Source organism: Ambystoma mexicanum, chromosome 2q (genome assembly GCF_040938575.1).
Source record: "Ambystoma mexicanum isolate Mex_15411 chromosome 2q, UKY_AmexF1_1, whole genome shotgun sequence".
Taxonomy (NCBI): Eukaryota; Metazoa; Chordata; class Amphibia; order Caudata; family Ambystomatidae; genus Ambystoma; species Ambystoma mexicanum.
Genome location: NC_090924.1, coordinates 563,835,361 through 563,979,539, shown reverse-complemented (window position 1 = coordinate 563,979,539; position 144,179 = coordinate 563,835,361).

The window sequence follows — 144,179 nt, the reverse complement described above, 5'->3', positions numbered from 1 at the left end:
TGATATGTGTATTTTTTCGGACGACATGCAATCCACCCTTTCTGCAGATGTGCAAAACATTGTCTCAAATGAGTGATCTCGAGTTCATGTATTTCTTTGTTCAATCACCAATAGGCCTAAAGAGAAACTATCTGCACTGTTCCACTCTCTCCATGTTGTGGTGTTAGATGGAAAATGTTCTGCCCATGCTCAAGGTTTTCACAGAGCTGAGCATATGGAAAACTTTGATGATGTGATTATCAAGTCTTGAAGCTTACATATGTATCCACGTACTTCAATTAATTGGTGTTAATTGTGAAGTGCTTTGGACACTGACCTTTATAAAGGGAGCTACACTGTGAGCTAAGTTTAACTCTTACCTCTGTTAATGTCATTTTGAATTGGATTTTTTTATTTTGTTAATTTTGTTTACCCTTTGACAATATGGGCTTGAAATGTACGTGAGCCTGGGCACCAATCACTCCTATCACTTGGCAGGTGAGGTGTTATGTGCATCAACTTGAGATTTGGAGATAGTCCTTCTATATATCAGAGTTCCCCAGTACTTAGACAATTGACAACTAATGTTGTTATTATTTTTAAAACAAAATGCTAATAGGTAGCTAAGTTGAACAGGGTTAGCCCAAACCTGTGACCACAAACAGTAGTGCACAGAGCCTAATATATGGTCTGTTCTGTTTTCAAATCCTTCAACCTAGCCCCTTCAGGTACCATGTCACAAATGCTGGGTCAGTGTATATACAGTGTCCATCTGTTATATCATTCTCATGTGCAACTGTAGAGTAATACAGACTTGGTGCACCCAGCTACTTGAGGTCTTGAGGTCAGGGGCGGACTGGCCAGTCGGCCGATCGGCCTGTGGCCGATTCAGATCTCATGTGAGTGGGCCGGTTTGTATCTATACAGTCTGGGGGGCGGAAAAAAATCTCACAAGATATTTCATTTAGTTTACATCCAGGCAGCCAGACTCAGCTGCCTGCATGATACGATGATGGCCGTGGGGCTGCTTGGGCCTGTCATTTTGTTTCATTTGTTGTTACTAACAACAACAGGCCAGCACCGTGGCCGTCACCAATTATTACCTCCTGTCCCGCCGCCCCACTGTACCCAGCAGTGATCTGCTCTCTCGGTATCCTCTCCAGCCTCCATCTTGGCGCACAAGTGGTCCATCAGTAGAGAGCAGAACATTTGACATTTGGTCTCACTACCTTTTGAATTTGCATTCAAAAGAAAGCGAGTGACGAGAAAAGTATTTCTGCTGTGCTCAGTGCTGAGTGACTGAGTCTTACAGACGCCAGGGCGTGGCAGGCGGGCAGGCACAAGTCTAGGAGGCACCACCTGACAGAATCTGGATTATCTGGTGCAGCCCTGCTCAGTGGCCTGCAAGTGCACTGCAGCTGCCCAGGAGCCAGGAGAGAGGGAGGCAGGCGGCAGCGTACGCCTTTGCCAATGCGAGACCGCAGGCAGCAGCCGACTGTGAGCCAGGCAACTCAGGGTTAATAAACAAGAGGGGAATCGAAGGCCAGCCAGGCAGGCAGCGCCGGTATCCAGGTAAGGCCCGGTCAAGTGCTGTGGAGACATTCTTAAACTTAAGCAAAGCAAGTGTCAGCGACGGAACCCAAATGCACATTAGAAATGTATTCATGGAAGACTTAAGTTGATAGCCAAGTTGTTTGCAATGCCAGGCCACCCTATGTAGGCAAATAAATTGCACCAGTGTAGCACTACATGAGTGCTGCTGAAACACATTCGCTCTCATAAACGGATGTATGCTTGGCCCTTCACTTGTTCTTTGCTCAGATGATCGGTTTTGGCATCCCTTTAGGGCACTTATGGGCTTGGTCGCACTAAATAGAATGACTCGCAGAGGACTGTGTGGTGTAGGCAGCACCGCCCATTAGGAGTCGGATGTGAGCCACAGAGTTTCTCTGCTGCCTGCTGTGTGGTGTTGCTGCACAGTAATTGAAATCTAGAGAGACAAGCAAGACAGGCAAAGCCTTGTAAGAATACATATCATTTTTGCTGGAATCCACTAGGTCTTATTTGCGGTGATCTGCGATGTGTCCACGAGTGGAGGGGCTGCCTGTCAGGAGCTCCTTGACCACTGTAGTATTGAGTATACTTTATGAATACTTGTTTTGCATTTATATGTAGATTATGTTTTATTGTTGGTCTTTCGTTCATTCGTAGCGCCTAGGTATTGATTTTACTACTCTCTGGCGGTTTCCGTTTCGGGTTGCAGGCAGCTCCAGTACATGCACACTATTGTGCTGCTGTGAGTGCTTCTCAAACTTCAGCTAGTACAGGTCATTCTTTAATGGACATGCTCAGGCAAACTTTTCTGTCCATGTTCAAGGTGGGTGTAATTGCAATGGTGCCGTGTGTCCCATTCAGCATTGACAACAGGCAACTCATGTTAAGTTGTAGGGCCTGGCTGCTTGTAAACGCTATCGCTTTTCCTCAATCCCTGCTGCTGCTAAATGAGTTGTAAAACGATGAGTTGTAAAATGTGTTGTTGTGATCTGGGGATGGATACGGCTCCTTTGCTTCCCTTGGTGTGTGAATTTCCGCCACTGTGGTGAAAATGAAAGTATGGTTCAGTCTACTTCTGCCCCTTAGAAGAGTTGGCACACACGGGTGTAAATAAGGCTTTATCAAATTGAAAGCTAATAAGTAGTATTAGCGTACACACACTATTGTTTCCACGTGCTGCTTTTGCTTGTTCTTTCTTTTTGAAATCAAGAAAAACGTGAACAGAACACGAAAAACGGATCACAAAAAAATGGGAGTTAAAAGCAGATAAAAAGAGATATAGTCTTCCGAGCTGTACCACACGCCCCTTTATTTTTCCTAAATGAGGCTTCCCTTTTAATGCACCCCATGTTTGTTTGATTGATTGATGGATCAATTGACGTTTTATAGCTCATTATTACCAATATTTATTACCAATATTTATTACCATAACCATTATTACCACTAAGCGTCCAGGCCCCCGTAGGTGCAGGAGCACCCACCACTGCAGGAGCAGTGGGCCAGCTACTCCAGCTGCCCTTATTTGAGATAAGGTAGGCTCCTATGCCTTAATCCCATCCCCGACATCCCTCACCCCCAGACACGGAGATCGGTGCATTCAGCAGCACAATTCACCATTTGTAAGGATAATTTCCTTACAGGCTCCGATTTGAGCCCAAAAGCATATTTTCGCCATCTTCACTTCATGTTGCCACCATTGGAACACACAAGGTGTTCCTGATTGAAGATGGCCGCCGGCACCCTTTCTGCCTTCACCACGACCACCTGACCCAAGCCGCGTGATTCTACTGGCCCAGCCTCTGCTCTTCAGGGCCAATCACGCGCCCGCAGGCGAACGCCAGCCCCTCTCCCTAAGGAGCCTCTCCACAAGGAGCACTTCCTGTCTGGAGCCTGTCCGGAGCATTCCGAAGCCCGGGCTATGGACTTTGCACCTTTGCTGGTAAGAATCCTCTGACATTGTAATCTGCCCGCATCCTGCAAGAACCCTTCTATCCCTCGTCAGATCCCTCATGCAGTGACTTTACTTTTATCGGATTATCCAGGCTTAACAAGACTTACATTTGCTCCATTGCCACCATGCTTTAAAGTGCATCTACCAGCAATGCCGCCCAGCTTTGTAATGCTTCCTTCCGTGCTGCTAATATATATTGCATGCTGATACCTTCCTACGAGGCCGTTATTGCCTCCTCTGTGTTGAGCCCTACGTTCATGTTTTACCTATCACACTTGCACTTCCAATATTGTGATTGACGTTTTATAAGCTTTCTCACTGAAACTGGTCTAGTATAGTCTTGCAACTAGCCGTAACCGAACATCCTCTATTCCTGTCACGGTTGCTTGCAGTAGACAGTGTATTTCTAGACATATTAATCATTGTCTCATGCCTGCCACAGTTTCTATTCCAATGCCGTCATTGCTCCAACCTTGACTTTTGTTAGCTGCGGCAACGCAATATTGCCATCTCCATGCCTGTGCCTTATCATTGCACTGACATCAGCCCGCTTCATGTTATGACTTTACTAATGTTGCTGACCGCATCATGCTAGTCACTATGCCTTTATTAATGTTGTTGACCGCGTCATGCTACTCACTATGCCTTTATGAATGTTGTTGACCGCTTCATTTCACTTTCTAGTTTCATTTACCAATCTGCGTCACTTACCTGTAACTGAGTCCCCTCTCTTTGATACGGTACCATCTTTGATACTGTAATTGGAAGGATGCCAAACTTACTAATACTGCTCTGTACTATGGCTGCTGCCATGTATGTGAACTCTAGAAGCCAAGAACACATTGCTCAGTCTCTAGTACCTATCCTAGACCCTAGACTGCCAACCCTTACAAAAATTGCACACACAAATCCATCCATATACTATAGGACCCTAGAGACAGTATCCTACACCTCTCTACCATGCGCCACGTCCAATAGAAATGACAGACTCTGTTCTAGATTAACTAAATTATATGAAACTTTGAGAAGATCCCTGCCGGCCACTAACCTTAAAACTAACCATAAACCTAGCCTGAGACCCAGCCACTTAAAGCTTCTCCACCACTGTCCATCTCGAATATGAATACCCTTCAGTTCAATAACTATAAGCTTAAGTCTTGTAGTAATAACTCTGACAAACCTATCCTAGTCAACAAAGCATCTGAGGCTCCTCCCCTCAAAGGAGCGCTTCTCAATGCAAGATCACTTGTCGCCCATGCTACCGATATTGCCGACCTAATCACTGAAGGTAACTTGGATTTCCTAGCAATTATGGAAACATGGCTCCATAATACAGCAGGACCCGCTCTTATGCTAGCTATCCCTGATGGCTACACCATAGTTAGTCAAGACCGAGACAACGCCCGAGGTGGCGGTATTGCCATTATTTCTAAAACTGTCCGTGGCCTTAGACTAGCCCCCGCCCATCTATCACAATCATGTGAAGTTCTCACTGCCAAATTTCAGATAAATAACTCACAATCTCTCACTATTCACCTAATTTATAGACCGCCTGGCCCTCTTGGTACCTTTGAGGAAGATCTGCATAACATAATTATGAATAACCTTAAACCTACCTCGCAATTACTCCTATTAGGAGACTTCAACTTAGGTTTTAATGACCAAATGGATAAAATTGCAACATATATAATCAACACAATCAATGCACTAGGCCTCACCCAAAAAGTCAACAAACCTACCCACCTAAAAGGGAGAATACTGGACTGGATAGTGGACTTTAACTGTTTGGTTACCATCTCTTCCATCCTGCCACTGTCGTGGACAGACCACTTTCTGGTGTCCTTCCACCTATCTACTATAAGACCCACTCCACTGGTTCAACCATTAGCGCCACCATGCTCAACTAGAAGTAAACAAAGTATCACTGTAGAGAAAGTTATCCCTGTCATTCTGCCCACCTTCAATGCACTACCAGAAATTTGTGATCCTAGCATCCTAGTTCAGGAATTTAACAACATTATGCGCACCACACTGGAGAAAATTGCCATTGTCAAACTCAGTCCGAGCAAACCAGTAGCCCATTTAAACAAATGGTTCACACCACAACTTAAAGACCTTCGCACATTAAAGAATAAAAGTGAAACTAATTGGAGACATTGCCCCTCCAGTGAGAACAAAGTTAAATTAACCTCACTTTCTGTAACGGTCAACTGGTATCCACGGGACGTCACTCAGCCTGTTCTGACCTCTTACGACCTCACACCCTTCCCTGGAAGCTATTCGGCTGGAGACTGGGCCTGAAACACAGGATTGGTAGACTTTAACTCCCTATTGTCTCTGTGTGCTTGAACCCTTTCTTCCCCGGGGTCCAACCCTTCCCTTTGATCCACAGCTCACCATGTTTTCTTGGATATTGTGCTCTCCGTCCTGCTTTCAGCGCAGGGGCGGGGTGATTGATGCGGGCTTGTTGCTGCCTAGATACTTCACTGGCAAGAGTCCGACAGGCAAGTATAATGAGTCTTTTGAACAGTTCTCTAACTTTGTTCCTTTTCTTCCTTAGATGATGTCCGGCGTCCGGGGATGGCGGCGTGCTGCTGAGATGAGTAGCACTGAATGTGAGTGAGAGCGCGATGCACGCCTTTCGTATTTGCATTGAACTGAGTTCTTTTTCTGTGTCTTTTAGGTGCCGCAAAGTTTTCAGCGTGGATGCCTGTTATGAAGAACAAATGCTGTGGGTAAGCGTGGTATGGGGCGCCTCTAGATATTTCCACGCTAACCTGGAGTGTCTTTTTCCTCTTGCAGATGGATGAGAAGTTCCAGAGACAGAGTTCCCCCAGAACGGCTAGGATTCAGGTAAGCTTTTGAAGCTCGTACAGTATTTTAAAATAAGCAAAGATTTGCAGAATGGTTGCTAATGCCTTTTTTCTGTTCTTTTCCCTTTTCCTTAGGAAGCGGCCTGCTGGGATGGGAATGACACCGCCGAAGATGCCTGCAGAACAGAAGGAGCGATGAATGATGGTCAGAAGCACCGCAAGGTAAGGCTATTCCTAACAGTGTTCTTGTTCTTGCAGGAGCTGAGCGCAGAAGAAAGATGCAGGCCTACTGGAGACCGATCCGAACACGGTGTGTGTCACACTGCAGGTGCAGAAAACGCAAAGCATGTTTCTCAGCCTGGGTGTGGCTTAAATAGTCTCTGGGTATCCCAGGTGTCTCTGGGCTGAACCACACCCAAAAGACTAGACCACACATGCAGTTCTGGGAACCGAAATATGTGGGGGCATCCATCTTGTCCCCATCAATGCACTACAAATCCAATCCCCAATGTTATCCTATGGGAGTGAGTGAGTCTGATGCCACAAGCGCCATGTCTGACTCCAAGTGGGTCTTTGGAGGGATGGAGAGGCCCTTGAGGGCCATGTAGGTGATTGTGGCCTGGCTCCAGCCTGACATCTTGGAGGGCTGGGGACATGAGGGGCTGGAATCATGACAGCACTCCCCCCCAAGGCCCCTCTTAAGGTGGCTCTTCTGTCTGGTCCTGGTTTGGTTGGTGGTTTTGATGAAATCGTCTAAGCAAGGGAGGTGCATGGATGTACTCACAAGTCCTGCCTTGTGGACCATACCCCTTCCAGTCTACTAAGTAGTATAATTTGGATCTGACGTACTTTGAATCTAGGATGGCCTTGACTTCGAATTCTGGCTCCCCGGCGACTACTACTGGCTGCAGTGACATTGCTACCCAGGTCCCAGGTCGAACAGGTTTAAGGAGAGACACGTAGAACACAGGATGCATCTGCATGTTTTACGGCAAAGCTAGTCTGACCGCCACAGGATTTATCACGGAGGTGGCGGTGAATGGACCCAGGTATCTTGGACGGAAAGTTCGGGCTCCTTTAATGGACACGTGTTTAGACGCCAGCCAGACTTTGTCTCCCACTTGGTAGTTGGGTCATTTGCTCAGTGTTGATCAGCACACTTCTTTTGGCGATTCTTAGCTTGAAGCAGGTGTTCAGCTGCCCTTTTAAATGTTTGAGAAATGGTAGTGTGCAAGGTTTTGACTGCTGGCATTTCCAGGGTTGTAGGAACGTCCAACTCAGAAGTACGTTGGTTCCTGGCATACATGGTATAAAAGGGTGTCTGCCCAGTGCTGGTGTGTAGGGAATTATTATAAGCATATTCAGCTATCCATAATAGGTCGAACTAGCTTCCTTCAGCTTGGTGTAACATGCAACGCAGATACTGCTTAAGCGTCTGATTTGTCCTCTCAGTTTTATCATCCGTTTGGGGATGGTGACTGGTGGATAGCCGGATGTCGATCTGGGCCATAGAGCAGCATTTTCTCCAGAAGTTAGATACGAATTGAGTACCTCGGTCTGAGACCAAAACTGAAGGAAACCCATGGAGCCGTACGATGCCTTCAAGAAATACCTTTGCCAGAGTGGAAGCATTTGGGAGCCCCTTAAGAGGAATGAAATGTGCCATTTTTGAAAATAGGTCCACAACCACAAGAATAGTGTTAAACCCTTGACTGGGTGGTAAGTCAGTAATAAAATCGAGGGAATTTATTATGAATTGGATAATGTCTTTACGCCACGTGGGCCACCAATAATTTCGTTTTACCTTGGCTAGGGTTTTAGTGATTCCAGGGTGGCCCTCGATGAAGGAATCATGATAACTGGACATGACTTGTTCTCGTAGTTCTTGGTTTGGTAAGAATAAACGATTCCTAAAGTAGGGCAACTGATCTTTTATCATGTAATGTTCACCTTGTGTACCCCATGCTTGTAATTGCTCCGGACTCATCAGGTTTTGGATTTCTTCATGTAATTCTTTCTGAGTTATGGTCGCTGTGATTCCTAGGAGCTTGTCACTCGGGATGATTGCTATTGAGTCAGGGGACTGATACCCTTGCTCTTCGACCCCCTTATGGGAAAGGGCATCGGCCTTCCCGTTTTTCACCCCTGGTCGAAATGTAATCACGTAGTCATATTCAGCAAAAAAAAGAGCCCAACGTAGTTGTGAGGATTGGGCCTCTGCCGTTTTTAGGTACTGAAGGTTCCGGTGGTCAGTTATTACGGTGATTGTGTGTCTGGCGCCCAAGAGGTAGTGCCGCCATGCCTTAAAGGCTGACTTAATGGCCAGGACTTCTTTGTCTGTGATAGCGTAATTGAGTTCAGGGGGTGTGAATTTACAAGACCAGAAGGCAACAGGGTGTAACTGGCCTGTTACGGGGTCCTTTTGTGAGAGGACGGCTCCCATAGCCATGCTTGAGGCGTCCGTTTCCACCAGGTATGGGAGATCAGGGTGAGGGTGGTGTAAGATTGGGGCAGATGTAAATCTTGCTTTGAGTTCCTGGAAAGCCTCCTCGGCTTCTGTTGTCCACTGCAACTTTTTGTTGCTTTTCCTTAGTAATGACGTGATGGGATGCACGATTTGCGAAAATCCTGGGATGAACCGGCGGTAGAAGTTTGCAAAACCCTGTATACTTTGAACCCCCATGAATGAATTTGGGGATGGCCAGTTCAGGATAGCATCTACCTTGTGTACATCCATTCGGATTCCATTCGGGCTGAGAATAAAGCCCAGGAATTCCACTTTGGAGAGGTGGAACGATCAATTTTCGAGCTTGGCGTAGAGCTGGTGTTGACAGAGTTTCTCCAATATGGATCGGACGTGTTTAACGTGGTCCTGCTTTGATGTGGAATATACTAGGATATTGTTGATGTACACTAGAGCACAGTGTTAGGGAGAGTTCTCTGTTTAGGCTGAATTTCCAAACCTAGTGAGTCCCCCAGCAGCTTTGCTGGATTTCTGGAGTTTGTTTTTTTCATCCTGCCAAGAGTGAGACTCTTTTTCTCCCACTCTTGGACATGATTGTGGTTTTTCTTTGAATGTTAATGTGCTCCATGGGCTATGGGGTCTTTTACCCAATAGGGCCTCATGTGTTTTGCTATGTGTGTTAAACTGCACCCTCCGTGCGTTAACACTGGGGTGTCCTAGGTGATCCCCTCCATAGACTCCATACCCTGGGACTGACTACTGTCTCCCAGGGCATGTAAAGTCACCATTGACTTTTCTAGACCTAAATTTACTAACAGAACTAGTACAAACCATCCTATTGTGGATGTGCTGGTAGGGGTAATTTGATTACCCCTGGGTCTGTTGCTCGAGGGGGCACTGTCTCGTCCTCCCTCGTCGAGTTTTGGCTGGTGGCAGTGGATACTACTTTTTATATTCAACCGCAAATATATTCCTATGGGATTCTTCCCATTGTTCGAGGCTAATACTTTTTCACATTAGTCTCTAACATACCGCCGGTTTATTTATCTTAAATAAATTCACCGGTTGGTATTTTCTGCCAGAACTCGGTTTTTAAAATGGCATATGTGTTCGCCTCTGTAACTCCCAACCAAAGGTTGAGCTCTTTGTTCCACTTTTGGCGGACTTCTCCACAGAATCCCTCCAGAGTGGTGCCATTCTGTCTGGGTACCACAGGGGGTGTGGGAGGGGGTTTAGACACCCTGGACTGAGTTGCCTTGCCAACCCAAGTTGCACTCTGGTGTGATTGGCCCACGTGGTGAGCCGCCCCGCTCACCAGTTAGCACGTTTGAGTGACAGCTAGGCTGAATGAATGGGGGTTTTCTGCATAACGCAGGGCTTTTGGGACTGGAATTTCAGAAGTCGCCACAGGACCTAAGAATCCGACGAGGGTAAAGCTGAGCCGGCCTGCAACAACGACACCTCCGGTGGAGCCCTGCTGAACCGACTCACCACTTCCCAATGACAGATGAGATCTCCCTGCTGGAGAGTCTTCTTCCCTTGACTGGTGGGAACAACCGGTCCCTTGCTTTTTCTTCGCTTCCAGGACGTCTAGTGGTCGAATTGCCCGTGCTGAGCACCCCGGCAACCGGATAGCCACTAACCACTGTACCACAACCAAAAGGTGGTGCCTTGTGACGGAGCACTCCGCGGCTGGTCTCTTCCCTGGTGGTGCAACGTTCTTTGCTTTCCTCAACGACGAGATCATCTCTTCTTCTGGCAAAGTCCCGACTTGCATCCACCACCAGCTGTCTCTTCACTTTCAAGGTACTGTGTCCGCCTGGCTTCCCTTGTGATGGTTAGCGTGACATGTCTTAAATCCTTACCTTTCCACTTGGGTCGCCTCCAGACCTTCTTAACTTTTGTTCTAAAACTGGTCCAACCTTTCTGTGACATTTTGCTACAAAGACTCGAAGTGCATTTCCACTGTGATACTTTTGGGACATATTGCCTTGCCTCTCTCCGAGTGGGCCTGGCCTCTGAACTTTGTGATCTACAGTAAACCCTGCCTTGCTTGTCTTGCATCTGCTTCGTAAAAGTGTTGGTACTGAGTTGGTTTCATACCCTGCCTTTTCTCTCCCTTTCTAACGAACATTAGAGTGCCATCTAGGTTAAAGCATTCACCTCTGTCTGCAAATAAGTGGTGCCGTTGAACCTAGACTTGTCAAAATATTGTTAGGGGATTGATTTATACTTATAGTAATTGTTATTGAAGTTGTTTGCCGTATTAGTGCCAGTGTGTTTTTCGTAGATGTGTTTTTAAAAAAATAATTATATATCTTTACACCCAAGCTCTGATCAGTGTCTGCTTGTTCTACTGTGTAAATTGCCCTATTTTGTATACTGTAAATACTGCCTAACTCATCTTGAGAGAAGTCTGGCTGCTCAGCCACAGTTACCAGGTAAATCTGAGTGGTGCAGACTGCTACCAATTGGGTTTACTGCTAACTCCTGTAGTCTTAAACTTTTTGCAGTGGTCCCAGAGGGAACTGCACAGGTTTCTGCCTAACACTGGTGTACAGCGGTGGGAATTGTATCGAGTATACAGTTTAGAGTGCTTTTCAACACAGGATAACTAACCACAAGGCTTAGCACTAAAAAGCAACTTTCTAAAAAACATGTCTACTATGGAAGTTTACAGTCAAGAGTCCTTGTCGGGTGAACATACTGAGAGTTTCAGAGGCAAGAAAATAGAACTAATAGCGAGATTGCTGGAAAACCAAAGTCTGGGTACTGGTTCAGAGGAACCAACTTCTCCAGCAAATGTAGATAACAGTAATGGGGTTGATCTAAATCAAAGTTCCGATGATAGCGATGAAGAGGCTGAAGAGGAAGGAGAGGCTAATGAAACTGTCTCCCCTGCTCCTCTCTCTGCCTTACCAGCTGTACCTACTGGGCCTATAGCAGGTCCCACCCTAAGTCCTCAGGTCCTTGAACTAGAAAAAATGAAAATAGACTTGGAATTCAGAAGGATTACTGCTCAAACTGAACAGAAGCACCAAGAAATGCAACAAATTCTTAGGCTCAGAGAAATGGAGCTCAAGCATGAGTTAGAAATGAAAAAGTTGTCTGTTGAAACTGCTTCTGTCTCTGGCTCCTCTAGAAGATCCAGTCCCAAAAGACCCCGGATGCCTAAGGAATTAATTGGTATGTATGAACCAAAGTTGGATGTGTTGGATTGGCTGAGTTTGTTTGAGTATAATCATGGGCTCCAGAACATCACAGGTAATGAGTTACTTACCTGGTTGTTCTCTAGGCTCCCCCCTGTTGCAACTGATGCGGTAATGGAGTTGGGGGAGGAGGATAGGAGAGAGTATGAAAGTGTGAAACTAGCTCTGATAGCTAGATTTGGGAAGACCCCTTCCCAGTATCTTAAGAGGTTTAGATCCCTCAAAAAACATGATGGTACCCCTTGGGCTACCTGGGTGAGTGAATGGTTGAAAAACTTAGAGGGATGGATTAAGGGTTTCAAGGTGAACACTTATGAGGGTATGAAGAATCTTTTTATGTTGGAGTCTATTTATGATGCCTGTTCTCCTGAGCTCAGACAACACTTGGCTGATTCAAAGGATTTGGATTCCAGGAAGCTAGCTAAGGCTGCTGACTTGTGGGTTGCCAACAGGGCTACTCGCAAGGATTCTGGGGCAACTCAGAAAAAGGATGAGGGAAAACCGCCTAAAAAGGCTCAAAAGAGAATTCTAATAACTCAAATTCCAAAGAGGGCCCCAAACAAAACCATAAGGGTAAGCCACAAGGAAAACCGCAGCAGAATAGTGTACCTTGTGGTGCCAAACCAGAGGGAGGCCAGAACAAGCCACCATTCCAGCGAGCATTCGGTAAATGCTTTGTTTGTGGCTCTACTGACCATGTGAAAGGAGATCCCAGATGCAAGGGTAAACCTTCCGAGGTCCAGCTTGTCTTCTTTGCCTTCACTCCAGAGGAGGAAGTCCAAATGGCAAGTGGAAACTTTCTACTGCTATCTGATGAACCCATTGGAGTCTCAGCCAGCGTTTCTTTAGTTTCTCTTGGTTTGTGGGAACAACAGAATTTAAATGTCTATTATTCTTTCCCAGATAATACTAAAGAGTATTATAAGGACAGTGTCCAGGTGATTGGTCAGGAGACTCCTGCCATCAGGGACACTGAGGCCAGCATAACTGTGGTGGATAAATCTTTTTTTCAGGCTGAGGATATTGCTAGGGCACCCAAACGCCTCACCAAGATATCTAGGGGTCCTGTGCAGATGCTTCCCCAATTACCAGTTCTCATCCAGTGTAATGACATGACTGTGAAGATACCTGTCAGCATACAAAGTGAGGTACCAGGACGAGTTCTGTTGGGTAACGATTTAAAAACTCTCGGAGTTGTGTCTCATACCCCCAGACCTCCTACTAAACAGTTACAGGAGCTAACCAGACCTGCAAGGGAGAGAACCATGAGAGGTACTCCCGAGGAGATGATGAAGAAGGATATCACTCCTGCTCCATTAGATTTGTCAGCTGCTGTCTCAAAGAAATCAGAAGCGAAAGGGAAACCTAAAACTTCTATACTGAATCCAGCAGCCATCACTTCCCCTCGGTTGTCCACAGTTACACCCATAACTCCCCCTCCAGCTGAGGCTGAGAGGGTGGTACAATCCTGTGTGGTAGAATTAGACTCTGAGGAAGAGCTAATGGAAGGCCAGGAACACATTGGAGATCTGGATCCTGTTGACCATCCTGAGCTGCAGTCTTTACTGGCAGAAGGTGGACCCAACAGGGCAGACTTCAGTAAGGGACAGAGAGAATGTCCAACTCTGGAAGTTCTTCGCCACCAGGCAGAAGCTCAGGCTGAAGGGCAAGAGCCTGGGAAATACAGGTTGCACTGGGAAGATGGCCTCTTCTACAGTGAACCGACCAAGTCTGCACCTGGAGACTACAAACGACTTGTAGTACCCCAAGAGAACAGACGACAGTTCTTGCAGTTAGCCCACGAGATTCCTTTGGCTGGTCACTTGAGTTTCAAGAAGACTAAGGAAAGGCTCTCTCTCTGGAACAGAGATGGGGGCCGAAGTAGAAAAACACTGCAAGAGCTGCCACACCTGCCAGACCTCTGGTAAGGTTGGCTCCAAGAATGTGGCACCTTTAGTGCTCTCCCAGTTGTGGGAGTCCCATTTGAGAGAGTAGGGATTGACATTGCTGGTCCCCTTGATCCTCCAACCTCCTCAGGCAACAGGTTTATACTTGTTGTAGTAGACCATGCTACTAGGTATCCTGAGGCCATTCCTATGAGGACTCTTACAGCTCTGGCTGTGGCTATGGCCCTCCTTGGTATGTTTACCAGGGTCGGGTTTCCTAAGGAAGCAATCTCTGACAGGGGGTCAAACTTTATGTCTCACTACATGAAAGCCATGTTGAAAACCTGTGGAGTTACTTACAAGTTCTCAACAGTTTACCACCCACAATCCAATGGGTTGGTAGAAAGGTTCAACCGATCCATGAAGAGCATGATAAGTGCTTTAGAGGACCCCCTTAAACGAAAGTGGGATCTTCTACTGCCATGCCTTCTATTTGCTTATAGAGAAGTCCCTCAGGAGGGACTAGGTTATTCTCCCTTTGAGCTTCTCTATGGTCATCCCATCAGAGGTCCATTGGCCCTGATTAAGGAGGGGTTGGAGAGTGCTCCTTCCCCCAAGCCAGTCAGAGTGACTGACTACGTGATAGGTCTCTGGAGGAGAAGGGCACACATGCTGGCAGAAGCAAGCGATAACTTGACAGCTGGACAAGCATTGGTCAAGCACTGGCATGATCAAAAGGCTAACATGGTTGAGTTCACTCAAGACCAGCTAGTTCTCGTTATGATCCCAACAAGGCAGAGGGCCTTGCAAGACAAATGGATGGGACCCTTCAGAGTTGTGGGTAAACTTGGAGAGGTCAACTATCTGGTAGGCTTGGGTAATCCCAAGGAGGCTCCAACAGTCGTCCACACCAACCGACTCAAAGCGTATGTCTCAAGACCTGATGTAGGAGCGTTGCTTCTAGCATCATCAGAGGAAGAAGAAGAGAGTGAAGCTCTTCCGGATCTCCTCAGAGGCTTACCTTTGGACGAAAAGATTGAAGGAGTAAATCTCTCTTCAAATCTGACACCTGAGCAACAAGAAGAGTGCAAATCTATGTTGAATCAGTTTGCCTCTCTGTTCTCACTTTCACCAGGCTTGACCCCTTGGGGCCAGCATGACATACTCACTGGTGACTGTCTGCCCGTCAAAAGCAAAGGCTACAGAATGTCAGAATGTACGAACCCACATCAAAGGTGAGGTCAGCAAGATGCTTGGTCTCGGGGTAATAGAGCCCTCTACTAGTCCATGGTCTAGCCCAGTTGTGTTAGTACCAAAGGCAGGATCTAAAGAACTTAGATTCTGTGTGGACTATAGAGGACTTAATGCAGTCACCAAGACTGATGCCCACCCTTTGCCAAGAACAGATGAGTTGGTGGATAGACTTGGTTCAGCCAAGTTCCTCAGCACATTTGACTTGACGTCAGGCTATTGGCAAATAGCCCTGACAGACCATGCCAAAGAGAAAACTGCATTTTCGACCCCAGCTGGCTTATACCAATTTAAGGTAATGCCTTTTGTATTGAAAAATGCACCTACTACATGTCAACGGATGGTAAACCAGGTTCTGAATGGGATGGAGGACTTCTGCATGGCATGCTTGGATGACATAGCAGTGTTCTGCAATTCCTGGGAAGAACATGTGGACCACCTAAGAGATATTTTGCAGGCTCTTGGACGAGCCAATCTGACCATAAAGGCGAGTAAATGCCATATTGGACAGAGTAAGGTAGTCTATCTTGGACATGAAGTAGGAGGTGGAGAAATAAGGCCTTTGCTCAGTAAGATTGAAGCTGTGCAAAATTGGACAACACCTACTACTCAGACCCAGGTGAGAGCCTTCTTAGGTCTCACCGGGTTTTACAGGAATTTCATTGAGAACTATGGGACCATAGCTTCTCCTCTGAATGTCATCTCCTCCCCAAAATTCCCTAAAAAGGTTAGATGGAAAGAGGAGTGCAATCAAGCCTTTGAAAACCTGAAAAAGGCTCTTTGCCAAGCCCCAGTACTCAGAGCTCCTGATTACCACCAAACTTTCATTGTGCAGACAGATGCTTCAAATGTAGGAATAGGTGCAGTACTAAGTCAACTGGATGGGAAAGGTAGGGAGCACCCCGTTTGCTTCATCAGCCGCAAGCTGAAGGATCCTGAACAAGGTGGGCAACAATCGAAAGAGAGTGCTTTGCTATCGTGTGGGGTCTGAAGAAGTTTAGGCCATACTTGTATGGTTCTACTTTTGTTATTCAGACTGACCACCAACCCTTGAGATGGTTAATGCAAATGAAAGGGGAAAACCCAAAACTATTGAGATGGTCAATCTGCCTTCAAGGGTTTGATTTCACCATTGAGCACAGGTCAGGGTGTCACCACCAAAACGCTGATGGTCTCTCTAGGATGTATGTCACTGACTAGAGGTATGAGATTCATCCAGGAGTGGATTAAATCCTCCTGTCCCTTAGTCTGGGGGGGAGTGTTAGGGAGAATTCTCTGATTAGGCTGAATTTCCTAACCTAGTGAGTCCCCCAGCAGCTTTGCTGGATTTCTGGAGTTTGTTTTTTTCATCTTGCCAAGAGTGAGACTCTTTTTCTCCCACTCTTGGACATGATTGTGGTTTTTCTTTGAATGTTAATGTGTTCTATGGGCTATGGGGTCTTTTACTCCATAGTGTGAAAACATAACAATTGCTATGAGGCCGGGAAGCCCAAAGGAAACACACCAACACAGGTTACAAAGAACACACAAGTGCTTTATTTAAAAGCTACAACAGTTACCAAAGTCAATTGACAAAAGGATAGCTATTCAGAGTAACGTAACGAACTTCAACGAAGGTTCGATGCATTAGTAGAGAGACCGTACATTGGAATATTTGGGTCATTTATATGTTTTGTACAGCCTTTGGCCAACCCTCTTGCGGGTTAACCATTCTTGGGATCAGGCCTAGAGTTCCTTGCCAGGTCAATCCTATAATTTATGCGTTTTGATCAGTTTCGCTGATACAGTTGTTCATTTACACATAGGTCAGCAATAGGACAAGGTCTCAGTTCGCGACCCCGACAAGTGGCCTGCAGGCATATTAATTATTTGTGTGTGCGGAGGTCACAACTGCCAGAATCTCACTCAGAATATCATTCAGCCTCCATTTTGATGTTCAGGGTGACTTCCACATTTACAAGAGGACCTAAAATGGCGGCTAAATCCAAGATGGCGACTTACATTACTTTTCGTTAAGGTCAAGACCTTGCCGCAGAGTCTATTCACATGATATTTTAGACGACTTGGCGTAGGCCAATACACATTCAATTTACTGCGATAGGAGGCATAATATTATTTCAATTCCAACAGACCCTCCTTTTGGCCTATGCCAAGTGCTAATATCATTTCTAATACTTTTGCAAATAACACCATGCATTGTCATCCATACATCCCGAATCATTGTCTGTAATATCTATAGGCATTAGGTCGTTCATCAGAACCTCTTGTAACACAAACTCTTTAGAAGCTGTATCTGGGGCATATATTCTATGCCCTATTGTGCTCACTGCTTGGGCACAACATCCCCCTAGCATTCCACATATACTCGGAAGACATTGAAAACAGCAACAAAGGAATAGCAGGATCCCCAATATAACCAGAATGACAGAAAGCACCTTCCAGCCCCAAGATCGTAAAGAATCCCAAAACCAGGTGCTAAGATTCCAATCTCCTACAGGGATATGTATTTCAGAACTAAGGAGATGTAAGTTCTGTATTGCTTTAAAAATTGTCGCCGAAGAATCTGGAATGAAAACACAGCAAGCGGACCCCACCAATTTGCATACACCACCTCGTTCTGCCAGAATGACATCTAATGCCATCCGATTTTGAAGTGCTACCAATCTTATTGCTTTTTGTTCTAGTGTCATATTGTAGAGTATATCCGTGGTCCGGTTGATCGTTCTCTCCAGTACCCTTGCTAATCCCCTAATGTTCTCAGAGTTTGTTATCTGTCCCCAAAAGGGCACAACTGATTTTGCTATATCTCCCAATACTTGCCCTGGGGTATCTCCGTTCTTGTCCCGCCATGGGCGAGCCTTAGAAACCTCCAATGTACTAGCTACAAATACCCCGGGTAACAGGATTCCTAAATAACAGGTTCCCTGCCAATCCTTGGGCAACCAGGGAAATGCTAAACTACCACAAACAAAATAAACAGGCCCCCCTACATACAGAGGCCTGTTTTCTCCAGTCAAATTTACAATGTTCACACAACCTTCAAAATCTCCCATTGGCCGAGTGCCATTTCTTTGTACACAAAAGGGGACTGAATCAGGACTATGATTTATAGAGTAGGAAGGAGGCACGGCATCCTTATTGCCTATCGGAGCCATTTTAAAGGAAATTAGAGTTTGAAAGGGAAGAGATAGTTTATCAGACGGCCTAATAGAAGCGACGTTAGGTTTACTTCTATTCGCGAAAAGCGAGCATCCCAGGGGAGTCAATTCACGTTTCTCAAAATCATTCAAATTAGTTCCATCAAAGTTCCCCGAGATGCTATCATTCCAACGGCCAAAGAATAGTGCTCTAAGAGAGGCATAGCAAGCACTCGTTAAAGGTAAATCGTGAATATACCATCCTAGCCCCTTGTTCCCATGTTGCGGTAAATGAGTGCAAATCCAACAATTAATCTTATTAAAAATGGCATGAGTTGCATTCATTACTATCATTAAGGTGTTATTATGATACTTTTGTCTATGTTGGGAGTCTCTAGGGGACAGAGTGTGAAGGTGTACAGAGGGAGTCAAAGCAGTTGATACAATTTAGATTGTTAGTAGAGGTTTTAGAGGGTACATTTCTTCAAAGTACCAAAGTCCTACAGCGGTGATCGTAAAAATACCAATTATCATTATAAAAACACAGCAATACGTTTTCGGGGCCCAGCCGCATTGTTCATTGTCCAAGTTGGTCACCCCCCTATTCACAAGTCCAGTGCGGCAAGCAGCAGTGGAGGTGGCAGGCATTGTAGTTCCTCAATCGACGACCCCAATGTTCGTTGCTGGCGACGCTACGGTCGCGCGATTTCTTAGTCCTTCCCAACCCCAGCCAGCAGAATCACTTTTTTCCTTTTGTTCAACAGAAGCTTTCTTATAAAAAGAAAAACTTTCAACCACTTCTCTTTTCCAAATGCACGGAAAGACCCGTGCCGTAGTTCTATTTCCTTCGTCGAAGGTTGTACCTGGTGGTATCCAAGACTGTTTGATCCAAAAATAAGGTGTCGTCACTTCCTGAGGGAAGCAACGTATCAGAGACGACGGAAGTCGCAGAACTTGAAACAGTGTTTTCCGGAAGTGGTTTTTTCAGAGAGTGCGGAAACGAAATGGACTGTTCCCCAAGCTCCACGGGCTCAGAGAAATTCTCCGACGCACTCACAGCGCTGTTTGCTACTCCAAGATCAGAGACTGTAGCATCAGCGAGGGGTTCTGCTTCTTCTGTAACATGTGGCGTTGGGTGAGGAAGTTTCGAGACATGCGTCGCGTGGATCCAGTGTTTCTTCCCAGCCACAAGCACTGCTGTCCGGCTGACCAACAGCACCTGGTATGGTCCCTTCCAGCGAGGAGCGAGGCAAGAAGACCTTTCGTAGGCCTTCACTAGGACCCAACTTCCAGGCTAAATATCGTGTCCTGGGCCCGTAAAACGTACAGGTAAAGCTGAATAGACCTAGTGATAAATGAAATACAGGTTTTTAGTTAACTGGTTACAGTAGTCTACAAGCAATACATTTTCCACCTCTCTCAGGGCTTTAGGCCTTGGGAGACCCCAAATGTTAGCAGGCCTCCCCATTATTACCTCTAATGGAGAAAGCCCAGTCTTAGTTTGAGGTGTGGTACGCATAGCTAATAATACAATAGGTAATGCATCCGGCCATTTCAGCTTGGTATCGGCACATGTTTTTGCAAGATTATTCTTTAAGATACCATTATGTCTTTCCACCAACCCAGCGCTTTGAGGATGTCTGGCTGAGTGAAATTGTTTCTCAATATGTAACGCTGTGCATATCTGCAAAATTACTGCTGCAACAAAATGAGGACCGTTGTGCGACCAAATTACCCTTGGGAGCCCAAATCGAGGAAAGAATTCTTTTACCATAGTCTTTGCAGTGATCATGGCAGTAGCATCTTTAACGGGGAAAGCCTCGACCCATTTACTAAAAGCACAAATAATTACAGAACATATTTTAGATTGTTACACCGTTCCATCTCAATAAAATCAAAGTGAATGACCTCGAAGGGAACAGAAGGGGGCCCAAAGCTTCCCCTTGCAGTTACTGTCCCCTTTGCCACATTGTGCTGCAAGCAGAGCATACAGTTCTGGACATGACGTCTTGCAGTCTCCGGAATCTTGTTATTCACCCAGACTTGTTCTAACATTTTCGTGATCTGCTGAGCACACACATGTGTAGGACCGTGTGCCATAGTAACCATTGCCAGTACATATGAATCAGGGAGCAACCATTTTCCTTCAGATGTATCCACCCAACACCCATCATCATCTAGGTTCCCCATTCCTTCGTCCCACCTTTTAGATTCATCTGTTGTGGCATCAGTTTGAATATCTCGCACAGACCCAATACCTTCATCCATTACATAAGCATCTTTCATTTCCCTCAGAGCATACATGTCCGTGCTAAGGTCTGTGGCCGTTTGCCTGGCTATCAGGTCCGCAAAAGCGTTCCCTTTTCCCACATCATCTATGACGTTATGATGTGCTGCACATTTCATGATCGCTAACTGCCTAGGGAGCGAGAGTGCCGAGAGCAATTGCACTATCAAGGGGCCATGCTGAATCTTGGTCCCATGTGAAGTCAGGAACCCTCTTTCTGACCAGAGCCTCCCAAAGTTGTGAGCCACCCCAAAGGCGTACTGGCTATCAGTATATATATTTACTATACGCCCTTCGGAGAGTTCACAAGCTCGGGTCAATGCTATAATCTCTGTGGCCTGCGCAGAGTTATACGAAATTCTCTTAGTTTCAACAACTTTACTCAACGTAGTAACTGCGTAAGCAGCTGTAGATGTACCATCTGGAAGTTTGAAGCAGGAGCCATCACAAAACAGCTCCTCTTCTGTATTGTCCAAAGGAGTATCTATAAGATCTATCCTGCCCTTCGTTTCTTGTTCAGTGGTATACAGGCAGTCATGTAATTCTTTGTCACCGCAAACAGTGTTTCGCGGGAAAGGTAAGAGTTCAGCCGGATTAAGAACACAACACCTCTTAATTTGAATGTCAGGGGCAAACTGAATTAATTCATACCTTGTTAGCCGTGCAGAGGTGAGGTGTTGCGTTTGGGTTTTGTTCAATAGGATATCTACAGAGTGAGGTACCATCAAAATCAAATCATGGCCTAGGACCATTCCCTCACTCTGTTTTACAGACGCGGCAGCAGCAGCGACAGCTCGCAAACATCTTGGCAAAGCGCATGCGACAGGATCAAGGGCGGAGGAGTAGTAGCCGCACAGCCTATTCTTCCCTTCCGTGTTCCTGTGTTAACACAGCCAAAGCACATCCATCACATTCATGTACAAACAACACAAAGGCCTTGTCATAATTTGGAGTACCCAGAACCGGTGCAGAGCATAACGCGGTTTTGAGAAGCTCAAATGATCGTTGATGTTCCAATTTACATGGCAGTGGCAGAGAAATGCCCTTCTTCGTCAAAGCCAACATCGGTTTTATCACTAGCGAAAAGTTCGGGATCCACAACCTACAGTAAAAAGCCATACCTATTAAGGCTCTGACTTCCTTCTGTGTATTTGGAACAGACATGCCAGAAATGTGTTTTATTCTTTCAGGTGTCAATCTTCTCCCCTCCTTTGACAGGAGGTAGCCTAAATAGGCGACCTCCTGACAACAATATTGACATTTTTTGAGCGAAGCTTTATGACCATTTTTAGCTAGATGAACAAGCAACAGTACAGTGCCTTCTTTACAAGCACTTTCAGAGTCTGCAGCTAAAAGCAAATCATCGACATATTGAAGCAGTGTACAAGTAGGTGGCAATTCAAGGGTGTCGAGCTGCTCTTTCAAAGCTCTACTATAAATGCTTGGACTTTCAGTATACCCTTGAGGTGCCCTAGTAAATGTAAATGAACGTCCCCCCAAGGTGAACGCAAACAAATATCTAATTTCCTTATGTATCGGAATGCTAAAGAAAGCATTTTTTAAATCCACAACGCTGAAGTGCGTAGCCGTAGCAGGGATCATTGTCAATATCGTCGTTACAAGAGGCACGATTGGAAATTGAGGGGCGACAACTCTGTTAATAGCACAAAGATCAATTATGAACCGGTATGGGATTGCATTATCGCCTTTCTTATATACAGGCAAGATCGGACTGTTACACAAACTACCTGTAATCTCCTCGATCACCCCACGATGCACAAAATCGGAGACAATGCATTTCAAAGCACGCTCGCCCTAAACTGATATTTTATACTGCGGAATGCGTGGTAGTTTAACTCCATGTTTCAAAACTATTTTAACGGGCTCAATCTGCAGTACCCCGACATCATTGTCGTCAACCGCCCATAAACATTCCGGGACAATGCTAAACTCAGAAGGCAAAGGTCGAATCAGAAACTGAGAATTAGGAAGTTGCTGTGGTGAAACCGTCAGCCGTACTCCATCAGAGGAACAATGAATTACTGCATTCAACAAATTCAACCCCAGCAAATTCTCTCCACAGTTCGAAGTCAAAAGAAAAGGGCAATGGTCCGTAAAGGGATCCAAAGAAATAGACTCCGGTGAAGAAACCGGACAGACAATTGGTATACCAGAAAACCCTACGGAAACATTCGTTTGCCCTGACAGTGGAATGTTTGGAACCCAAGAATGATCAATGGAGCACTTCTGTGCTCCAGTGTCTATCAAAAACTGGTGTTTACTATTCCCTATTAATAATTCAACATAGGGGCCTCTCTGATTAACGGGAATAGGTGAAGGTTCCAAACCCTGCTTCGGGCAGTCCTAATGAAATAGAGTATCGTCGGAAGGGAGCTCTTCAGAAAGATAGGCAGCAGAAGGGTGAGCATATATGTTCCTCGATTCCACACTCGAGGTCTGATTTTCCCGTTAAAAAAGTTGCTGAGGATCTTGCAAAAACTGACCTCTATCAGGGCCCCTTGCTCCAGGGCGGCCCCTAGATCATCTACCCATACTCCCAAACGCACTGTTTGACCTTTGTCGAAGGACGGGGCACTGTGCTCGCCAATGACCTTCCTGGCGGCAATAAGCACATTGATTAATATTCACAGAACCCAAAGGAGCATTTCTTTTTGGGAGATACTGACCTCTGGTCTGTGTCGTGCCTCCTCTGGGGTTTCTAACAATTTGTTATAATAATACTTTGGTTTTCAAATCTTCTTTCCTCTTTTCTATTTTCTCCTTCTCATTATTAACACGGTTCTCAGAATACTGAGCCATGTGCAAAACCTCAGATTGAGATTTTGCCTGCCAAGCGCTCTCAGAGGACATAATCTGTGGCTGGATGTCGGGCAACAATCCACGTACAAATTTGTCCACAAACAACCTTTTCCCAGACTCTGTACCCAAGTCCTGCCCACTGAAGTCAGAAAATACCTGCTCGAATCTGTTAAAGAATTTGGTGGCACCTTCAGTTTTCCCTTGAACACAGGCCGTAAGCTTGTCCCAAATAATTCTTTTCTCTGGAATTATAGTTTTTAGTTTTGCAACAATTCTATCAGGCAAAATAAGTATTACCTGAGGTGGTTTCTCATCTGCTGGTCTTTCCACATCAACCCTAATCATATTAGCCCACGTATCTCCCAACCCTGGCACATCGTCTATTGTCCGAACCTGCTTCCATATATCTACGGGTAGGAGTACAGGGAATAGCAAGTCAATATCACTTAAGGTGAACACAGAAGACTGCAAGACGGACTCTATCTCTTTGTAAAACCCTGTCGGGTTTTTCCTGATATCGGGAACTGATTGTCTAATAGTGTTCACTTCCTGTCGTGAAAACGGGACGTGAACGAATTGTGATACATAATGCGCAGGGATATCCACAGCGGGTGCACCAGTCCCAGCGTTAGTGGGAATCTCAACCTTTGGGACAAAGGTCGGAGGAACCTCTCTCATAGGCAACTGAGATATAGGTACCTCCGGCTGCTTACTAAGCAACAGAGCCAGGTCGAGCGCTAAGGCAGCCGAAGAAGTGTCGGATGAAAAAGCCCTTTTACAAATCCCCAATTACTCTATGGGGCAACTAACCTTCTTTCTTACACATTCTTCTTGCAGGTACTGTACCATTACCTGAATTACCTTTCTTTGCATTTCTACTGTATACTGACTATACGTGTCATATACATCATCTGGCGTAATCGATGAATCCGAGATCCATAGGATCGCATCTTTGGTACAAATTCGTACTTCCTCAGGTGCCGATCTATGACATGGAAGGAACCGTTTCTGTACATACATACTATCGTCTTCGTCATCCTCATCTCGTGACTTTTCAAAGTCCTTCCTATACTTAAACAATCTTTCAACATGGCCATATACTTTCTGCTCTGTGTCCCTCGAAAGTGCCAAAGCATTTAGATCTCTTACCCCTTGTGGAAGATCCGAATTTTGTAATCTACCCCACATCACACATAAATGAGTCCCCAAACCTTTGATAAAAACATTTTTCTCAGGAAAACTGTTCAAATTAGATAATGTGGAAAAAACATCAACTTGATCACCTTTCTCCATACAGTGCTTAGCCCATGCAAACAATTCCTGTTTCTTATCTGCAGAAAAAGTATTACGAGTGACAATCTTTGACCCTGCACCTTGATCAACTTCAATCAATACGGGACCACTCGGGAGCGGAGGTGCAGGTAAATTTAATAAGGGTGCAAATATCGGCACAGGAGGAAGGGGCGGTGCGATAGGTGGAGGAACAACATCTAGAGGAATAGGAACAATGGGGGTCATTACGACCCAGGCGCTAATTGCGGCAACTTTACCACCATGGTGTAAACTATGTTTACACCATGGTGGATGGCGGATTTACCGCCCCATTCCAAGGTGAGTGGGGCGGTAAATCCCCATTTCCCATTTTCCCTTCCCCATTCCCATTTTTGCCCCATAGGGCATAATGGGAGTGGGGAAGGCGCTAATTACGCCACCGTAAATTACGGTGGCGTAATTAGCATCATGGCAGGTTAGCGCCATGGATTGTAATGAGGCCCAATAGGTTGTGCAGGGGGAACAGGAATAACAGCAGGAACAACAGCAGGAATGGGCAGAGCACCCAGAAAGGGATCATACGGAGGTGGCGCAGAGGCACCAGGCCTGCGTTCGTTTAACAATTTTTCAATAAATTCTTCAGAAACATGAAAATCTTTAGAGGGGTAAATCTTCTGGATTCCAAGTGAAAAAGCCCTATCCATATTTTAACTGATTCTGAATGTTTTTCTTTATCATATAACAACACTTTTTCGGCATTTTATGACGGCGTGCATGTTTATCCCTACTATTAAGCTGCTGTAATGCTTCTTTTTTCCAATTCTGTAAAACATCAAAGGCTGCAGGTCTAGCCTTCGTTTTTAGCAAGACCGATTGTAGGTATTCAATACGGGGGATCTCAAAACTGCCATTGATTGGCCACTGAAATTCGGAGGCATGTCTGGTCTGTCTGTGCCAAATATCATTAAATACTATACTACCAATACCATTCTTACAGTACATAGTACATGCCGGCGACCCCTCCTGTGGTGCCGGACGGCTAAATTCCAAAGATTGTCCATTGCTGAGGAACAGAGCCCTAAAGCAGCTAGACAATTTCCCAGGCATTTCACAAAAAATTGGTGTTACCTGGTCAATAATTGTGTCTGCAGATACAATACGCCAAATTCAAATTGTCAGGGTTAAATTAAGAGCCGGGTCACGACTGCACCTGACCAAACCTAAGGAGGACCGTACGGTTTATCAAAGAACTTACCTAACGAATTTTACCTTGTGTTTGGTGGTTTCGACAAATCTGCCCGCCTCAAAAAATGGACCCTCGTCAAGATGCCGTATCAGACCACACGACTATCGTCCAAGGATCGGATCGTGCAGCGCTGCCGAGGTATCGCGTCTCGTTCGGTCGGGCCCACAGAATGACACCGTCCGATCCCGGTTCAATAGTCTGTGTCAACCTTCAATGATCCGGCATCAATCTTGAGGGTCCCTATTCGGGCACCAACTGTGAAAACATAAAAATTGCTATGAGGCCGGGAAGTCCAAAGGAAACACACCAACACAGGTTACAAAGAACATACAAGTGCTTTATTTAAAAGCTACAACAGTTACCAAAGTCAATTGACAAACGGATAGCTATTCGGCTCTCAGAGTAACGTAACGAACTTCAACGAAGGTTCGATGCATTAGTAGAGAGACCGTACATTGAAATATTTGGGTCTTTTATATGTTTTGTACAGCCTTTGGCCAACCCTCTTGCGGGTTAACCATTCTTGGGATCAGGCCTAGAGTTCCTTGCCAGGTCAATCCTATAATTTATGCGTTTTGATCAGTTTCGCTGATACAGTTGTTCATTTACACATAGGTCAGCAATAGGACAAGGTCTCAGTTCGCGACCCCGACAAGTGGCCTGCAGGCATATTAATTATTTGTGTGTGCGGAGGTCACAACGGCCAGAATCTCACTCAGAATATCATTCAGCCTCCATTTTGATGTTCAGGGTGACTTCCACATTTACAAGAGGACCTAAAATGGCGGCTAAATCCAAGATGGCGACTTACATTACTTTTCGTTAAGGTCAAGACCTTGCCGCAGAGTCTATTCACATGATATTTTAGACGACTTGGGGTAGGCCAATACACATTCAATTTACTGCGATAGGAGGCATAATACTATTTCAATTCCAACATACCCTCCTTTTGGCCTATGCCAAGTGCTAATATCATTTCTAATACTTTTGCAAATAACTCCATGCATTGTCATCCATACATCCCGAGTCATTGTCTGTAATATCTATAGCCATTAGGTCGTTCATCAGAACCTCTTGTAACACAAACTCTTTATAAGCTGTATCTGGGGCGTATATTCTATGCCCTATTGTGCTCACTGCTTGGGCACAACATCCCCCTAGCATTCCACATATACTCGGAAGACATTGAAAACAGCAACAAAGGAATAGCAGGATCCCCAATATAACCAGAATGACAGAAAGCACCTTCCAGCCCCAAGATCGTAAAGAATGCCAAAACCAGGTGCTAAGATTCCAATCTCCTACAGGGATATGTACTTCAGAACTAAGGAGATGTAAGTTCTGTATTGCTTTAAAAATTGTCGGCGAAGAATCTGGAATGAAAACACAGCAAGCGGACCCCACCAATTTGCATACACCACCTCGTTCTGCCAGAATGACATCTAATGCCATCCGATTTTGAAGTGCTACCAATCTATTGCTTTTTGTTCTAGTGTCATATTGTAGAGTATATCCGTGGTCCGGTTGATCGTTCTCTCCAGTACCCTTGCTAATCCCCTAATGTTCTCAGAGTTTGTTATCTGTCCCCAAAAGGGCACAACTGATTTTGCTATATCTCCCAATACTTGCCCTGGGGTATCTCCGTTCTTGTCCCGCCATGGGCGAGCCTTAGAAACCTCCAATGTACTAGCTACAAATACCCCGGGTAACAGGATTCCTAAATAACAGGTTCCCTGCCAATCCTTGGGCAACCAGGGAAATGCTAAACTACCACAAACAAAATAAACAGGCCCCCCTACATACAGAGGCCTGTTTTCTCCAGTCAAATTTACAATGTTCACACAACCTTCAAAATCTCCCATTGGCCGAGTGCCATTTCTTTGTACACAAAAGGGGACTGATCAGGGCTATGATTTATAGAGTAGGAAGGAGGCACAGCGTCCTTATTGCCTATCAGAGCCATTTTAAAGGAAATTAGAGTTTGAAAGGGAAGAGATAGTTTATCAGACGGCCTAATAGAAGCGACGTTAGGTTTACTTCTATTCGTGAAAAGCGAGCATCCCAGGGGAGTCAATTCACGTTTCTCAAAATCATTCAAATTAGTTCCATCAAAGTTCCCCGAGATGCTATCATTCCAACGGCCAAAGAATAGTGCTCTAAGAGAGGCATAGCAAGCAGTCGTTAAAGGTAAAGGGTGAATATACCATCCTAGCCCCTTGTTCCCATGTTGTGGTAAATGAGTGCAAATCCAACAATTACTCTTATTAAAAATGGCATGAGTTGCATTCATTACTATCATTAAGGTGTTATTATGATACTTTTGTCTATGTTGGGAGTCTCTAGGGGACAGAGTGTGAAGGTGTACAGAGGGAGTCAAAGCAGTTGGTACAATTTAGATTGGTAGTAGAGGTTTTAGAGGGTACATTTCTTCAAAGTACCAAAGTCCTACAGCGGTGATCGTAAAAATACCAATTATCATTATAAAAACACAGCAATACGTTTTCGGGGCCCAGGCGCATTGTTCATTGTCCAAGATGGTCACCCCCTATTCACAAGTCCAGTGCGGCGAGCAGCAGTGGAGGTGGCAGGCATTGTAGTTCCTCAATCGACGACCCCAATGTTCGTTGCTGGCGACGCTACGGTCGCACGATTTCTTAGTCCTTCCCAACCCCAGCCAGCAGAATAACTTTTTTCCTTTTGTTCAACAGAAGCTTTCTTATACAAAAGAAAAACTTTCAACCACTTCTCTTTTCCAAATGCACGGAAAGACCCGTGCCGCAGTTCTATTTCCTTCGTCGAAGGTTGTACCTGGTGGTATCCAAGACTGTTTGATCCAAAAACAAGGTTTCGTCACTTCCTGAGGGAAGCAACGTATCAGAGGCGACGGAAGTCGCAGAACTTGAAACAGTGTTTTCCGGAAGTGGTTTTTTCAGAGAGTGCGGAGACGAAATGGACTGTTCCCCAAGCTCCACGGGCTCAGAGAAATTCTCCGACGCACTCACAGCGCTGTTTGCTACTCCAAGATCAGAGACTGTAGCGTCAGCGAGGGGTTCTGCTTCTTCTGTAACGTGTGGCGTTGGGTGAGGAAGTTTCGAGACATGCGTCACGTGGATCCAGTGTTTCTTCCCAGCCACAAGCACTGCTGTCCGGGTGACCAACAGCACCTGGTAGGGTCCCTTCCAGCGAGGAGCGAGGCAAGAAGACCTTTCGTAGGCCTTCACTAGGACCCAACTTCCAGGCTGAATATTGTGTCCTGGGCCCGTAAAACATACAGGTAAAGCTCAATAGACCTGGTGATAAATGAAATACAGGTTTTTAGTTAACTGGTTACAGTAGTCTACAAGTAATACATTTTCCACCTCTCTCAGGGCTTTAGGCCTTGGGAGACCCCAAATGTTAGCAGGCCTCCCCATTATTACCTCAAATGGAGAAAGACCAGTCTTAGTTTGAGGTGTGGTACGCATAGCTAATAATACAATAGGTAAGGCATCTGGCCATTTCAGCTTGGTATCGGCACATGTTTTTGCAAGCTTATTCTTTAAGATACCATTATGTCTTTCCACCAACCCAGCGCTTTGAGGATGTCTGGCTGAGTGAAATTGTTTCTCAATATGTAACGCTGTGCATATCTGCAAAATTACTGCTGCAACAAAATGAGGACCGTTGTCTGACCAAATTACCCTTGGGAGCCCAAATCGAGGAAATAATTCTTTTACCATAGTCTTTGCAGTGATCATGGCAGTAGCATCTTTTACAGGGAAAGCCCCGACCCATTTACTAAAAGCACAAATAATTACAGAACATATTTTAGATTGTTACACCGTTCCATCTCAATAAAATCAAAGTGAATGACCTTGAAGGGAACAGAAGGGGGCCCAAAGCTTTCCCTTGCAGTTACTGTACCCTTTGCCACATTGTGCTGCAAGCAGATCATACAGTTCTGGACATGACGTCTTGCAGTCTCCGGAATCTTGTTATTCACCCAGACTTGTTCTAACATTTTCGTGATCTGCTGAGCACACACATGTGTAGGACCGTGTGCCATAGTAACCATTGCCAGTACATATGAATCAGGGAGCAACCATTTTCCTTCAGATGTATCCACCCAACACCCGTCATCATCTAGTTTCCCCATTCATTCGGCCCACCTTTTAGATTCTTCTGTTGTGGCATCAGTTTGAATATCTCGCACAGACCCAATACCTTCATCCATTACAAAAGCATCTTTCATTTCCCTCAGAGCATACATGTCCGTGCTAAGGTCTGTGGCCGTTTGCCTGGCTATCAGGTCCGCAAAAGCATTCCCTTTTCCCACATCATCTATGACCTTATGATGTGCTGCACATTTCATGATCGCTAACTGCCTAGGGAGCGAGAGTGCTGAGAGAAATTGCACTATCAAGGGGCCATGCTGAATCTTGGTCCCATGTGAAGTCAGGAACCCTCTTTCTGACCAGAGCCTCCCAAAGTTGTGAGCCACCCCAAAGGCGTACTGGCTATCAGTATATATATTTACTATACGCCCTTCGGAGAGTTCACAAGCTCGGGTCAATGCTATAATCTCTGCGGCCTGCGCAGAGTTATACGAAATTCTCTTAGTTTCAACAACTTTACTCAACGTAGTAACTGCGTAAGCAGCTGTAGATGTACCATCTGGAAGTTTGAAGCAGGAGCCATCACAAAACAGCTCCCCTTCTGTATTGTCCAAAGGAGTATCTATAAGATCTATCCTGCCCTTCGTTTCTTGTTCAGTGGTATACAGGCAGTCATGTAATTCTTCGTCACCGCAAACAGTGTTTCGCAGGAAAGGTAAGAGTTCAGCCGGATTAAGAACACAACACCTCTTAATTTGAATGTGAGGGGCAAACAGAATTAATTCATACCTTGTTAGCCGTGCAGGGGTGAGGTGTTGCGTTTGGGTTTTGTTCAATAGGATATCTACAGAGTGAGGTACCATCAAAATCAAATCATGGCCTAGGACCATTCCCTCACTCTGTTTTACAGACGCGGCAGCAGCAGCGACAGCTCGCAAACATCTTGGCAAAGCGCATGCGACAGGATCAAGGGCGGAGGAGTAGTAGCCGTACAGCCTATTCTTCCCTCCGTGTTCCTGTGTTAACACAGCCAAAGCACATCCATCACATTCATGTACAAACAACACAAAGGCCTTGTCATAATTTGGAGTACCCAGAACCGGTGCAGAGCATAACGCGGTTTTGAGAAGCTCAAATGATCGTTGATGTTCCAATTTACATGGCAGTGGCAGAGAAATGCCCTTCTTCGTCAAAGCCAACATCGGTTTTATCACTAGCGAAAAGTTCGGGATCCACAACCTACAGTAAAAAGCCATACCTATTAAGGCTCTGACTTCCTTCTGTGTATTTGGAACAGACATGCCAGAAATGTGTTTTATTCTTTCAGGTGTCAATCTTCTCCCCTCCTTTGACAGAAGGTAGCCTAAATAGGCGACCTCCTGACAACAATATTGACATTTTTTGAGCGAAGCTTTATGACCATTTTTAGCTAGATGAACAAGCAACAGTACAGTGCCTTCTTTACAAGCACTTTCAGAGTCTGCAGCTAAAAGCAAATCATCGACATATTGAAGCAATGTACAAGTAGGTGGCAATTCAAGGGTGTCGAGCTGCTCTTTCAAAGCTCTACTATAAATGCTTGGACTTTCAGTATACCCTTGAGGTGCCCTAGTAAATGTAAATGAACGTCCCCCCAAGGTGAACGCAAACAAATATCTAATTTCCTTATGTATCGGAATGCTAAAGAAAGCATTTTTTAAATCCACAACGCTGAAGTGCGTAGCCGTAGCAGGGATCATTGTCAATATTGTCGTTACAAGAGGCACGATTGGAAATTGAGGGGCGACAACTCTGTTAATAGCAAGAAGATCAATTATGAACCGGTATGGGATTGCATTATCGCCTTTCTTATATACAGGCAAGATCGGACTGTTACACAAACTACCTGTAATCTCCTCGATCACCCCACGATGCACAAAATCGGAGACAATGCATTTCAAAGCACGCTCGCCCTCAACTGATATTTTATACTGCGGAATGCGTGATAGTTTAACTCCATGTTTCAAAACTATTTTAACAGGCTCAATCTGCAGTACCCCGACATCATTGTCGTCAACCGCCCATAAACATTCCGGGACAATGCTAAACTCAGGAGGCAAAGGTCGAATCAGAAACTGAGAATTAGGAAGTTGCTGTGGTGAAACCGTCAGCCGTACTCCATCAGAGGAACAATGAATTACTGCATTCAATTTCTTTAACAAATTCAACCCCAGCAAATTCTCTCCACAGTTCGAAGTCAAAAGAAAAGGGCAATGGTCCGTAAAGGGATCCAAAGAAACAGACACCGGTGAAGAAACCGGACAGACAATTGTTATACCAGAAAACCCTACGGAAACATTTGTTTGCCCTGACAGTGGAATGTTTGGAACCCGAGAATGATCAATGAAGCACTTCTGTTCTCCAGTGTCTATCAAAAACTGGTGTTTCCTATTCCCTACTAATAATTCAACATAGGGGCCTCTCTGATTAACGGGAATAGGTGAAGGTTCCAAACCCTGCTTCGGGCAGTCCTAATGAAATAGAGTATCGTCGGAAGAGAGCTCTTCAGAAAGATAGGCAGCAGAAGGGTGATCAAATATGTTCCTCGATTCCACACGCGAGGTCTGATTTTCCCGTGAAAAAAGTTGCTGAGGATCTTGCAAAAACTGACCTCTATCAGGGCCCCCTGCTCCAGGGCGGCCCCTAGATCATCTACCCATACTCCCAAACGCACTGTTTGACCTTTGTCGAAGGACGGGGCACTGTGCTCGCCAATGACCTTCCTGGCGGCAATAAGCACATTGATTAATATTCACAGAACCCAAAGGAGCATTTCCTTTTGGGAGATACTGACCTCTGGTCTGTGTCGTGCCTCCTCTGGGGTTTCTAACAATTTGTTGTAATAATACTTTGGTCTTCAAATCTTCTTTCCTCTTTTCTATTTTCTCCTTCTCATTATTAACACGGTTCTCATAATACTGAGCCATGTGCAAAACCTCAGATTGAGATTTTGCCTGCCAAGCGCTCTCAGAGGACATAATCTGTGACTGGATGTCGGGCAGCAATCCACGTACAAATTTGTCCACAAACAACCTTTTCCCAGACTCTGTACCCAAGTCCTGCCCACTGAAGTCAGAAAATACCTGCTCGAATCTGTTAAAGAATTTGGTGGCACCTTCAGTTTTCCCTTGAACACAGGCCGTAAGCTTGTCCCAAATAATTCTTTTCTCTGGAATTATAGTTTTTAATTTTGCGACAATTCTATCAGGCAAAATAAGTATTACCTGAGGTGGTTTCTCACCTGCTGGTCTTTCCACATCAACCCTAATCATATTGGCCCACCTATCTCTCAACCCTGGAACATCATCTATTGTCCGAACCTGCTTCAATACATCTACGGGTAGGAGTACATGGAATAGCAAGTCAATATCACTTAAGGTGAACACAGAGGACTGCAAGACGGACTCTATTCCTTTGTAAAACCCTGTTGGGTTTTTCCTGATATCGGGAACTGATTGTCTAATAGTGTTCACTTCCTGTCGTGAAAACGGGACGTGAACAAATTGTGATACATAATGCGCAGGGATATTCACAGCGGGTGCACCATTCCCAGCGTTAGTGGGAATCTCAACCTTTGGGACAAAGGTCGGAGGAACCTCTCTCATAGGCAACTGAGATATAGGTACCTCCGGCTGCTTACTAAGCAACAGAGCCAGGTCAAGCGCTAAGGCAGCCGAAGAAGTGTCGGGAGAAAAAGTCCTTTTACAAATCCCCAATAACTCTATGGGGCAACTAACCTTCTTTCTTACACATTCTTCTTGCAGGTACTGTACCATTACCTGAATTACCTTTCTTTGCATTTCTACTGTATACTGACTATACGTGTCATATACTTCATCTGGCGGAATCGATGAATCCGAGATCCATCGGATCGCATCTTTCGTACAAATGCGTACTTCCTCAGGTGCCGATCTATGACACGGAAGGAACCGTTTCTGTACATACATACCATCATCTTCGTCATCCTCATCTCGTGACTTTTCAAAGTCCTTCCTATACTCAAACAATCTTTCAACATGACCATATACTTTCTGCTCTGTGTCCCTCGAAAGTGCCAAAGCATTTAGATCTCTTACCCCTTATGGAAGATCCGAATTTTGTAATCTACCCCACATCACACATAAATGAGTCCCCAAACCTTTGATAAAAACATTTTTCTCGGGAAAACTGTTCAAATTAGATAATGTGGAAAAAACATCAACTTGATCACCTTTCTCCATACAGTGCTTAGCCCATGCAAACAATTCATGTTTCTTATCTGCAGAAACAGTATTACGAGTGACAATCTTTGACCCTGCACCTTGATCAACTTCAGTCAATACGGGACCACTCGGGAGCGGAGGTGCACGTAAATTTAATAAGGGTGCAACTATCGGCGCAGGAGGAAGGGGCGGTGCGATAGGTGGAGGAACAACAACTAGAGGAATAGGAACAATAGGTTGTGCAGAGGGAACAGGAATAACAGCAGGAACAACAGCAGGAATGGGCAGAGCGCCCAGAAAGGGATGATACGGAGGTGGCGCAGGGGCACCAGGCCTGCGTTCGTTTAACAATTTTTCAATAAATTCTTCAGAAACATGAAAATCTTTAGAGGGGTAAATCTTCTGGATTCCAAGTGAAAAAGCCCTATCCATCCACTGATTCTGAATGTTTTTATTTATCATATAACAACACTTTTTCGGCATTTGTTTTATGACGGCGTGCATGTTTATCCCTACTTTTAAGCTGCTGTAATGCTTCTTTTTTCCAATTCTGTAAAACATCAAAGGCTGCAGGTCTAGCCTTCTTTTTTAGCAAGACCGATTCTAGGTATTCAATATGGGGGATCTCAAAACTGCCATTGATTGGCCACTGAAATTCGGAGGCATGTCTGGTCTGTCTGTGCCAAATATCATTAAATACTATACTACCAATGCCATACTTACAGTACATAGTACATGCCGGCGACCCCTCCTAGGGTGCCGGACGGCTAAATTCCAAAGATTGTCGATCGCTGCGGAACAGAGCCCTAAAGCAGCTAGACAATTTCCCAGGCATTTCACAAAAAATTGGTGTTACCTGGTCAATAATTGTGTCTGCAGATACAATACGCCAAATTCAAATTGTCAGGGTTAAATTAAGAGCCGGTCACGACTGCACCTGACCAAACCTAAGGAGGACCGTACGGTTTATCAAAGAACTTACCTAACGAATTTTACCTTGTGTTTGGTGGTTTTGACAAATCTGCCCGCCTCAAAAAATGGACCCTCGTCAAGATGCCGTGTCAGACCACACGACTATCGTCCAAGGATCGGATCGTGCAGCGCTGCCGAGGTATCGCGTCTCGTTCGGTCGGGCCCGCAGAATCACACCGTCCGATCCCGGTTCGATAGTCTGCGTCAACCTTCAATGATCCGGCATCAATCTTGAGGGTCCCTATTCGGGCGCCAACTGTGAAAACATAAAAATTGCTATGAGGCCGGGAAGCCCAAAGGAAACACACCAACACAGGTTACAAAGAACATACAAGTGCTTTATTTAAAAGCTACAACAGTTACCAAAGCCAATTGACAAACGGATAGCTATTCGGCTCTCAGAGTAACGTAACGAACTTCAACGAAAGTTCGATGCATTAGTAGAGAGACCGTACATTGGAATATTTGGGTCTTTTATATGTTTTGTCCAGCCTTTGGCCAACCCTCTCGCGGGTTAACCATTCTTGGGATCAGGCCTAGAGTTCCTTGCCAGGTCAATCCTATAATTTATGCGTTTTGATCAGTTTCGCTGATACAGTTGTTCATTTACACATAGGTCAGCAATAGGACAAGGTCTCAGTTCGCGACCCCGACAAGTGGCCTGCAGGCATATTAATTATTCGTGTGTGCGGAGGTCACAACGGCCAGAATCTCGCTCAGAATATCATTCAGCCTCCATTTTGATGTTCAGGGTGACTTCCACATTTACAAGAGGACCTAAAATGGCGGCTAAATCCAAGATGGCGACTTACATTACTTTTCGTTACGGTCCAGACCTTGCCGCGGAGTCTATTCACATGATATTTTAGACGACTTGGCGTAGGCCAATACACATTCAATTTGCTGCGATAGGAGGCATAATATTATTTCAATTCCAACAATAGGGCCTCACGTGTTTTGCTATGTGTGTTACACTGCACCCTCCGTGCCGTAACACTGGGGTGTCCTAGGTGATCCCCTCCATAGACTCCATACCCTGGGACTGACTACTGTCTCCCAGGGCATGTAAAGTCACCATTGACTTTTCTAGACCTAAATTTACTAACAGAACTAGTACAAACCATCCTATTGTGGACATGCTGGTAGGGATAATTCGATTACCCCAGGGTCTGTTGTTCGAGGGGGCACTGTCCTGTCCCCCCTCGTCGAGTTTTGGCTGGTGGCAGTGGATACTACTTTTTATATTCAACCGCAAATATATTCCTATGGGATTCTTCCCATTGTTCGAGGCTAATACTTTTTCACATTAGTCTCCAACATACTGCAGGTTTATTTATCTTAAATAAATTCACCGGTTGGTATTTTCTGCCAGAACTCGGTTTTTAAAATGGCGTATGTGTTCGCCTCTGTAACTCCGAACCAAAGGTTGAGCCCTTTGTTCCACTTTTGGCGGGCTTCTCCACAGAAGCCCTCCAGAATGGTGCCATTCTGTCTGGGTACCACAGGGGGTGTGGAAGGGGGCACCCTGGACTGAGTTGCCTTTCCACCCAAGTCACACTCTGGTGTGATTGGCCCAAGTGGTGAGCAGCCCCGCTCACCACTTAGCATGTTTGAGTGACAGCTAGGCTGAATGAATGCAGGTTTTCTGCATAAAAGCAGGGCTTTTGGTACTGGTATTTCAGAAGTCGCCACAGGACCTAAGAATCCGACAAGGGTAAAGCTGAGCCGGCCTGCAACGACAACACCTCCGGTGGAGCCGTGCTGAACCGACTCACCACTTCCCAACGACAGAGGAGATCTCCCTGCTGGAGAGTCTTCTTCCCTTGACTGGTGGGAACAACCGGTCCCTTGCTTTTTCTTCGCTTCCAGGACGTCTAGTGGTCGAATTGCCCGTGCTGAGCACCCCGGCAACTGGATAGCCACTAACCACTGTACCATGACTAAAAGGTGGTGCCTTGTGACGGAGCACTCCGCGGCTGGTCTCTTCCCTGGTGGTGCAACGATCTTCGCTTTCCTCAACAACGAGATCATCTCTTCTTCTGGCAAAGTCCCGACTTGCATCCACCACCAGGAACATCTGCCCCCGCAGGAGCTGTCTCTTCACTTTCAAGGTACTGTGTCCACCTGGCTTCCCTTGTGACGGTTAGCGTGAGGTTTCTTAAATCCTTACCTTTCCACTTGGGTCGCCTCCAGACCTTCTTAACTTTTGTTCTAAAACTGGTCCAACCTTTCTGTGACATTTTGCTACAAAGACTCGAAGTGTATTTCCAATGTGATACTTTTGGGACATATTGCCTTGCCTCTCTCCGAGTGGGCCTGGCCTCCGAACTTTGTGATCTACAGTAGACCCTGCCTTGCTTGTCTTGCATCTGCTTCATAAAAGTGTTGGTACTGAGTTGGTTTCATACCCTGCCTTTTCTTTCCCTTTCTAACGAATATTAGAGTGCCATCTAGGTTAAAGCCTTCACCTCTGTCTCCAAATAAGTGGTGCAGTTGAACCTAGACTTGTCGAAATATTGTTAGGGGATTGATTTATACTTATAGTAATTGTGATTGAAGTTGTTTGCCGTATTAGTGCAAGTGTGTTTTTTGTAGATGTGTTTTTAAATAAATAATTATATATCTTTACACCCAAGCTCTGATCAGTGTCTGCTTGTTCTACTGTGTAAATTGCCATATTTTGTATACTCTAAATACTGCCTAACTCATCTTGAGAGAAGTCTGGCTGCTCAGATACAGCTACCAGGTAAATCTGGGTGGTATAGACTGCTACCAATTGGGATTACTACTAACTCCTGTAGTCTTAAACTTTTTGCAGTGGTCCCAGATGGTTGATTTATCGTGCAACGGAAGCCCCATCTTTGCTGCAAGATCCTGGTCGATGTAATTCCCAACGGCTCTACTGTCTATATACGCTCTTACTGCGCGCATCTAAGATGGTTATTGGTGATTGATCAAGACCACAGAAAAATGGGAGGTCTGTAGTCAGCGGTCGAAGTGTATGAAAAGAAGTAGTGGAACTATGTTGCCTACTGGCCTGCACCGCTCCCCACAGACCCCAACACTGCACCCCCTCCCATGCACAATAAAAACCACACAAAAACATGTGCCTGCTCTTTAAAGCAACGTCCTATGCAGTGCACTGAAAGTGCAAATTTCATCTTCTTCCTACACTTTTATTTTAAAACGAACCATTCCGGAACAGTTTTTTTTTAAATAAAAGTATAGGAACGGTAAAACTGAATTAAAATAAGTATAGGAGCACCGCTCCCGACCGCTTCCGCCCACTTCGACCACTGTCTGTAGTTCACTTTCTTCGCTCGACAAGTGGACCCCTACTCTTGCCGGGTTGGGGAGTTTTCGATTCCTTGATGATATCTTCCTTGTCCGTGGCCCCTACCGTCCTCCTCGGTGGCTTCACAGGGCACTTTAAGGAAATTACCTGAACTTCCACAGTACAGACATAACTGCTGCTGTCTCCTTTTATTCCTTTCCGCTTTAGTCAAGGGGGATCTGACCCCCTCGATTTGAATTGGTTCTCCTGAACCTTCCGTTGTTCGGGCAGTATTGTCCTTTGAACGCACATACATAGGGCGAGGGTCTGGTCTGGTTCGATCAGCTCTTCGGTCCTGCAACCTATGATCCAGTTGAACAACAAGGTCAATGAATTCTCACCAGTCTTTCAGGGGGTTCACTACTTGTGCTAGAACATCCTTGAGCTCCCCCTGCAACCCCTGATGAAATAACATAGTTATCTTCTCCAATGGCCATTCTGCTTCAACTACGAGTCTATTGAACGTGGTTATGTATGTTAATAGGTCTTGATTCCCTTGGAGTAGGGACAGAAGTTCGTTGTCTATTGCCTGCCCATGAGTACGACGGGCAAACAGCTTTTCCATCTCCTGCTGAAAGTCCCTGAAGTCATGCAGCAAAGGATCATCTTGGGCAACAAAGGGTACAGACCAGTCCGAGGTGCTACCACTCAGATAGGATATCACAAAAGCGACCCGTGATTGCTCATTCGGAAAGGACCCTGGCCTACAAAGGAAGTGCAGGTGGCACTGGTTCATGAACTTTGCAAACCTCTTGGGATCCCCCGTAAATCATTCGGGCGGGGCCAAGGGAACTGGAAGGGTCATCTGAACGGGATCGAATGATGGCGCTGGCTTCGAGGGCACGCTTCCCGGCAATGGTGCATGCCCTGCTTGTGACTGGAGAATTTGCTGGCTTAAATCATCAATGCGTTCTTTGGCTATTATCAGCTCTCTCCTCAGGGTGTTGTTCTCCTGCCTGGCTGCATGTACTTCGGACAGTAGCTGCCCCTACATGTGGGCTAACTGGTCGGTTTCTGACATTTCCATGCCGCCCAGGTGGATTTTGATGTGAGGCTTTGTGTTCTGTAACGCTCACCTGGTATCCACGGGGACATCACTCAGCCTGCTCTGACCTCTTACGACCTCAAACCCTTCCCTGGAGGCTATTCGGCTGGAGACTGGGCCTGAAACACAGGATTGGTAGAGTTTAACTCCCTATTGTCTCTGTGTGCTTGAACCCCTTCTTCCCCGGGGTCCAACCCTTCCCTTTGATCCACAGCTCACCTTGTTTTCTTGGATATTGTGCTCTCCGTCCTGCTTTCAGCGCAGGGGCGGGGTGATTGATGCAGGCTCGTTGCTGCCTAATTACTTCACTGGCAAGAGTCCTACAGGTAAGTATGAGTCTTTTGAACAGTTCTCTAACTTCGTTCCTTTTCTTCCTTAGATGATGTCCGGCATCTGGGGATGGCGGCGTGCTGCTGAAATGAGTAGCGCTGAAGGTGAGTGAGAGCGCGATGATGATGCACCCCTTTCGTATTTGCATTGAACTGAATTCTCTTTCTGTGTCTTTTAGGTGCCGCAACGTTTTCAGCGTGGATGCCGGTTATGAAGAACAAATGTGAAGGTTAAGCGCAGTATGCAGCGCCTCTAGATATTTCCACGCTAACCTGGAGTGTCTTTTCCCTCTTGCAGATGGATGAGAAGTTCCGCAGACAGAGTTCGCCAAGAGCGGCTGGGATTCCGGTAAGCTTTTGAAGCTCATACAGTATTTAAAAATAAGCGAAGATTTGCAGAATGCTTACTAATGCCTTTTTTCTGTTCTTTTCCCTTTTCCTTAGGAAGCGGCGTCCCGGGATGGGAATGACACCGCTGAAGATGCCCGCAGAACAGAAGGAGCAATGAATGATGGGCAGAAGCACCGCAAGGTAAGGCTGTTCCTAATGATGTTCTTGTTCTTGCAGGAGCTGAGTGCAGAAGAAAGATGCAGGCCTACTGGAGACCGATCCCAACACGGTGAGTGTCACGCTGCAGGTGCAGAAAACGCAAAGCATGTTTCTCAGCCTGGGTGTGGCTTAAATAATCTCTGGGTGTCCCAGGTGTCTCTGGGCTGAACCACACCCAAAAGACTAGACCGCACATGCAGTTCTGTGAACCGAAATATGTGGGGGCATCCATCTTGTCCCCATCAATGCACTACAAGTCCAATCCCCTATGTTATCCTATGGGAGTGAGTGATTCTGGTGCCACAAGCGCCAAGTCTGACTCCAAGTGAGTCTTTGGAGGGATGGAGAGGCCCTTGAGGGCCATGTAGGTGATTGTGGCTTGGCTCCAGCCTGACATCTTGGAGGGCTGGGGACATGAGGGGCAGGAATCATGACACTTTCCTCACATTATAAGAAGGAAATCTGCCGGGCAAAACGTAATTCCTACGATGAGCTAATTCTAATTCTAGTATGAAAAAACTCTTTTCCATACTCAAAGAACTAGAGTCCCCAATTGCTATACCCGATGTTTGCACCAAGGACAAATCCTGGTGTACAGACATCAAACATGCCCTGGCTAATAAAATGAACACACACCAAAATAAAGTTCAACAAAAAAAAGAAGTACTGAACCTACAGCACTCACCCAATACCCTCTTGCCTAATGTTTCACCACCGGCACACAATAGTACCTTCCATTTTTTGAAAATGTCTATCTTGGAGGTAGAAAAAATTATCCTGTCACTGAAGCCTTTGAATTGCAAAGGCGATATTTGCCCAGCACAAATAATAAAAGATACTGCCAGAGAACTATCCCTATTAATCACTAAACTGATAAATGCGTCATTTCCCACAGGCACCATACCTGCTAACCTCAAACAATCTTTGGTGCTTACCCTCCTCAAGAAACAGACATTAGATCTTCCTATTCCCACTAATTATCAGCCCATTACTACAGTCCTATGTCTACTAAAAATATTGGATCAAGCCGCCTATATACAAATTCAAAAATACCTTGAACTGCACAAACTCCTAGGTAACAGGCGATCTGGTTTCCGTCCACTACACGGAACAAAGACAGCCTTAATCTACCTAAAGTCCCAAATAGACGAGCAGAGAGACAAAGGTAAGACAGTACTCCTGCTCCTACTTGATCTCTCTGCCGCATTTGATCTGGTCAATCACAAGGTCCTATGCCAACACCTTGATTCTGCGGCCCACTTCTCCACGGGAGCCATCAAATGGATTTAGTCCTTCCTGAGTGAGAGAACTATGAGAGTCTTCTCCCCCTCGGCAGCCGCTGACCCAACGCCCATCCTATGGGGTGTTCCCCAAGGGTTTTGCGTCTCGCCAACCCTCTACAATATCTTCACTAAGCCACTGTTTGACAATCTGGACCATCTGGGTATCACCTGCACTAATTATGCAGATAATACTCAGATTCTCCTCCCACTTTCTGGGGATTACAGTACAGACACGGGTTTAGTGAACAAAGTTTACCTTATCATCCAAGCATGGATGGCCACTCATGGCTTGTGCTTGAACAATTATGAGACCGAACTAATAATTCTGGGCTCACAGGCCAACATTAAAAAACTAGGCCAAGAATTCTCCTCATTTAATATTAATGGGAACACCATCAAAGTCTCTAAGGCAGTAAAAACCCTTGGATTCTACTTGGACTCCACATTGTCCTTTGATAAACAGGTAAAATCCCTCACCTCCTCCACGGCTTACACCTGCAAATTACTCAGAGCTGGTAAGCCATCCCTCTATGACAATAGCTGCCTGATCCTGGCTAGAGCCCTAATACTCTCCAGAATTGACTACTGTAATGCGCTATACAGTGGTGCCAATAAATCTACCATCCAAAAGCTCCAAACACTACAGAACAATGCCCTAAGACCAGCTCTAGGCATAAATAAGAAAACTCATCTCCTCCTTGAGACGCCAGCACAAATGGTTATCCACATCCAATAAAATACAACTAAAAAACCTTTCCTTGACCTACAAAGCCCTCAATAATGCAGCCCCCAACTACCTTATAGATAAACTCCAGAGAAGAACTTCCCTCAGACCTACCAGAACTGGGAATGTTAACTGTCTGACCATACCTAAATATAAGCTCACCATTATCGGGGTAATAGCTTTACTGTAAAGGGAGCTAAATTCTGGAACTCACTGCCTCCTGATCTGAGAGCCGACCAACCCTACCTACATTTCAGAAAAAATGTAATAAATCAAATCATCACTACTGACCCCTAGTCTCCCAGTACCCGTTGTGGATCTGCACACATCTGAAGAGACCTTTTCACCCTGCATTAATAGTGTACTACAGCGTTAACATTTGAAGACTATGTGTAATCTAATCTACCTGGGAGCCTAAGTGATATACGAAGGGCTTCACATTTGTCATATATATTTTTTGTACAGTGCTTATTGTTTATTTCTGTAATACATAGGCCATTCTTAGTCTTTGCCCCCATTGTGTACATTGTGTATAGCCTGTAATCATGTAAATACTGTATCCTGTGCATATTTCACAACCTTTGTAAGCTTTGCATCTCCATACTGCTGCACCCTTTTACTTACGAGTCTGGTGCGCATAACAAATGAATAAACAAACAAACAAACAAACAAACAAACCAATAGTAGTAAGGCATTATACTAACTTTGTGAGCCATTCTGCTCTACAGGAGCATGTATGCAGCTCCCTTCCTGAGGGCCTAGGCTGAGGGATAATATACCCCACCATCAGGTTGAGCCTGTGGCTGCTTTTCCTTCTGACTCTCCACATTATCTTCTTGGCGCAGTTTAGGCAATCTTCTCTTCAATACCTCTGCACATGTCCCCTCCCGAGCCTATGCACTGTCTCCTCTAACTCTTTTCATAATGCCATGTGCCACCCAACTTCCTTGAGTCAGTTTATAATTTCCAACCTGACCATGCGTTTCTTTCTCTCTGATGTTAGTATATCCCCACTATTGGGGTTTTCTTTTTTGCATCAGTGGTCTGAAGGCTAACGTGGGTTCAGTACAAATTGGAAACCTTTAAGCTGTTTAGGCAAAAGTTGAATAAATGCAATTATCGCCTTAACGAGTATCCCTTTACGATCATGTACGTAGAGATTGTTTGCTCAAACCCGTGACAAAAAGGCAACCCGTGCAAACTTATTACGCTCAAATAATTGGGGAGAAGGTATGCAGCAACTTGTTCTTTAACAAATTATTACAAACCATTGCTGGACATCCGTTCTGACATAACACTTAAATGCCAAAATGCAGATCTTCTTATTAACAAAAGAGATAGCAGATGATGCTTTTGTTGAGAAATGCAAGTTCTCTTCTGGTGCAGAGTATCAGAAGGTTAAATAGAGGGCAGTGCTTTAGCCGAATTTTGCACAGTGCATCATGCAGACATCTATTGTGATGTCCATTAAATTATTACCTAATGATGCCACCTCCCCTTCTTTGCTATGGGAAATGGAATCCCATTGTCCTCATCTATCCCTGCGATGAAACTCACCAATCTGTATAATATCACAGGTCTCATTTAGCGTGTGCTATTGCATCAAGCTTTGTGCACACAAATTGTTGTTGCACAGCTGAAACACTTCTCCAAAATCAGACTCTAATGCTGTCCTTTGAAAGAATCATGTCCCTAGTCCTCAAACTCATCTTCATGATCGCATGTTACTGAATACTTAACTCCGGATTCCATAGGCCCACAACAAATCTTCTGTTAAAAGATTTGTTGTTGTTTCCAGGGCAATTTCTAGATTATATTGCGCAGGGCGAAACACCAGAATACACCCCTGCCTCACGTTGCTCCCTCCCATACTGCTACCCCCCACGCCAACATCTTTGCAATGGTCAAACATGCCCAACCTATCCATAACTTCTCCCATTCAGGTTTTCCTACTTCCCCTTCCTATCCAACCATCATTACCGTAACCCTCTTTCCCTGCTGGAGTTGTGGAGCAATGTAAAAGCATCGACTTGCAGGTCCCACAACCCAAAACCGCAGTGGGGGTGGTTGGTTCATGCCACTCCTGCGCCTCGGAGCTGTGGACCCTGTCACAGAACTGTATGCAAAGTTATGTAATTTTCTGAGCTGTGTTGTAATGTAATATTTGAGCATAAATACAACTGGCAAGGTACTTTCCGTTCTCATCATTTGGCTGTACTGTTTATCAAATGCAACTCTACTTGCATTACTGGTGGAAACTAGTAGACATGTCTTGAGTCTGTCTCTGCAAAATATGTATAGTATTTAGCTATGAGATGATGACATTGTTTTAAAAAAAAGAACAAAAGGAATGTTATCACTTCCTCAAGCGTTTACACAAAATATAACATGCAACAAACACCATTAACGCTCCTTACCTAGCATTTTCTGTAAAGTCGTGAATTGATGCGATTCACGGATGATGGTTTCAGGGTCACTTTTTTGAGGCAAGTGGTGGGCCAATTTTTATTTTGGTGACCAGGCCTATTTCTTGTCCCAGTCCGACCCTGCTTGAGGTCCTGTGATCTCTGGCACTGATCTTTTGCAGAGATGTGGATTTGCGCCTTCTCAATTGACAATTTGTGTTTATCATGTGTGCAAGGTGACTTTTAGCATGATTTCTACAGTGCATCAACTAACAAATGGCTGTTTATGCATAACAGCTTACTAGGAAACACAATAATTGTGTAGGGACAGCTCCCATACCCATTAGAATGATACTCAGATCTGTTAGTCTTCCCATTCAGTCCAAGGTCAGTTATAACTTTGTAATTGTACTGAGGGCAAAGTGCAAGATACAAAAATTCATTATTACGTACTAGCTCATGGACTTAATAGATATAAGCAAGACTCTAGTGCTACTTGTACCGAGGACCCTTTGATTTTACCACAAGGAACTGCACAAAATTATATTCCAGCTACGATAGGGTGTAATGGGACAACATTTAAAGCTGAGCACCAGAACCCTAATTAGTCATGCACAGGATATACATGATCTTCCAGGACAGCCAACTGGATATTTTATTTCGAATGGTTTGTGTCCTCCCATGTATTCCTCATTTTAGATATCTTGTCTCCCAGCGTTGCTGCTTCAAAACATTTTTTCACCGGAGGGTGCTGTGTTCGAGGCCGCAGAGTCATAGTTCCTCGAGGGCAGCCATCAATCGTTGACATCATCTGCTGTATAAAGGGCTTGAGCCGCGCCTGTTACCTCAGATCCATTTTTCAGAGCACTGCTTTGTGTCACAGAACGACGCATCAGGTTTTTTCTCGACAATCTCCTCGTCATCTACTCGAACCGCACCCAAAAAATGTCCGAAGTGCGGTAGGAAAATGTCAATTACTATCCCCCATTGGAATTGCCTTTAGTGTCTCAGCCCCGACCATCATTGATGAATGTGGTTCCTGTCAGGCCATGTCGAATAAGGCTGCTAGGGAATGGAAAAGTATGCTGGTGGTGGGGGAGGAATTTTATAGGTCTTTGAAAAGACAAAAAGATTCCGGAAAATCTCAACATGGGTCGAGGTCCAAGAGTTGCTCGAGGAAATCCTCCTCGTCTTCACCCAAGAAGTCAAAAAAGCAACGTCACACGTCTTCTTCCTCCTCTTCCTCCTTGTCTGAGAGCAGGGTGACTTATCCCTCCAAGCATGATTCCCCTGAAAAATGGGAGGCCTTTAGGGATTCGATGCTTAAGATATTTGAGAAAGCAGCCCAGACCCCCCCGAAAAAGCCACGTGGAGATCATGCCCCTGCCCACTCCAAAAGTGACAGAGGGAGATCAAAGATCAGGCACGTGAGATCCGACAAACAGTCTAGGGTGTCTTCAGAAGAAAATTCTCTGACACCTCATGTAAAGGCAAAAACACCGGTGCATAAATCGGGGGTAGCGGAATCGATGTCTAAGTCGAAGTTGAAATCCGACTCGACACAGTCCTATAACGATAACGTCAAAGCCGCTAATGAAAATGACATTGATACCTGGACGACTTTATCAAAGCATTTCTTAATACCAATGCCAAAGTCGACACCATTGTCCAAGCCTAAGTCAATGCCACCCCCTTTACCAGAAAACGTTTTCCAGCTTCAACCCAGGCAGGAATTGTTTAGATCTATGACATCTATTTTGGAAGAGCAGTGCTCTGAAGAGGATGTAACTTCAGCTGGGGTTAGGTTTGGAGCCATGGAGGATCCAGAAGAGTTAATAGACCTGAATACCAAGATGACAGATCTTTATGATTTTCTTCAAAATGCCAGTGGCCTAGACACTTCCCCTGAAGTGAAATTTGGGAAACCAGACCATGCAGATTGTGCAGATCCTGGGTATAGGATCCTCATGGGAAGGGTCATTGATTTCATGGGTTGGAAAGCAGCTTCCCCAAATTTCGACCAGGATGATATGACCGATATCCTGAAAGAGGGACCTTGATTTTATCGCCATAACAGAGACATGGTTACATGCAGAGTCTGGACCCTTACTTTCCCTTGCTATACCTACAGACTACTCCATCACTAGATGCAACGGCACCAACTCACAATCCTGGGGGTGGTGTTGCCATCATTCACAAAAACTCTCTTGGCCTTAGAGTGATACCTAACTTAAAGATCCAGTCAGCTGTGCTACTATCGGTTAAGCTTCCAATCTCTCCCAACCAAATGGCCACCCTACATATTATCTATAGACCGCCTGGCCCAGCTATGTCTTTTGTGGATGACATTACATCCTTATTACTAGACAAATCAAAAACTAAATCGCAAATTATCCTTCTAGGGTACCTCAACTTGGGTTGCCAAGATCCTAATGACCCCATTGCTACTGACCTTGCTAATACCTTAACTGACTTGGGATTCACCATTCACATCCAAGATCCTAACCACATCAAAGGGAGGACACTTGATTGGTTAGCTGACTCCAATTGTAACATCAGCCTATAATCCAATTTACCTTGTGTCTGTTCAGATCACCATACTATTACTTTCAACATAGAAGCGGTCCACTGTACTATACCTATGATAGCGCCCACCTTGCCCACTAGAAATAAAAGGGACATAACTAAAGACAAAGCGCTCCCTCTTATCCTTCCTACACTCAACAAAGCCTCAGACTTCTGCTCTGACCCATCTATCCTAGTGGATACATATAACCATGCTATGCTCATAGCATTAAATTCGATCGCCCCCATTAAACTTAGGAAATCTAAACCGCGTGCGCATCCCAATTCATGGTTCACACCACAGTTGAGAGTGCTCAGAAAAGCAAAACGCAGCGCTGAAAGTCACTGGAAAAGTCATCCTTCTGATGCCCACAATGATGGTCTCATCTTAGCTTCCCTCAACTACGAAGAAGCCATCTTTCAGGCAAGAAAAGATCTTATCACGCAAGCGGATTGAAATACTAAAGCATTGTTTAAGATTCTGAAGGAACTTGAATCACCTGCTACGCCTCCTGATACATGTACCAAAGATAGCAAATGGTGTGCAAACATACAGAAAGCCCTCCTGAACAAAATTGCCACCCTCCAAGCTAAAATCAAAGGCAAGCAAAATTCTCTACGACCGATAAGCCTCTAATTATTCCCCCGAGTGCCACCCCTCAGGCCACGCCCAACATTAAACCTTTCACCTTCTCCCCACTCACTATCGCTGAAGTGGAATGCATGATTAACAAAATTAAACCATCCAACTGTCAAGGCGACCCATACCCAGCCCCTATTATCAAGGAAGCTTCTCATGACCTAGCTCTATTCATCACTGCCTTCATAAATTCATCCTTCAAAACTGACAATTTAAAGGACACATGGGTTATCCCGCTGCTCAAAAATCCCTCCTTGGACCCCAGCATACCAACCAAATACAGGCATATCACTACTGTCCCTTTTATGCTCAAAATAGTAGATCGAGCTGCTTACCTTCAGATCCAGGACTATCTTGAAGTTAATAATCTCCTTGGTCTGAGACACTCCGGTTCCGTCCCAGGCACGGGACAGAAACTGCCCTTATTGACCTCAAAACACAGATCGAGGTACTGGAAGATAATGGGAAATTAGCTTTGCTATTACTACTTGATCTCTCGGCTGCTTTTGATTTGGTCAATCACCAAATCCTCTGGCAGCACCTTATATCTGCTGCCCATTTTTCACATTCTGCCACTGCTTGGATCAGATCCTTCCTAAGCAACAGATCCATGCACGTTTTTTCCCCATCAGCAACCACGGACCCTGCTCCCATATAGTGTGGCGTTCCTCAGGGCTCATGTGTGTCACCCACACTCTATAATGTGTTTACTAAAACACTATTTGATGTTCTTGACTATCTTAGTGTCTCATACACTAATTATGCTGATGACACCCAGATTCTCATTCCCATCACGGGTGATTATGCAGTCGACACCAAAGCCCTGAACAACGTCTACATGGTTATTCAGGTATGGATGGCGCAACATTAACTTTGCCTCAATTATGAAAAGACGGAACTCATTATTCTGGGTTCCCACCAACGTCTTAATCAACTTGACCAGTCCTTCAAGTCATTCATCATTGAAGGTAACATCATCAAGGTCTCTAAGGATACCAAATCCCTCAGAATCTACCTCGACTCTACATTATCACTGTGCAGACAAACTAATGCTGTCAGGTCAGCTTCCGCCTATAGATGCAAACTTATCACGGCATGTAGACCATTCCTGACAACTCCCAATTCCATGATCCTGGCAAGAACACTTGTCATGTCCAAGATAACTATTGCAGTGCCCTCTATCTAGGGACTAGTCAGTTCAACCTCAACAAATTGCAAGTTACCAAGAACAATGCGATCAGAGCGGCATTAAACATACCAAGAAACCATCACATCTCCAACCACAGAAGCAATATACACTGGCTTCCTGTTAAGCATAGAATCTCACTGAAAACACTTGCCTTGACTCACAAGTGCCTGTCCAACCAGGCTCCTACCTACTTAGTCAACCGCCTCACTCCTCACACCTCCACCCGACCTATGAGAGCTGCCCAAACCCATAGCCTATCCCTCCTTAGATTCAAACTACAAAAAGCTGGTTGTGTGAGCTTCCCTGTCCTGGCCTTGAAGCGCTGGAATTCTCTCCCCAACCTTATTAGAGCTGAGGCTTCCTTCCAAGCATTCAAGAGTAAAACCAAATCATGGCTCTCTGCTCAAAACATCTAAAATTACTTGACACACTATGTTACGTCTAACACTGCCTCGTTGTTACTCACGTTTGTACCCTGTTGCCTAGCATGTGTTCAGAATGCCAGCATGACTCAATGTATATATCCCCTTACCTAACTTATTCTTATTGCTATCATATTGCATACTATTCTGTACTTTCTCTGGTCACTTTGTAGTCCTAACAGCAGGTCTTATGTAAGCTGGTTGAGCTACTCAATGATCTCTCCTGTATGTAAAATGAAACTGTGTTCTCTAAGTTTATGTGCCCAGATGCCTTTGGGCCCGGCGCGCTTTACAAATAATAAAAATACAAATACAAATACAAAAAGATCCTGTACTCCCTTTCCATAAGACACTGCAAAAAAGGGTGATGACAAATTGGGATACCCCTGATTCGGGTTTGGCAGTAAATAAAAAATTTGTGGCAAAGTACAGACCATCTTCAACAGATTGTGTATCTAAACATCCCTCTCCTGAAAGTTTAGTAGTACAAGCTGCAACCTCCAGTAGGCAGTCAGGTTACCCTTCAATACCACCAGATAAGGATGATAAAAAAGTTGATGCTTGGGCCCGGAAAGTCTTTTCTTCAGGCAGCATGGCCCTTAAATCGACAAATGTAACTTGCACTTTTTTTTTTTTTTTTTTATATTTGTTTTTAATCTTTAAGATTTTTACAAAGGAAGGAATAATTCTTCGTTGCTAGCTTCATGTCCTGAGTCTCTCTAGAACTATCAGCGGAGACACTTTTGTTTTAATGTGGAGAAGACGTTTGTGGAGAGCAAGACACCACTACTTTTGGAGGGGCCTTCAGGATTTCCTGTAAGTTGCGTAAAATGTTGTAGGATGCTATCAGCCATGAGGTCTTGTCGCCCGCTATTAGTCTTGACCAACAGAGTGCTTCATCCTGCAGCGCGTAGTCCGAGAAGATGTGTCTCAGGTGCGGTTTCGGGACAAGAAAGCAGCAAATGACGGATGGTTTCTGTTTCTTTTATTTGGCCACAAAATCTACAGGAGTTTGTAGTCGCGAGGCCCCGTATGAATAAGATCTCATTTGTATATAGCAAGTTCAGTCTAGCTCTTAGTAACAGAGACCTTGCTTGCTTAGACGGGAACTGTTTTACGAGTGGTTGTAGCTCGTTTAATTTACGAATATTCACCGGGAGGTGACTCGTTAGCTTGTTTGAAGCCGCTTTTTCAATTGTTTTGATCCAGTCAAGTTCCTTCACTCTGGTCAATACTTTTACTGGATTGGTGTTAAGGGTCTCCATATCGAGTGCAACTTCTTGAAGGATTTTCTTGATTCGATCTGACCATTCGTTTAGCATCCGACATTTTTGTTCATTTATTTCTTGAAGAATCAGGTAGTAGACAGAAGGACTAACAGCTGTTTGACATTTCCAGAAAAGCATTATGGATTTGCAGTTTACTGATCCCTCGAGGGAAAGAAGACTGAGTTCTTGTCTTATGCACGCTATAGGCACGCATTTTGGAAGCCCCAAGATTGACCGCCAGAACGTTGCCTCCAGGATAGACCAGATGGATGTGGGAATATTAGGCAGCGCATCTGCTCCGTAAGCTAAGGTTGGGACCACCTTCATTTTATAGAAGTTGATCACCGGGATCAATGAAAATCGACCAAATTTCCTGTCAATGGCTTTCGCTTGTGCTATGAGTTTTCTGTTTTTTTCTTTTAGGAGATTTTGCATACCAGTCTCTTTTTTGGAGTTGTCCAAGATGACTCCCAGATACTTGAATTCTGTCACGTTTTCGATCTGGTTTTTATTCAAAACTAGGTTCGTCTTTCCAGTAGTTTTAGTATTTTTGGACAAAGACATTAGTTTGGTTTTTTTGTCGTTTATCTCCAAGTTGTTTCTTTCCATGTATTGCTGGAGGTTACTCAACTGACGTTGCAGTCCAATTTGTGTGTGGTCGAGGAGTATAACGTCATCTGCGTACAGGAGCCTTCCCACATGCTCTTTCCCGATTTTTGGGATGTCTCCCAGGAATGCCAAGAACAGTGCCGGCGCCAAGGGGCAGCCTTGTTTTACGCCCCTTTTTGTTGGAATCGAGGCGGATAGGAGACCCTGTTGATCCAGGCGCACCCTCATGTTAGTCTCCGAATACAGCGCTTTGATGGGTTCTAAGATGGATGGCGGGCAATTCCATGCCTCTAGCTTGTCCCATAACAGGCCTCGGTCTATACGATCAAAGGCCTGAGTGAGGTCCACGAAGACAGTGAAAATCCGAGGGCCTCCTTCAAGGACTTTATGTTTCATGATGTTCATTATCAAGATATTTGCAGATGTGCCGAAGTTTTTGTTGAATCCTGATTGTAAATGGTCTTCACAAGGTGCCGTTTTAGCCCACGCCTTAAATTCCTTTAGCAAGAGGGACCCGAACACCTTGCCTATGCAGTCCAGCAAGGCGATTGGGCGGTAGTTTGCCGGATCGCTTTTGTTGCCTTTTTTGAAGATGGGCACCACCGTCGCTGATTTCCATGATGGAGGGATTGATTTTGTTATGGCGCATCTCCGGAAGATTTCACACAAGAAGGCCGTCCATTCTTCAGGATGTGCCTTTAGATCCACGTTGGTGATCCCATCAGGGCCGGGCGCTCTAGAGTTCTTAAGTGTCTTAATCTGACAACTTATGTCTTCGGCGTTATCCAAGGTTATCCATTGTGCAGATTTGGAGTTCTGCTTGGGAGTCCTAGTTGTTTCTGGTAGTGCAAAGAGGGTTTTGAAGAAATTCGCCCATTCGGGTTCACCTACGTTGTTAATTATAGTTGATTTTTCTTGTGGTGTGGCTGAATTTATTAGCGACCAAAATTCTCGGCTTTTGTTCCCTCGTATAGCTATTTGGATTTCCTCGGCATCTTGCTGAAACAATTTCGCCCGGTACTGTTTGAGCCATGATCTGTACACCCTGGTGGCCTCTATGACTGTCTTGTCTGTTTTTGTGAGGCCTCTAGCAAGGGCTTCTCTCTTCACTTTTCTAAGGACTCTCTTCTTTTCAACCAAGAGTTTGTCGTACACGTGCTTCCTGGGTTCTTCGTTGTTTTTCGGGCCCCTCTTCTTTTTATAGATCTCTAGGAGTGGTAGATAATCTGTCTCGTTAGCTTGAGTGGTAATGTTTTGAGCACAGTACTTCCGTTTAAGGCTGGTTATTGCGTTCGCTGACAATTTTATTTTTGTTCCTCTGACATTTGTTTCCAATTGAGGTAAAGACTTTGGGTTTTGGATCTGGTTTGTCTGCCAAGTAACGTGTAGCATGTTGTGATCACTTTTACTGGTCCTGGTAACCCCAAATTCCGTAGTTAACCTCGCCAGGCTGTCGGAGACGTAGATGTAATCAATTGTTCCGTTACATAGGCCATTTTCCCAAGTTGGGAGGAAGGTTTCTTTGGCTAGGACCTCGCTCATATTATGTAGATCCCTGGATGTCATCAGTTTTGACCATGCCCTTCCTCTTGAGACTGTGGATGAAGTTTTTTGGGCCGGGTGTTCTTTGCTGTTATTTTTATCACAGGAGGCATTGATGTCCCCGCACAGCAGTAGGTGTAATGCCGCGTGCGTGGATATGGCCGAGTCAATGGCTTGTTCGATCATTTTCAAAAAGTTGCTGGCATCAACAGTCGCTGGGTTCCAGTAAATGTTCATTATGACTAATGTCGATTTTGCATTTTTACCTTTGTTTGTTTTGTGCTCATTCAGTTTTGTGCTGATCATAAGTAAAGATTGATTACTTCTCAAAACTTTTGCTTCAGACAGGCCGCAGTTATGTCGAATCGCAGTCAAGATTCCTGATGTCGGACGCCCTTTCGAGCCCTTTTTTGCGGGGGCCAAAAAGATGTTATACCCATCAAGGGTAGGCGGCTCCATTAGCCAGGTCTCCTGGAAACAGAGGACGTCGAATTCTGATAATTTTACGTCACTGGGTGCCGTAAGGTGCCCGTGGCCTCTTGTGTTCCAGGAGCAAAGTTTTAGGCCATCTGGAGCTGGTTTTCCGCCGCGTTGCTGTTGGTCGACGTGCTCCGGGATAAGCGATTGCTAGCTTTTGTGTTGTTTTTGCAGCATTTTCGGGAACCAATCCCACAATTTTCTTGCCGAAAGTTTGCTGGGAGAAGCCGTCTTCTTTACTGGTTTAGCGTCTAGTCCACGGGGGTTGGGCCTCAATTTGTCCGGATGGACTTTAGTAGCGAGTCTGTTTGAGGACGAGTGGTCACTTTCACAATACTTTCTGTTCCTTACTGGTGACCTGTCGTAGTAGTCTTCCAATGGATGGAATAAAGGTTTCCGAGGGCAAGTATTTTCAGTACTACTCGTTTTTTTGCTTCCTTGCAGAGGTCCACGTCTTTCCCCTTTTGATTTTGTAGGTGGTTTATGGCCTCTTTGTCTCGGTTGTGGCTCCGAGCTGGCTTTTGCCGGGGCAAGACTGCACCGGCCCTTGAGGTGACTTCTCTCGTTGATTCCGTTAGATCGTATCCCATTTTGAGCAGATTGGTAGAGTCGCTTTCCAGTTGACGTTTAATGGTCCTTGAGGCAATGTACAGATGAGCCACTGCCTTTTTCCGTCTATGACTCGGATCCACAATTAGTAAGTCTTCGGATCTTATTTGGGCTAATGACGGAATGTAGCTAAACAAAGCGAGTACACCCCCTCGGTTTAAGGTGATTTTGTCGTCATTTCCCTCAATCTGTTCTAATTTCATTATCCATCTTGTCATCTCTCTTTGGACTTGAGCTTTATTATACTTTTCTGTTTTTGAGACATAATGGAATTTAAGAGGCCCATCGTATGCTGGCCTTACCTTTGCCGGTGTTTTGTGTCTTTTTGGTGTTGTCTGGCCGCGGGACGATCTGTCCCGCCTCTTGTATTGCTTCCTCAAAGAGCTTGCTGCATTTCCGACTTTGTTGTCCTTTATGGCTTCTTTTCGGTTTCCGTTTCTGGAGTTTTCGTCTTCGTGCTCCGTCCTATGAACTTTTTTTCCTTCTTTGTTGTGTTTACATAGGTTTTCTGAGTGTCGAGGAGTTGAGGTTGATGACTCTGTTCTTGCACTCTCAGGTCTTCTATTTTTGTAGGGTTTATGGACGTTTTCTTCTTTATTGTTGAGTTTGCGTTGGTTTTCAACGTTTCGAGGCTCAACTATCGCTGAGTCTGTGCTTGTTGTTTCACTCCTTTTTTCCTGCAGGACTTCGTCATCGCAGTAGGTACTCAAGTTTATCAAGTCCTCTTGCATAAATTCTTCTATTGTCTTTGGTGACTTGTTTGCTCTCAAGATTTCAATTTTATTTGCTAGTGACGCTGGGGCCGTTGACGGTGTTTTTTCCCCTAGTCTATTTTTTGGCTTTCCGTTTTCTTTAGATGACCCTTTGCTCGTTTTTTTTTGTAATACGAATACTGGCTCTAATACTGGACAGGTTTCACTCCTCACAGACATTTGTCCCCCTTTGGCGTTGACTTTTGTTATTGATGATGGCGCAGTTGTGCTCCCCGTTAGGTCTATCGTGAGAACTGTTTGAGAGCCAACTTCTTTGCAAAGCGGACTGTTTAGGGCCTGGACTAGCCCCGTCCCCGCTGCGCCCAGAGACCTCGTTTGTGCTTTGCTTGCTTTGTTGTTTTCCTGCGCTATGATGTAGGCTTCCAAGAAATGCAATTTTGTCAGTAATGATGCTTGGATTGACGTGTGATCTTTCAATGTGTCGCTTATACCTTCGTATAGCTTCATGAATGGACAGAGAGCTATTGACACTGTTGACATTATTGTCGGTACGTCCAGATTATATGACGTAGGAGTGCTTGGAGGTTGTTCCACGGGCAGCGGTGCCCGCTCTTTTGTTGAAGGAGTATGCCAGTCTGACAGAGAACCCGTTTGAGACGGGCGTTGTAGCTGGATGGCTTCTGTCAGTTTCCTGCAAGGTTCGTGCGCCATTGTGAGATCACAAAGTACTTGATCGTTGTTAAGAATTGAGCCGTTGGTTTTTTGTGTGCATGATGGAGTGCCATTTAACTGAAGACTGACCTTTTGCGTCATCTTGGTTTGCGTGTTTTCCAAGGGCTCTTTGGCAGTGTCTATAGTTGTGGTTTCGTGGATGTCTTCTTTCGTCAACAATGTCTCTTGGCCCTTTGTTTGGCCGTCACTCTTTTCTTGGGTTTCCAACAATGCAGGTAGAGGCTGATCGGTTTCCTTCGAGATCGAGGATCCATTTGCGATCTCTTGGATTATACGAGGGCTCTCTGGGTCCTCAGCCAGCTCTTGCTCCCCATGAAGTGGCACTGTCCTCTGGGGCATCAATTTTTGGGGGCTTAGGATGTTTTCGATACGGGGCGTCAGCTCCTTAATCACTTCAGTAATACCGCAAGCTGCCTTTCCCGTATTAGTTGGAACCTGCGGTGTAGGATATTCAATCCGTCTTTGTTTAGAGGCCGGCAAGCAGTCGTTCAGGGCTTCTAGGATTTCCAGGTCAGTAAGTTCGGCCCTTCCAGCGTTGATGAGGGGTGGCCGAAGGTTGAAGAAGTTTCTCAAGTTAATGGCATTATCATTTGTGTTTGTAGTTTTTTTCTGGGCTGGGCCTTTTCCTTTGGTTTGTTGCCCTTTTTTCGTTTTTTTTATGCTATTTCTGTTAGAAACGTTCCCAGCTTTGTGGGGCTGTGCAGGTCTTTGGCGTTTTCTGTTGTTTGATGACCAGGTTTCATCTGTTTCTTGGCTTACATCCCCCGGAGATGGCAATGGTCCTGTACTCGGCTCAGCATGGATCAGAGCCTGAACTTCGGTAGTGGTTGTAAAGGGCAGAGCTTCGTCCGCCTTCTGGGCAAGTCTAGTTGTTGGGTGTCAATGAGAGAGGCCGACACTTGCTGGACGTGCTCGACCCCCCTCACAGTCTCCACATGGGTCTCGCCGCCCCCCCCTCTTTCTCGAGGCTCGGGGATCCGGGCTGTCTCTGGAGGGAGCGTACGGACCTGCTCGACCACCACCTCCTCCACTCCCCGTTCCTCCTCCTCCCCGAGGGTTAGTTCGATAACTGCCGGAGGCGGGAGGCTGCGGTCGAAGCCAGGAACGCCTGGCGGAGGAGAACCTCCCACTAGAGCTTTTCCGACTACGCCGTCTCCGCATCTCGTCAGCGAATGCGTCCGCCCCCTCGCCTCCTCACCAACCTTCGCCGGCGCCGAATCCCCTCCGGGAGACGATTCCGGCAGGCGAGTGGGAAGCCAGCCTGGGGCAGGCGCATCGACACCGGGCTCCTCTCTGCCCGGCCCCACCGCAGCAACCGACTGCTCCGTGTTTGTGTGGTCGATGCAGGTGGTTTTTGGTGATAGTGTATTCGGCAATTTGGTAACCTTGGGTCTCCCTTTTGGTCTTGTGCGAGATGGCTGGTCCATCATTGTGTTGGTTATCTCTTGCAAAGTTATTATTTTTTTTGTCGGTGTAGAGACTGTTGCAAGCGTTTTTAGACCGGCGCTGCGAAGACATCGTCCATCGTCATCTTCCAGGAGGGGAGGGGGATCCATGGCGGCCCTGGCTCTGCCAGGACTGCAGGACTGTCACTCTACGTCCACTCCGCGGCCGCTCCGCGGCTCAAATGATCTTTTGTACTGTGGGTCCACCCACCAGCACAACAATGGTAAAAAGACTCAGGAACAGGTGAGAGCAGGTAGGAAAGGCGTACAGTCCTCTCTAGCAGGGCAGGACTGTCACTCTACGTCCACTCCGCCTATTGTATGTAAAACTTGCACTTTGGCAAGGTTTACATACAATAGACCAGTGTTGTTTAATATGTTCATGCGCCAAAAAAGATTGCAACTGTCACACTGTACTAAAGGTAAATTACACTCCAATTTTTATTGGATGGTCCTTTTTTGTGTTGCCCTATATGATCACACGTGCTTCGGCGTCTACAGTGCCTTTCTCAAATCACAACTAGTTTCCAAACAAAACATAAAAATTGTATTCCTCCTTTCTATTTCATTTGTATAGAAAGTGGTGCTTGTAGTTAAATTATACAAAAAGTGTTTTGTTACATTTTGTTACATTTGCAAAAAGCATTGTGAGTTCCCAAGGAGAAACATAGTAGTAAAACAAATATACATATGTTAGATTGATTCTATCAGAAACAAAGTAACACTGAGAAAGCATTAACATTTCATATACAGTCACAGGAATTTGGGATGGGTGAAAGGGAGGATGGTTAGGAAAAACACACAAACAACACAAATGTACAGTTGGAGAAATAAACAAGTGTTAGGGAGAATTCTCTGTTTAGGCTGAATTTCGTAACCTAGTGAGTCCCCCAGCAGTTTTGCTGGATTTCTGGAGTTTGTTTTTTTCCATCCTGCCAAGAGTGAGATGCTTTTTCTCCCACTCTTGGACATGAATGTGGTTAATTCCTTTGAATGTCAATGTGTTCTATGGGCTATGGGGTCTTTTACTCCATAGGGTCTCATATGTTTTACTATGTGTGTTACACTGCACCCTCCGTGCCGTAACACTGGGGCGTCCTAGAGGATCCCCACCATAGACTCCATACCCTGGGACTGACTACTGTCTCCCAGGGCATGTAAAGTCACCATTGGCTTTACTAGACCTAAATTTACTAACAGAACTAGTACAAACCATCCTATTGTGGACGTACTAGTAGGGGTAATTCGATTACCCCTGGGTCTGTTATTCGAGGGGGAACTGTCCTGTCCCCCCTCGTCGAGTTTTGGCTGGTGGCAATGGAAACTACTTGTTATATTCGACCCCAAATGTTGGAGGTAAATACTTTTTCTCGTTAGTCTCTAACATACCGCCGGTTTATTTGTCTTAAATAAATCTATCGGTTAGTATTTTCTGCCAGAACTCGGTTTTTAAAATGGTGTCTGTGTTTGTCTCTGTGAGTCCTAAACCAAAGGTTGAGCCCTTTGTTCCACTTTTGGCGGGCTTCTGCGCAGAGGCCCTCCAAAGTGGTGCCATATTGTCTGGGTACCACAGGGAGTGTGGGAGGGGGTTTAGGCACCCTGGACTGAGTTGCCTTGCCAACTCAAGTCGCACTCTGGTGTGGTTGGCCCAAGTGGTGAGCCACCCCGCTCACCACTTAGCGTGTTTTGAGTGACAGCTAGGCTGAATGAATGGGGTTTTCTGCATAAAAGCAGGGCTTTTGGGACTGGATCTTCAGAAGTCGCCACAGGACCTAAGAATCCGACGAGGGTAAAGCTGAGCTGACCTGCAACGACGACACCTCCGGTGGAGCCCTGCTGAACCGTCTCACCAATTCCCAACGACAGAGGAGATCTCCCGGCTGGAGAGTCTTCTTCCCCTGACTGGTGGGAACAACCAGTCCCTTTGCTTTTTCTTCGCTTCCAGAGCATAGTGGTCGAATTGCCGTGCTGAGCAACCCGGCAACCGGATAGCCACTAGCCCGTACCACGACCAAAAGGTGGTGCCTTGTGACGGAGCACTCTGCGGCTGGTCTCTTCCCTGGTGGTGCAACGATCTTCAACTTTTCCTTTGACGACGAGATCATCTCTTCTCTTGGCAAAGCCCCGACTTGCATCCACCACCAGGAACAACTGCCCCCGCCGGAGCTGTCTCTCCACATACAAGGTACCGTGTCCTCCTGGCTTCCCTTGTGATGGTTAGCGTGAGGTGTCTTAATCCTCGCCTCTCCATTGGGTCGCCTCAAAGTCTTCTTAACTTTCTGTTCTGAACTGGTCCAATCTTTCTGTGACAATTTGCGACAATTAGAGTATTAGAGTGCCATCTAGGTTAAAGCATTCACCTCTGTCTGCAAATAAGTGGTGCCGTTGAACCTAGACTTGTCGAACTATTGTTAGAGGAATGAGATACGTATAGTAATTGTAATTGAAGTTGTTTGCCCTATTAGTGCCAGAGTGTTTTCCATAGATGTGTTGTTATAAATAAATACCTATATATCTTTACACCCAAGCTCTGTTCCGTGTTTGCTTGTTCTACTGTGTAAATTGCCCTATTTTGTATACTCCATATACTGCCTAACTTTTCTTGAGAGAGGTCTGACTGCTCAGCCACAGCTACCAGGTGAATTTTTGTGGTACAGACAGCTACCATGTGGGTTTACTGCCAACACCTGTAAGCCTAGATCTTTTGCAGTGGTCCCAGAGGGAACTGCACAGGTTTTCCCCTTAACAACAAGAAAAAGTAAAAAACAATTAATTTACTTCCTTAGCATATGTGCCATTTAAGCACAGAGCATATCTGCATGTTTCCACATTATTGAACTTTGTTTGGTGAATATCCACCTCTTACCTATTGACTTCCGTCTGTGTTACCATAGTCATGGGTTAAATCCCGCTTGATAAATAAATATATATTTGTTACTGTCTATGTAACTACTTAGCATACTCATATCAGTATGCCTACAATTTTTTATATCAATTTCAATGCATATATGTTATTGTCTGCATGTCTGTTAACAGCGTTGTATCAATATATCTCCAGTTCCTCATATCCTATTTACGTTGTATCTCAATTGCCCTGGCTCCAATTTTGCATATTCTTAGTCTATATAGAATGAACGAGGACAACCGCGTGCATCCCCCAAAACAACTTTGTGTTGTTAATTCTAAAGGCAGTTCACTACAATCGCACTGATTTCTGCTGTTCTCATGCTTACCTCAATCCCACTAAGCGTTTCTCGTGTGTGTGTTTTCTTTGGCGTTCTTCCGTGGCAAGGGAAGTAATGTATTGTATTCACTGAAGTTATGGCAACGGAGCATAGTCCTACCTCTATGTCTATTTCCGCTGCCATATTTAGGGAAACCCTGCATACAGGAGTATTGAATGCGAGTTGTATGAATTATCTTTATCTTAAAATCCCTTTACCATCCAATAAAAATTGGAGTGTAATTTACCTTTGATACAGTGTGACACTTGCAATCTTTTTTGGCGCATAAACATATGAAACAACACTGGTCTATTATACATAAACGGAGTGGAGGAACCTACTTTCTCCTTTTTCACTTCAGATACATGTGACACATAGTGAGTCCGAATCATCAAAGAACAAAGGGCGTTTGGGTCCACTTGTTTGTACAGACTAAAAGGTTCCTCCATTCTTTGGTTAAGATTTACATACACCCTGTGGGATTGTATGACATCAGCGGCTGAACACATCCCAGAGGGTGAGGAACGGGATGGTTTCCTGGCGATAGTGAAAGATGGGAAAGAGGCTATGGAGGAATGCCTCCAGTCAGGACTGGAGACTGATGATAGTGTAAGCAGGTCCATGGCATCTAGCATGGTCCTACGCAGATTTGCATGGCCTAGAAAATCTGGCTTTGCACCTGATGTGCAGTCCAGATTACTCAATATGCCCTTTGACGGCTTGAGGTTGTTCGGCAGCAAGGCGGACGAGAGCTTGGAGAAGTTGCAGACCTGGAAAGCGGCAGCAAAATGACACATCACTGCAATACTCCTACACAGGCTCATCTTCCTGGAGGAGTCGTCCCTTTCATTTCTGCTTCTCTTTTGAAAGAGGGAAGGGGCAGGCCAGTCAAAGAGGCCAACAGAGAAAACCCCTTTGTGGTGGAAAGGGTAGAGGTGCTAGATCAGCCCCAGCAGCGGCTACTACCTCCTCAGCCACTGCTGTAGCCACTGCAAAGCCACTTTGAGGTCTTCACCCACAAGACGCCGGTGGGAGGCAGAATCACTCGGTATCTGAAGGAATGGCGGGGCATTACGTCAGATGCCTGGGTGCTAGAGATAGTGACCCATGGTTACTGCCTTCCTTTTCATCAAAGACCTCAAGATCATCCACCGGGAGCCAACTCTGTAAAAATTCCAGACCCGCTCCTTGTGCAGGAGATTTCAACCGTGCTAGAGAAAGGTACAATAGAAAATGTACCTGTAGCAGAAAGGAACAAGGGTTGGTACCTTATTTTCTCATCCCAAAAAGGACAGAGGATTGAGATCCATCTTGGACTTCAATTCCTCAGGAAGGACAAGTTCAAGATGGTGACCCTTTCTCAGATCCTTCAGTCTCTTCAGCTTCAGGACTGGTTGGTTTCATTGGACCTTCAGGATGCTTACTTTCATGTGCCAATCCATCTCAAGCACAGAAAGCACCTGAGGTTTGCATTTGGCAGTTCTCACTATCAGTTTCAGGTTCTGCCATTTGGGCTGACCTCCGCCCCGAGGGTTTTTACCAAGATGATGGCTGTAGTGGCATTGGCATTGAGTATCAGGAGAAGGGGGATTCACGTCTAGCCTTACCTGGATGATTGGCTAATAAGGCCAAGTTCACCCGAACAAGCACAGGAACATCTGGCCATGACCTGCAATTTCTTACACAGACTCGGCTTCTCCCTCAATTACAAGAAGTCTGAAGTACCGGAGGAAAGACCAGGAAATATATGCGAGGTAAACAAGAATGTTTATTTAACTACTAGAACTAAAGTATATGTGGACAGGCCCCACCGACCATGGGCAGCAACTGACAGCTGCATTTGAAACGCTAGTTCTTGTCGCGTCATAACATTCCATTCGTCCTTCCATCACGAGGTGAGCTCGCGCAGTGCCTCGTGATGAAAGGACGAAGAGTGTATTACATTACACATCTCCCCTCCTTAATTTCTTGCTATTATTTGAACAAAAGTTAGATAAGATCTCTTCTTCGTTCTGCATACTCCGTATTCTTAGACAAAGTCCTTCATGTGGTCTGGTTTGCGGATTATCCTTCCTGTTCTTGATACACGTGAAGAATCTGATTTTACTTTTGGCAAGGAAATTAGTGACATTGCCTTTCTATTCAACATTGGTCTCACATGTTCACCATTCTCTTTCATGTCTTCACTACTACTATGACTTGGTTGTTCTCTGCACATAGTTTCTCCATTCATCCCACTTCTGCACGATTTCATCACACACACCCTTTCCATATTCCAAACTCTGCCATCTTGCACCCTCACCGCGTGTTTGAAAACTTCAATCACACTCACTGGTTTGGACCATTTGCAAGGTCTATCTCTTAGTACTGGAGGCAATTTAATTCTTACTAAACCACCCACTCTTGGGACCTCATTCTCTTTACCTTTCTTTACATGACTGTCATGAGCTACTTTGTTCTTAATCTGTGTATCCCTGATGTTTTCTACCGCTTCTCCAAAATCTTTCCTCACCACAGTCTCCCTCCCCAACCAGGATGGGGTCAATTTGGTATTTGCTTTGCGTCCTCTACTCAATTCAAAAGTTGATAAACCTGTTGTACTATGTGGCGTGAAGCGATGAGCAATTATTTTTCTTCTTACTGCTTCTTCCCAGCTAAGCCCATTAGCCCACGCACAGCGAATGGCGTCTTTGAGAACTTTGTTGAATCTCTCAACTACCCCATTCGTTTGTGGATGGTATATTGCGCTTGTTTTGTGTACAATGGAATTATTGGTACAGAATTTCTCCATTTCTCTTGACCTGAACTGGACACCATTGTCCGTTAAAATGCTTCTTGGGAAACCTTGTCTGTCACATATTTCTGACAGAAATTCTATAACTACATTTGCACTCATGTTAGGCCTAATTAAAACTCCACCCATCTGGTTAGAAGGTCTATGACCACTAAGCAAAATTGTTGCTTACCATCACAATGAATAGGTCCCAGTATATCCATGCTATCTCATCCCATACCTTTCCTGGAATGTTAGTTATTACCATTGGGTACTTCACACTCATACATGTTCTGTCACTCTGATTACAAAGGATACATTCTCTGATGATTCTCTCGATTTGCAGATCGCATCCTGGCCACCAGATATCATCACGTATTCTCTGTTTAGTCTTCACTATCCCTTGATGACCTTCGTGACCTAATTCAATGATTCTTTGTCATAGGCCCACAGGTGGAATTATTCGATCTCCTCTCATGATTCTGTCATTCGTCACATTGAGTTCATCGCTACTCTCCAGTATTCCATGAGATTGGATTCCTCGAATTTGACTTTCCTCAGGTTTTCACCGTTTTGTATAATCTGTTTCAAATTGGCCATATTATCATCTTGCCTCTCTGCTTCCTCCCACTCAGCTTGAGATATAGATAATGTTTCTATGTTCAAAACCACTTCTGAATTATTTTCACCTTCGTCGTCTGCTTCAGAAGTATTGGTAAGTCTCGACAGACAGTCAGCAGCACGATTCTTCACTCCTGGTACATTTCTTACTTTACAATTGTATTCTTGCAACAGTACAACCCATCTTTTGATTCTGTTAGATACATTGTCCAAACCCTTATTCATAATGACATGTATTAATGGTTTGTGGTCAGTGTGAATCTCTACTTCCACTCCCCAGATGAAGTTTCTGAATTTTTCTGTCGCCCACTTGATGGCTAAAATTTCTTTCTCTATTGCAGCGTACAACCTTTCTGCACCTTTTAATAATCTTGATGCAAAAGCAATTAAAACTTCTTTTCCATCAACTTCTTGGGTGACAACAGCCCCTAATCCCAAGTTGCTTGCATCTGTTGTAATTATGGTCTTCCTCCCACTCTTGAAATTCTTCAACGATGGTGCCCTATTTAATTCCAAATTGATATTTTCAAATTCCTCCTCACATTCTATGTTCCATTCAAATATCCTTTTTAAAAATTCACAGAGTGGAACTGTGTGCACTGCAAAGTCCTTTATAAATTTAGAATAGTACTCTGCCATCCCAATGAACATCCGCACCTCTTCTTTTGTTTTTGGTCTTGGCATATTTACTTTGGCATCAGCCAATTGCTTCTTTGGCTTTATGCCTCCAGCAGAAATGTTATGCCCTAAATATTCAATTTCACTGCAATTGATGTTACATTTGTCTCTACTGAGGGTCATTCCTGCTTCATATAATTTCTTAAAAACGTGTTGTAGTCTTTCATTATGTACCTTTTGGTCAATGGCATGCACTAAAATATCATCTTGGAAACAAATGATTCCTTCATCACCTTCAAACAGTTGGTGCATGATCCTTTGAAATACTGAATCAGCTGATACTAACCCAATAGGTAGTCTCCTGTATTGGTACAATCCATCCGGTGTGATAAACGCTGTCATCTTCTTAGATTCTTTATGCAGCTTAACTTGGTGGTATGCTGACCTCAGATCAAGAGTAGAAAAGTACTTCGAAGGTCCAATGGTGGACACAATTTCCTGTATCTTAGGAAGTGGATGTCTCTCTGGGATCACATTTTTATTTAATTCCCTCATGTCCACATATATTCTCAGTTTTCCGGATTTTTTTCTCAAGACTACTAATGGTGAGACCCATTCACTGGCTTCTATTTTTTCAATTATCTTCTGATCTTCCAATAATTTAATTTCCTTTTTTACTTCTTCTCTCATAGAGAGTGTGATGCTGCACAACTTCTGCACTACAGGAACATGGTTTGTCTTCATTTTAATCTCATGAACAAACCCACGTAAACATCCAATTTCCTCCCTGAAAATTTCCTTCATTATGTTAACATTATCTGTGGTCTCTTTAACACTTCGAATTCCTCCAGTACCACTTTCAATAGAATATACTGCTTCGTCAGATGGAGCATCTAACTTCACTTTAAATTTGCTCTGGTGAGTCCATCTTAACAAAGGTGTTCTCCCCTTCTTTGTTATGTATATTTTTCCATTGGCTCTCCTCTCTTTGAACTTGAGTGCTCCCCAGAACCAACCAATGACATCTATTTTAACTTCCCCATATGCTCTGGGTCTTATGTCTGGTTCATGTAAATACTCATGTCTCTTTCTGTCCCAGAGATTTTGTGGTATCAAAGTGTATTTAGCTCCTGAGTCGATCATCATGTGCATGTCAGTACCATCAACACACACTACAGCCTTGGGACTTTCCATCTCTTGCTCATTTTCTTCATCTGTTACAACAAATACACATTCTTCTCCATCTTCATCACTACACTCGTCGTTTCCTATCCAATTAGTGGAAGTGTTCTGCATTCTGCAACATCGAGCATAATGTCCTTTACCTTTACATTTCCCACGTACAATTTTCAGGGAGGGCATTCTGGATTATCTGCCCAATGATCTATGCTATCACATCTAAAACATCTCCCTGTATTCTTCTTTCTAGGTTCATCTCCATGTCTGCGTGGACTTTTCTTCCTCCCATTTCCATTGCTGACTCTTAGGCTAGGTTTTTTTCTTTTATCGTCATTCCAAGGCAGTCTTCCACTCCTTTCTGACTTGTATCTTTTACTGGGATTTTCTGTCACTTGAGCAATAGACTCATTATTCTTGATCGCTGTAGGTATAGTAGTCTTATCTTTGGAGATTTCATGTTTAATTTCAGTATTTTGTAGTCTGTTCTCCAACTCCTTGACACACTTTTCGGTGTGTTCCACCTCCTTGGCAACGCGTAAAACTGTGTCCAAAGTGGGGTCGTCCTCAGCGCACAACCTTTCTCTTACTTTACTGCTCCTACATTCCAACATGAATTGATCCCTTAATCTCTCATCCAGTTGGGCATTAACTGTTTTAGCCAATTTCCTCAAATTTGTAATGTATTGTTCTATTACATTACAAAGTCACAAACGATTCCAAGCCAAAGACTCAAATTCATCAGAGCAGTCCTGGATACTTCCTCAGGGAAAGCATCACCTCCCGACGAAAGAGCTCCCCACATTCTGCAGATGGTAACAAAGTTTCAAAATGCCCAACATCTGCCTGCATTTGATTTTCTAAGGTTGCTAGGCCACATGGAATCCTGCATTGTTCTTGTGCCAGTGGCCAGATTGAGAATGAGATCCATTCAGTGGGCCCTCAGGACTCAATGGTCCCAATTTTCAGAGGAGATGTCCGATCTTCTGCGAGTCCCGGCCAAAGTTGCTCAAGATCTTCTATGGTGGGCTTGAAAGGAAAATATCCTCATGGGAGAACATTTTGGCAACCATGGCCGGAGATACCAGTAGTCACAGACGCCTCACTCATGGGGTGGGGAGCCCACCCCAACGATCTGACAATCAGCGGTCATTGGTCTCCATTGGAGTCCAAACTACACATCAACCTTTCGGAGCGGTGGCCAATCAGACTAGTGCTGAAGGCCTTTCTACCCTTTGTACAGGGAAGGTATGCCCTGATAATGTTGGACAACACAGAGGCCATGTACTACCTCCACAAGAGAGGGGGCATAGGATCACTACCACTGTGCAGAGAGGCAATGCGGCTCTGGTTCTGGGCAATGCAAGAAGGAATCCCTCTATTGGCAGTTAACCTAGCCAGAGAGCAGAACACGGTGGCAGATGCTCTGAGCAGGCAGAGCACAGTATCTCACGAGTGGGAACTAGCTCAGTACGTCCTTCAAGAGATCTTCGCCCTTTGGGGAACCCCTCAAGTGGATCTGTTTGCGACCAGTGTCATCAGGAAATGGGAACTGTACTGCTCAGGGGAATTTCCCCCAAGAGGAGCTCTAGGAGATGGGTTTGAGGTGGACTGAGTATTTCCGCTCCTATACTCGTTTCCTCTAGTCCCAGTGATTCCTCGAGTAATCAGGTGGTCGAGAAAGTTCAGGAAAACCATCATCTAATTTCTCAGATTGGGCAGGAGGACGTGGTACCCGGACCTTCTGGACATGTCCATCTGCCCTCCAATACGTCTTCCACAAAGAGAGGATCTTCTCTCGCAAGAGGAGTGTCGGGTTCTCCATCCAGAGGTCATGGCACTCAGCCTTCACGCATGGTTTCTGAGAGGCTGAGATATAAGGATTGGCACCTCCCAGATGACGTAATGGAGATCTTGCCTTCGGCCAGGCGGCAAGCACTAAATCCTGGTATCTGTGTCATTGGAACAAATTCAGTAACTGGTGCAGAGATAAGAATGTGGATCCATTTTTATGTAATACTCCTACAGTACTTTCTTTCCTCTTACACTTGGCCAATTTGGGGCTCCAAGTTGATAATACAAAAGGATATTTGGCAGTGCTATCTATCTTTAAGCACTCCTCAGAAGAGGTGTCCTATTTTAAAATGCTCTTAGTCATTCAATTCTTGAAAGGGCTGACAAATGTGTACCCTCTGACACCTTTTCAGGTGCCCATCTGGGATTTGAATTTAGTCTTAAAATGTCTTATGTGTGCCCCTTTTGAACCCTTACATTCTTGCCTGTTAAGACTTCTCACTCTAAAAACAAGTTTGTTAGTGGTTATAACATCAGCCCACAGGGTGCGTGAGTTGCAGGTGTTCTCTTGTAAGCCTCCTCACACCATTTTCCATAGGGACAAAGTTATTCTAAAAGTCAAACCAGACTTCTTGCCTAAGATAGTCTCTGATTTCCATCTGTCACAGAAAATAGTAATCCACCTCCTTCCAAAAATAAAAGTGAAACGATGAAATTAGGAAAGTATTCCTGAACATCAACCTCAAATTATATCTATCAATGTTGATGTAATACAGTAAAACATTCCAAAAAGTCAATTTTACAAAAGAATGTCCAGAGTCGATTTCTCAGAAATCTGATAAAAGTATCTGAAAAGTCACGTTCTACACTTAAAACCTACCAGAACAAAATGTTCCTCTGATAGACAGCGCATTTAAACTAAAGTTATATTTCTTCATATCACTTTGAAATAGAATTTAACCACTGACTAAATTAATAAAGAAACTACGAAGACAACTTGCAAGCATGTGCAAAGTCAATAGATGTACCTTGTCTAACTTCTTTGCACGTGAATGGTTTAATACCACCAGCGCAGAACCATACTTCAATCAAAAAGCATATAAACAAGAACAACCAACCCTATTCCCATAGACAATAAGAGTAGCGGTGCTAGCAATCATCATTATTGCAAAATAAACCTTAATAGAAAAATCTTCTCCAAGAAACATTCAACCAAATGTTCCTTTTGTCCAGACATGCAGCTTAATGTGCAATGTGTGCCAATAGTCATTCAAAACTTTAAAACAATTCCTCAATCAATATGTAAAACTAAAACACTAAAGTAAAATTAAAACTTTACAAGCCACGGATTCCTACCCAGTACGCATCCACACTAGGGGCCGATTCATGGAATTAATGTGCGCTGAAATTTTCAGCGCAAACGTGCAAAAGCGTGCAAAAGCGTGCTTATCGCAGTGCCAGTGCAAAAATAGCAGCAAAACCCGCGCACAGCGATTCATGGAAGTCTGTGCGCGTGTAAATCCCAGGATGTGCGCCAAAATTTTGCGTGGCACACGCTGGCGCACACATCTCCAAACAGCGTGCGCTACGCGCACAGCGAAATCGCACATAGTGCGGCACACACAACAAAAGTAGGAACAGAGGGCGTGACACACGGAATGGGCAACAACGCGTGAAAATGTGGGCGTCACGGGGGAAGTACAGGAGGCAAATGCGTAGAACGCCCACACGCACGTTCAAAACACGTATTCATGGATTTGAACGGGGCTAACGCGTGCGCCAAAAAAGACGCGCTAATCCGGGAACTCGTACGCCAGCAGGAAGCAGGCGTACTTGGACCGGCACAGCATAAATGTGCGCGCAAACAACAAGCAAGCTCAGACGCCAGTATGAACATACCGTTCCTAGCAGCAGTGGTCGTGGGATACCGCAGGAGGAGGAGGATAGTCAGGCCCAGAATTTTCACACCCAGAACCAACCTTTTTGGGATGCCTGATGACCAGGTGTATGGGAGGTACAGGTTTCCACCTCACATAATAATACTCGACCTGGTCAGTGAGTGGGAGGATGACCTCACATCACCCACCCTGTGCTCCCAAGCACTCAGCCCCCTGGAGAAGGTTCTCAATGTACTGCACTTCTTGGCCACTGGATCATTTCAGCAGACAAGTGCTATAGTGGGGGGGGGTGTCACAGGCCACGCAGTCACGCTGCCTACACCAGGTCTTGGCCATCATGAATGCACGCCCATCCGTCCGCAGGCACATATACCTGCCCAGAACACCTGCAGAAAGGCAGGCTGCCATCCAGGATTTCTACAGGGTGGCACAATTCCCCAAAGTCCTAGGTGCCATTGATTGTACCCATGTGGCTCTACGTCTCCCAAGGGCATCAGAGCACATCTATAGAAACCGCAAGCACTGGCATTCCATCAACGTCCAGGTAGTATGTGATGCCAAGGGAATCATCGCCTCAGTATATGCCAACTATCCAGGGTCCACCCACGACAGTTTTATTTACAGAATGTCAACCCTAAACCGGGACCTAGAAGCTGGGTGGCATGGCGATACATGGCTGCTCGGTGAGTATAAATGCCACAGCACATGCATACATGTCAGATACTGAGTAATGTCACAACTCCACTAATGATACCCATCACCACCTCCCCAGGGGACAGTGCCTACCCTCTGAGCAACCAAAAGAATGACGCCAATTCGGAACCCCACCACGCCACCAGAGGTAAGATACAACACAGCCCACATTGCAACCCAGGGCATAGTGGAGCGCACATTTAGAGTGCTCAAGTCACGCTTTTGATCCCTTGACCATTCTGGCGGGCAGCTGTTATACACTCCCCCAGTAGTGTGCAGGATCATAGTGGCAGCATGTGTCCTGCACAACGTTGCAACACGCCGGAGCCTGCCCGTGGACATGGTGGTGCCCCCACATCCCCAACCACATGCACGCCCGCTGCGCATGAGAGGGGAAAGGGCACGGGGTGAGGCAGCCCGTACGCAGCTGGTGGCTAATTTCTTCACCTAAAATCACACCCCTGTGGAGTGCACACAGCCCTGGTACATACCATCTGACAATCAATGATGATGACATAAGGGACAGTAAGCTGTCACAACCATACCAGCCTGAGATTGGTCACCTAGAAGTGTTACATTGTGTGCATCCCTATCTACACAAACACCACCAATGCTGTGTCATCAAAAGACACACTTCTATGCTGCTAAATTCATTACCCCCTTGCAAAATACAACATGACAACAGTGCCATGTCACCCAACTCCTCCCCAGCACCGCCACCCAACACACCATGGCATGTCATGCTATGTGAGAGCAAACAAAGCAATCCCCAAAACATGACACAAGTGTCACAAAGTACAGTGTCCCTAATGGAAACTAGCCACACACACAATGCTCCCAGTAATGTACAACTAACAACACACATGACCAAATACTTACAAACAATACAATGCAGCTACACAACCTAAACATAGCATAAACATGACAGTACTAAGTTAAAGTAGTGGTAGTCTTACAACCTGATTATGCCAGCACATCGACCACTTCCAACTTTACAGTGTTGCTGCCACGCAAATGTGTAAGTGCACTGCTTACAACATGAACTCCATCTCCAAAGTAGACAGCCTTGTGAATACATGAGGAATTAACCTGCAAATTAGGAGGAAGACATGGATGCACAAGCACATATCAACACACCATGCAATGTACAATACAACAACAATATCCACTAGGAATGTATACACAGTATTGACTACAGACTGCCCACACAGCTCATGGCAGTCCAACGTCACTGTGTAAGTCACTGTCACTTGGGCACACCCTTTGCAAGCCCATGGAAACGGGAAGCAGGAGGGGTGTGTGTCTCACGAACCCAAGCATCTAACCCAAACTCAGGACAAGCCTGCATGTGCCCAGCCGGAATACAGTGGATACCCACGGGAGCCACAGAAGGCAACACACTGTAAAAAAAAATCAAAAATCAAAAATCAAAAATGGCCATGTGGGGGCTGGGGGGGCACCCAGGAGGTCCGAGGACAGGGTGCGCACCAACAGCCACCTGTGTGGATGTTGGGAAAAAAACACCTCCATGGGCTCATGGCCTGCACGGCTATGCCAATGTGGGAGAACTGCTGCTGTCGCTCTCATCACCCTCTGCTGCTGCCACAGGAGGTGGTGGTGCTATGGGAGGCAGCCCACGCAAAGCCCTGGTATGGTCCTCCATGGCAGCAAGCATGCGGGTGTGGAAGGTCTCATTCTGGAGGATTATAGTGCAGAGATCCCCATGCACCACCTGACGTGATGCCCGGATCTCCTCCCGAGTTGCTTGCATCTCAGCTGAGAGCAAACGTGTGAGCCGCTCCAGCTGCTGGTCTGTCCTCAAGTTAGTGGAACCCTCAAGGTCAACAAGAGTCTCCCTGAGGTGATGGATTTCTACACTCGGGGCTTCCCTGTGGCCCTGGGACTCCATTGATATCGATTGGCGTAGAGTCTCCAGTGCCGCCAGTCTGTCCCAGTTGGACGCCAACATGTCCTCCCTGTGTGATTGGCAAATGGAGTCTGTTGCCTGCTGTAGTTGCTCCATCTGTCTTTCAGGGGGGACAATGGAAGTGGCCACCCTCTCCATTGCTTGAGCCATCATCTGAGCTGATGCTGCCTGTTGGGTTGCCATACCGTACATGGATTGTTCCCATGCGGTATTGCTTGGTGGCGTATGGCCCAGCGTCGGCGGGACCACACCTGTTTGGGGCAAGGCGATCTGCACCTTGCTGTGCCGGCACTGCCTGAGGCTGCAGGACTGCATTCCCCCTCTGATCTGCTGTCCCAGGAACAGGATCAGATGTTGTGGAGTGTGACCCTGCATCCGTAACCGCCAAAGGCAGACTTACCAACACTGTCATCCCCATAGAGGGTTCTACCCCTGGTGCAGGTGGATTGGACAGAACAGAATCCCTGCCAGATACACTTACCTGTGACGGCACATAGGTCTCATCATCTGAATCAGCACCTGAATAGAGGTTTGGGGAGGTGCACCCAGAGGCACCCCTGGACAGAATGGTCTGCAGCAAGATTGGGTTCTCACCCACCACCACACCACGTCCCCCACTGGTGCCCGATCGTGTCTGAGATCCCTCCTGGGTCTGCACCATCTCCTCAACCTCAACATCATCAAGTGCATCATCCCCTGCAAAAACATGAAAGACAAAAATGGAAACAGGCATTAGCACCATAGCACACAAATAGGCCTGACAAGCTACAGAACCAGTACATGATTTACACATGTCCCACATGACTATAACCCTCCCATGCATGCACTGTCACTGAGTTGGAAGGGTAGGCAAAAGGCAGACACTGATGACACCAAGATGGAAGAGCAACACATTTGCTGCATGCTGGGTAGCACTGCCATCACACATTGGCCTGTGAGTGGCAGGTCCAATACACATACATGACACATGCCATCACACAGATGGCATGTAGCATAGCCATGGTACATTCCACAAGTACATCCATATGTCAGTGAATGAATACTGTCAGCCATCCGTGTGAGATGGACATGATGAGATGAAAAATGCTACATAGTGTGACAAAATAGGCATGTACCACACACTGCAACACATCCAGTGTACAAAAATACAGTGATTGTAGGCCGATGTACACATCAATGGTTGTACACTTCAACATGACAGGAAACTATCATGTTCCACATTCAAACAGGCCCCAAAAATGTATGTGATCAGGCCAATACTGAATCAGCCTGAATGGTCAAATCATTCACCTAACAAGGTAACACATGTGGGCCAATGTGGGGTTCATCAATGACAGAAGCATGTCACAAATGTGACAATAGGGCTGAGGAATGCGTAGCAAAATTGGGAGAACTGAAACAATCAGCCTGAACGAACACTGAAAAATACAAACAATGTTGTTGCAAGATGCCACTTCAAGGGCAACTGCCATAATGTTGCGCTAAATTACGACTGTGGGCAGAAGGGATACTGTCACACCCAAATCCAAGGCCGCTGAATGTTTTGGATGAAGTACATGGCACTCAATCAGAACCCATCACCCAAACAACATACACATGCATTACACACACATGCATGGGCACTCACCGGACAATGCATCATAATCAGGTAGTTCTCCCAAACCTTGGATCTGTTCCTCTGTGACGATGGTCCCAGCAACAGACTGTTCAGTGAGTTTGTTGTCCTCTTGTGGAGACCCACCGCCAGTCACCAGAGTAGCGGCATGATTTGAGGCCAGCTTGTTCTTTGCTCTGCGTTTCAGGTCATTCCACCGCTTGTAGCAATCATCAGCTGTGTGCCTCACAAATCCAAGGGCACTTATGTGGTCAGCGATGATCTGCCAGTGTGCCTTACGTTGACCAGTTGTGTCTTGGACCCTGCAGTCACCAGCATTTCGTGGCTAAGTGCCGACTGTCACGCTTACCGGGAGACCGGGGCTCGTCACACGCGCTTTCCCTTCCTGGTGCCTCTATTAGCGCTTCTGCGCTTGGGGAGGCGCCGGAGGGAGAGCTTCGGGGACCAGGGCTGCAGCTCCTCGGCGCATGCGCGGGAGACCGCGATCACGGTTCCGCGCATGCGCCGTGGATTGGTCACCCGGGATTGGAGGGGCTTGCTGTCCAAGCCTCGCTCTGTGACCGCCGGCGCCCTGCGACAATCAGCTTGCGTTCCAAGCCTCGCGGGCGCCCCAGCGGCCCATAAAAGGAGAGTGAGGATCGGGAGCAGATCGCGTCTCAACGAGTTCTGTTCCTGATCGTGTTACTCGCTCACCCCTTGTTCCTGCGCCTGCCTTGCTCTGCTCAGCCCTTCTGGGGATCTCCTTTCCCTTGTCCTCTCCTTGCCAGTTCCCTGCTTCTCCCTGGGTTCCCCTGGATTTTTCCTTTGTTTCCCTTTTGGTTTGCTGGGGTTCCCTGCCTTCCTGGACTCCTCTCCCAGCCTGGTCCATGTCAGTTCTCCCATTTTCCCAGGTTCCCCCACCTTTTGCCAGGCTAGGTATCCCTGCCTTGATTTTCTCTTTTCTCCTGCTTCGTGCCAGCCTGAGCTCTGTGGTCATTCTTCCAGTGCCTTCTCCTGGTATTCGCCTCAGCCATCCTTGGACTCTTGAGCCCCTCAGTATTCAGCATCTCCCTGGTGAATATCCGGCCATTTTTCAGACTCTAGAGCACCACAGCATCCAGTGTCTTCTCCTGGAGCTCGCCTTTGTCTTCCTTGGACTCTTGAGCACCACTGCATCAGCGTCTTCTCTTGGTATTGCCTCTGTCATCCTTGGATTCTGGAGCTTCATCACTTCAAAGACTTGTTCCTTCAGCCTCTCCTGCCTGTGCTTTCACAGTCCCGACATCACAGAAATCTGGAGAGAGCAGCTTGTGACGTTGGGAATAGGTCCATCTTTTACCCAGTACCCATTCTGGGTGGAGGAGAGGCTGGTTTCTCGTGTCACCAATTCTTCTTGTCAGTCTGGCTGCCCCGTCGAGATCAACCAAACATACAGGTACACAACCTTCACGTGACTCACACCTTAACAGATTGAGACGCCTACCTTCCGATTTGGAGATGGAAGACACACAGGATCTGCGGAATGAGTTACAAGCCCTCAGAGCAGAGATGACTGCCTTACACCAGGAAAACCAAGTCTTACGTCAAATGGTAACTCAAGGGGCAGGGAGTGCTCCGCAGGCTGAGAGTTCTTTGGCTCATACTACCCCAATCAAGTTTGAAGGAGACCCACGTCGAGTAGCGGAATTTTGCAATCACTGTCGAATCCATTTTCTCTTCAGGTCGACCCATTTCAATAAAGATAAAGCCAAGATCGGATACATTTTGGGAAATTTAACTGGGAACGCTCTCGCCTGGGCAACACCTTTTGTGGCTACTAACAGTCCCATATTGAATGATTTTGCTGCTTTTGGGAAGACATTCCTGGAGGTTTTTCAGACGCCCAACCTGGCCGCCGTTGCGCAAAATCAGTTGATGGACATCAAGCAGGGAGGTGCCGACATAATAACATACATCAGTCGCTTCCGCCTACTGGCTACTGACTCTCAATGGCCTGAAATCAAGCAGAAGACCCTGTTACGCATGGGGTTGAGGGAAGAATACAAGGATGAGTTGCTCCACATCCCCGAACCTGAGACCCTCCAACTCTTAATCAATCAGGTGCTCCGAATTGATCAGAGATTAGCTGAGCGAAAGGCTGAGAGACGTCGGTTTGAGAGAGTCAGTTCTAGAACGGCCAGTCTTCACGCCGGAGCTTTTGGTTCGGCAGAATCTGGACCCGAACCTATGCAGTTGGGAGCTGTGAGGGGTCCTTTATCTGATGAAGAAAGGAGGCGAAGAAGAACTTTACGCCTTTGTCTTTACTGCAGCGCTGCTGGGCACTACCTGGGAACGTGTCCTTTACAACTTCAGAAGAAGAAGACGGGAAACTAGAGGACCTGTCGTGTAGAGGAGAGGCAACGACAGGTCTCACCCCCTTTTCAGACCTTTCCACTTGTTGTTCAATTCTTCATCCCATGCAACCAGCTATCTTACTAACCCTGAAGGTCCATATCCAATTGCCTGGTCGGACTCTAGAGGTTTTTGGGCTGTTGGATAGTGGGGCGTCTGGCAATTGCATCGATGAAACATTTGCAAACATCAATAAGATTCCCCTTCTACCCAGACACTCTGCCCTACCTGTGGAAGTTATCGATGGTACTCCTTTATCTTCAGGACCGGTTCGTCTGCACACTGTAGGGTTAACTCTTCGGATCGCCGACCATGTGGAAGAGCTTGCTCTAGATGTTATGAAGTCTCCCACCTACAAGTTGGTCTTGGGGTTACCTTGGCTCCAGCATCACAATCCAGTCATCAATTGGAGGACTCATACCTTGACCTTTACTTCCACCTCTTGCACCCAGAAACGCAGCCTGCCAGTCCAGACTTTTTCGTGGCAAAGGGATCAGTCTTTGTTCTACTTTCCAGATTCCTCCAGAATATGTCAACTTTGAACAGGTCTTTGCTGAACCAGGAAACATACCCCTGCCACCTCATCGGTCGTTCGATTGTGCCATAGAATTGTCACCTGGTGTTGAGATTCCCCATGGTAGACTGTATGCTTTAACTCAGGAAGAGAAATGAGTGCTACAGGATTACTTGTCGGACTGTTTGAGTAAGGGATACATCACTCCTAACAAATCACCCGCAGGATTTCCCCTATTTTTTGTAAAGAAGAAGGAAGACACTTTGAGACCTTGCGTTGATTACCGGCAATTGAACGATATTACTACTAAGGACCGGTACCCACTACCTTTGATTTGTAGTATTCTAGAAACCCTGCACTCAGCCTGGATCTTTACAAAGCTTGACTTACGAGGGGCCTATCATCTGGTTCGCATCAAGAGTGGCGATGAATGGAAGACTGCATTCAAGACACCTATTGGGCACTTTGAATACAGGGTGATGCCTTTTGGTCTGTGCAATGCCCCTGCGGTTTTCCAACGGCTCATGGATCACACCTTCGGAGACCTGATTGGAAATTCAGTCTGGATCTATCTGGATGATATTCTAGTCTTTTCCAGATCTAGGGAGGAACACATAAGCCATGTACGGGAGGTCCTCCATCGTTTATATCTCAGTCATCTGTTTGCCAAGGCAGAGAAGTGTTCCTTTCATCAATCGAGAATAGAGTTCCTGGGATTTGTGATTAGTCAAGCTGGTATCGAGATGGAGCACAAGAAGGTCCAGGCTATTCAAGAATGGAAACAGCCTCATGATGTAAGGTCCTTACAACGCTTTTTGGGATTTGCCAACTTTTACAGGCAATTTATTCCTCATTTCTCTCAGATCACGGCACCTCTCACTAGACTGACTAGCAGTAAGATTGCTTACCTGTGGGACTCTCATGCCACGCGAGCATTTGACACCTTGAAGTCAGCCTTTATGGCCACTCCGATTCTACGTCATCCTCAGGACGAACTACCATTTATTGTCGAGGCGGACGCTTTGGATTTTGCTGTAGGGGCTGTTCTTTTGCAGAAGGATCCCGCTACTTCGGTTGAACATCCAGTGGCCTACTTCTCTCGTAAGCTGAGCCCCAGTGAGAAGAACTATGCTGTCATTGAAAAGGAACTATTGGCAATTAAGACCGCGTTTGAGGAGTGGAGACATCACCTGCTGGGAGCCCGCTTCTCTATTGAGGTCCGTACTGATCACTGCAATCTGCAGTACTTGCACTCCTTGCAATGTCGAACACCACGACAGGCCCGGTGGGCCTTCTTCTTTTCTACGTATGTGTTTCATGTCACTTAGGATCTTCGAACCTAAGGGCTGATGCCTTGTCTCGGTCCTTGGAGATGGAGAAGGAAGAAGGTCACTCCAGTCTGGCTCAACCACTGATCTCTTCCCATCATTTTTTATTGACTTTATCACCACTCTTGCAGTCGATATCAGATGCCACCCGGATAGATTCTAGCAGGTCAACTCTACTTCAACAGCCTTCAATATCCGAACATCATGGCCTTCTATTTTTCCGTAGAAGACTGTACATTCCCGAGGGGGAGATTCGAGATGGCATATTGCACGGCTTCCATGATTCCCCCATTGGGGGTCACCGAGGGATTAGGGCAACACAAGAACTGCTATCTCGACAATTTTGGTGGCCTGGCTGGGCTGGTGAGGTCCGAAAGTATGTGGAAACCTGTCCGGTTTGTGCTCAATCCAAGGTTCCCAGACAACGGCCCTTGGGATTACTTTTACCTACGGAGTTGCCACCATATCCTTGGCACACCATCGCCACTGACTTCATTGTTGATCTGCCTCCCTCGGATGGGTACACTTGTATAATGGTCGTTGTGGACAGTTTTACAAAGTAGGCCCATTTCATTCCTTTCAAGAAGATACCTACTGCTGCCCAGATGGCTACGGCCTTTTTGCATGAAGTTTATCGGTTACATGGCCTTCCTGAGAAGATCATTTCTGATCGTGGCGCTCAATTCCTCTCTTCTTTCTGGAGCAAGGTGTGTGGCCATCTTGGTATCCGCAGAGCCCTGAGCTCTGGTTATCATCCACAGTCCATTGGTCTCACGGAGAGAACGAATCAGACGCTGGAAGCATACCTCCGTTGTTTTGCAAATGCCACGCAGTCCAATTGGATGGCATATCTGGACATGGCCGAGGTGTCCTACAACAATTCTACCCATTCTTCCATCGGAACCAGTCCTTTCTATTGTTCGACGGGTCAGCATCCAAAGTTGATACCTTTCCATCCTGTGCCGTCCAGCATGGTTCCTTCCGCTGATACCCTGATTTCGGCTATCCAACAGCAGCACGAGTTGGCACGCAAGTCATTGGAGGCTGCCCAAGACCATATGAAGTCTCAGGCTGACCGGAGGAGGAGAGTGGAACCTGATTTCCGGGTTGGGGATAGGGTTTGGTTGTCCTCTAGAAATCTGCCACTTCGCAACTTACCGGTTAAGTTGGCTCCCCGGTATTTTGGCCCATTTAGGATCACCAAGCGCCTGGCCTCTGTGGCTTTTCGTCTTCAGCTGCCCCGTTCCTGGCATATTCATCCTGTTTTTCATGTCTCCCTTTTGAAGCCCTATGTTGTTGAGCCCTATGGTCGTGCCAGTCCTCGCCCGGCTCTTGTTCTTGTACAGGGGGTTCCCGAATTTGAGGTTCAGGAGATACTTGGGGAGGCACCGGGGGGAGAGCTACGGGGACCAGGGCTGCAGCTCCTCGGCGCATGCGCGGGAGACCGCGATCACGGTTACGCGCATGCGCCATGGATTGGTCACCTCGGATTGGAGGGGCTTGCTGCCCAAGCCTCGCTCTGGGTCCGCCGGCGCCCGGTGACAATCAGCTTGCGTTCCAGGCCTCGCGGGTGCCGGCGGCCCATAAAAGGAGAGTGAGGATCGGGAGCAGATCGCGTCTCAACGCGTTCTGTTCCTGATCGTGTTACTCGCTCACCCCTTGTTCCTGCGCCTGCCTTGCTCTGCTCAGCCCTTCTGGGGATCTCCTTTCCCTTGTCCTCTCCTTGCCAGCTCCCTGCTTCTCCCCGGGTCCCCCTGGATTTTTCCTTTGTTTCCCTTTTGGTTTGCTGGGGTTCCCTGCCTTCCTGGACTCCTCTCCCAGCCTGGTCCACGTCAGTTCTCCCATTTTCCCAGGTGCCCCCACCTTTAGCCAGGCTAGGTACCACTGCCTTGATTTTCCCTTTTCTCCTGCTTCGTGCCAGCCTGAGCTCTGTGGGCATTCTTCCAGTGCCTTCTCTGGTACACGCCTCAGCCATCCTTGGACTCATGAGCCCCTCAGTATTCAGCATCTCCCTGGTGAATATCCGGCCATTTTTCGGACTCTAGAGCACCACAGCATCCAGTGTCTTCTCCTGGAGCTCGCCTTTGTCTTCCTTGGACTCTTGAGCACCACTGCATCAGCGTCTTCTCTAGGTATCGCCTCTGACATCCTTGGACTCTGGAGCTTCATCACTTCAAAGACTTGTTCCTTCAGCCTCTCCTGCCTGTGCTTGCACAGTCCCGACGTCACGGAAATCAGGAGAGAGCAGCTTGTGACGTTGGGAATCGGTCCATCTTTTACCCAGTACCCATTCTGGGTGGAGGAGAGGCTGGTTTCTCGTGTCACCAATTCTTCTTGTCAGTCTGGCTGCCCCGTCGAGATCAAACAAACATACAGGTACGCAACATTCACGTGACTCACACCTTAACACCGACACGTTCCAGATCATTAAAGTGCATCAAGTTCTAGATCATTAAAGCAAGCCTTCCTTGAGGTACCTGTGTCTGGGGTCTCAGCCTGTCATGCCATAGCACCCTTCTTCCTCTTTTTTAAAGGTGGAGCAGAGCCAGCGTGGCTTACGCCGCTCTGGTCAGTAGGGGCAGAATCACCGGTGGACTGGGTAGTAGGAGTGTGGGAATGCACAATGACCTTGGTCTTGATGCAGGCATTGGTTGCAGGGTAATGTTGGCAGGAGGAACGTCAGTTTGATAGACCTGTACTGACACTGTCCTGGCTGGGAGAGTCAGAGCTGGGGCGGATGGAGCTGCAGCTGCCCCTGCAGCCTCCCCACCCTGCATACTTGGGGCAGCAGATGACATAGCTGCCCCAGATCCACGTCACGTGGCTTGGTGACAACAACTTGCACCGCCACACGTGGCCTAGACTTGCTCACCTGGAAGTCAGCCAGGGAGTCATCCTGTGCCAGGTCAGGTGCCACAATGGCCTGGTCCAAGAGGGGCTGAGCTGGGATGGTGTCAGCCACGTTTCCCTCAACCATGGGGGGGGGCATGGGTGTCCCTGATTGTTCCTCCACACATGGGGGTATAGGGGCACCCTGCAAATCCTGGCCACGTCCCCTACCGTGCCCACAACGCCCACCTTCTGAAGATCGGCCACCTTTGCCTCCCTTACCGCTTGGTCGCCTCCCAACCATGGCACTGATGTTGTTGTGCGTATGGGAGTTGCATTAAACTATTGTCCTGGGCGATTGGGGGTCAAAGGTAACCTAGTGCTCTAACAAGGCTGTCTGTGACCCCTGGGGGAAGATGACGGGTCACGCAACACACAGGCAGACCAAAATCAAAAATTAACGTGCACGCAACCCCTCATAGACCACGTGCGTGAAAAAATGAACCCGCACCACGCTGTGGCACCCAGAAATACAAAACTAAGCGTACACGTAATACACGCAGCCTACAATGACCTCTGAAGGAGAACGAGACAAACGGGGCAAGCACAGTTGCTAAATACGTGCAGAACTCACTGGCTGCCTGGAAAAAGTACACGAAAAATACACGTGTGTGCGCGTTGGCAACACCCCCGGCAAAAGAAGAATTGTACGCTGTCTGAGGATACAGGACAAAATGAGAAGTGAACTCTGTTTGAGGAAACAGGGCCAACAAACAATCAGAAAAGAGCTGTCAGAGGTAACAGGGAGTACGAACTAGAAACGCTGTGAAGTAATCACGTGTGAACCGACAAGAAGTACATATTTCACCCACTCGCGTTCCACAAAAAACACGTACAAGAAAATGGCATCCTACACGTAGCTTTTAAACTGGCCCACACGTACACGTCAGATACGCATGTACGCAGGCGCTTTCCTCCAATTACATGCGATGACACTCGGAAGTGCAGTTTTTCCACGTGTGCTCTGTCATCACGTGCTATGAGGGAAACGCCCGCACGTGTAATGTAACTTACGCGCTTACGCGCTAAGGGCCTTTGGTACAATGGAATCGCGTGCGTGTGCTGACGCACTTACGCGCCAAGGCCCTTTCCTCGAATTACATGCTGACGTGCAATTTTTTCACGTGCCAAATCACTCTGTATCAAGCTGGCCACGCGAAAACACACGGAAGACCACGCTCCTGCCCAGAAGGCCGAATTACTGCTCCCCAGAGCCCCCGAGCACGCTCCCACCTGCCATCTGCTGCTGCCTGACTGCCTGCTGCCCACATGCCCTGCCATTTGCTGCCTGCACGTCAGCCAGGGGTGTAGTTGCTGTGACCACCCCTGCTGGAACCGAAGGCTCCCGACTGGGATTCCATCGCTCCACAGCCCAGTCCCAGGACCCAGTTGCCCACCCACTCCTGCCTCTGGGGTTGCCATGTCCGGCACAACACCATCTGGCAGCACTGGCAACCCCCAGCCAGCTTCACTGCCACCGAAGTTGGTGTCCTGGTGGAGCAAGTCCTGGGGCAGTATGATGCCCTCTTTGGAAGTTTGCACGCCGACAATGAAGTACGGACCAGGATCTGGATGACATTGTGACTGAAATCAACGCAGAGGGGGTGGCAGTCCGCGACTTACATCATGTCAAGAAGCGCTGGGAGGACTTCAGGTCCAGGACCCTGAACAAGGCCTGGCGCCTCGCTAAGGCACCGGATGTTGTTGAAATGTTCATGTGTGTGATTTAAAATGACATGTGTGTCGTGGAGTGTGATGCTGTGTCTGTAGTTAAACAATGCCACTCATGTGCAACTGTCATGTGTGTATCAGTCCATTGTACAGTGACCCTGCGGCCAGGCTGGTGGAGAACACATCCCTGCCACAGTCGGGAGTCGGACATCCAGCAGGAGTGGCCACCTCAACAACTGCACCCCAGCCGGAGGAGGATGTGCAGGCCACAATGGCCAGGGCACAGGCAGAGGCACAGCAGCATCAGCAACAATTTGTGAGCCATCATGGCTCGGGGCCTTCAACATCGGAGGGGCAGGCATCGGCCAGAGAGCAGGAGGACCCAAGCCTGGAAGTGTCTTCCGTGTGGCAGCGGTTGGGCCATGCTATAGATGCGGAGCAGCAGCGGGCAGAAGAGGCATGGCTCACGATGGTCAGGGCGGAGAACTCCATGCGGAGGGCCCTGAGGCGGGCTGAGCGCCTCGAGGCAATTTGAAGGGAGTTGGAACAGGCCATGAGTGCCTCCCTGCGAGACCTCATTGCTCCCACCTAGAGCCTGCTCCTACTGCTGCTGTCCATGTGCCGTGTCTGATGGTGCCTGCACACATCCTCCATCAGCTGGTCTCCAGTTGTGGTGTCCACCCCTGCTGGGCCGCCGACTCCCGACTGTGAGCTCCACCAAGCTGGCTGTGTTGGTCGGGCCAGGTCCACAGGGGGCCCTGGTGGAATCTGGGCCGGAAGACGGTGTGGAGAACGACTGGCGCATAGTCTCCACAGAGGAGGAGAGGTCCGCCAGAGTGCACGACACATGTAGGAACCCACCAACCAGGACGGAGCCCATACGTTTGTGGGACCCCTCATCCACAGGTAGTGGAGAGGCAGTGCATAGTGCGGACGGGCCTGGGACGGGGCCTCCCTGCTGGTGCATGGTGGTGCAGTCACATGGTCAGGAACAGCAACATGCACAGGCCCCTCCGCGGTGACCTGTGCTGCCTCCTGACCCTGGCCCTGGACTGCACGATTTTCACCAGTGGTACTACCCCCACCAGGCCCCATGTGCGGCTCAGTAGCAGGCTCCTCCTCCTCTGTGGAGACCACCAACATGGATGGCTCCACACCATCTTCCGCTATTGGAAGCCACTGTGGGGGCTCACCCGGCCCTTCCGCCACAGCCGTTGTGGCAGACGCAGCACCAGCCCCCTCGGTCCAGGATGATGGGAGGGTGACTGGGCCTTGCGTCGGCGCCCAGTGGAGGCATCCCCGCCACTTAGCTCCACGGCGCTGTCACCGCCCTCTTCTTCACTTGATGCTGCGTAGAGGAAGACATAGAACACAAGCATCAGAGTACAGTACAAAATACCCTAGACAGGAATCAATAACACATGAGTGGCACTGTCAAATGTCACTTCCATCCTGTCATTCCACAACACATGGGTGAAAGCACACAACACACATACAGAAACAGTCCTGGCGCCTGCAATCAACATCAACATCCATGTAGAAGGGCCCCTGTAAACCAAGATGTTGCCTTCAAAGTCACATGCATCCATTGCATTTCAAAGGCACACACACACTTCTCAGGCACACACACATGTGCACCATACATGTAAATGACATCAGCACCCATTCCTCACCCCCCCTTCATGTCCAGGAACAGAGACAGCCATGCTTTCATGTGTGCATTCCGCATAGAGCTCCCCATGTTGCATTAAAACACATGCACCAACCATGTGGTTCACACATAACTGGTCTCATCACATGCATAACCATGATGTCCCTGCACACACACATCCATACATGGCCTATTTCACACATACAGGCAAGCATCAGACTACCAGCACACTGCAGCATGCTCTGTCTCACACAGCAATGCTTGGCCACTTACCGCTCAACTCCAGACGGGTCTGCCTCCGAAGGATCTGGGCGTGGAGCGCTGGGCCTACGCGTTCCAGGACCCTCATCTGGATGTTACTCATGCGTGTCCGGCCCCCCTCCGCGAGGCGCTGGGCCTTGTGGAGGGTCCTGGACCTGAAGTTCTCCCAGCGCTTCTTGATGTGCTTGATGTCGCGGGTTGCCACTCCCTCCGCATTGATGGCAACCACTACATCGTCCCAGATCCTCTCCCGTCCTTTCTTGTTGGTGCGTGATGTTCCGAAGAGGGCATCATAATGCCCCAGGACATGCTCCACCAGGACACCAACTTCGGTGGCAGTGAAGCTGGTGGCCCTCTGCCTCTCTGGCTGGGGGTTGCCAGTGGTGTCAGATGGAGATGTTCCCGACATGGCAACCCCAGAGGCAGGAGTGGGTGGACAACTGGGTCCTGGGGCTGGGCTGTGGAGCGATGGTATCCCAGTCGGGAGTCTTTTGTTCCAGCAGGGGTGGACACAGCAACTGGACCCCTGCAAATGGCTGATGTGCAGGCACCAAATAGCAGGGCACGTGGCCAGCAGGCAGTCAGGCAGCAGCAGATGGCAGGTGGGAGGCTGCTGGGGCTCTGGGGGGCAGTGATTGGGCTTTTTGGGCAGGAGCGTGGTCTTCCGTGTGTTTTCGCGTGGCCAGCTTGATACAGAGTGATTTGGCACATGAAAAATGTGCACGTCAGCGTGTAATTCGAGGAAAGGCCCTTAGCGTGTAAGCGGGTCAGCACACGTACGTGATTTCATTGGACCAAAGGCCCTCAGCGCGTAAGCGCGTCTGTGACGTATCGCGCACGGGCGTTGCCCTTTCACATGTAAAACTTCACGCGAACCCCAGGAATACACGTAACCCACTTGCACAGGGCCATTTCGCATGTAAAACTTCACGCAAACCCCAAGAATACACGTACCCCACTCGCACAGGCCCTTTCGTGTGTGAAACTTCCTGCGCACCCCCGAAATACATGTACCCGGATCCGACCGCGTGTGAGACTTACCACCAACCCCCGTAATACACGTAGCCTGCTGAAATCACGTGTGAAGCTTCCTGCGAACCCCAGTTATACACGTACCCCACTCGCACAGGTCCAATCGCGTGTGAGACTTCTCGCACACCCCAGTAATACACATACCCTGCTGAAATTGCAGGTGAAACTTCCCGCGAACCCCAGTTATACACGTACCCCACTCGCACAGGCCCTTTTGCGTGTGAAACTTCCCGCAAACCCCGTAATACACGTACCCTGCTCCAATCGCGTGTGAAACTTCACGCGAACCCCAGTTATAACCGTACCCCACTCGCAAAGGCCCTTTCGCGTGTGAAACTTCATGCGAACCCCTGTAATACACGTTCCCCGCTTGGCGTTTGCTGTTTGGCAGCCCTGTAAACTGGTCCAGGGTTAGCGCAGCCCTTTGCGCTGGATTGGGGATTTTGATGGCTTTTCCTTGCGCGAGGGCGTTCTTGGGGGCGTAACTGGCGCTGCTGCAGGGTTGCTGCGCCACTCTGCGCCCCGTCTTGTTCTGGAGGGTAAAATCCATGAATACGCTGTGCGCGGAAATCGATTTTAGCGCACGCGGCTGGCGCAGACATTCGCACGCGCACACTGTGCACCAGCCGCGTGCGCCACTTTTGTGCGAAATTCTATGAATTACCTTGTAGATTACGAGGACATTCATTAGCATGCACTACAGGAATTAATGAAAAAGCAAATTTCAACATAGAAATTTGTTAGCAAACACCATTCTGAAATGTGAAACCTTGTCCATAGATTGTACTTTACAAAAAGTCTAGCTTTAGAAATCCTCCAATTTAATAACAATCTCCTAAATGGACCAGCTGAAGAATCTTCCATTGTCTTCATTGGCTAGAAATATTGAGGTTACTTTTGAATCCACTCTTTCCTTTTCCTTTCACATCTCAGGTCTGGCTAAATCATCTTGAATTACTTTATACAATATTTCTAAAATTCGGCCCTTTTTAACGTTCCATACTATGAAAGTTTTGATCACCTCCCATGTCGTTTCTCGTTTAGATTACTGTTCTGTATTTCTGGTTGGTCTTCTGGTATATGCTTTATTTCCTCTTGATTCTATTTGTAAGGATTCTGTTTTCCTGCTTTTCCGCATTTTACCCCTGTTCTTCCATCTCAGCCTCTTTCATCTCGCTGTGCTGGCTAAGGTGGTGTTTCCAGATCCTGTTTAATGTTCTATGTATTGTTTATATGTCTTTGCTACCCTGTATCTTCTCTTGTTTCCTTGTATAAACATTCTCATTTTTTTCACTCCACATCTTTATTTACCCTGTCTGTTCACAGGCCAATATGTGTCCAGTCCCGTTTTCTAGCATTCTCCCTGTAAGCCCGTAAACACTCTTCACTGTACAATGGCTCTGCCTCTACCTTGGCAGCTTGCTATACTGTTTTACAGGACCATTTCCTTTCTCTTTCTACCTCTTCTTGATTGTGCCTGTTCAGCTGTTGGTTATCCTGTTGTATTAGGCCTTTTGGTACCATTGGATTACTAAGTAATATCTTTGGTGAAATTGCTTAATAAATATACATTCTGCACTGTGAAAAGGTATGTACTTAACAATTGCAAGAGTAATGTTGTAAAATAGGACGGGGATCCTTTTAATCATTATGCAAATCAAGCCCAAAATAAAAGCCACTTACATATAAAAGCAATTCAGGGCACAGGTAAGTATAACCAAACTTAGTGTAGGCTGAAATGTGGTAAATAGGCCTTACAGCATGCTTTTGCAGAAAACGTGTTAGCTTTTTTAGCAACAAAGCCGCAGTGGCTGGTAAAACATCTGAGGTCCCATGATCCCAGGCTGTTAAGGTAAGAAGCAAACAATAGTTTTTATGCTTTCAAGGTCATAGATTAGAACCCATGGGTCCTGCCGACAGGCAAAGAGGGCATACACACTTTATAAGTCAAAATGATTTGCAAAGTGCGATTTTTAGATGGAGTCAAAAGAACCACTGCAGGGTCACATTGCCCCTTAGTACGTTTAGCATGGGAAGAAGGTTGAAGAGTACTTAATATGAAACATTTGTATAGCAGTATGTGCTTAGTTCAAGGCTGTGAGGGTGCCATGGTAGAGAGCATTTCTCATGAGAATGTAGATGAGATACGTAGATGAGATGGCCGGAACAGATGAATAAAGTTCTGCTTGTCATCTGAAATGTTTCAATGAATTGTCATTATAATGTGGGAAGTGGGAGTCAGATTGTGACGTAACAAGTTATCACTAAGGGTGGTGTGGCAAGGTTTGTGGTCCCAATTCCAGAACATAATGTATGTTTTTTTAGAAGGGTATACTGTGCAAGCACCAATCCGCTTGTTGTGGGGAGATTTTTTCATGTTTTAGGTTCAGGGTTGTTTCTTTGACATTGCCGATTCACACTGTTCTGTTCTGCGATCTCTTTGAATATAGCTGTCCCAGCTGTGCCTGGGCCCTGAATAAACCTGCGTTACTTCTTGCATGTGGACACTTCTTTATTGACTACTTTTGCCATTTTTATTGGCGAGTCCCGAGGCGACCCCTGACACACAACTATAAAATACATACACATAACATGATTCTAAATTTCCCACGAGAAAGGATTTTATTTTCTGGAAAAGTGGTGGCATACCAGTGATTTGAGCCTTTTCTTGATATGTTGACAGATTGATGCCCATAATGAATGCATGTGAAATAGCACCTGTGGCTAACTGATGTGTGCATCCTTCACGGTGTCTGGCATTCAGCCTCCCTTGGGTGGCCTCCAGTGTAGATGTGTGGCCTAGTATGACATATTATGATTTGCTGAGAGTGGTGTTCAGTTCTAAGGCTGCAAGGAATTTTCTGAGGTCACGAAGAATGAGGGCTGGAGTTATCTTTACTTGTCATTTGTAAAGCATCAACTATGACCCGGATTGTGAGAGTTTCTATGCTGCATCTGGGTCTAAATACATATTAGTGGTCGCCAAGCAAGCCATATTGGGAAAATTGATTATGGAATTATTTGGAAACTGCCTTCTCAATGATTTTATAAATGGAGACTAGCATTTAGCCAGGTTAGCTAGGTCTAAAGTCTGTCTTTTAAGAGTGGGCACTTAAATCCTTAATATGATTGGGACAATGGCCTAATAGACAGAGGCATTGACTTCAAGGAGTGGAGATCGGAGGGGAGAACCCGGAGAATCGGTTTATGATGATGGCAGGAAGAATATCATTCTGGCATGAGGTAAGTTTTTGTGATGCAGAGTATCAGGGAGTATGTTGTGGATCCATGTGCATGAGTGGTGTCAAGGTTGAATCAACGACAGGCAATTGAGAGTGGGGAGCACCAACATTAACAAATTGAAATGCTGCTTAATTGTAGCTATCTTGGTGATGAAGACATTGTTAATTGTATTACATTTTCATATTACGAGGGTTGGAACTTTATTGGAGCAGTGTTTGACTGCCAAAACGATGGGTTTTGTTCCTGTAAGTGGCTTCTGGATTAGTAATTGTCAGTACCTGATATTGGATTCCACCTATTTCTCGAGAGCAGGGTGTAAATGCTGTAAACCAAACCAAAAGACTGGACCTCCGAGGTTCTGTTAGAACACTGTCAGGTACCCAGTTTGAGGCGCGATCCACAACCGTGAACAGTGAGCAGCTGTACCTTCAATATCTGGTTTGGACTGTGATGACCTACAACAAAAAGACTAGATTTAGAGCTCTGTTCTCCGTTTTACTCTCCACCCATCCACCCAACCCTTAAGTAAGATACTTACAACTATAGGGTGTGGATGTATCTTAGTAGGATCTTAATGGAAAAAGGGGTAAGTCAAAGGTAGGAAACATGAAGGTGGAGCAAAGGGATTTGGAACGCTAAAGAAAAGCAAGCTCTATCGGTAATTGAAGGTAAACATGACAGAGCTCTCTACGAGAACCAGGCAGTAGTCTCTTACTGTCTTTGTCTAATACATAACTTACTTGAATACCCAGGACTTGGAGAGGAGCCGTGTCTGGAAAGAAGCATTGGGATAGGCATTCTGTAAAGATGGCTAGGCATGGCGTCCACTTGAGAAGTTGATCAGGAGCCCGTTTCACGGGGTGCCCAAACTTTATTACGGCAACCCGGAAGTACATCAGGGACTTCCGGGTCATGGGAAGAGTTTCTGGTATGGAGGGAAGTTTCCGAGTCTGGCGCTGTCCCCATAGATTCCATTTTGGGTACAGGCACCAGGGGTGTGGCTGCCCTCCGTTCTTCGCGACAGTGTTGTCACTGCTCGATAGGGGAGCAGGGAGCCCAGCACAGGCGGTAGCCTGCACCTATGACTGCGGGCCCCAGTCAAGTTCTGCCCTGGCTGCCACGGTGATCCAGGACTCAATGTTGGTCACTTTCTAACAGTAATTCAGTAATGCACAGGTTTAGGTTCCATGATGATGTCATTAAGTACTGCATATCCTGTATAAGGTGCAAAGGTACTTGTGCTTATGTGTTTTGAACCACCACGTGTCTTGTATTTATACAATGTTATTGTCACTAGGTATACCACAGGGTGGAGGGTTTAACCCTGTTGAGACATTGCTTCAGGGAGGCATGCATTTCATCGACCGGTTCATGCTTTGGTTGAATGTTTTCAATCAGTCGTTAACATTAGCAAGAGGAAGTTTTTACAGGGCGGGTGGGAAGACAAGATGGGCTTCCCCTGTCCCTCATTAATTGGGAGGGATTGAATAAGGAGGATAAGGATGGCACTGTGGGCAGTCCAGTCGCAGGGGATTGCTTTAAGGAACTCTTCCACGTAAGATCCAGAGTAGTCAATGTTGAATATATTTTCCTTGGGTGGGGTTCAGTACATGTCGTATTTTTCAGGGTATTGTAACATGATGGTGAGCATCCCTGGTGCTATTAATATCCAGGGCTATTGGCACGTTGAGGAAGATTGTTGTTGTGAGTGAGTTGGAAACTGTTTTGAAGGGATCAGAGATATCATCAAGGAATGACTCACAACTGTGACAAGGGTGGTAAATGAGTTGCAAATGTCAGTGTGTTTATGTGAAAGTAGCACCTCCATTGAGCTCATTGGCACATGTCCACCTGTACAGACACGTTTCAGTAAAATAGGGACACGTCTTAATTTTTTTATTGGGATTTAAACTTGATTTTATAAGAACGCTTCTCTGTTAAAGGGAAACTGAATGGCACATTACAGCTGTAATACACCCCGTGAGAGTAAGTATTAACATGAGCATGCCTTACTACTGCAAGAAAGAGTGGAACAGATTAAAGAACGATTGGAAAACATAGTGATGATTTCATACAAGGTGGTGCAAGGCAGAGAAAATAATAGAAGTGATCAACATTGTATGTGCAACCCAGTGCACCCTTTTTGTTCAAATAGGGGCAACTTGCGCACTAATCATACATTTTGCACCCAAGTGTTCTGCAAACAGTATCTCAAATAACCCTGAACCCTGAATCCTAAACTGGAGTAACTAGACCTTTTCATTTAAATATCCATAACTGCACGTACATGTCAATGTTCATTTATGCTTTAAGACATTGTTTATTGTGAGTTTTGTTTAGTTTTATTAAGTTTTAAATAGATGGCTGTGTGCAATACGCGCTCATTTTGACTAAAGGTTTTCAATGTTGTGAACCATTTAAGTCATAATAACATTTTTTTTAAAACTTTAAACTATGCACGTTTCACCTGAAATGATTGCAATAACACTAACATAGCAGAGTCATAGGGCCTCGTTACACGGTAGGCAGTAAGGAATTACCGGCACCGGTAAGGGCACCGGTGCGGGTAATCCATTACCGCCCTACTACGAGGTCCCTTAGCGGGTCCCTTCCTTAACGCCTGGTTTTACCAGGCATTATTGAAGGGACCTGTTGAGGGACGTCAGAGCTAATAACGGGCCCGCTACTAGTGGGCCCGTTATTAGCTCCTTTCCCATTCCCATTGTGCCCTATGGGGGCTAAAATGGGAATGGGGAATGGTTCCCGGAATGGGGACTTACCGGTCCCGCCAAGGTAGGAATGACCTGGTAAGTCCCCATTCCAGGAACACGGACCCAGAATGCGGTAAGGGGCTAGCCATGGCGCTAATAGCGCCATGGCTTCCGCCTACCTTGTAATGAGGCCCATAGTTTAAAGATACTCCAAATCTAGCTGTAATATATATTGGTCATTCAAGTCTATTTGAGTGGCTAGCTATTGTGATCTGTCAAGTGAATTTTTCCACGCATTGTCTGTATGTTCCCTTTAAATATCTGGGGAGTGCACGGGAGTGAGGGTGCTCACTATCGTGTCTGGTACTTTAAGTTAAAGCTCTATTACTATCCTTGGCTCACCTGCCAGGAGACAACAATTTGGTTCATTTGGTACCCTTTAAATGCTCTAAATGAATTAAAGTTGGGCATCCTTTGTGTTCTATATTGCACCTTAATGTGAGAAGGTTAATCCTCTGCATACTCATTCTTCTTCAGAATAGCTAACCTTGCTTCTTGAATCTTGACTCCTGGTCAGGCAGCCTCGCCATGCAGCTTCATGAGCCTATTATTCTTGCTGTAAAATAGTTTTCCATTCCCGCTTCATGTGTTCTGGCCTACTAAATGCATGATACCAATGTCCAGCCCCTATATAATGGTGGCTTTGCCTGCATTCTATTCACTAGTAAAATATCACAGCTGTCTTCTATGGTGACCTAATCTACCTTGTGTTTCAGTGTATGTACATTTATTGAACGGTTGTTTTCCGTAGTACTTTCTGCACATTTGCAGGGTAATTCATAGAATTTCGGACAAAAGTGGCGCATGCGGCTGGCGCACAATGTGCGTGTGCGAATGTCTGCGCCAGCAGCGTGCGCTAAAATTGATTTCCGCGCACAGCATATTCATGGATTTTTCGCCTCCAAAACCAGCCGTGGCACAGAGTGGCACAGCGACCCTGCAGCAGCACCAGTTACGCCCCCAAGAACGCCCCTAGCACAAGGAAAACCCATCAAAATCCCCAATCCAGCGCAAAGGGCTGCGCTAACCCTGGACCAGTTTACAGGGCTGCCAAATAGCAAACGCCAAGCATGGAACGTGTATTACTGGGGTTCGCGGGAAGTTTCACACGCGAAAGGACCTGTGCGAGTGGGGTACATGTATAACTGGGGTTCGCGGGAAGTTTCACATGCGATTTCAGCAGGGTACGTGTATTTCAGGGGTTCACGTCAAGTTTCACACCGAAAGGGCCTGTGCGAGTGGGGTACGTGTATAACTAGGGTTTGCGTGAAGTTTCACACGCGATTGGAGCAGGGTACGTGTATTACAGGGGTTCGCAGGAAGTTTCACATGCGAAAGGGCCTGTGCGGGTGGGGTACGTGTATAACTGGGGTTTGCGTTAAGTTTCACACACGATTGGAGCAGGGTACGTGTATTACAGGGGTTCGTGGGAAGTTTCACCCGCGAAAGGGCCTGTGCGAGTGGGGTACGTGTATAACTGGGGTTCGCGGGAAGTTTCACATGTGATTTCAGCAGGGTATGTGTATTTCGGGGGTTCGTGTGAAGTTTCACATGCGAAAGGGCCTGTGCGAGTGGGGTACGTGTATAACTGGGGTTCGCGTGAAGTTTCACATGCGAAAGGGCCTGTGCGAGTGGGGTACGTGTATAACTGGGGTTTGCGTGAAGTTTCACATGCGATTGGAGCAGCGTACATGTATTACAGGGGTTCACAGGAAGTTTCACATGCGAAAGAGCCTGTGCGAGTGGGGTACGTTTATAACTGGGGTTCGCGGGAAGTTTCACACGCGAAAGGGCCTATGTGAGTGGGGTACGTGTATCACTGGGGTTTGCGTGAAGTGTCACACGCGATTGGAGAAGGGTACGTGTATTATGGGGGCCTGCAGGAATTTTCACATGTGAAAGGGCCTGTGCGAGTGGGGTACGTGTATAACTGGGGTTCGCGTGAAGTTTCACACACAATTTCAGCAGGGTACGTGTATTACGGGGGTTCGCGGGAAGTTTCACACGCGAAAGGGCCTGTGCGAGTGGGGCACGTATATAAATGGGGTTCGTGGGAAGTTTCACACACGATTTCAGCAGGGTACGTGTATTACAGAGGATTGCGGGAAGTTTCACACGCAAAAGGGCCTGTGCGAGTGGGGTACTTGTATAACTGGAGTTCGGGGGAAGTTTCACATGCGATTTCAGCAGGGTACGTGTATTACGGGGGTTCGCGGGAAGTTTCACATGCGAAAGGGCCTGTGCGAGTGGGGTACGTGTATAACTGGGGTTCGCGGGAAGTTTCACACACAATTTCAGCAGGGTACGTGTATTACGGGAATTCGCGGGTAGTTTCACACGCAAAAGGGCCTGTGCGAGTGGGGTACGTGTATAACTGGGGTTCGCGGGAAGTTTCACATGCGATTTCAGCAGGGTATGTGTATTTCGGGGGTTCGCGTGAAATTTCACACGCGAAAGGGCCTGTGCGAGTGGGGTACGTGTATAACTGGGGTTCGTGTGAAGTTTCACACGCGAAAGGGCCTGTGCGAGTGGGGTACGTGTATAACTGGGATTCGCGTGAAGTTTCACACGCGATTGGAGCAGGGTACGTGTATTACAGGAGTTCGCTGGAAGTTTCACACGCGAAAGGGCCTGTGCGAGTGGGGTACGTGTATAACTGGTGTTCGCGGGAAGTTTCACGCGCGATTTCAGCAGGGTATGTGTATTACAGAGGATTGCGGGAAGTTTCACACGCAAAAGGGCCTGTGCGAGTGGGGTACGTGTATAACTGCGGTTCGGGGGAAGTTTCACATGCGATTTCAGCAGGGTACGTGTATTACGGGGGCTTGCAGGAATTTTCACATGTGAAAGGGCCTGTGCGAGTGGGGTACGTGTATAACTGGGGTTCGCGGGAAGTTTCACACACAATTTCAGCAGGGTATGTGTATTACGGGGGTTTGCGGGTAGTTTCACACGCGAAAGGGCCTGTGCGAGTGGGGTACGTGTATAACTGGGGTTCGTTAAATATCTGGGGAGTGCACGGGAGTGAGGGTGCTCACTATCGTGTCTGGAACTTTAAGTTAAAGCTTTATTTCTATCCTTGGCTCACCTGCCAGGAGACAACAATTTGGTTCATTTGGTACCCTTTAAATGCTCTAAATGAATTAAAGTTGGGCATCCTTTGTGTTCTATATTGCACCTTAATGTGAGAAGGTTAATCCTCTGTATACTCATTCTTCTTCAGAATAGCTGACCTTGCTTCTTGAATCTTGACTCCTGGTCAGGCAGCCTCGCCATGCAGCTTCATGAGCCTATTATTCTTGCTGTAAAATAGTTTTCCATTCCCGCTTCATGTGTTCTGGCCTACTAAATGCATGATACCAATGTCCAGCCTCTATATAATGGTGGCTTTGCCTGCATTCTATTCACTAGTAAAATATCACAGCTGTCTTCTATGGTGACCTAATCTACCTTGTGTTTCAGTGTATGTACATTTATTGAACGGTTGTTTTCCGTAGTACTTTCTGCACATTTGCAGGGTAATTCATAGAATTTCGGACAAAAGTGGCGCACGCGGCTGGCGCACAATGTGCGTGTGCGAATGTCTGCGCCAGCCGCGTGCGCTAAAATTGATTTCTGCGCACAGCGTATTCATGGATTTTTCGCCTCCAAAACCAGCCGTGGCACAGAGTGGCGCAGCGACCCTGCAGCAGCACCAGTTACGCCCCCAAGAACGCCCCTAGCACAAGGAAAACCCATCAAAATCCCCAATCCAGCGCAAAGGGCTGCGCTAACCCTGGACCAGTTTACAGGGCTGCCAAATAGCAAACGCCAAGCATGGAACGTGTATTACTGGGGTTCGCGGGAAGTTTCACACGCGAAAGGACCTGTGCGAGTGGGGTACGTGTATAACTGGGGTTCGCGGGAAGTTTCACATGCGATTTCAGCAGGGTACGTGTATTTTGGGGGTTCACGTCAAGTTTCACACCGAAAGGGCCTGTGCGAGTGGGGTACGTGTAAAACTGGGCTTCGCGTGAAGTTTCACACGCGAAAGGGCCTGTGCGAGTGGGGTACGTGTATAACTAGGGTTTGCGTGAAGTTTCACACGCGATTGGAGCAGGGTACGTGTATTACAGGGGTTCGCAGGAAGTTTCACATGCGAAAGGGCCTGTGCGAGTGGGGTACGTGTATAACTGGGGTTTGCGCGAAGTTTCACACACGATTGGAGCAGGGTACGTGTATTACAGGGGTTCGCGGGAAGTTTCACCCGCGAAAGGGCCTGTGCGAGTGGGGTACGTGTATAACTGGGGTTCGCGGGAAGTTTCACATGCGATTTCAGCAGGGTATGTGTATTTCGGGGGTTCGCGTGAAGTTTCACACGCGAAAGGGCCTGTGCGAGTGGGGTACGTGTATAACTGGGGTTCGCGTGAAGTTTCACACGCGAAAGGGCCTGTGCGAGTGGGGTACGTGTATAACTGGGGTTTGCGTGAAGTTTCACATGCGATTGGAGCAGGGTACATGTATTACAGGGGTTCACAGGAAGTTTCACATGCGAAAGAGCCTGTGCGAGTGGGGTACGTTTATAACTGGGGTTCGCGGGAAGTTTCACATGCGAAAGGGCCTATGTGAGTGGGGTACGTGTATAACTGGGGTTTGCGTGAAGTGTCACACGCGATTGGAGAAGGGTACGTGTATTATGGGGGCCTGCAGGAATTTTCACATGTGAAAGGGCCTGTGCGAGTGGGGTACGTGTATAACTGGGGTTCGCGTGAAGTTTCACACACAATTTCAGCAGGGTACGTGTATTACGGGGGTTCGCGGGAAGTTTCACACGCGAAAGGGCCTGTGCGAGTGGGGTACGTATATAACTGGGGTTCGTGGGAAGTTTCACACGCGATTTCAGCAGGGTACGTGTATTACAGAGGATTGCGGGAAGTTTCACACGCAAAAGGGCCTGTGCGAGTGGGGTACTTGTATAACTGGGGTTCGGGGGAAGTTTCACATGCGATTTCAGCAGGGTACGTGTATTACGGGGGTTTGCGGGAAGTTTCACATGCGAAAGGGCCTGTGCGAGTGGGGTACGTGTATAACTGGGGTTCGCGGGAAGTTTCACACACAATTTCAGCAGGGTACGTGTATTACGGGGATTCGCGGGTAGTTTCACACGCAAAAGGGCCTGTGCGAGTGGGGTACGTGTATAACTGGGGTTCGCGGGAAGTTTCACATGCGATTTCAGCAGGGTATGTGTATTTCGGGGGTTCGCGTGAAATTTCACACGCGAAAGGGCCTGTGCGAGTGGGGTAAGTGTATAACTGGGATTCGCGTGAAGTTTCACATGCGATTTCAGCAGGGTATGTGTATTTCGGGGGTTCGCGTGAAATTTCACACGCGAAAGGGCCTGTGCGAGTGGGGTAAGTGTATAACTGGGGTTCGCGTGAAGTTTCACACGCGAAAGGGCCTGTGCGAGTGGGGTAAGTGTATAACTGGGATTCGCGTGAAGTTTCACACGCGATTGGAGCAGGGTACGTGTATTACAGGAGTTCGCTGGAAGTTTCACACGCGAAAGGGCCTGTGCGAGTGGGGTACGTGTATAACTGGTGTTCGCGGGAAGTTTCACACGCGATTTCAGCAGGGTATGTGTATTACAGAGGATTGCGGGAAGTTTCACACGCAAAAGGGCCTGTGCGAGTGGGGTACGTGTATAACTGCAGTTCGGGGGAAGTTTCACATGCGATTTCAGCAGGGTACGTGTATTACGGGGGCTTGCAGGAATTTTGACATGTGAAAGGGCCTGTGCGAGTGGGGTACGTGTATAACTGGGGTTCGTGGGAAGTTTCACATGCGATTTCAGCAGGGTATGTGTATTTCGGGGGTTCGCGTGAAATTTCACACGCGAAATGGCCTGTGCCAGTGGGGTACGTGTATAACTGGGGTTCGCGGGACGTTTCACACGCGATTTCAGCAGGGTATGTGTATTACGGGGGATCGCGGTAAGTTTACACGCGAAAGGGCCTGTGCAAGTGGGGTACATGTATAACTGGGGTTCGTGTGAAGTTTCACACGTGAAAGGGCCTGTGCGAGTGGGGTACGTGTATAACTGGGATTCGCGTGAAGTTTCACACGCGATTGGAGCTGGGTATGTGTATTACGGGGGTTCACTGGAAGTTTCACACGCGAAAGGGCCTGTGCGAGTGGGCTACATGTATAACTGGGGTTCGCGGGAAGTTTCACACGCGAAAGGGCCTGTGCGAGTGGGCTACATGTATAACTGGGGTTCGCAGGAATTTTCACACTCGAAAGGGCCTGTGCGAGTGGGGTATGTGTATAACTGAGGTTTGCGGGAAGTTTAACACGTGAAAGGGCCTGTGCGAATGGGGTACGTATATAACTGGGGTTCGCAGGAAATTTCACACGCGATTTCACAGGGTACGTGTATTACGGGGGTTCGTGGGAAGTTTCACACGCGAAAGGGCCTGTGCGAGTGGGGTACGTGTATAACTGGGGTTCGCGGGAAGTTTCACATGCAATTTCAGCAAGGTACGTGTATTACGGGGGTTCGCGGAAAGTTTCACACGCGAAAGGGCCTGTGGGAGTCGGGTACATGTATAACTGGGGTTCACGGGAAGTTTCACACACGATTTCAGCAGGGTATGTGTATTACGGGGGTTCGCGGGAAGTTTTACACGCGAAAGGGCCTGTGCGAGTGGGGTACGTGTATAACTGGGGTTCGCAGGAAGTTTCACACGTGATTTCAGCAGGGTAAGTGTATTTTGGGGGTTCGCGTGAAGTTTCACATGCGAAAGGGCCTTTGCGAGTGGGGTACATGTATAACTGGGGTTTGTGTGAAGTTTCACACGTGAAAGGGCTTGTGCGAGTGGGGTACGTGTATAACTGGGGTTTGCGTGAAGTTTCACACGCGATTGGAGCAGGGTATCTGTATTACGAGGGTTCGCTGGAAGTTTCACACGCGAAAGGGCCTGTGCAAGTGGGCTTCGTGTATAACTGGGGTTCGCGGGAAGTTTCACACGTGAAAGGGCCTGTGCGAGTGGGCTACGTGTATAACTGGGGTTCGCGGGAATTTTCACACGCGAAAGGGCCTGTGGGAGTGGGGTACATGTATAACTGGGGTTCGCAGGAAGTTTCACACCCGATTTCAGCAGGGTATGTGTATTACGGCGGTTCGCGGGAAGTTTCAAACGCGAAAGGGCCTGTGCGAGTGGGGTACGTGTATAAGTGGGGTTCGCGGGAAGTTTCACACACGATTTCAGCAGGGTACATGTATTTCGGGTGTTCGCGTGAAGTTTCACATGCGAAAGGGCCTGCGCGAGTGGGGTATGTGTATTACGGGGGTTCGCTGGAAGTTTCACAGGTGAAAGGGACTGTGCGAGTGGGCTACGTGTATAACTGGGGTTCGCGTGAAGTTTCACACCCAAAAAGTCCTGTGCATGTGGGGTACATGTATAACTGGGGTTCTCGTGAAGTTTCACGCGCGAAAGGGCCTGTGCGAGTGGGGTACGTGTATAACTAGGGTTTGCGTGAAGTTTCAAACGTGATTGGAGCAGGGTACGTGTATTACGGGGGTTCGCGGGAAGTTTCACACGCGAAAGGGCCTGTGCGAGTGGGGTACGTGTTTAACTGGGGTTTGCGTAAAGTTTCACACGTGATTGGAGCAGGGTACGTCTATTACGGGGGTTTGCGGGAAGTTTCACACACGAAAGGGCTTGTGCGAGTGGGGTACGTGTATAACTGGGGTTCGCGTGAAGTTTCACACGTGATTGGAGCAGGGTACGTGTATTACGGGGGTTCGTGGGAAGTTTCACACGCGAAAGGGCCTGTGCGAGTGGGGTACGTGTATAACTGGGGTTCGCGGGAAGTTTCACACGCAATTTCAGCAGGGTACATATATTTCTGGGGTTCGCGGGAAGTTTCACACGCGATTTTGCTGTCAGAGTGGGGTACGTGAATTTCAGGGAGTCCTACACGTGAATTGGCAGTGTGGGTCCTCCCAGGTGTTCCCTCTACACGCCCCACGGCACCTGCAGGCAGCCCACACCACAGGGGACTACCCCCCACCCCTGATCATGTCCGTAGGCAGCCCATCCACCATGGGCATGCCCCCCAGCCAAGCCACATGTCAGCTTGCACCCCCACCCCCCAGCAGTCAGGCGCACCTGCCAGCTGGCCCCCAAACATGTCCCCCTGCACCCCCATCCCCCAGCAGTCAGGGGCACCTGCCAGCAGGCCCCCACTCATGTCCCACACATGTCCCACTGCACCCCCACCCCCCAGCAGTCAGGGGCATCTGCCAGCAGGCCCCCACACATGTCCCCCTGCACCCTCACCCCCCAGCAGTCAGGGGCACCTGCCAGCAGGCCCCCACACATGTCCCCCTGCACCCCCACCCCCCAGCAGTCAGCGGCACCTGCCAGCAGGCCCCCACTCATGTCCCACACATGTCCCCCTGCACCCCACCCCCCAGCAGTCAGGGGCACCTGCCAGCAGGCCCCCACACATGTCCCACACATATCCCCTTGCACTCTCAACCGCCAGCAGTGAGGGGCACCTGCCAGCAGGCCCCCACACATGTCCCCCTGCACCCCCACCCCCCAGCAGTCAGGGGCACCTGCCAGCAGGCCCCTACTCATGTCCCACACATGTCCCCCCTGCACCCCTACCCCCCAGCAGTCAGGGGCACCTGCCAGCAGGCCCCCACTCATGTCCCACACATGTATCCCTGCATCCCACCCCCCAGAAGTCAGGGGCACCTGCCAGCCGGCCCCCACACATGTCCCACACATGTCCCCCTGCACCCCCACCCCCCAGCAGTCCGGGGCACCTGCCAGTAGGCCCCCACTCATGTCCCACACATGTACCCCTGCACCCCCACCCCCCAGCCATCAAGGGCACCTGCCAGCAGGCCCCCACTCATGTCTCACACATGTCCCCCTGCACCCCCACACCCCAGCAGTCAGGGGAACCTGCCAGCAGGCCCCCACTCATGTCCCACACATGTGCCCCTGCACCCCCACCCCCCAGCAGTCAGGGGCATCTGCCAGCATGCTCCCCACACATGTCCCCCCGACAGGTCATCACACTCCAGACCCATGCCCCTCATGGCCACCCAAATCCCACCCCAGTCCAAACACCCCACATTGAATTCCCAAAGTCATGATAGAAAATACATAACCAGCATGGCCATGAATCAATGTCCCTCAGACCCACGCAATGGTGACACATGACTGTGAAAAGATCACCATTGTGACATGCACAAAACAAATGATATAAGACCACATCAGTAAAGTATATAATAAATGTGTATTCAATAATTAACCAAATGAATAAAACAAAATCACACAATAATGGAAATAAAGAAGAAAAAGCTGCATGTCTAAAATATTCAAAAAAATGTGTGAAAGCAGAATCCAAATCAATCCAAAAGCAAATGGGTCCAAAGGGTCTGTCCGTCCAACCATATCCAAAGTGTAAAAATAAGACACATCCATTGATCCATGGTAAAAAAGAAACTTAACTGAAGTGAAATCCAGTGTTGAACTATATACAAAGTACAAATCCAGGGTCCATGAGCCCAACCATTGAAAGGAAACCTACAAAAACCCTACCTAATGAACAACTATATACAAAAAGGGTGGGGCATTGTCCAAGCGCCCCAAATGAAATGAAAACCAAAAGGAAACCTAACACTAATTAACTATATACAATGGCAGCGGGCTAGTCCGAAGGCTCACTTCCTGATTTCCCGGGCCAGGGCATCATTAAACTCCTGCTCGATGTCCCGGAGGCAGTCCTCTTCCATGGCCCCGAGGGTTCGCAGGTACGATGACATCCGGACCTCCAGGTCCCTGCGAATTGCCTCGAGGCACTCGGCCCGCCTCAGAACCCTTTGCATGAAGTTCTCTGCCCTGACCATTGTGAGCCGTGCCTCTTCCGCCCGTTGCCGCTCCGCATCTATAGCATGGCCTAACTGCTGCCACACGGAACACACTTCCCGTCCTGGGTCCTCCTGCCCTCCGGCCGATGCCTGCCCCTCTGATGTCGAAGGCCCCGAGCCATCATGGCTCACACCTTGTTGCTGCTGCTGCTGTGCCTGTGCCCATGCCCTGGCTCCTGCTGCCTGCACATCCTCCTCTGGCTGAGGTGCAGTTGTTGAGGTGGCCACTCCTGCTGGACATCCGACTCCTGACTCTGGCAGGGATGTGTCCTCCACCAGCCTGGCCGCACAGTCAGAGGCAGCTCCACAGGGTACCCAGGTGATACATGGGTGGGAAGATGGCACGGAGGACGACTGGCGCATAGGGGTTTCAGGTGAGGAGGGTGTCGAAGCAAGGGTCAGCAAACAGAGGAATCCGGCCTGGGTGACCTGTCCCAGTAGGCTAACATGGTCAACGAGCCATTCCAGATGACGTGCAGTCTCCCCATGAAAAGACTGCAGGTCACCTTGCATGGCCCGTTGCTGCAACGCCACCCCACCCAGGACAGGCTCAACCTGGTCCCCGATAGCCACGTCTGCAGGGAGAGGAAGGCCAGTTGTTGTAAGCGGAACCCCTCCCTGAAAACGGGTCTGGACGTAGGCATCCCTGCTGGTGCGGGATGATGCAGTCACAGGATCGGGGACAGGATTACACACAGGCACCTCTGCGGCGGCCTGTGCTGCCTCCTGTCCCTGCCCCTGCACTGCACCACTGGCCCCAGTGGAATCCCCACCTCCACACCCTGTCTCTGTCCCTTGCGCGGCTTCCTCCTCCACCAAACCCCCCACCAACCTGGATGACTCCGTGCCATCTTCCTTCGTCGGACCCTGTGGGGTCTCAGCTGCCCCTTCCGCTGCCGAGGAGTCCAACTCCGACCTCCGCCTCTTGGACCTACCCTCGGCAGCTGCAGCCTGGGACGCTGCACCGGACTCCTCACTCCCTGACGTGGGAGGGGAGCCGGGCCTTGCGTCTCCAGCTGGTGGTGTGATCCCCGCCGCTGTGCTCCACAGCACCCTCTCCGCCCTCTTCATCAGTTGATGCTGCAGACAGGGAGAGATAGGAGACAGGCATCAGGACACTGTACAATGGACTGATACACACATGCCAGTTGCACATGAGTGGCAGTGTCAAACTTCAGACATGGCATCACAATCCCCAACACACATGGCATGTCAACTCACACACATGAGCAATTTCACAGCCATATGGCAACAGCCAGCACCATCCATACACATACAACAGCATGAGCAGCCAAGGTGAGCCAGACATCACATGAAACACAGGGAGTGCACTAGACATGCACACACGCCACCACACTTACATGCATGTGTACACCTCCACCAACTGTCGCAGTGATGAGATCGGCATCCATGTCACATCTGGCAATCAGTCTTCTACATATCAGTGTCCCAAGCATCCATGTTGATTCACTGTTGCACCCTTGTGAAATACACACACATGCACATGTACACAGTGCAGATACATGCAGCTGGAACCGACATCCATGTGTGACACCACAACCATGCCAACTTACATAGACAGTCATTCAAACATGTGTGCTCACACATCTGCATTTGGCATGCAAGCTTACACACACATGCACCATCCATGTGTCTCACACATGAGAGGACTCACATGTGTTAGCCTCACGGCCCTGTACATACACATCCATACATGGCCCTACAAAACCACATGTGCAACCTGCACACTACTGGCACACCACCACACACACAGCTTACAATCAGTATGCATGTACACTTACCGCTCGACTCCAGAAGGGTCTGCCTCTCAAGGACCTGGACGTGGAGCGCTGGGGATATGCATTCCAGGACCCTCATTTGATGTTCCGATAGGTGTCCCCGGCGCCCCTTAGCATCCGCTGCCTTCAAGTGGCGCTGGGCCTTGTTGAGGGTCCTGGACCTGAAGTCCTCCCAGCGCTTCTTGACATGTTTGAATTTGCGGACTGCCACCCCCTCCGCGTTGATAGCAGTCACGATGTCCGTCCAGATCCTGGTCCGTCCTTTCTTGTCAGTGCGCAAACTTCTGAAGAGGGCATCATACTGCCCCAGGACTTGCTCCACCAGGACATCAACTTCGGTGGCAGTGAAGCTGGTGGCCCTCTGCCTCTCTGGCTGGGGGTTGCCAGTGGTGCCAGATGGTGGTGTGCCCGACATGGCAACCCCAGAGGCAGGTGTGGGTGGGCATCTGTGTCCTGGGGCTGGGCTGTGGAGCGATGGTATCCCAGTCGGTAGTCTTCAGTTCCAGCAGGGGTGGTCACAGCAACTGCACCCCTGGCTGATGTGCAGGCAGCAAATAGCAGTGGCATCAGGGTGTGCACATGGACCGGCTTTGATCCACCTAAAGAAGGGGTGCATTCATTAATAGGACAGTTCCCTGTACTGAGCAGTCAGTGTTTGATTTAACATACTGTCAACCAAAACATTGCATTTTTTCATGCTTCGGTTGACAATATATTTAAGCAAATTCAAGACCCTTTGCATCATTCACAAGGCTGTTTGGGGCCTGGGACCACACTACCTTCAGCTCTCGCTTACGAAATACTCTTGTTCCATATCCCTTCGAGCCTGCTCCAAATCTCAGCTGGTCAAACGTTTCTCCAAGCAGAGAACTGGCGGCTGGTCCCTCTCCTCAGCTGGCTCCCTCCTATGGAACAGTCTCCCCTCTCTGTCTCTGTCTTGAACCAGACCGCCTCAAGTTCTGAAAACAACTCAAGACCTGTCTCTTCTCCTCCTCCCCTCTCCCCATCCCATGCTAACCATCCCCTCTGTCGCTTAGACTGGTGGCTTTGTCCCTCAAGAGTCCAATAGGATCCAGCCTTGCCCAATCACCACCAACATCCCCCCTGCACTGCCCTCTGGGCCCACACCTCCTGTTGGGTGGTTTTGCCTGCACTCTTGACTTACTGGTTGGGCGGGAGACGTCCCCCATTCACTTGGAACATATCTGCCCATGCACCTACCTGTTGCTTCCCCAACAGGCACCCATGGCACTCCCCCCTCACGGAGGGCGCTAATAGCACTCATCCCAACCCCCTTTTTTCTTTTCAAAATGTAGTCATAGACGCCCTCTGTGGGAACAAACACGGCCGATTGACCTGTTCTTTAGGAAGGTACCCATTCGAGTGTCTGCAGCCACACTTTTTTCTTTTCACTGCACTTGCATGCTGTGATTGTCGCAATGCCTAGCAGGACCGCTTTTTATGTTTCTATTTATTCATTTTCAATTTTAAATGTTTCTTTGCTCCCTTGTTCCCTTTCCTTTTGCCTTGTGGTGCTTTGAAACACTGTCTTTCTGTATAAGTGCCTTATAAATAGCCAATAAAATAACTACAAAAATAGCATGCTTGTTTTATCAGATGCCCATTTTAAATCCCATGATTCCATTGTATCCTCAACACAAGCTCTCCACAACTCAAACCAGCAGCCCAGTTTGAAGGATTGCCATCCGGCAAGGGTGTAGAAGCTGTAGATTTTTTTATTTGTATTTAAGCATATAACAATGCAGGTAATTCTCTATCGTAGAGGGTGGTCTGCTGACCAGAATCCCCTCTCCACAAACGCCATGTCCAAAAGCATAGTACACAACTGGGCCTGGCTGCATCAGTATCCTGATCTGAAGCCCCTGCTCTCCCGTGGTATAGAGCAGATGCAGGGCACAGCCAAAGCTGCTACAGCAGGGGCTGCATTTAAGACATGCACCTCTGTTATAAAACCCCATAATTAGGAGTTTAGAGTCCAAGAGGCATGTTAAACATCAAATAGCCATCATACAAATTTCTTTTATCGGGAATGGTTCTCAATGCGCCAGCCAAAACGACAGTTTGTGAAAACAAATTTTAGTAGCTTGCTATTGAGTCTTGTGTTAGTAATATGGAATTTAACAACACAAGGGTTCAATTGATAAGCTGGTATTTTTTAAATTGTTTTGATTATCCAACTTTACAAAAAATGTTGCTTCACACTAATTGCATGTTGTGATTTTCCAAATACATGTCACTTTGTAGATGTTAGAAAAAGTTCCATGATCCGAATTCTCAGGATAAAAAGGTTTCAGTTTGAAATTAAAGTCTCTCTTTTGTGTTTTAATCACACATATAATAATTCTCTCGACACATGCTTCACCATTCCGTTGTGTGAATGGTTCTTCAGGAGAGATGAAGTTACAATTCTTGGTTATTCTGCTGTGAGCAAATGACGGTTGATGCCAAAAGGTGATAATGATGCACATTTTTCAGACACAATATCCTTTCAGTCAAAAATGGATGTGTGTTGAAGAAAGTTGTCCTGAGAAAATGTGTTAAGGTGAGGCCATGATAAGCCTGGTGTCCTGTTGCTTCCTCATCATCTTTACAGGCACATCCAATTCATATTGCACATGTTTCAGCCTTGTAAGCCCAGCTCATCTGTGGAAGTTATGTGTAGTGCCCCCAGCCAGGCTATCCTTGCTGCTGCAAGCAAGGCTATAGCATTGGGATTTGGCTCTCTTTATTCCTTTGTGAACAAGGTAACACCCTCCCCAGAGAGACATCCACTCCACTGGAAGTTGTCCTGAGAACAGATATCAAAGGACACACCCATTCACAAAAAGAGTAGCGTCACAGCAGGGTGATGCATACCAAAATGGCCTCTGTTTCTATTTAGAATGGAAGGGGTGGGATCAGTGTAGACAGAGGGAGCTGCTTACAGCTGGTTGAATGTCTCACCAGCCTGTTTCTCACTCAGCCTCTATCTTTCCATCATGTTCCCCAATTCTATAGCACAAAGCGCACTGGGTGTCATGCCATGCGGCAAAGTCCACTTGCTATAAGGACAGGGTTCAGACTCCTCAAGGAGGCTTGCTTTTGACCAATCACCTGTAGAAGTTTGCCTTTAAAAGAAGGGGTCTCCCACTTCTTCCTTAGATACAATTCGGAACAAACACCTAGAAAAGAATTTCATTGGACCTCTTTTATGAGAGTTTACTTTTTTGAAGCCCTCAACTAGTGAGGTTGAGACTGAGTTTCCAAGGCAGAAGTGAGCTCTTTTTGCTATCCATACACAGGGCATATTTGTCTTGAACCTGATGCGGGAATAATACCTGCATCTCTGATAGTCACACTGCTCCCAATGACCTCATTGTGGTGAAGTATCCCTGGAAGTCTGCACCAGTCTTCTTTGCTTTGGGAGCCCAAGAACAATGACTACACATGTTGCAGAGACCCTTGAGAGGTACTCAAAGCAACTGAGCAACAAGACATCCAGGATTCCTGCATTTACTGCTGTCAAACTACTGTGTTCTTTGATTCAAGCCTGTCAAACTGCATCAAGAAATTATGACCCACTCAAGCAGCCTTTACCACTCACCAAGTTCTGCATGTTCAAAGATGTTCGCTGCTGCACCATGCTAGCTGATGTTCTCATTGCCTCTTTTCTATGCACCATATGCTCTTTGTTGCACCACCCGTCTTTTAATTGCTGCTCTCCCCACCAGCATCTTTGTTGACAATCCTCATTGCCAGTCAAACTGACCCAGGTGGATCATCGAGCCCTGACAATCACACGCTGTATCGAACCACTCAAAATGAACTGTAAATCCAGGCTCCAGCATCTTTGCCATCTACTCGACCATCAAACTCACCCTGGTGGCCCTCATGATACACATCCCCTTGAGTGATTCACCTTTTTGACCACGTAGAACAGCACACTCAGTCATCATGGTCTTCACAGTTGAAACGACCATCAAATCGACCCTGGTGCTCCTCATGATCTACCATTCTTCAAGCATCACCTTCGAACCGCAACAAGGTCCTGTTCATCCCCTGTTTGACACCGCTCTCCTTCTAAAACAATGTGACTGCCATACCTGAGATTTGAACAGCAACCAACAGCAACCAACATATCATTTTTTTAATAAAGCTGGCAACTATTGGTCTTTTCCTCCCTGATTCATCAACCAGTTGGCTGCGACATCTATATTTAGCATATTACCTGTTCTTTCCTCAGGAGTGGGGTTTTTTACAATGTTTTCCCTTTATTTTGGATTGTTCTACTTTGCTGCTTGGTTTTCTACTGAATCATATTCACATCCCCTTGAGAGTATAGCCTTCTCTCAGCCCACATTACCACAAAGGGGGTCAGGGCGGCGGATATCACGTAATTGTGTCTGTTCTACCTGTATGATTGGGATCATTGTTTGTTTGTAGATGTGTGAGGTCTGAGTAAGTTGTTTTCCTACAACTCACCTGTGTACTACTGCAGAGCAGAAGTACTGTTATGACACCCGACCTGAACACACACACACATTTACACAACATTCACTCACTTATTCACACAGCATTCATTTGCACATCCATGCACCTACACTTTCTCATCCATATGCGTACCCAGCATCCAACCATGCATCATAAACCCCTTTGTGCATGTTCAGGAGCCAGGAAGGAAAGAGCACTTCATGATTCCTGCATATGCACGCAGGATGTCACCGCCCCATAAGTGACACCCATGTCACCGCCCCAGACTGTCTGACGGTGTGGGGGCTGTTGGAGCACACCCTATGCACATTCAGAGATGCAGTTTCCCAGCCTAATTCCCTAATGGGCCCTCCCATCGCGGGAAGGAAGAAAATACATTGTGACTTAGTATTTTCTGTGTGTGTGGTTGTTTGTGCTTTCTGATTGATGTAAGCCTACTGTTCTTAGAGAGGCACAGCTCCACCACACTGACGAGGCCCAACCAGGCTGAAACACGTGTCTGGGGTTGCTGTTGGTACTCTTGTTCAGAAAAGAATTGCCAGGCATTTCGCTGCTGGACTGCCCTTGGGCAGGACAAAGACTGATATGTGTTGGAGATTTCCCTTCTGTGAAAGGATGGTGAGCTAAAGACTCTGGTTGAGACTATAACCAGAACCCCCCTTGTTTTTGCTTTTATAGTATTTTCATGTGTCCTTCTCTGCGGTTATATAAATGAAATAATTAAATGTACTTCCTCAGTGACTCCCACAACTCCCTGTTTGCAGAGTCGAATCCTGCTTGTGGATCTCCACATCTCTTTCTCTTCCCTTCATTTCAATAGGGAGTGTGCAATTGGTCAGAATGGAAACAGTTCAAGTAAGTACCATAGAAGAAATAAAGGCCGATTGGAGAGTTTGGAGGGGAACTGGTTACTGAAAGCATAAAATGTGATGTCAAATGTGTGAGTCTGTTATGCTGAAACAACGCCTGACCTCAAGCCTGCATATGGAGATGTGTGTGTGGCTTTTTTAAAAATCTTTTGCAAGTGGTGACCTTGCTTGTTTGGGCGCTGTGATGCATGCGTGAAACATACAATCTTTCAGAAAGTGTTAAACTTGCAGGCAGAGAATGAGAAGAGCAGCCATTCAGTTGTCCCAGAGGTCAGTGGTAAGACATGAATGCTGCTCAGTTGTTTCTCCGCTGGAAATGGGCATATGGCCTTCACTCTATCAGATCCTCCGCACATCAGTTATAACTAGCATGTTTAAATGCATGCTGATGCCCTCTTAGCAAGGGCATTGCCTTTAGGCTAGTGCTAGATCTTGTTTCAGCACAATATTCTCAAATTGCAAACAATAGTTATCAAGCCGTACTGTACACACATGACCCCACCTGTCATATATGCCTCTATTCGATTTCACAGTGGCCCACTCATCCTTTTTGTAACTGCAATAAACTGTTTTTGAGGAGTTACACGTCACTGTTTGCACATTGTTTGTGTCTGGGTAATTGGGATTTCAGGGTATGTTGGCAAACTTAAAGACCACAATAATGTTATGGCCATTAATTTCAGGCTGTATATGCTGCAGGCTTAGTCCATCAGGTGCTAATGTAAAATATTAGAAGTATTTAGTCGGCCAGCATAGACTAACAGCTCACCGAGTCACAGTCAACTTCAGAAGTCCATCCCAATAAATGTGTATTTCAATAAACAACTGCAAAAGCCAAAACTAATGACTTTGTCTTTGCTTTGCGTGTTTTACCTTTTAATCACCGCCCTTCAGTCTTTTTAAGTGTTGTCTTTTCAACCATTTTATTATTCACTGTCAATTATTAATGGGTTATTTCTGTTTGCCTCCAGTCATCCTCTACTGCGTCATAATGTCTATATAATTGGCCAATGCATCATTATAAAACACTGCTCAGCCAGTCTCCCTATTAGACTGAAGAATGTTACAGGCATATTAGCAGGGTTGACCTTTTGTGTCGTGTGGGTGATATAATAGTTTTCCCGAATAATTCTGCTAGACAGAGCTGTTGATGAGCGGCCAGGGAATCGTCTGACGCCCGGTCATTTGTCACAGTCAATGCTATTTGTCATTCATAGCTCTGTTTAAAGCAAGGCCTTGCAGTTCATAGCATCCACTCTGACACACGTCCATCGTTGTACAGATACGCGGACTATTCTCTGTTTGAAGCAGCCCATCAGGACATGCTGACATGTTATTGCACAAAGCCGCACCTACATCGCAATAGCCATACACAATCATAAAGTAATTACCTTCTGAAAAAGTGAATACCTGTTAAACTGTAGGCCCACATGCAAAGCCTAGACGAGATGTGCTGTTGCATATTTGCATAAGATAGCACTTGTGTATGGTTTACATACGGTTTAAAACATATTACACAACGTAAACATGCCCGAAGAAGGGTCCATTGCCAACCCATGAACTCTAAAAACAATTCATGCTAATTTCTGGTTTTGATCCTTTTATTGTCTGGCATGTCCCTACACTCCTCCTACTTTTTAACACATAAACGATACTATGTGTACCGTACTATTTGCAAGTTAAAATGGAACTTCTTTTCAAAGGCGAATGCAGGTAAAACATAAAGTAATATTGTACTCCTATGACTTGTCCCATAACCTCCTTACTTTTGGAATGTGTTCCCCTGGAAACTAAAAGGACCGGAGCATGATTCAAAAGCGTTTTTATTTTTTTGCAGGAATGCATGCAGTAACATGTAGCCCTCGCATGGAGGCCGCTTCCCTCTCACCTACCAGCCCCTTTCTCAACTTGGACAAGGCAGGGACATTAGTGACTAGCTGCAGTTCTCTTTACATGCATATAAGGCAGCCTGCAGTATCCTTATAAAAGCATGGGAATAATCGTTATATTACAAGCTAGTTGTGTCATCACAACTGACCTGTAATAGGAAAATGGCATCACAGCTACTCCTTTTCTCAACTTGGATAGGGCAGGAACAATAGTGAATAGCTGCACTTCTCTTTACATGCCTATAATATAAGGCAGCCTGTAGTATCCTTATAAAAGAATGGGAATAATCGTTATATTACAGGCTAGTTGTGACATCACAACTGACCTGTAATAGGAAAATGACATCACAGCTACTCCTTTTCTCATCTTGGACAGGGCAGGAACAATACTGAATAGCACTACTTCTCTTCACATGCCTAGATTATCTTTCCAAGCGTGCGCTCACTCATTTCTGCTTGGAATGTGTGTGCAGACTTTTCCGTTTGACAGGCTTTCTGTTTTTCTTCTTTAAATTGGAGTGTGAGACAAGGGGCGGAACGGGTATAATGCAGAACAAGCTCGCTGGAGCAAGTATGTTCTCCACTTGAGTCGATAAATTCACATTATTGTGCACTGATAGAGGATGGTCAATTTGCAGAGAAGAAAAAAGTCTCAACCTAAGATGCGGAGGAAACATATTTACAGTATCTCACCAGACATGTCAGGGTTGAACTCGAAATGCTATAAGAGAGGTAGGAAATAAAGAGATAGCAAAGTGGCCAGACAAGTCCAACAAAAGAGGAAGGTCATAAGTGAGTAGGGACTGAGAAGCAATCATCAGATCCGTAGTACCCTCTCAACCATTGGTAGGGGATTAAAGAAATTGTGTGGATTATAAATTGAACATAGTGCACATAACAAGTCTTGTAAAGAGTCCCTAGCCTTGTTCCAGGGTCATTTAAGATAACCTGAAAAATGGTATTCAAAGGGGCAATTGAAATGGCAGTTTTAAAGTCACAGATCAAGTCCACTGTGGATCTCAATACTGGATAGGAGCATACAATACATGAAAATATATAAGGACTATGAAAAGAAAGTAGGTGTTTGTTGAAAGATAAAGAACATAAGCTTTGTAACATAGGAAAAAGGCTAGCTTCTGAAATCTTAACTTACAAGATATCTTTACATATACAATTAAACTGTAGTGGTACCGAAAAGAGCAGAACAGTCATCTCGGTGAAGAGCATACCTTTCAAAGATCAAAACATCTAACAAAATGCCTAGAATAGGTCTTTAGGCAGCTTTCAATGGTACACAAGAGAAAAAGGTTATGTTGAGGATTGAAATCAGGAATAACAATGTCATTAGATAGAGAAGAACAAGTAGGCATCGGCATACATAAGTAGAAGTAGCAATACATTTCATAATAAACTTGGAATACATTTAATACAAACCGTTGGCTTAATGGCAAATAATCATTTTCCAGATAAATGGGTGAGATAAGGAAATGAATAGCAGAAGTATAGCAGTACATTTTAATCAATATAAGTAATGAAAGGAAACTACTGTCAACTGGTCATGTTACTTAAAAGGCATAAAACAGTCTATTTCAAAAGGCTTGACCCTTAAAATACATCTGCACTTTTGAAAACAAATATTTTGGTGCAGATTGAGGGATAGAAACAGAAACACATGTGTGTCATAAAAAATTAAATCTGTTAATTAAGGCATCTATGGAAGATAGGATATGTGTAATTGATACTAATTTGAATTAGCTCCAGTTAATTAGATTATACCCAAATAAGGTATACAACAGAGTGAGCCTTCATTATTTTAAGAGCCCCGACGACTCATATCAACATAGATTGCAAGCGTTTGAAGACGTTGTGGATGAGAGAGTACTGCACCAGCTTGACGTAAATACAGTCCTCTTGATGGAGGGTGACTTTAATGTTAAGATTGGTAACATGATGCTGAGGGTCTTCATGACGAAGCTGAAGATTCTGTCTTCCGGATCCCGGACCCACACATGCTGAATGAACGAGTGTTTGCCAATGAATTATTGGTCTGTTCATGGCTTTTAAAATGGGGTCTGCATTCTTTGAATGGAAGAGTATTCCCTGATATACATGGAATGTTGACCTTTAGGAATCATTAGAGCACTTCATCTATTGAATATTTGTGCATGCTAGTGAAGCAATGGCATATGATTGATGAGTTTAAGGTGGTAGCTGACCCATGTAGTGATCATCATCCTCTCCAACTCATCCTTTCGTGGCAACGTAATAGGCAGGCTTAACCACCATGACCCATTTAGATTCAGGGGATATTAATCCATACTGCAAGAGAAGAATTAGATGGGCAAAGATGGATTCCCCCAAATTCCATCAAGGGTTGTTATCAGCAAATGTATCTCAGATTTTGTCCATCTTGGATGAAACAATGGCTGCTGTATCCATGGTTAACAAGTTTGTTAAACTCAATGAGTCATTGACTATTAGCTTTCATTGGGAATTTGCAGAGAAAATGCCTCAGGATTGGAGTTGGTTCAATGTGGAGTGAAGAGAGCTCAAAAAATGCTTGCTCAATGCTTTTAGATCTCCAGACAGGTGAAGAGTGGATATAATTCATGCTAGAGCTGCCTATCGGCCGGCGGTAGTGAAAAGGAAGAAGTAGTTTGAAGATCAGGCTTAGGATGATTTGGTGGTGGTGGTATCTTTACATGACGAAAGGACATTTTGGGGTTTGTGGCCTCTGGCCCACTATATAAAAGGGTCTGGAATTGTAAAGAGACACATGTGGATCCCACGGCCTGGGTGGACCATTTTTCAAACCTATATCAGGGTCCCTCTAAGTCATTGCTAACCTCAAACTATGTTGCCAGCCAGAAAGTTTTTTTGAAGGAGGTTGAGGATTTGAAAACAAATTCATAATCACGCTTCAGGCCCAGATGCTGTCCCCGCAGACCTTTACCAAGACACATTGGACCTGTGGGCCCCATTGTTAACAGCTAGCTTCCATGCTATTTGTGAAGCTGACAATCTCCCACTTACCTGGAAATTGGCTATTATTATTCCCATTTTTAAAAAGGGAGACTGAGAAAGCCCACTTGCATACAAAATTTAACATTTTTGAGAGGGTACTTCTGGGTCACTTAGAGGAGAGGATTTCAACCTATTCTATTCTCTAGGAATAGCACAGTTTTAGATTGGGGTGGGCACTGGGGATCAGGCCCTGAATCTCTATTTGCTTGTGGCACAATCAGTGTTTATCTGGCGTTCATGAACCAGAGCACAGCCGTTGATAAGGTTAACTGAACTAAGCTCTGGAAGGTGCTCAGGTCCATGGTCTGTCCAGTGGAGATCCCAAAGTTACTTCAGTCAATACACATGGGCACTCAGGCTTTTGTGTGTTTTGGGTAACAGGGCCAATGCACACGTTTCGATATAAATATAGGAGTTCAACAAGGTTGTTTATTGGCTCCTGTCTTCTTTGCCCTTTACACCACAGCTTGTATAAGGTTCTTGTTTATTTGGGGGCAGGTTATCCCAGATTGGTTAACAAGGCCTTTCCTTTATTTGCGTATGCCAACAACACTGTGTTCATTGCTCTGACCGCCAATGTACTCCAGAGATTGATCAAATTATATTCTCAATTGATGAATGACCTGGACCTTAAAATAAAACGGTTTTAAATATGACCTCATGGCATCTTTAACAGGGTGGGAGAAAACCAAAAATAACAAGATAATGTGAAATCTGGTTGCCATCCGTTGGTCAACGATTTTTACATCATAGGAATGTGTTTCTCCTCTCCCATGCCCACATTAAGAAACAAAAAGTCTAAATGAGTCAATCATCTGGGGGGTATCCCATTTTATGGTGCAATGCCAGGTGCAACCCATGATAATAACAGTGTACGATGCACAGACCAGGGCAATGACCAATTATGGGGCCGCGTTATGGGGCCACGAGAATGTGTCTGCACTTCAGAAACAGGAAAATCATTTTTTGTTATGATAATTGGGTCTGCTGACTTCGGCCCCTATGTATGAAGAGCATGTGCAGCTGGGAGCCAGTTTTTATGGAAAATTACTGCCACCTGGCTCCACTCTTCAACAACCTGTGTATTTGGTTGAATCCTTTGTCAGCTGTAACTCTACATATCATCCATACCCTTATTCATAGAGATGACTGATTCAAGATCCCTTGGCTCCGATACATGAAATTATGTCTGACTGAGATGAATGCCCTATTGTTATTTTTACCTGTTAGTTTATTGTCAGACCTAAAAGAACACGTATAAGGAAATGTTTAGTCAATTTGTCAAGAAGCAACGAGAATCAAAAGAACTTTCAATTCATTCCAACCGAGTTCATTCAATTTTAAGCAACGAAGAGTCTATCCAAATGTATTTAACAGTAAACAACAGGAAATCAGATCATTGAATAATAACCAGTGCTCGCTTCAATAGTCTAATACTAAGAGCTAATACAGTTACTTTGCCCGGCCTTCCCGACGTCTCCTGGTGCCTCTGTTGCCATATATCTGTCAAGGATCTTCTCCTTTTTATATATGTTTTCCCTTAGTATACGCACATAAAGAAACACACGATCCCCCGCAGTAATTTGGCATCAGAATCTTTTATAATGCCACCCAGCCCTTGATTATCTCCTTTTGGCGGCTCTACCTTGCGTTGCTGGGCACTACCATCTATTTTAAAGAGGGTGATGATGGTAAGGAGATACTATTGGATTTCTACCACAAGTCTGTCTCATTGTTGAGTGTAAGGCAGAATCCTGTGCAGTACCCTTTGGGACCACTACACACAATTGAGACTACAAGTGTAAGCACAATTTCACCTTTGGTACAAGCCTGTACTACACAGTAAAGTGGTAGCGATGGCTGAGCATCCAGACTTATCTCAAGAGTAAAATGAGCAGTATCAAGGGTTAAACCAGGGACAACAATTACAGTGATTCAAACACACACTAACTAAGGTTTCTTGGTAAAAGAATATGTATTCATTTACTCAGTCAGTTAGAAAACAGTACACTATTATAAAGCAGCAGAAAATCACAGTCTTAATATACTACAACAACACTCAATCAATTTTGGACCGGTTAAGCTCAAAATGAAGTTTGAGCAAAATGGCACTCCAGCAATTTGAAAGGGGAGGAAAGATAAGGTTATCAAAAACCAACAGCACCAACAAGTTATAGGCAGGGCAATCTAGAAAAGGCTACTACAACTAGGATTCAAGTCAATAGGCCTTGGCCAATGTCAATGGTTCAGTGAATTTGCAGAGGATTACACAGTTCAATGTAGTTTGCGGCTAAGTCTTTGCCAAGAGTTCAAAACAAGGTTGGTTGGAAGAAAAGTTATACGAAGTGGAAGAGAAGGACAAGCCTTCGCAGAGGCAAAATATTTCAAATAGTTTCACCGCGGCGGGTGGAGCGAACGGCCACATTTTGCACAGTACCTTAAAGAGGAAGAAGGCTCTAGCAGAGGCAGTTGTTTCTGGCAGTTCCTGCAGTCTCACTGTTCCATGAGCTTCAGTCGAGGTGACAAGTCTGGAGGTTCCTGCACTGCCCAGGAAAGAGGCCAACAGCTGATCAAAGTGACAAATAAAAAGTGCGCGCCTAAAAAGCACAAATGGACTCTCTCTCACTGGCTATCCGGTTTCCTGCAGCACGGCATAGCAAATTCGACCAGTTTGGAGTGGAGGTCCAGGGGCTTTCAGAGCTGGTTGGTCCCACCAGGCTCAAGGGAAGAAGTCTCCTAGAAGGTCTTCTCTGTCATTTGAAGTTTCAGGCAATTTGGACCTGCAGCAGGGCTTCACCGGGGTTTCCAGTTGTTGCAGCAGTCTCCTTCCTTCAGCTTCCTTTGGTTCTCTCGTTCCAGTGGTGACTCTGCTTTCCAGTCCCAGAGGCCTGCCTTTTAAGTAGTTTTCCCCCATTCACACCGCCTAGCTGTCAATCACTCAGCAAGGTGCCTGTCCTGGTGGCACAGTCACCACAGCCAATCACATAGAGTGCGACATGGGTCTCCAAGGAGACCCTGTGCAGGGAGTCTCAAACTCCTCCCTCACATCCTGTCCATCCCAGACACTCAGGCACCTAAAGAGGACTTCTGTGCAGAAGCACACCAAAGGACAGCGAACAAAGGGACCAAACCTGGTTTGGCACACAGAGTAAAACACGAGAAGGACCTTTACAAAAATAAATTGCAAAAACCCCAAACAGAACCAAGTTAAAATAAAAGTGGTTCACCGGGTTCATTGCGAGGCTACCACCATAGCCTCTAATGGTACCAAAGACTATTTTCATAATATGCAGTAGAATAAAAATGGTAGATACCACTGCCACCAGCCAAATCTTAGAGAAAGGGTAACATAATCAGACAAAAGTGAATCAGTATTAACCCCTCCAGCACTCTATTGTAAGATGTGTGGGTGTGCTAGGTCTGTAAATTTAAAAAAGACTAATAAAGTCAATGTCAACTTTACATGTTCTGGGAGACAGTAGTCAGTCCCAGAAAATGGAGTTTGAAGTGGGAAGTCTGAAAACACAACCATGTGTCGATGCACTAAAGGTGCTGTGTGACACACAGTAAAAGATGATGCCTATGGAGTTATCGAGGCTCCATATCCATGAACACAAAAAGTCAAACACACAGCAAAATACATGAAAGAGTAAAAAGTTCACACTCTTACCAGGTAAAAAAATCAAAACCCAGAAATAAATCAAAGCTGCTGAGGGACTCAAAATGTAAGGGGAATTAGCCATTCTGGAGAATTCTCCCTAACACTCGCCCCCCTCCCACCCAGACTAAGGGACAGGAGGATTTCATCCACTCCTGGATGAATTTCTTCACTCTAGTCAGTGAAACATCCTAGATAGGCCATCAGCATTTTGGTGGTGACATTCTGACCAAAATGGTAAAATCAAACCCTGGCAGGCTGATTGACCATCTCAGTAGTTTGGGGTTTTCCCCTTTCATTTGTATCAACCATCTCAAGGGTTGGTGGTCAGTCTGAATCACAAAAGTAGATCCATACAAGTATAGTCTAAACTTCTTCAGAGACCACACAATAGCAAAGCACTCACGCTCAATGGTTGCCCACCTTGTTTCTGGTTCCTTCAGCTTCCTGCTGATGAAGCAAATGGGGTGCTCCCTACCTTTCTCATCCAGTTGACTAAGGACTGCACTTATACCTGTATTCGATGCATCTGTTTGCACAATGAAGGTTTGGGTATAATCAGAAGTTCTTAGGACTCGAGCTTGACAAAGGGCTGTTTTAGGTCTTCAAATGCTTGAGTGCACTCCTCATTCTATATGACCTTTTTAGGAAATTTTGGAGAGGAGATCACATTCAAGGGAGAAGCTATGGTCCCATAGTTCTCTATGAAGTTCCTGTAGTACCCAGTGAGATCTAGGAAGGCTCTCACCTGGGCTTGAGTAGTAGGGGTGGCCCAGTTTTGTACAGCTTGTACCTTACTAGGCAATGGCCTGATTTCACCTCCTCATACCTCATGTCCGAGGTAGACCACTTTGCTCTGACCAATTGGACATTTACTTGCCTTTATGGTCAGATGGGCCTGTTCAAGAGCCTGCAAAACATATCCTAAGTGGTGAACATGTTCTTTCCAAGTAGGGTTGAACACTGCAATGTCAACCAAGTAGGCCATGCAGAAGTCCCCCATCTCATTCAGAACTTGATTAACCATCCTTTGGAATGTAGCAGGTGCATTCTTTAATCCAGAAAGCATAACCTTAAACTGGTAGAGGCCTGCTGGGATGGAGAATACATTTCTCTCCTTGGCATGGTCTGTCAGAGCTATTTGCCAATAGCCTGAAGTGAGATCAAATGTTCTGAGGTACTTGGCTGCACCAAGTTTATCCGCCAGTTCATCTGTCCTTGGTAAAGGGTGGTCATCAGTATTTGTGACTGCATTTAGAGCTCTATAGTCCACACAGAATCTCAACTCCTTGGATCCGGCCTTTGGTACTAGAACAACTGGACTAGACCATGGACTTGTAGATGGCTCTATAACCCAGAGATCAAGCATCGTGTTCACCTCTTCCTTTATGTGGGTCCTTAAATGATCTGACATTCTGTAACCCCTGGTAAACAGTCACCAGTGAGAATATCATGCTGGCCCCAAGGGGTTAAGCCTGGTGAAAGTGAAAACAGGGAGGAAACTGATTTAACAGTAACTTGCACTCCTCTTGTTGCTCAGAAGTCAGAATAGAAGAGAGATTAACTCCTTCTATTTTCTCATCCAAAGGTTGTCCTCTGAGTAGGCCAGTTAGAGGTTCACTCTCCTCCCCCTCTTGAGCTGAAGCTAGAAGCAAAGCTCCCACTTCTGGCCTAGAGACATATGCCTTCAAACAGTTGGTGTGAAAGACTCTGTGAGCCTCCTTAGGATTGCCTAGGTCCACCAGCTAGTTCGCACAACCTTGAAGGATCCTATCCATTTGTCCTGAAAGGTCCTCTGCCTTGTTGGCACTATAATTAGCACAAGCTGGTCTTGAGCGAACTCAACCATGTTGGCCTTCTCGTCATGCCAATGTTTGACCACAGCCTGACCTGGTTTTAAGTTATCACTAGCTTCTGCCATCATGTGTGAAATTCTCCTCCGGAGACCTATCACATAGTCAGTCACTGTGACTGTTTTGGGGGAAGGAGCACTCTCCGACCCCTCCTTAATCAGGGCCAAAGGACCTCTGACTGGATGGCCATAGAGAAGTTTAAAGGGGCTATATCCAACTCCCTCCTGAGGGACTTCTCTATAAGCAAAGAGAAGGCAAGGCAGTAGAAGGTCCCACTTTCTTTTAAGGGGTTCTTCTAAAGCGCCTATCATGCTCTTCATTGTGCGATTAAACCTCTCCACCAGTCCATTTGTTTATAGATGGTAGGCTGTAGGGAACTTGTAAGTGACACCACAGTTTTTCCACCTGGCTTGCATGTAGTGGGATATAAAATTGGACACCCCTGTCGGATATCACTTCCTTAGGAAACCCTATTCTGGTAAAAATACAAAGTAGAGCCTTAGCCACAGCCTGAGTTGTGACAGTTCTCATAGGTATCACCTCAGGATATCTAGTAGCATGGTCTACTACAACCAGGATAAACATGGTTCCTGAAGATGTGGGAGGGTTAAGGGGACCAACAATGTTGATTCCCACCCTCTCAAAAGGAACTCCCACCACTGGGAGAGGCACCAATGGTGCCACATTCTTGGCTCCAATCTTGACAGGGGTCTGGCAAGTGTGACAGCTCCTACAGATGTGTCAACTTATGAACCCATCTTAGGCCAGTAGAATTATAAAGAGAGCCTTTCTTGGTCTTTTGGAAACTCAAGTGACCAGCCAAAGGTATCTCATGTGCCAACTGTAGGAACTGGAGTCTGTTTTCTAGGGGCACTACAAGTCTTTTGCAGTCCCCAGGGATAGACTCAGTCGGTTCACTGTAGAAGAGGCCAACTTCCCAGTGCAAACTATGCTTCCCAGGCTCTTGCCCTTCAAGCTGAGAAGCTGCCTGTAGGTGAAGTACTTCAAGAGTAGGACACTCTTGTTGTCCTCTGCTGAAGTCTACCCTGTTGGGTCCACCTTCTGCCAGTAAAGACTGCAGCTCAGGATGGTCAGCAGGGTCCAGATCTCCAACTAGAGTAAGGTCCTCTTCCAGGTCTGATTCTTCAGTAGCTGGATCAACCACACAGGTCTGTACCTTACACTCAGCCTCAGCTGGTGGAGGAGTGACAGGTGTGACTTTGGACAATCTTGGGGATGTCCAGGTTGGTAGCACGGCAGTGTTATCTGCTTTCTTCTTGGAGGTCTTATGTTTCTCCTTTGCCTCTTTCTTTTTGGAAATAGCAGTTAGTAAGTCCTGTGGACTGGGGGGTGATAGTTTTCTCTATCAAGTCCCTTGGAGAGCCCCACATGGTCCTCTCCCTGGCAGGCCTAGTGAGCACCTGTTTCCTTTTACTGGGAGGCCTGGTGGTACTAGACACAACTCCAAGGGTTTTCAGGTCATTACCCAACAGAACTCTCCCAAGCACTTCACTCTGCACACTAGCAGGTATCTTGACAGTCATTTCATTGCACTGGATAAGAGCTGGTAACTGGGGAAGCATTTGCACAGGGCCCCCAGCTAACTTGGTTAGGTGTTTGGGTACCTTAGAAACATCCTCTACCTTGAAAAATGATTCATCAACCACAGTCATGCTGGCTCCAGTGTCTCTAATGGCATGAGTCTCCTGGCCATTAACAAGAACACTATCTTTATAATATGCTTTAGTATTATCTGGGATGGAATTATAGACATCTAAAATCTGTTGTTCCCACAACCCCAGGGACACTAAATAAACAATGGCTAAGACTCTCATGGGTTCATCAGCCAGTAGTTGAAAGTTTCCACTTGCCATAGGTACTTCCTCCTCTGGGGAGAAGGCTAAGGAGAAAGTGTGGACCCCTGAAGGTTTACCCTTACATCTGGGATCCCCTTTCACATGGTCAGGTGACCCACAAACATAACATTTCCCAAATGTTTTGATGAATGGGGGTTTGTTCTGACCTGAGATATTAGCATTCTCCCTGTTATCCTTCTTTGGCTGCTTTCCCACATCCTTCTTCTGAGTTGCCCCAGAATCCTTGTGAATAGCCCTGTTGGCAACCCACAAGTCAGCAGCATTAGCTCATTTCTTTGGATTAATTTCCTTAGAATCAGCCAACTCTGTAACCCTTAACCCAACAATGTAAGTTCTTCAAAAAAACATTCACACACCCAGGTAGCCCAAGGGGTAACATCATGCTTTTTGAGGGTCCTAAACCTCTTAAGGTTCTGGGAAGGGGTCTTCCCACATCTATCTATCAAAGCTTGCTTCACACACTCATAATCCATCCTATCCACCTCCCCCAACTCCATTACCACATCAGATGCAACAGGGGGGTGCCTAGAAAAAAGCCAGGGCAGCAACTGATTCCCTGTCAGGTCTTGCATCTCATGGTTACATTCAAACATTGCCAACCAATCCAAAATATCAAGCTTAACCTCATACATACTTACAATTTCTTTAGGCATGTGAGGCCTCTTAGGACTGGAAGACCTAAAGGATTCTGGGAGAGAAGCATTTTCAATAGACAACCTTTTCATTTCTAAGGCATGATTCAACTCCATTTCTCTGAGCTTAAGTTTGTGATGCTTTTGTTCAGGTTGAGCATTAATACATTTGAATTCCAATTTGAGCCTCATCTTTTCTAGAGCAGTGAATTCAGGACTGAGTGTAGGACCTGATGGGGTCCCAGTGGACAAAGGTTGAGGTTTCTGAGCAGGTAGAGGTGCAATAGGGCCTACATTGGGAGACTCATCTGCCTCATACATAATATTTGAAACATATTTGGTTGGTTGTCGGAGTCGGCTGACGTTGTGCTTCTTCCTGGTCAGTGCGGCTTGACAATGTGAGCGCACTTTAAGTCTTTTCCTCGAATCATTGAATCATTGCTTCCGGAGAGCTCGGCATAGAGCTGTTTAACCAACCTGCGTGCCCGCTGGATCGGTAAAGATGAGGTGCTGACGAGGTCCACAGTGGTGATCGCGCCGGCAGTGGCAGTGAAAGTGCCGGCAGGGGCAACCCTCCAGCTGATGAAAAGCTGACCTAGAGGCGACTGGTAAAAACTTGTGAGTTTTGCGAGTTTTGGGTTTGTGTGTGTGCTCGTATCTGTCACGGTCTTGGTTGTCTCTGTTGGACCTTTTGCAGTCTACTTCGAATGCACAAGCACCCACGCTGTCTTGTCTCCTCGCAATTCTTTTTGGCTGTCTTTCCAGAGGCTGCCGTGCTTTTAGAGCACAGGGACCCGTTGGGACCCATTGGAAGTTTGTGCAGTGACTGCGGGTCACTGGCCCTTGAGCCGCACAAACCTGTGTTTGTTCTGTTTTGAAAGTTTTTCTAAGGGGAGCATGTTACCGGAGCACGGCGCTAGCCCGGCAGTCCAATAGCCCGAAGTTCTGGGTTTCACAGACCTCATTGGGGCATAAATAATCATTTCCATGGTGGGAGAAGCCAGGCGTGGAGGTAAGGGTGGTGTAATTTACTGTTTAGAGACTGCTGGAGCTGGGCGGAGCAACAAGGAAAGTCGTGCAAATGACCTAGGAAGACACAGGCCCTAGAATTACTGTTTTTTTTTTCTTTTTTTTGGAATAGACCCAGAAAGCAGATGAAAACACACACTTCACCATCCTGCTGATAACACAATAGGAGTGTTATCATTAATACAACAAGTTCTGTTTGATTAATTTTAAGTGTCAGTGTCAAAAGAAAATAGAAGATACAGGAGTCCAGTACTTATATCCCAGGTCTGCACATGTAATAGAGGTTTGTGCAATATCTGACTCACGTTGACCACCCAATAAGAAACTCCAAAAAAAAAAAAATGAAATTGCGTAGTAACACCTTACAAGACGACATTCGGTGTCCAGAATGGAACAAATCCTACTCAGAGGAGCTACAAACACAAAACCCTGACTCACTTTCAAAAAATGCGCCTACCATATGTCAGCCCCCAACTAACATAATCACTGTGCAGGTCCATTAGCAGCACGCCGTCTGATGTTGCACAGTCATGGAGACGAGGGCTAGAATATACCACAACCACGAAAACAAATTAAAAGAAAAATTGACGAACATTTTGGTTAAAAAAAAACTCACCCAAAGCTTAAATGCTATTGACAGTAAGAGCATACACCCTCCAGATAATGGTGAAAACGAATCTTCGCCAAGAGTAGATCCTCCTCTTTTGATCTCCCCAAAAAGAACCTCAGAAAGGGAAGAAGTGGATGTTATCATAATGAAGGCACCTGGAGTGGAAGTACTCGCTCAAACACAAAATTCCGAAGAAAGATCAACTGGCAAGACTCTAGAAGTAGCCCAGGATCGGAAGAAAGTAACAAAAGAGGAGTCCCCAAATGAAGCAAGTGCTGCTACACTTACAGCCCTAAACTGTGTATTAAACTCACTGGTTACCGTTTGTGAGCAACTGAAATATGAAGTTCAATTGCAAGCAGGAACTCTGCTGGAAATGTCTAAAGACAGAACCAGTTTCGATTCAACAATAGTTGGGCTGAGTATGACAATTAATACAGTTGTCACACCGTCATTGAGAGAGTTGAGAGTAGAGCTTGCAAAACAAGGTCTTGACACATCAGCTCTAGAAAGGTCTCTCGTTAAGAACAAAGAGAAAGAAGGCAAGCAAAAGTGTCTACTCCAAGAAATACTTTCTATAATTAAGGTGCAAAAGACTATAGTGACTGGGATCACGGAAGAACCGAGAGGGGTAGAGACCGCAATTAATCACTTTGATGATACCCCCCTCTCGGAGTCAGTCCTGGAGGAATTTAGATGTTTAGTGCATGTTGTGGAAGAAGAAGAAGACGGAATAACTGAGCCCCGAACAAACAATTACGAGGCTCTGTCAAATAACCAGAATGCACGCTCCCCGGAGTGGATAGTGGCCTGAAAACAACTCTGAAAGGGAAGAAGGAAAGGCAAAAAAAGAAACAAAAAGAACTAGTACTATGGCATTTCCAGTCATTCTTCGAAAACATCACAAAAAAACAACACAATAAGCAACCAAAAAAGAAAAAACAACAAAAGTGACAAACATGTAATAAACAAGGAAATATCAGTCTCAACCCAGGAAGATCTTCAAGAGAATGAACTTAGCGCTAAATGTATGGATACAATTAAAGGAAGACTTAAAGGATGCATGGAAAAAAATGGAAAATGGCAAAGGGGAGCTGAGGAAAAAAGAATAGCAGGAAAAGAGGAAGTAGCTCTGGGGACCGACAAGAGAGCTCTGCTACACAGAAAGAAAGCCAGCATAAACGTGGGTTTAAAGACAGATCTACTAGGTCCCCAAGTACACCCTCCACAGATTGTGGCCACAGGGGTCACGAGCATCCTAAGTCCCCCAGAAAAAATAGGAGAAAAAAGAGGGAAATAATCCATTAAAAGCTGTCCATCATTGAAAGGGCCACCGTGGGCTCCAATATTCTTGGTTAAAGGGATCATACACTCATCCAAGAAAAAGAAGCGACCACAGCGGAACCCACCATAAAAATTGCACCGATCTTCTTAAATCGAGATCCCCAGAGAAAGAAAATCAAACCGATGCTATTTGAAGTCAAAAATGGTCAAGGGAAAATGAAGGAATTAATTGAAGATCCAAAGGGAAAAACAAAAGACCACACAAAGGTGGTCTGCCAAGAGGCGAATACCCAATACCAGCCAATGGAGGAGGATCGGGAAACTCAAGAACATGCCGTTCCCAGATTATGGTTTAAGGCACTGAACAAAATCCCTCAATATACATCACTCTTTAGGAGAGCCATCCTGGATTACTTCAAAAAAGTTCAGAATCTCTACTTATTTGGCTCAGGGGATTTGGAATTTGTAAAGTTTCCAAGCAGAAGTAATAGGCATTTAGTAGAGGTGGGTTTTACATCGCAAAAAGCATGGAAAGCGATAAAAAACAATAAAAAAAGAACTGGAAAAAGTCAGCCTGCAGATTTTCGAAAATGTTCCGGTAGAAATACAAAGTGAAAAGGACAGTGGGAGCTCAGACACTGAACGAACAAACTCAAAAGCTGAGGGAACACCAAATCAGCAGGCAGGCGTGATCCTGCGGGGGAGCACCGGAGATTCTAATTCCAATACGCTAGCAGCACTCCCAGAGATCCTTACACAAGTACTACAGAAGTTGGGATTGAGTCAACCGAACCTTTAGGCAAAATGCAATTAATATCACAAGCTGGAATACTTATGGACCAAATACCTTCTCAGCTAGCAGTAGAAAGAAAGCTCTCTTTTCTAAATCTGATATCATCTTATTTCAAGAGACTTGGCACACACACCCCATAGAAATATAAGGTTTTACAATATTTACAATACCAGCATGTCAAAAATTAAAAGGACGTCCATCTGGAGGGTTATTACTTGGGATCAACAACTCACTGAGCAAAGACGTTACAGTTCTGTACAGTGGCAGGGAAGGCATTTTAGCATGTAAAGTAAAGATACAGTCCTCTCAGGGACATTTCTTCCTCATAATAGTGAACGTGTACAGGAATCTAGCACAAAAAAATCTCCAGAAATGTCCACCTGTCACTCTCGATGGTTTTGAAAAATATTGCATTACTCCACAGAGATGCCAGTGTGATTCTAGGAGGAGACTTGAATGCCCACTGCATATCAACACAGGACATTAACAACAATCTAAAATGGGCAAAAATAACTAAGACTGGAAGACAGTGGGTAAATTATTTGAATTCATGGGGTGTTATTATGCTAAACGGCTCAGTAGATGGTGACAATCCCTCAAGACCAACTTGGACACAAGGCAACTCTTTCTCCACACTAGATTACGTGTTTGTTTCAGAAGAACTGTTACGCTCACCTGGTATCCACGGGGATGCCACCCAGCCAGTTGGTCGCTGGTATCCTTCTCCGTGATTCCCTGGTATGGTTCTCAGTGGAAGTTCCACCTGGAAATACAGGAGGACTGTGTTTAGGACTAGCCGACCAAGGTATGTTTTCCCCCCACCTCCCGTATGACTTCAGCCCCTCTGGGCCCTCTTCTCACCTTGTTGTAGAAGTTGGCGTGCTCTCCGTCCTGCTTTCTGGGCAGGGGCGCATTGTCTTTCGGGGCGTGTGCGGTCCAGTTACTTCACTGACAGCGGCCCAAGTAATGTCTTTCAGGTAGGTCTTATTGCTGTTTATTGAGTTGTTATTCTTGCATGCCTTTCTCTGTTTGATAATGTCTCTTTTTATCTCCCTTAGATGTGCGGAGCGTCTGCGTGGCAAACTGGCTAAGCTGGGCCTCGCCGGTAAATGATGGCACACAATAAGTGCTTTGATGCGATAAATCAGCTCTTTGCGCAGCGCTGCAATATCTTGTCTTCGCTGGCCTGTGTTTTCTCCCTTTTTCGTAGGTCCCGGTGTGCTCCCAGCGCGTATGGATTCCCGGAACGATGCCAGCCGAAAGGCGATCAGCCAGGCAAGTCTTTTAAGCAATTCGTGTTTGAAATGTCTCTAATACCTCCTTTAATGATGTCTTTTCTTCCTTCTTCAGGTCCTTTGGTCCGGGCGGAGCACAGATCCAACGGAGCTACCCAGGAGCTGAGAGCAGTGAAGGATGGAGATCGCAGGTAAAATGCTGCTGCTAACAATATTCGTTTGTCTTTCTGCAGGTTCTGATTTCCCAGGCTCGTGAGTAAGCTGGACACGGTGAGCGTCACATTGCTAGTTGCAAAGAATTCCAGGTAAAGTAGTCCCTAGGCCACCACACCCAAAACACTATACTGCATAGCTTGGTTCTTAGGAATAAAGCTATATGGATGCCTCCATGTTGGATGAAAGCCTAAATAAAGTAGTTCCCTGAGCAGATGTCTTTCACTGTGTATGAGCCTGGCGCCAAAGGCACCAGGACTGGCCCCAAGAGGGCCTTAGATGTGGATGGCAGTCCTTATTTGAGATCTGAGTCCTGATTCCACCTGGCTAATGGGCTTGCCAGTGGGGATCAGGGCTGAGGGTCGTGACTAGAACTGCAATTAAAAGAAATGACTTTGGAGACTATCTGGGGAGAAGGGAGTGACCATGCTCGTTTAAAATTAAACATCGAATGTTCCATGAAAGCACAATCGAAAAAGTATATACAGGATCTAACCCTGAGAAAAGGCAAAGCGGTTTTGGTAAAATTTAAGAGAGAGGGGAGGAAACTAAATGAAAAATTAAATCACATCCCTCTAAAAGAACAAAAAGAAAACTGTAAGCCTGATCGCTTTAAGCCATTCATCTGTTCCGTTGATCGTCCAAACGCAGGAGCTAATTTGACGTAGATATCTGGATAAAGAAAAAGACACTAAGGAGAGAAGGCAGACGACTGAAGGAGTGCATCAAGAATCCAACAAAATTGCAAGAAGAACTGAAAAAGCTTACTAGAGGCTACAAGCAATGGTCACGAGCAAGAAAGGTACTTCGACATCAGCAACATAACAAGCATATGCTTGCGGCCTTTTGTGAAAATAGCACATGCAATTTTTGGTCAATTATAAGCAACAAAGGAAGAAAAACACCAGGCAATAACATCCAATGCAAGCTGGTCACAGAAAAGAGTTGGACTGAGTACCTGACAAAGAACTTTAAGAACACGTCAGAGTGTCAGGAAGAAGAGCAGGAGACCGTACAGTGGAAACTCAATTGTGATACAAAACTAATAGAAGAACTTATTTTGAGTTCCTCATCCTCAAAGGCAGCAGGCCCAAATGGGTTAACCTAAAAAACAATGTTAAAACTTCTGCAAACCTCCTTCACACTATTTATAATGACATATTAGAGACAAAAAGCTTTCCCTCCTCTTGGAAACAAGTGGTTGTAATACCATTTTATAAGGGGGGGCGATAGATCTCAGCCAAAGAATTATAGACCAATCGCCCTCCTAGACATTGAAAGCAAAATATTCATGCAGATCCTCTTGATAGAGCTAGAGGATTAGGCAAAGACAAAAAATGTCATATCAAAACTTCAAACAGGATTTAGATGTGGCATGTCCACAACATTAAATGGTATTACTCTGAGCCTTTTAGCAGAATATTCAAAAACTAATGCAGAAGGTCCGATATAGGGAGCCTGGATAGATTTCTCTAGTGCATTTGACCTAGTTATCATGGTGAAACTGTGGGCAAAACTGAAAAAAAATGGGGTCTATCAAGCAGGCTGTTAGTAATATTAATTAAACTACACAAAGACACCTCGTTGATGGTACGACTAGATGAGGCTGCACTTCTAACAAATACAATCAATGCTGAACAAGGCGTGCAACAAGGGTGCCTGGCAGCCCCATTGTTCTTCAACTTGTATGTGTCAGATCTGGGTGATTTCCTTGATCTTGGATTATGGCGAGTCCCAAACTAACTTCCATCAAGGTTTATTGGCTCGCCTATGCAGATGACATTGTCCTGCTTGACAGGACAGCAATAGGACTGCAGCACCTACTGAACGGCCTAAGTGTATATACTAAAATGAACGCACTTCAAGTAAATCCAAAGAAATCAAAAATGTTGGTGCTGACACATCCTAAAACGCATGTAAATTATGGAAAATGGTTTCTTGAAGGGGAAGCAATTACGAGAACAGATGAGCTAGTTTACCTGGGCTATACAGTGTATTCCTCCCCTTCAGCTAATAAAGCGGAATTAGAAACAAGATTAAAGGTGGAAAAAGCGGTACCACGGATGAAAAAAATCCTCTATGAGCTCTGCAAATTTTCAATCTTGCCACTATTGAAGTTGTATGTGGCTAAAATAAAACCAGTATTACTCTACGGGCTGGAGGCCCAATCAATGCTTTGGGACATAAACTGGCAAAAAGTGGAAGGCCAGCTTTGGAAGAGATCTTTGTCCTTGCCCAATTGCCTTCCCATGTCAGTACTAATATTCGAACTTGGCCTAAAATCATTGCAGCAACATGTGGATTGGAGATTGCTATCGTTGTATAGATTAATAATAACTCCACAAAAAAATTCACTCTATGAGGACATCAAGCATCATCGACAATCGGATAGCTCCAAGATCCTCCAAAATTAGAAATAAAAGTAAAGAGATGCTTGGCAGTGGCCAACTCAATGATAGACAAATTGAAAGAAAATCCCCTAAAAGTAAAGAAGGAAACTAAAACAATGGATTGGATCAAAACGGGGATGGAAATGAGACTTTCAAAGCCAAGGAACAGCTTTTTAGTTGTGCATAAAAAAATTGGGAGAGCTGCCAAAGTATCTACAAAAGCATTCAAACAGTGAATCAAGAAGCATTTTTCTTAGGACCCGCCTAAATCTAATTCACACAGGCAAAATTCTAAATATCAGAGGGCAAAGTCATAATGCTATTTCTTATTGTAAAATTTGTGCTGACCCCAACAAACAAAACCTACAGCATTTGCTCCAAGACTGTGAAGGGACTTGGGAAGTTAGAGTTACCCTCTTCTCGAAGTTTGTAAGTAAAATGGAGTGCCTGCTCTCAGAAAATTTCTGGAATCGTTTGACATCAGGGCATAGCACTTCCTTAACAATGACAGTGGGCCTGGTTCTCACAAAAATTGGTCTGACCTCTATGGGAAATCAGCAGACCGCGACCATTGTTTCTCAAGAAAGTGAGGCTTAGTACTTGAGTGGCAATTACAACAGTAGTCTTTCTCGCTTTCTGAGGCTAGGAGAGACAGGTGTGAAAAACACTGGCTGCTGTGCGCAGGACTTGTGAGGCAAAGGGTTTTCAGGTTCTACAGTTATTTTTTTGTTATTTTTTTAACAGTTTGCCCTCTGATTTTTAGAAATGCAAAAAAAGAATGTGTAAAATGTGATTGATTAATTTCTGAAAAATGCTAATTTTATTATTTTGTAAAGGTCTAAATATGAGCAAAACAAATAAAATAAAATATATATATATACATATATATATATATATATATATATATATATATATATATATATATATATATATATATATATATATATATATTGAAACATTATCATCCTCATCATTTTCCACATTTGATTTAGGGGTAGGTATTTCAGACCCACTCCCCAGACTTTTGGTATTCCAACAACTTTTCAATGAATTCAGACTTTTTGCCTTTAACAGAGAGATTCTTATCTCTACACAGATTTTTCAAATGATCAACAGTGTAAGTAAGGAGTGTCTCCTGACTCTAGCTTTCCATATCAGACATGATTAAAATTGTTTTTCAGTGATGTTTAGCCTTGTGGTTAGTGTAGCCAAGGTAATAACAGCACTCCAAATGTAACAACTATACTTTATCCTCAACGCTGTACACCAGTGTTAGGCAGAATCCTGTGCAGTACCCTTTTGGACCACTACACACAATTAAGACTACAAGTGTAAGCACAATTTCACCTTTGCTACAAGCCTGTACTACACAGTAAAGCGGTAGCGATGGCTAAGCAGCCAGACTTATCTCAAGAGTAGAGTGAACAGTATAAAGGGTTACACCAAGGACAAAAATGACAGTGATTCGAACAAACACTAACTCAAGGTTTCTTGGTAAAAGAATATACATTTATTTACTCAGTCAGTTAGAAAACAGTTGACTATTATAAAGCAGCGGAAATCACATTCTTAATATACTACAACAACACCCAATGAATTCTGGACAAGTTAAGCTCAAAATGAAGCGTGAGCAAAATGGCACTCCAGCAATTTAAAAGGGGGAGGAAAGACAAGGTTATCAAAAATCAACAGCACCAACAAGTTATAGGCAGGACAATCTAGAAAAGGCTAGTACAACTAGGATTCAAGTCAATAGGCCTAGACTAATGTCAATGGTTCAGAGTGTTTGCAGAGGATCACACAGTTCAATGTAGTTTGCGGTTAAGTCTTTGCCAAGTGTTCAAAACGAAGTTGGTCGGAAGAAAAGTTGTACAAAACGGAAGAGAAGGACAAGCCTTCACAGAGGTGAAAGATTTCAAACACTTTCACCGCGGCCGGACAGAGCGAACGGCTGAATTTTGCACAGTACCTAAAAGATGAAGAAGGCTCTAGCTGAGGCATTTGTTTCTGGCAGTTCATGTAGTCTCACTGTTCTGGAACTTCAGTTGAGGTGACAAGAAGGAGGACGTCTGGAGGTTCCTGCATTGCCCGGGGAAGAGGGCAACAGCAGAGCAAAGCGACAAATAAAAGGTGTGCACCTTAAAAGCACAAATGGACTCTCTCCAACTGGCTATCCGGTTTCCTGTAGCACGGCACAGCAAATTCGACCAGTCTGGAGAAGATGTCCAAGGGCTTTGTGAGCTGGTTGGTCCCACTAGGCTCAAGGGAAGAAGTCTCCTAGAAGGTTTCTCTCTAGTTTGAAGTTTCAGGCAATTCGGACCTGCAGCAGGGCTTCACCGGGGTTTCCAGTTGTTGCAGCAGTCTCCTTCCTTCAGCTTCCTTCGGTTCTCTCTTTCCAGTGGCGTCTCTGCCTTCCAGTCCCAGAGGCCTGCCTTTTAAGCAGTTTTCCCCCATTCACACCAGCCTAGCTCTCAATCACTCAGCAAGGTGCCTGGCGGGACAGTCACCCCAGCCAATCACTCAGAGTGCGACATGGGTCTCCAAGGAGACCCTGTACAGGGAGTCTCAAACTCCTCCCTCACATCCTGTCCATCCCAGACACTTCTGTGCAGAAGCCCGCCAAAGGACAGCGAACAAAGCGACCAAACCTGGTTTGGCATGCAGAGTAAAACACGAGAAGGACCTTTACGAAAAGAAATGGCGAAAAAACCCAAACGGAACCAAGTTAAAATAAAAGTGGTTTACCGGGTTGAGTTCAAGGCTACCACCATAGCCTCTAATGGTACCAAAGACTATTTGCATAGTCTGTGGTAGAATAAAAATGGTAGATACCACTGCCACCACCCAAGTCTTAGAGAAAGGGTAACATAAAAATGTTACATGGGAATCAGACAAAAGGGGATAAGTATTAACCCCTCCAGCACTCCATTGTAAAATAGTGTGTGCTCGATCTGTGAATTAAAAAAGACTAATAAAGTCAATGGTAACTTTACATGTTCTGGGAGACAGTAGTCAGTCCCAGAAAATGTAGTTTGAAGTGGGAAGTCTGAAAAGACAACCCTGTGTCACGTGCTGTGTGACACACAGTAAAAAGATGATGCCTATGGAGTCGGTGACACTCCATAACCATGAACACAAAAAGTCAAACACACAGAAAATACATGAAATAGTGGGAAAAAATGTTTACACTCTTACCAGGTAAAAAATCAAACCCCAGAAATCCAGCAGAGCTTCTGAGGGACTGAAAAGTTAAGGGAAATTAGCCATTCTGGAGAATTCTCCCTAACATTGAGTATTTATGTTATGGTTGACAATCTATTTCTGTATATATGCTGATATCCTCACATTTATTTTTGTATCTACAATAGTCGTTTTAACTGTTTTAATGACTTGATGTGATGTTTATTGTTTTTAAAAGAAAATCTGAATACACTTATTATGATTAATTAGGCTTCCTGTTCCGTTTTCACTGATTTTTACACATAAATATTGATGGAAATCAATCTGATTTCTGTCTGTATTTATTTATAAAAATTGAGAAAAAAACAGAAAATAGGTCTTTCAGGCTGTTCTCTATGATATTTCTATTTCTATTTGTATTTCTTTATTTATATGGCACGCCTGGCCCAAAGGCATCTGGGGGCATATCTTGAGTTACAGAGACAAATATTGCATGGTATATAATATTACATAATACAAGGGCAAGGTACAGAAAACAGATCATATATACATTGCAAAGTATATAATAAATGGGTGTACAGAGAATAAACAGTCATAGTTACAGGGCAAGGTTAACATAAATAGTATAAAACATGTAAACAGTTATAGTTACAGAACAAGTTTAAAATACAGGTTATGTGTACATAATTACAATCAAGGAGTAGGCCGGACAGAGGCACCATGGTTTGCAGACTCCTTAGATACGAGGATTGTCTAGAGCAGAGATCCACAGTTTGGCTTTGCTCTTGAAGGAGTGGAAAGAGGGTTCCGATCTAAGGGAGGGTGGGGGGCAGGCAGAGTGTTCCACAGTTTGGTGGCTAAAACCGGGAAACTACTCTCTCCAGCTTTCTGAAGCTTGAACCTGGGAAGGGAGAGGCTATGGGCTTGAGCAGTTCTCTGAGGTTGGGTAGAAGTGCGGGGTGTAAATCGGCTAGCCAAATAGGTGGAAGCCTGGTTGGCCAAACACTTCTGGGTGAGAGCAAGCATTTTCAGTGAGATTATCTGAACTACTGAGAGCCAGCGTGGATTACGTCTGGTGTCAGAGATGTGCTAATTCGTGGGTATATTAAGGGCTGCCCTGATGATGTCACTCATACATCACAAGGCAATCACACTGAAGATTGGCAGCATGGAGAGTGTAAAAGTTGTATACCAATAGCATTAAAGTTCTTGAAACTGCTGACAGCATATATATTAAGGCAGCAGCAGTCACATGAGCGACCGTTTGTTGCTATAGGAAAAATGTAGCTAGCATTTCTTTGCTATATGTCTGCATGTTTCTCTTTAATAAATGCATTTTTTATTAGAATAAATGCAGAAAAATACAGGTTTGTGAATTATCTTTTTATATGACACACAAATAAATGTGGATAAATCAGAAACAAATGGCCTACAAATAAATATGGATTAAAGCAGGCAGAAATAGCAGAATAATAAATACCATAAAACCTGAAGCCTTAATTATGATTATAAAATCTATTGTATTTGATTATATGTATTCTTATGGTGTAAATTCTTGTTGTTTAACAAACTGATTAAGTATGTCCAACAATGTTTCAGTCTTTACTGCCCTTCCACAGGTGTAATGCAAGTATTTGGTGGGAGTCTTCCTAGGTGTTTGCCCTGATTTATCGTACATGCCGGTTACAAAAAATAAAAATAAACCGACTTTCATCAAGTAATATCAAGCACAGGGCATTACATTGCTGTATGTACGATAATCTTAATTGGAGAATTTGACACACAGGTTCATGAGCTTCATTCAATAATTGCTTAAAATCCTTTTCATTGTTTGTATTTTTTATTTAAAATGTATTTTCCCATTCTTATGCTAAATCTTATAAACATCTGACATACACTCTTAGTGGCAGACGATGTTTTGAAATTGTAATGTTTTATAGGAAAAATTGGAAACAAGTCGTACTTTAACTTAAGTGCTATGGACGAGTATTCTTGTCCTTTTTGCATAGGAATGCATAAAAGCCAAGCACTGAAGGGTTATTTGTCATGATCATCATTAGTGAGGTAACACTTTCTTCTGATTTGAACTCAATCTACACCTAGAATTCGGGTACCTGTATACCTCTCAGCAACACATGGGCCGAGGGAGGGCTATAGTCTTATAGAGAGGTGTGAATGTTGTCCAGTAGCAATGCAAACAGCAAAGCATAATAGTCCAAACTAAAGGAATGTCCAATAAAGGTTCTAAACAAATATATACTTTAATCAAACCCACCACGTACAATATTAACTAACTAGAACAACTGTAAGAACCCAGACTTGTAGAACAAATACAAAATATGCAAAGATAGAATAGATGCAGCACTCTAGGTAATGAGACAGGGGAGTAAATGGCAATATATTTTTTTTATTTATTTGTTTTGGCTCAGTGATCCTTTACAAAAAGACAAATAAGCAGACAAATAACAAAATTACTTTACAAATAAACACATTTTTACAAAAATAAAATGATCATTTTCTTTGCCAAACCCGGCCAGTTTTCAGATGTCGTCTAGGTGCGCAATGTTGTGGTGATCTGTTTTCCTGGAATATACAGGTTTAAATGACTATTTAACAATTGATTAGCACCTGTATAGCAGCCGATGACAATGCAGCGTTTTTACCAGAAATAAGTCTGTCCCACAAAAAGTCTGATATGATGTCTTCTTCTCTGCGCACAAAGTTCCTAAATAATCTTGAACGATATATCCATGAACTTTCACAGTCCATTAGTAGATGCTTTAGTGTTTGCTTGGCAGGGTTTATGCAAATGGAGCACAATTTTTTTGCTTTGTCCCCTTGGTTTCGCTTTTCTAAAATTGCCCCACAATGGACCAAGTTGAATCTCATTCTGAGAAAGTTTGAGCGAAGCTTTCTGTTAGGGGATTTCATTAAATGGCCCGACAGACAACCAAGTTTCTTTTCCCCCCTCAGAAATGCACTTCGGACTGGATCTGATCTAACATTCTCTATTGTTTCGATCCAGTCCAAAAGTTCCAGTTCTTAAGTGCTATGAGTAAATCCCCTGATGGTCGTCCTAATGATTTTTGTGATGCTGGTAGGCAGAAAACTGTATATCCTTCGATATTCAATGGATTCACCAACCAGGTTTCTTGTAATAGAACAACATCACCCAAATTGAATAGATGGGCCCTTGTTTCTTTTGCTCTTATGGAACTGGAGCCCCGCGAGTTCCAACTGAACACATTTAAGTCGGCAATATAAGACCACAATGTTCAATGGATATGTTCTTGAGGTTGCAAAAAGGAATTATAATGACCTATCCAGTCTATTGGCCCTATAGATGGCTTTGAAGGGCAGATATTAATCAATAATACCTTTGCAAATGTCATTCTAGCCCAACGGCATTGAACCTATCTTCTCTGTGTCATTCGTGGGTTATTTTTGGTTTGAGGAGCCGGCAGTTACAATGGCCGAGCAGCAAACTGGCATCAAGTAGGGGTTCAACAAAAGGTAGATGCTTTCTCGAAGTGTCTACTCGAGCTGTGCCGATTAGGCGATCACCAGGTTTGGTCAACGGTTCAACAGTGGTGAGCTGGTATCAGGATACACATGCAAGTCAATTTGATGCAACGACTTAGAGATTGCAGTTCAGGGGACACCAGGGTCAGATCGATAGACTTACAAGAGTGGTGATGAAGAAGCTGGTGCTTCTACCAGTGACTCAAGAAATGCAAAGCAGCACTTCTTCACTGGTTTGAGCCGAGGCAAGGACATGCTTCAGCTGACTCGGTGTAGCAGCGAATGGAGTCGAACAGCAAACATCAGTTCAAAGAGTGATGAATGCCAAAGGCAGCTTCAAAGGGTCCTAGAGGTTCACACAATGTCGAATATGCACAAATCAATACTAGCACTGGGTCCGCATCAAAAACATAGGGGTGATGGCTGTCTGGACTTTCTGGAGCTGTGAGTCCCACAGGTGCGTTTTAAGGGCCAAAATTAATCCTTTTCTCTGGCTCCCAAACACGTTAGAGGCTGGCACACACCTTCAGGGATCCTGCAAAATGGTGCGGTCCTTGGCAACAGGTTGGCTGGCATAGATGCATGTTTTGGTCACCCTGAATTGTCCCTGGGGATGGTTAGGGGACACATCTTGCCAATGCCTTGGAACACATGCCTTCACCTCACTTTTGAAAGGACTGCACTCTCCGCAGTTTCCAGCAAAATCTTCTTTCAGGGTAGTATTCCAGAGATGATTCTCTCAAAGTGGTGTTAGACCTCTTCTTTTAAATGTGAAAGTCTGCATGTGATTGGTCTAAAGCTAGCCTGCTTTAGGGGTGTGATCCCTGCTCTTGAAATTAATGGACTTTGCCCTTCTGACATCACGCCCAAAGTGCTTTTGCTACAAGAAGTAGAGGAAACAGAGAGACAGAGAGAGAGAGACAAAGATAGAGAAAGAGAGGCGGAGAGAAAGAAGATGACAGAATCTTCCCCAAACTTTACATATGTCTTCCGGGCTACACTTACTGAGCCCACTGCCCTTCTAAATAGAATTGAAGGCCTTTCGAAATGCAGCACCCTGGTGTGAGTCCAAATTCTTTGTGAATGGCTGTACACTTTGATTCCTGTTTCCAGGGGAAAGGGTATTAACTGACCTTACAAAGGAACGAAGAGAGGCAATCCACCAAGGGTACAATCCTGCCAGTGGGCAGGGGGAGCCTTGTATGGAACAAATACACATAACCATTCCACAAATGAACTGGGCCAATATGGCTCAGAAATGTGTGATCTCAATGTTATTTAGCTGGAATAACTTTAAGAGATTCTGACCACCATATCCTAACTTGGGTATGGCTTATATTTACAGTTTACAGTGCCACCAGGACAAGATCCTCAGAGTTGTGCAGTTTTTGGAACAGGGTTGCATATCTTAAATGCAGTTCCTGCGCTGAAGAGACTTGGCTGTCAAATGGGCAGCTGTGACCTCTGAACCTGCTCTGTGCCACTGGTCGAGCAGGTGCTGTCAACCAGTATACTAATGCCAGAGGACACAGATACACACTGTGCTTTTGGCATGGAGCTTATGACAGGGTAATCTCATCAGCAGATTTCCTTTTCAGCGATGGTATTACCCGTATCATTTTATTACTTAATACAAATAAAAAATAAAAAAAGAGCTTTCACACCCTTGCCAGGTGGCAATTCATTGCAAGGTAAACTGTAGCTTTCCACTAAGAAGCTGTTGCTTTGTTGGGATATTTTATAAAGGTTGCTTAAAAAATATACCCGAGAAATGTAGCATGTCATTTAACCTTTTTGACTTTAAACTGGACAAAGTATGTTGTCAATAACTTTTGCACTCCCACAAATGCTCGTGTACGTCCCCTCCTCGTGCGTGTTGATGAAATGCTCCACTGACGCTCGATCATAACCTTGAGATGTTATGATTAACCAATGGAAAATGTTGTTACTGAACTGAAGCTTTTGGCCTTTTTCACCGTCTCACGTATGCTCAATTACCCCAAATCACATGGAGGAGCAGCCCTCCAAGGCGCATATCACTGATCCTTTGAGAGAAGCTGTAAACGTGCCTGTGTATGGATGTTTGGTACAGTCTCCTTTAGTAATGCTACTGGACACAGTGTGGGTCAGAGAGTGGCACGTGCCAGTTTTTTGAGGTTGCAGTGTAGTTTCACTATTACGAGCCCACTTAAGATCGGCTTTCACTAGCCTGGCTCCAAGATTGTTTGCCGTTCAAACGCAAATAGCCTTTTTTTGTTCTCAAATAAGACTTCCAATTCGTCGTAGGGTTAACAATCCAATAATATTTCTTTATGACTTGCTAACCATTATGTGATCGCCAAAACTCAGTGCACCCCAGGGGGCAGAGTTGTGTTCTGGTCACACCACGTGGTACGGATACTCGCTGCGCAACTGAGGGGGAGAACAAGTTGGAAATACACCATGATCCCCATTGCATAATTGCTGTGCATGATGCATCCTCCAGTGAGGGCGGGCACGCTATGGAGCACTGTAACAGGGACAATACGACCAGGAGAGCTACAAATCATCAGACAATTGAGCCCCAGCACTTACAGGAAAGGTAAGCAAAGGTCGGCAGCAGCGCCCTTTCACTGTAGGAACTTCCTTCTGCTTGCTGGCACAGATCACATGATTGTAGCTGTGTTATTCTGGGGAAACGAGATGAAGAGAGATCCTTTTCCACAATCCAAGATGCATTCATTAGAGCAGAGCACCCAGAAAAGGGATGCAAGAGTCTGCAGCAGTAATCACTTGCTGTAAAGAACTTCCTTCTGGTTGCCTAATACAGATCACTTAAACCTTTCCGTGTCAATAAAGGGAAACAATATGCAGAGAGCCCCTTTTGTCCCATTCAAGGCATCATCATAGGATAGAATCACTTCCGTTGGGAAGGCAGCAGTAGAAAGGGTGCTGTTAAAGGGACCATGCAATTTATCTATGTATTTATTGGACATTTACATAGCGCATATACATACGTATTTCCAGACTCCACAAGACAAATTTGGGGGGGGGGGGGGGGCACAGGACAAGAAAACTCCAAAAAACAATAACAACAGTTATATTGACCTTGTGACAATCCTACCATGCAAGTGCGAGACAATGGTGGTAAGTGCAGACAAGGAGGGTAGAGGGAGAAGTGCAGGAGGGTGTTACCCAAAAAAAGGGGGTAAGTGCTGGGGGGGGGTGTAAATGACAGCAAGTGCCAGGGGAAGAGATGGGGAACGGAGGATAAGTGCGATGGACAGTGTGCCCAAGGGCAAGTGCTGATTCTGATCCTGGGAGGAATGGTAGGGGGAATTCTCGCCCCTGTATGGCTCAGAAAGCACCAGGCCCCAGTCGCAGTGGCAGAGGGATGTTGGCACGGGAGAGGGAGAGCAAAGGAAGAGGAGAAAAGGAAGGTCTTGAGAAGTTTCTTGAGCTTAAGAAGATCAGACTCAAGTCTGCAGGGAACAAGAAGGCTGTTCCAGAGGCAGGAACGTGCCGAGGAAAGGGATCTACCCACAGCTCTCTGCCTGGAGAAATGTATGACCAGCAGAGAGTTTAAGTCCGAGGACTGAAGAACTCTTGTAGAGAAGTATTTAGAGAGGGAACGCTGGATGTAGAGAGGCCCCAGGCCCCTGAAAGCCCTGTGGATGCAGAGGGTATTGAATTTGATGGTCACCGGGAGCCAGTGGAGAGACTTTAGGGCTGGAAAGAAGCAGTATTTTGGCTTGAGTCCGAGGAAAAGACTTGCAATCCAATTCTGGATTAGTTGAAGGGGGTGAAGGGAGGAAAGAGGAAGACAAGACTGAGGAAGAGGCTGTTGCACTAGTCCACCCTAGAGAGAACCAGGGCTCAGGAGACATTGAGCTTCTGGAGGAAGGTGTGAAAAGGTAGAATGCCTCTGTGGCGGTGGAGATGAAAATAGGACTTCTTGGCAAGGTCCGCGATGTGTGGAGAGAAAGTGAGAGAAAAGTCAAAGATAACCCTCAGGTTTTTTGTCTCACAGGAAGGAGAGGGGAGGGGGCCCAAGCAGGGTGGCTAGCGAGTATGGCGGGAAACAAGGAGCAGGCATCCCAATGAGAAGGGTGTTTGTCTTACTGACATTAAGGCAGAGATCATTGGCTGAGCACCATGCCTGAATAGTAGTCAGGCAGTCAGGTAATGATAGAGGAAGGAGAGGAGGAAGAGAATGCCAGCTTAAAGGACAGCTTTGTGCCATCTTCATAACACTGGAAATGATGCAAAATGGTGGAGATCAGGTGGGCTAGAGGGCCCAGATAGATATTGAAAAGCCATGGTGATAGGATAGAGCCCTGAGGGACGCCACAAGTAGATAGTGGGTGGAGGAGAGAAAAGGATAGATTTTTACTTGGTAGGATCTGTTTTCAAGGAAGAAGGTCAGCTAAGCTGGAAATCTTCAGCCCCCTGTACAGCTGAGCCCACAGAAAATATAAGAAAATGCCCCTCCCTGCCAAGTTTCCCAGTTCCATGTGTGACACCTCGAGCCAATCCTACTTTTTGCTTCCAATTGCATGCTAGAACTTGCAGTTTCGTTTTTCACATTGCAAGGGTGGGCCTACAAGGGCCAGCATGAGGTGTGAAAAAAAACACAGCACTGTCTCAAAAATTCCACATGGAACTGCGAAACTTGGCAGCTTTGTTAAGGCCCTGCCCAGCACAGGCCTCAGTGTGCCCTGGCAAGTCCCCCTCCCTCCCCAGAGGGAAAAGCTCTATTGGGCAGTGGTGTTTGGGCATTGGAATGAATGGAAGGACCAGATGACCGGCCTGCTCTTGAAGTCCGAATGAGCGCCAACTCAACATCTTTCTCCAGTTAAGTCTATAAGAAGGCTGGACACCTTTGTCCAGACCTCCCCTCTGACACCCAGGATACACAAATTACAAGAAAGCTAGGTTGCCTTCCTCCTGCTTTCTATAGACAGTGTATGGGTCCTTTTGCACTTCACACAGTTTTCTCTGCCAAACCCTGGCTCCCTGGTAAAACCACTGCACCCCCCCCCAAAGCCGGCCAAGGACCCCATGCCCTCTCTCTGTTCCTCTCTGGAGGGAAATGCTCTATCGCTGTCCAGCCAGAGCTCCAGGACGGCCGGACGAGGCTACCCCATTCCTTGGGTGCCTGCCTCGGACATGGGTTGACTGTCCTCCTGTTCAGCAGTTGTCCCGGGATGCTCTGGGAGGATCCCTGTACCTCCCTGGATAGGAAAACTCTAACAGCTGGGGGGCTGCCCCCTCCCTTGTGCATCTGCCTCGTATTTGGGTCAATTGTCTACCTGCACAGTGGTGGTGCAGGGGCACACGGGTGGGGTCCCCATGCCTCCCTGGAGGGAAAAGCTCTAACGTGCCCTGCCCAGAGCTCCGAGATGGCCGAGGGTTCTACCCTCCCTTGGACAATAAAGAAAAAAGGATCCATGCTGTAAACAACACAATTTGTTGTACAAATTTCAGTTATTTTAGATAGATTGTGCAAAAAGTCACGGCGAGTATCTGTAATATTCAAAACAGAGGTTTTATATGCAGTAGAAAAATACATGTGTCATTATCATACAGACATAATAGAAACTAATATTCAGCAATTAAAAAAGGTGAATGGAATTCAAAGTAAAACAATGACAAATAATGACAAGGAAGAAGATTAGAGATGTACACAAAATATATTAATTCTTTGTAATCCACGTTGTTAAGTACTAAAGGGTATTAATAATGCTTCCCTCAATTTTGCATGGTAAATAAATATTCATGCATTTGATCTGCCTATGTGTGTGTCGAAAATCTCAAATTTCGCAATGCCCTTTCTTGTCTGATGGGCATTTGAACACATTTCAGCGTGCCAGTAGAATGGAATCCATATGCACCTTCCTAGGGGGAGCAGATCAAATCTGATTCAGAATAGTATTCTAAAAAGTTCCAGAATAAGAGATACTCAACAGTATAATTTAGTGAACTGCCCATTGGGTCACAAGTCCCCAAAAATAACTTACCCTGTGCCTCAGACAGGGGTGAGTGGGGATTCCAAAATTGCAGGGTCTTCTCAGTAGGGGGCACCCAGACCTATATAGTCAGCCTGATGTCCCAATTGGTGGTTGCTAAAAGCAATTCTGTTGAAAAATGATTTTGCCTTGCAAATGGGATGACCGTCCCGGTTCCCAGCTGAAGTCCAAGGAGGCTGATATTCCTTTGCTAGAACACCAGGGGCCCTTCTCGACACCACCCACTGGAATACATTTCACTACCAGATGGCTGCTGTCTGAGCCCAGCCATCTGGTAGTTGGCCAAAAAAAATGAGTGGAATGAGTGGAAGAACTAGGTGGCTGGCCACCTCTGGAAGTCCAGATGGGCACCAATTTGAAATCCTTATCCAGTTAGGTCTATAAGGATGCTGGACACCTTTGCTGAGACCTCTGCCTCTGTCACCCAGGGTACACCGATTATAAGAAACCTTGGTCACCTTCCCCCAGATTATTGTAGACAGTGTGTATGGGTCCTGTTGGCGCTCCACTTGGTTCTTGCTGCCAATCCTGGCTATGTGGTGAAACTATGGCACCCTTCCAAGCCAGCCAAGGGCCGTTCTGCAAGCAATGTCCCAGCAGAGCTTGGCCTGCTGGTGGTGCTCTGCTGGCCCACGGCAGGGAGCTGGTCTTTTTTGCATTTCCGAGAGGCCAACATTCTTCCAAGCATGTGGGTGCCTGGTCAACAAAAGAACATTCGCTGACTTGCACCTCGATGGCAGTGTGGCCTATTCATATGCCTCCTCACACTCCATGGGATTGATTTGGCACACTTCATCCAACTAGGCTTGGAGTGCTTGGTCAGCCTTGTCTGTTGTTTCAAGCAACTAGCTTCAACCGCCTCTTGGACCATATCAAGGGTATGCCTCCTCTGGGAGGGCCCCTTACATGGGTGGATCTCCTCTCCAAGCAGAGAGAATACTGAGCAGCCAAGCAGCTCCCTAGTGGTCAGATCAGGGGGGACATGGTCATGTGCTGCTAGGCCTGGTTCGGGCCCTGTAAGCCATGCTGTTGCCCCTTCTCTACTTAGCACATTTATCCAGTAGTTTGGGATGACTGTGCCTGGGACATCAACCCACCTGTCACCACAACGGTGACCCCTCCTGCTTTAAATTGTGCCTCGGCCCAGCCTCTCCCCTTCCACCTCCCCTTTCAGAGCAGGGTTGGCTGTCGGTGTCTGAGTGCTACACCTGTCCACCCACTCCCACAAGTGTTGGGGTGAATGCTTTGATTCTTTGGTCCCACAGACAACCGAGGGTGTGAAAATTGGCCAGAGGCTGATGTGTGGCTCCCCCTGCTGACACCGTTCCAGCAGGTGCAGCTACCTAGCTGATTCTACTAGCAGCATATGCTTGTCTCAAATATTAAGCCACCCACGTGCAAGTACACATGGCTGCTTCAGTGAAACTGCAAACGGCTCATTAAATCAATTATGTTTCCTTTGAATTGCACCATCGGTTAATTGGATAGCTGTGGTAATTCTAGGCTAATACATGCCATGCTTCAGTGACTCTAGATAACCTTTCACCAATAGCACATCCCTGTGATGGCAAAAATACATCCAGATATCTGCCCTGCCCCAGCGACTTCATTTGATTGAAAACGGGAAACCTCACTTGGCACAGGCAGAGAAATTGTTGATAACTATTTCTCGATCCTGTGGTTGGTGGTGCATGGCTGTTCTTAGTTGGTGGAGGGATTTGTCTGGTTAATTCCAATAAAAAACAAGACTCCTCCATGTTAGCTAATAACGCAACCCCCAGCAGTCAGCATTCAACTTCTTAGAGGGGCAAGTGGTGCTCAGCCTTGTGAGATTGAGCAATAATAGGTCTGTGATGCCTTTAGATGTTTGGGCTGCACATGTGCTTCACTGAACGGATCAGCATGCGTCTACCCTTCACTGAGAGAGTGCGGGTAACACACTGAACTTTTTTCATGATAGGGATTGGGGGTTGCAATTATGTCCCATGAACAAGGAATTCCCAGTAAGTACTTGTCATGAGCTCACATTGATTACGTTCCTGCCCTTATACACACCACCCGTTGCTACTACCAATTGGATGGTTTAGTCAGGTCCTACGAACGTCCCCACTGGGGTCTGCAATGGCCCTGATGGAGCATCCAGAAGACGATCAAACTTGAATGTCTAGAGGAAGCAAAAGTCGTAACAATTTGTCCATAGGTGAACCTGTAGAAGGATCATTAATGGCGTAGCAGCTGGTGGGAAAGCCTTGAACCCGACTGCAGTTTTGTCACAGACGTGCACACACACAGCCCCTTGTGCTATGGCCCTGCCAGCGGAGCGGTCTGTGGCTCCTCAACCGGTCATGGAGACGGGGCCCCAAGTGGCCCCCTCCACTCTCAGCTGGCCCCTGAGCTACTGTATCAGCCGAGTGCTAGTATCCCTGTGGTGGGTGTTGGCAGGGACCCCTCTGTCATAATGGAAGTCCTGAGTGGGTGTAGTCGGGAACTGCAGGAAACCTTGCTATGCTTGTAGGATGCCTCCCTGGGATAAAGGGGGCCTGGCATACCAGGAGAACTCAGCGCCATGGTGCAGCCGGGCCTACTTGGCAAAGGACATCAAGGTTCCAACCAGCTACCAGCATGTGTGAGTGAGGGCCAGTGCAGTGGGTGTTTCAGGTACCTGGAGATAAGATGTGTGCGAGTGGGTTGGGGTTGGAAGACTCTAGTGACCTAACTGAATCCCTCGCTGCCTCCGGGCCGCCTCTCCATTCCCCCATAGGGGAGCAAT